Source organism: Canis lupus, chromosome 11 (genome assembly GCF_003254725.2).
Source record: "Canis lupus dingo isolate Sandy chromosome 11, ASM325472v2, whole genome shotgun sequence".
Taxonomy (NCBI): Eukaryota; Metazoa; Chordata; class Mammalia; order Carnivora; family Canidae; genus Canis; species Canis lupus.
This window is the reverse complement of record NC_064253.1, coordinates 26165049-26282881: the sequence shown is the minus strand read 5'-3', so window position 1 is coordinate 26282881 and position 117833 is coordinate 26165049. Positions and strand designations below refer to the sequence as shown.

Genomic DNA, 117833 nt, shown 5'->3' with positions numbered 1-117833 from the left:
TAAACCTATAGAGGTATCCTTTGTGAATACTCCATGGCACAGACTCATCTGCAACAATTCTGTTAGAGTTCATGTTGGTCAAAAGATTGCTTCTTCAAAAATCAGCATAGTAGTTTGTTAGTTATTAGCCAAATTTCAACTAAAAAAAATTGAATGATCCCAGAACACGTATTTAAATTTAAATTCAGATAATAACACCATAGATTTATTAGAATTACTACTAGCATAAATTGTATCAGGCATTACAACGTTAGTTGACAAAATTTTTTCCACTTTAATATTTCTCATCATTCCCTCAATTAGTATTGCTAGTTGCTCTACTAAGAATTTAACAACAAGCTTAGTATTAGAGAGAATGTACACTGTTTCTATGGTATTCTGAAGCAGAACATCAGGTATCCACATTAAAATCCAGCAGAAGTGTGAAGGAAATCATTTAAGCACCTCTTGGCATTCTCACGGCAAATAAGGTGGTGATGACTGTTCTGCAGAGAGTTTCTCATAGGCAGGTGGTGCATTGGGAACCTGTGAAAATGAGAAAGGGAGAGTATGGGCTTGGCAACAGTGCAGAGGTTTCTGGAAGAGGGGTAAAGTTAGTGGTCAGCAGCATATGTATACTACTTCTCTGGACTGAACCTTGTAAGTGCTCTCATCTAATTCCCGACCCAACAAGATAATCATTGTTAAATTTCATAAGTGTGTATGTTGAAATAGCAGGAGGGGGAAGAGTAGAGAAAAATAGAGCTAATGGCCTTTCCAAAATCTCAAAAACTTATTTATATCTTCATTATTCTTGTCAGTACAAGTCCCAAGCCCTAAATAGTGAATTATTGAACACTGTATAAAGCCACTAATATACATATATACCATATATATAGATCTCTGTAGTTGTGTCTAAAGGCCAGTGCTATTATCAGTACAGTACAATGTGTTAGGCCTTCATTTAATGTTTACAACAATTCTAAGAGTATTTTCATTGTTTTTATGTTACAGGTTGGAAAACTGAGGTCAAGTCACTTGTCCAAGGTCACACAACTTCACAGTAATTTGGCTCCAGAGTCTGTTCTTTCAACCATTAAAATATACTGCATCTGTACCAGTGCTGTATAGAGTATAGAAATAGAAAACACAGTATACCATATATCTGGTTTTAAATTTTCTAGTAGCCATATTACAAAAATAAAAACAAACAGGTAAAATTAATCTTCATAATTTATTTTATTTAATCCCACATGTCAAAATATTATCATTTCAACATGTAATTGATATAAAAATCATTAATGAATTATTTATATTCTTTTCCTCAGACTAAGTCTTTAAAATCCAGTATGTATTAGCACACCTTAATTCAAACTACTATGTTACAAGTGCTCAATAGCCACATGTGGCCAGTGGCTACTCTGTTAGACTGCACAGCTTATACAATTAATAACAGATGTTTTTTTCCTCCTCCCTTAGATATATCTACATCCAAAGATACAGATGCAGTGAAACGCTGGGAGACCTGCACCCCAATGTTTATAGCAGCAATGTCCACAATAGCCAAACTGTGGAAGGAGCCTCAGTGTCCATCGAAAGATGAATGGATAAAGAAGATGTGGTCTATGTATGCAATGGAATATTACTCAGCCATTAGAAATGACAAATACGGGATCCCTGGGTGGCGCAGCGGTTTGGCGCCTGCCTTTGGCCCAGGGCGTGATCCTGGAGACCTGGGATCGAGTCCCACATTAGGCTCGCGGTGCATGGAGCCTGCTTCTCCCTCTGCCTGTGTGTCTCTCTCTCTGTGACTATCATAAATAAATAAAAATTAAAAAAAAAAAAAAAGAAATGACAAATACCCACCATTTGGTTCAACATGGATAGAACTGGAGAGTATTATGCTGAATGAAGTAAGTCAATCGGAGAAGGTCAAACATTATATGGTCTCATTCACTTGGGGAATATAAAAAATAGTGAAAGGGAATAAAGGGGAAAGTGAAGAAAGTGAGCGGGAAATATCAGTGAGGGTGACAGAACATGAGAGACTCCTAACTCTGGAAAAAGAACAAGGGGTGGTGGAAGGGAGGTGAGCAGGGTGATGGGGTGATTGGGTGATGGGCACTGAGGGGGGCACTTGACAGGATGAATACTGGGTGTTACACTATATGTTAGCAAATGGAAGTCCAATAAAAAAATATACAAAAATATATATATATCTACATTCAGAAAAAGGCAAATAAGACATAAAAAAAGACATAAGACAAAAAAATACTATATCCAGAATTGAGTTCTTTCTTTGGATCTTACTACATATGTAAGGGATCTCATCATGGGCCCTGGAAAACCTGGCTATGACAGGACACAATTTAAGAAAATCTCTGTACTTCCATCTTTTTTTTTTTTATCTTTGTTATTGTTTAATTTTTTATTATGGTAAAATACAGATAATATAAAATTTACCATTTTAATCATTTTAAGTGTAGAGTTCAATAGCATTACATATATACACATTGCCCTTGCTTAAGTTGGAATAATTTTATTCATTGGAATTAAAAGCAGCCACACAATGAACACCAAGATGCAAGATCTCAACCTACCACAAGTTCACAATTACTCTCTTGAAAAGGCAGTTTGCTGTGCTGGTGACCAAAACCCTCATGTGGACATCTTCCTCTTAAGGTACTTTGAGTGCCAGCATGAATACTTTTGTCCTGAAATGTGAATGCATGAAGGTCAGTGGGTGAGAAAAAAGAATGGAGTTCTGTAAGAAAAGAGAAGAAAAATGAAGTTATTTTTAAGAATAAGTTTTTTTTTTTTAAGAATAGGTTTATTTTTGTAAAAGAGTTTATTTATTCATGAGAGACACAGAGAGAGAGAGACAGAGACACAGGCAGAGGGAAAAGCAGGCTCCCCTTGGGGAGCCTGATGCAGGACTGGATCCCAGGACCCCAGGATCATGACCTGATCCAAAGGCAGACACTCAACCACTGAGCCACCCAGGTGCCCCAAGAATGGGTTTTTAAATCTTGGTTCTGCCACTTACCTGCAATGTGTCCTCAGGCTAGTCACTTTACTTCTCTGAATTCTAGTGTTTGCATCTTTAATATGAATGCCACCTACCACTCAGAGTTGTAGAAGTTAAAACTAAAGGTAAAGCACTTAATATGGCACCTGACACCCATTAGTTAGTGAATATATATATATATATATATATATATATATACACACATATATATATATATATTTTAAGATTTTATTATTCATGAGAGACACACAGAGAGGCAGAGACACAGGCAGAGGGAGAAACAGGCCCCATGCAGGGAGCCCGATGGGGACCCCATCCAGGGTCTCCAGGACCACACCCTGGGCTGAAGGTGGTGCCAAACTGCTGAGCCACCCGGGCTGCCCCCAGTCAGTGAATATTTTTAAAGGGAAGGAGAAAAAGAATGAATCTGAACACTGAACCTCAGAGAATGACTTAAAAATATATATATATATATATATTTTATTTATTTGAGAGAGAGCATACAAGTGGAGTGAGAGGCAAAAGGAGAAGGAGAAGCAGACTCCTTGCTGAGCAGGGAGCCTGATATAGGGCCTAATCCCAGGACCCTGAGATCACAACCCGAGCCAAAAACAGATGCTTAACTGATCCACCCAGGTGACCCAGAATTTCAGAGAATGATTGCAAGTGGAGATGATCAAACTAGCGAGGACAAGCATATGAGAAACTTGGCAGCAGGGACTCACTGCCTATTTCTGCCTTCCCTGTAATGACAGCAAAATATCTTAAACACTATGCATATGCATTTAAACAAATGCACATGTTGTGGTAGGAATGCTGTGGTAGCCTGAGCTTCCAAGTCAAGTTGCAACGTAAGTCTACCTAAGATGAAGTTACACACCCTGAGTCACTGTAGGGAAGGGTGGGTGAGAGCTCAGTTTGGTGATTTGCACAGGTTTTGGGGGTGATATTCTCCATCCCTAGAAGAGAATGACAGCAGATTGTGCAGGACAGAGACATACCCAAATGGGGACTTCAGGAGTGATGTACTGTGGTGAGATGGAGCATTTCATCACTGACATAGTTTAAATTGCTGGCACACTGTCATAATAAAAAGCAGATTTTAGTTGCTTGTATTATTATCAAATTCTCCACAATGGTAGTTCTCAAACTTTAGCATGCATCTGTATCACTTGAGGGCTTGTTAAACACAGATTGCTGGGCCCACATCCAGGATTTCTGACACAGTAGATCTAGGGTAAGGCCCATAATCTGGATTTCTAACAAGTTCCCAGGTGATAGTGTCAAAACTGCTCATCCAGGGCCACATGGAGAACCACCACTCTGCACATAGAGCACTTCCCTATTGCCTGCACCTGGGTGACCCAGCTATACTTAGATCCTTAGAAGGACTGGGCAGATAATGCATATGCATCAGAGAGCCAGGTGGGGACAACAGGAAAGGAAGGAGTATATCTTATCTAAAGGGACAATCACTGTGCAGCTGACATTTTTTGCCAGATCTTTGATTTTTTAAAAAACAAACTAGAAATCAAGATTTTTATGTAAACTGTTACTTTTAAATGTTGGCACCTAATTCAATTTCTTAAAATACAGACCTAAACATATCAGTGAGCTAAATCCAGACAGTAGGGCATTCGCAGCATACACTCTGTGGTACTAGCCAAGACAGGCTGGATCAGGGAGGCTGTGTGGATGCTGAGCAGCTCTTCAGGCTTCTCTGAGGACTGTGACTGATCATTGGAGTCTACTAGCTTGGAAGAGGGCATCAAGGTAGGTTTCCCAGAGTGAAGTGTTTGGAACATCACTGAGGTGAGGCCAGACATGGATTGGGGCTGATAACTACACAGTCTTCAGTCTGTAAAAATGTAGTTTTCCTAAACTCTAGTCTGAAATTAATATTGATGCTACCCCCTGGAAGGATATATACACAGGGCCCGGTCTTGACGTAAGGATGCGCGAAGTTTGTTTTCTTCCCAAGTCCCAGCAATATACTGCAGGTAAAGTATTCAATGCATTTTCTCCCTTTACCTTAATTATCACTGTTGTTGTTTTTCTGTTTTGTAAATTTCTCACTTGCCATGGGATAGGAGTATGATCTACTCAGCTCACTGCTAGTTCTTTGCATTTGCATTAAAACTTTAGCATGCATTTTAAAAGGCAGCTTCTTGGGTCGCACCCTCAGAGAGGGTCCCAGAATCTGCATTTTAGCAAGAGCTCCAGATATGAGTACAGGGGCCCCTGACCATTGAGAAACACAACATATGAAACATGAATATAAACTGAGCTGTCAAGGGGGTCCTCAAAATTCTTCTCCAAGAATCAAAAAGCATTATGTCTTAAACCTCCAGGTGAAAGGATAAAGTTGGTAAATGCAAAAAACAACTTTCATCCCCTTACAAATCATCTTCCTGCAGAAGCAAGTTGCTACTAAAAGCAATCTTTCAAAAGATGTTTTTTTGGGGCTAAAGGGAATTGTGAGTCAGTGGAAACATTTTAGGAGATCTTAATTCCAACCAATCTTGCTACCATTCTATGTTCAGAAAAAGTGGGGAAATAAACATTTCAAAGCTTAAAACTCAGGTGTCTGAAATTTGCATTTATTGTCATTTGTGTCCTTTGGCTTACCATTGTTATTTTTTTAAGTAGGCTCCATGCCCAGTGCAAAGTCTAATGGAGGGCTTGAACTCTTGACCCTGATATCAGTAGCTGAGATGAGAACAAGAGCCAGACACTTAATTGACTGGGCCATGTTGGGTGTGGAGCCTATTTAAAGAAAAAAAAAAGAAAGAAAGGGGGGAAACCTCCAAAGAGAGGCAGGGAGGTAATTATGTAATTAAATGCAGTATTACGTGCACTATTGTACATAATTTTGCCTAAGTTTCTTAAACTACGGATTCCAACCCAGCTTTTCAAGACTAAGTCTCAAAACGAGATTTTAATATAATTTTAAAAAATAAATGACAGCATTTTTAGATGCCATGAGAACCAGAGAATTTAAACACAGCTCCATCTCATAAAAATTCCAGAAACTCTATAAATCACTGATCTAGACCTAGAGGAATGGAGACATGGTAGGTTGAACTTGAACCTTACTAAGCAAAATGTCCATAGTGTCTGAGCTTATGACATTAAAGACTGCCTATTATAGTTTAATTAAATTTAAGATGAGAGTGTTGAAGCAGAAAGTGAAAAAAAATTGTATTTTTGTCCAGAAGCATCAAGCTAGTAGTTATGGACAATTAGGGTACTAACACATTGAGTTTGTAGAGCTTTTATTCCTTAAAAGACTAAACTAGGGGATCCCTGGGTGGTGCAGCGGTTTAGCGCCTACCTTTGGCCCAGGGCGCGATCCTGGAGACCCGGGATCGAATCCCACATCAGGCTCCCGGTGCATGGAGCCTGCTTCTCCCTCTGCCTGTGTCTCTGCCTCTCTCTCTCTCTCTGTGACTATCATAAAAAAAATAAATAAATAAATAAAAATTAAAAAAAAAAAGACTAAACTATTATGTGTTTTTGTACACAAGCACAGAATTAAATAAAAATATAGAAGAAAATATATATTGAATAAAGACACATCACATGTGCCTAGGTGTAGAATAGAGCAAATGAGGCTCAGGGAAGTTAAAATCTAAGGTCACCAAGCAAGTCAGTGACAATGAGACCAAATGCTGATGCCATATAATTGAGTGGCTGCTATATTCCAGGCACTGGAGAAACAAAGATGTCTAAGAAATATTCTCTGGTCCCAGTTCATATGTGGGGGAAAGAAAAGGAGTGAAAGAAGCAAAAAGTAAATAACCAATTACAAGACAATGTTAACTCCATGCTAGAGGCAGAAATGGAGTTCTGTGTCAGAAGGCAAAGTCCCTCCCTAATCTGTTGTGGACAGCCCAAATGAGGTATCATACGAGTGCAAGGTCCATCTCTAACCTCTTAGCCCAAAGCTTTCCTATGGTACTTGGTTTGGAATCTTATTCAGACTCCGCGATTCTCCTTTCTGCTAAATGTCAGTATACTGAAGGGCTACTGCTCAGTTTCTGTGTCATCCCCCAAACCTGCTATGTCTTTCATGATTTGTATTTGGGGCACTCTGGCAAGATGGGCATTAGGAAAGGGACACTTGGGACTGCCCAAACTTCCTGACAAGGAGAAGAAGTCAAAGCTAGAGCTCTCACCTTCCTCGACTCCTCTTCAGACTGCCAAACTCCAAATCCCCACCTACACCAACCCTCCCCTCCACCACACAACGATTTTGCCTAAATTGCTGAGTGAGGAATGGGACTTTCCAACATCTTTTGTAAAGATACTTTTATTCCATTATGTATCAACTCAGTTTTCAGATGTGTAATGAAAGAGAGAGGGGGAGGGAAAGCTGGAGGGAGGGAGGGAGAGAGAGAGAAAAGGAAGGAGGGGGAAGGGGAGAGAGAAATTGCAATTCTTTTTTCATTCCACTGCTCACAATGGATAATGCCTCTGGATGCTTAAGACCTAAGGTGCTACCCCGCTTTGAAGTGAAACTTGTAGTTCTTATAGTTTAGCAACTCAGTTGATGTTTCCCATTTATGGAAGACACTGCTACTCTAAGACTAGACTGTGTAATTTGTTAGCTTCCTGCTCATATGGGTAAAGAAGAAAAAATTCTGTCAAAACTACATTGGCCATCAAAAGAGAATGGACCTTGTTAATAACCCAGTGGTCCTTTGTGCTGCTGAGGGGTGGATGGTTTACTTATTGTACTGATGGCTGGATAGGTCCTACTTATGCTAAATGCTTGGTATAACAGAGTTAGAAGAACTTGGCACTCCCAGGGAAACTGGGAGGAAAGGGGTAAAGCAGCAAGGTGAGATGAGCAGCCACTAAATGGAGGAACAGAACCCCTGAGAATCCTCAGGATGATTGATAAGACCTGGAGCAACTCACATGCTGCTGTTTGCTGTGCAAAAGGATCAGAACCCCTACCCCTGGGCTCCACAAATTATCAGTGCTCAGCATTTAAGTTTGCTGTGAGTGAAACCAAAGAGGTGGGCCAAGTTTCTGGTTGGAGTTCATGTCTAGGCAAAAGCAAAGGAAAAGCTGCAAGAAGAAGAGAAAGACTCGTCAGAACCAGAAATGAGAGTTAAAGGTGATCATAAGAATGTTATCTTACTCCCCAGAAATTCAGAGAAAGAAGGGCAAGGGTGTCCTGGATCTGGAGGGATCCCAGCAGCAGAAAGTTTACTAACCCTCAAGCTTCTGTATCCACTTCGTCTTCTACAATACCAACAGGCAATGAGCAGCAAAATTCCCAGGATCACTGTCAAGATTCCAATCCCTGCAGCCCTGGCCCAAGAGATAGACAAATCCATCTGGGTACAGAAACCTTGTTCTAGATTGTGATGAATCATACATCAGTCTTCAATCTTCACAGGAGCTTTCCCATCCCAAAGCCACATGTTCCATTTCCCAAGTAGTTTCCCACCCCCACCCCACCTGACCCCACACTGAACACCCACCAACCTCCAGCACCTGTGTCGAGGGACAGGAGCTTCTTTAGGAGCCTCTCCGATGTGTGCCCACATAAGTAGTGCTAACTGGCATGGCCTAACCATCCCAGTTCCAGGCACAAGAGGTGCAGGAGCAACTAACCCATATGTGAACAATGTATTTACAGAGACTGAGTTATCTTTTCTTTTCATCAGGGCGTTTCCCCCCAACTATCAGTCCACAAAAAGGATTGATACTTAAATTAACTTAAGATTGCTATGATGAACATTTTACATATATTAGATTATTTAATTCTCACAACAGCCCTGTAAAGTAGGCACCACTTATCATCCCCATTTCACAGGTGAGGACATAGATTCAGAGGTTAAGTGCTTTGCTGATGGTTATAAAGAGGTAGCACAAGATGGAGCCAGGATTTGAACTTGAGTTTGTTTCATTTGTGTTTGTGTCCTCTTTGCCTGAAACTCATCCCCTCACTGCTTGCCCATGACTAATATATTCACATTCAAAGACTCAGCATCACCCCTCCCAGGATGATGGCAACCTATTCTGGCTTCTCTCATAAACAGCCCTATAGTGGTAATTGGCAGTGTGCCTACCTGTCTCTTCTAGGAAAGGAGTTCCCAAATGAGTTGTTTGGTTTGGGATTTGTTTTCAAATCCCAAAAATGCATAGAAAATGTCAGGCACTCTGGTGTTTCAAAAAATATTTCTTGAAGATGGATAGATGGATGAATAGACATTTGGATGGATGGCCAAACATATTTTTAAAAATGAACAAATGAATTATGAGTGATTACAAATCCACATCTGCAAAATTAATGAGCCATTTAATATCTTCTTTAAAATAATTATGTATAAATATGTGGATTTGGGGCATGATGCTAGTTCCAACATCATTATTTTTTTCCATTTGCAATTGGAACTGAAGATCTGAAATACCATCTTTAAAGATCCATCCTTCCTTTGTCCTAACCGCTTAATTCTCCGTTACTTTCACCTCTTGTGGGTATTGACACTCTAGTGAGAATGAGGAGATCCACAACTTTCCACACAGCAGGTTTTGGTTGGAGATGAAGAAAAGGTAATGAAGAGAAGGAGAGAGCATTTAAAGCAGCCATCGAGGGTTAGAACTGGCACATCTTGACTGAAGGGGTGGAAGTAGGGCTTGCGGGATTTAGAGATATCCAAGACTATACCTATTGCATGGGGATACCAGAGCCCAGCCCAGCTAGGGTATCCCAGGACATCTGACTCATGTTTACATTCAGCTAGGCAAGCTCCTATCTGGCCTCTGCTTGCTCAAGGAATCCAGTTCAGGATGACCAAGGACCAAACCAGTTGGGTCAGTCCTTGCTGCTTACTCTGTTATCACCTAAGTGATCTGGAAAAGACATTTCAGAATGGAGCTAGAGATAGAACTCTGGGGATGCTGAGACAAGAGGCCTGATCTCTCCAGCCTGCTTGGCTGCCATGTCAGAGACCCCAGCTGACATTTGAAGTCAGAGATTGCAGATATTAGGTAAGCACCTCCCAACTAGCCAGGCATGGATTATTAAAAGATAGAGCATTGGGACTCAATCATGGGGAGAAGTGTCTGAGCTGAACCTACAGCAAAGTTGTAGCATCACTGAAACTGTTCTGCTCCTCAGCAGCAGGAGCAATCTGGGCATCTAAACAAGCCTTTTGAGCCCTGTGTCCAGTGGCCCCTGGGAAAGATTAGTTACTGCAACGGCCCTGGAAACAGGTCTGAAAGCTGTGCTTTCCCTGTATAACAATTAGCTAACATCTGCCTGATTTTCTACATCACAACATGATCAGAGTGGAAAGTGCTGTGACTTGCTAAAAAAGGGTTCTGCAGAGCTGGGTGATATAAGAGATTGAGCAGCTGAGGGTGAATCAAAATATAGCTGAGGGTTCTCCTGGAGAGATCTTTGTCCTGTACCAACTACCTGACCACCTCCTTCTCAAGGCAGCTGAGGCATCAAGTCTATCCTGTCCATCTCTAAACCAGTTGGGTGACAGTGCTGGATAAAAACTCTGACCTAATTATGCAGGTCAGTCCACCCACTTTGTGGATCATGAAGCTGAGACCTACCGAGACTCATCAACATCACCACCACCTTAGCAGCTACTCTGTCCTTCATTGAGCACTGATTTGTGCCAAGCATTGTGCCAAGCACCCCACATATAGGCTTTTATTTCATCATCACAATAATCCTGTGAGGTAGATACGATGTTCATGTCACAGCGGGTATCCCCATAATTTTAAACTGGTAAAATGCCCAATGATGCACAAGTGGTAAGTGGCAGAACCAGAATTCACAGTGACTGGCCTAAGATACCCAACCAGTGCCTTTCCTGCCATATCGCCCTTTCCTGATATGAAGCTGTCACAAGGAGCATTCAGTGGGCTCTTGTGACTGAAGGCAGCTGATTCAATTCCTGGCATGCTTGTGCTCCAATTTCACCCACCAAGGCTGTGGTTATCCCCTTGGATATCCTAACACAGACAGAGCTCTGTTCCAGTTCCTTATGCACAGTCACATTGCATTCACACACACACACTCAGTGATTGATAGATTAGAAAACATCAGGATATGCCAGACACACCAAAATAATGCAGTTTGCAGCTGGGCAGGACTCTCTAGAGTGTCACCAAATGCCTCCTGTAGCAGAGTCACCTGAAGTGGATGTTAAAGTGCAAACTCTGAGCCCCACCAAATCAGCCTCTCTGGCAGAAATACCTGGGAAACTGCATTTTACAAAACCTCCATGAGTGACGCATGCCCTCTCACTTCTTACTAAAGTTTTACAGAGATACAGCTTGTTGAATTATCATACAGAAACTGAAACAACATCCTACTTAATATCATGTGTACTCTAAACATACCCCCAAAAATACATTTTTTACTCTTGGGATATTTTTTCAGAAAATCTCCCCATTCCCAACTGACCATGCAGGGATGTTAGAAAATCCCACTGGCATCTTCTGAGGAAATGCTCCCAGCCTAAACTCTTCCTCAGTGCCTTTAATGAGTTCCACATCTTACTTGCCCCTGCTAGTTCACTCTAGTAAAGATTTTTCAATAGTTCCTTCCCCAAGGGAGAGCAAATTTGCAGGAATTTCTGACTAGATCACTTAAGACATGGTCCAAATAAAAACCCGGTACCTTATTTGTCCTGTTGGAGTCTCCATTCAGAAGGTGAAACCCAAAAAAAAAAAAAAAAAAAAAAAAAAAAAGAAGGTGAAACCCAATCTAGAGCACCATACTCTTGTGTACTCTAGTACATGCAGAATGTGTCCCAGCAGCCTGTCCTACCACTACAGCACTTACGCTTGCCAAAATTATTCTTGAGCCCAATTCTCCACTACACTGTAAAATTTTTTCACAGATAAGTATAGCATCTTAGACTGACTATACATTGCTTAGCACTTAGAAATGCTGAATCCTATAAATATTTATTTTAAATTAATTCATACTTTTAAACACCTTTCCTTAGAATAAAACTATGATGCAGAAATAATAAGCAGGGTCAGAGTGCAGTTGCACATACCTGCCCTTCATTCTTACTAGCTCTTTGGCAACTCACCTTTGTTCTATCCACAGGCCACCTCCAGGAGCCCGAGTGGAGGAGACAGAACAAGGCTTGAGGAAAGAGTCACCTTGCTCCCAGACAGATGTTTTCCAGCTGGGAACCTACAGTGAAAGCCAAATAACCAAGAATACAGACCCCCCAAAAATGCCAAGATCCAACTTCTTATCATTCCTATCTCCTAGCCTGTATGGCCTCAGAAAAGCTTGAGTGAGCCCCTTGTAGGACATGGGGTCCCATCACCTCATTGCCAGGGTTTTAATCTCTGGAGAAATGAACACTAGAGAGATTTACTGACAGACATACGCTTGTGGAAATCAGCAGGCTGTCTGCAAATGGCAAACTGGAAACCCCACTGGATCCAATTTTGAACTTACTCTTCAGCTGTGATGTAGGAGTGGTTATGCCCCTTCCTGGGATAACCAAGGATGAAGTGAGCCTCTTCTCTTGGCATCTTGTGGGATAAGGCCACAGAACACCTAATAGCAAAGTCAAACAGGCATCATTTAACACATTCAGAACATCCTCGCACAGCATTCCATAAATATCTATAAAAAACTCTCTCCAGGTTAACATTAATGATAGCTGGGACCCTCTGGTTTCTCTCTGTGAGAGAATTTGTACCTGCTTATTTCATTGATATCCAGTGGAAATTGCTCAGGTTTCTAACTGCTTCCACCAACTGAAAATTGAGTTCAAAGAAGAAACTACAAACAAAAGCAAAAACTTTGAAATTGAGTTATTATTTGGGGGGGAGGAATGCTCTTCATTTCCTATCAATTTACTCTATACCATAAGCTTATAGAGAAACAAAATACATTCTTTAAAGATGACATTTTATTATTTTTATTATTTTTATTATTTTTATTTTTTTAGAGAGGTGAGAGGAGAGAGGGAGAGGGAGAGCGAGAATTTTAAGCAGGCTCCATGCTGCATGTGAGGCTTCATCTCACCACCCTGAGATCATGACCTGAGCTGAAATCAAGAGTCGGATGCTTAACAACTTAGTCATCCACACACCTCCACAAAAGGCATTTGTATTCATTCCTTACTTTCACTGGCAGAAGACTGGTTAATAAAAGGAGTTATTTCTCTCCAAACGTATTAATTTGATGTCAATCTGTGGTCAAATAGACGGTTATGATCCCATATGAGTATGTAGCTGAGCACAGCATCCTCCAAGTCCACCTTCTAACAAAGGAAATGCCTGGGCTTGTCCATGTTCACCCTGCCCAAACCAAGATAAGGACTCCCATAACCTGACTTTGTCTATTTGTTTCCCTCCCGCTAAAATAAATTTCTGCTTCTCCTTCATTCAAGTCTCATGAATAGGGCTTAAATATGTATGTATGTGTATCATACACAGAATATACATAATATGGAATATATATAATACAAAGTTTAAAACCATAATACAAACAAATAGACAAAAAGCTCATGAACTGCAGAGGTCATGATTAAAGAGTACTGGTTGAAAACCAACAGCGATTTTTCTTCTCTCAATGTCATTGTGCATTTTTCTTCTCTCTTATTCTTATGATTTTCAAAGATCTGATAATAGAATTATATTAATGAGCCTGTTTAAAACAATAGGAGAGAAGTGGAAGAACAGAGTGGGGCATTTGCCACACGAACCCTTTCTATTGGGGCATTTTCTGTGTAAATTTTCATTCTTTATTGTAAAAAAGAAATTATAGTGAACTCACTGATCATCTCAGGTGAATGATGTAGGGGTGAGACCTATGTTCAAAATTACAGCTACTAAACCCAATTCTGCATTAAATTGTTTTTGTAAATATATGTAAACCTCTGCAAACAGTGTAGGGACAACAAATGTACCTCATCCCAAACCAAGAAAAGCAATCTTTCAAGTGAATACACAAGCAGAATCACAAGTAGGATGCAGCCTAAATAACTGCTCTTCCTGGTTCTCTGCTTTGCTTCTTGGCAGTCTAGGAACAGGATCTAGGAGGAGACTTCATGAGCCCTCAGAAGCTGGAGACTTACATTGAGGAGAAATTTTGCTATTAGCCAAGCACTGTGAAGCAATGAGGGAGGGAGGAGGAGCCCACCAGAATCCCCCAAAACCTGTTCTCTTGGACACGGCCATGCTCTTACCTTCCTGGATGGGATTGTTCTGTCTGTTGGCTGGCTCTGTGTGTGACAATTGCTTCTTTGGCTCTTAATCTTTTAAATTGCTTCTCCTGGTCTCCAGTCCCATGTTAGTCATGAGTTTGGATTTCTGACAGGGTCATCTATGATTGCTTAATTGGCATGAAAGAAACTGCCTTCATTTCTCTCTTCAAAAAGTCATTGTTCATTCTGGCCTCTGTTTTTCCCAGTCTCAGGATTTCCTCCTAGAGAAGCCATTTATTTTAAATATTGGTCACTCCTTCATAGGACTGCCAGAAAAAATATCGAATATTTGAATTTCAGAAAAACAATGAATATTTTTTAGTATAACTATGCCCCATGCAACATTTTGTAGTATAATTAAGCCCTGCTTACTGGAAGAGACATATTTTTACTAATAAAATATTTATGGGGTGCCTGGGTGGCTCAGTCAGTTAAGCATCTGCCTTCAGCTCAGGTCATGATCTCAGGGTTCTGGGATCAAGCCCCATGTCAGGCTCCCTACTCAACAGGGAGTCTGCTTCTCCCTCTCTCTGCTTCTCCCCTCCCCCCCACTCATGTTCTCTGTCTCTCACTCTCTCACAAATGAATATAAATCTTAAAAAAAATGTTTGTTATCTGAAATTCAAATGTAACTGAGCACCCTATACCCTTTACCCTCCCTCATCTGCTCTCTAAAGAGCCTTTGGTCTCAGACCTGGAGACCATCTAGTCCCACTCTCTCCTGATGAAGAAGAGGAAATAGAAGATCCCTAAAGCCTCCTAAAAAAATTTCCTTATGTTAGTTGGACAGTTACGTAGTCAGGGCCAGGGTCCCCAACAAGAAAATATGGAGTCAGAACAGCTAAAATAAAATAGCACTGACCTCCTGCTTTACAGCTTAGACAGGACGGCATGGACATTCTGCTTTGCAGCTTTTGCAGGAATGACTTCTGCAAAGTGTCCTAAAATAAGACAATTAACCACAAAAACCATTTGTCAATATCACAGACAAGGAGCAGCTAGATCTAAGCCCCCAGATGTCAGAAGAAGAAGAAGAAGAAGAAGAAGAAGAAGAAGAAGAAACCATTAGCACTTGGACATTAACCTAATAGCTAGACAGATAAGTGACCAAAGCCCTGATTGGCAAGACTCAGTACACCATGATTACTTAAGAAAGTTCCACAAAAGAGCTCATAATAACCGCTAAATTTAGAAATACTGAGGACAACCCACTTGGATCCCCTTCCCTCTCCGGAGCTTTATACTTTTGCTCAAAACACTTTGCACTGGTGCCCACCACTCTTTGTCTGGTCTACCTCTTCATTCCTTGAAGCAGTGTGACCAAGAACTGTGGGCACTAAGGCGTCACAAAATCCTGTAACATTAAGGTCCCTGATTTCTCTGTGACATATTCAGAGATAACTATCCCCTGGGGAGAATGGGTTTTGTGCATGTTCAAGGAGCAGACAAAATTTTCTCTTTGAAGGTAGATATGACCTGCCTAGAAACTAACTGAAACCAGGCCTGATTTGACCTGACATCATCATCATCTATCCTGAGAGTCAACCGTGTATAGCCCCTAGAAGCATTCCAATAGACACAACTGTTATCTTTGCTCACCAGCTCTCTGTGACTGTTGTGGACAAACGAAACAAAACACCCACCAGAATTGAGGAATGTGACAATTCTTATCAAATGAGGACTTAGATTACATAACTACTAAGATCATTTTCCCCATAACATCCAACGTCCCCACACCTTCACAATACTATGGCTTTCCAGTTTCTGTTTTGGACTATTCTGTGTGAGGGCATTATCAACTTACTGGATACTGGATAATCATCACTGGAAATGGCAAAAGAGAGAAAAGACAAAGAGACGGATTGATCCTTATTAGGTTAGAGAGGGAAAGCTTTTCTGAAAAGGAGGGAAAATGTAAACTGAGATCTAAATGACAAAAAAGGAGTCATACAAAGATGGAGGAAGAGCATTTCAGACAGAGAAGAACTAGAACAAAGATCCTGAGGCAGAGTAACAGAATAGGACTTAGTCTGGATTTCCAGAACCCAGGCTGATTCAGAAGATTCTGTACCAAAATCAGTAAAACAAGATGATGGAGGAGTAGGAGACCTTAGTTTCATCTGGTCCCAGGAATTCAACTAGATAGCTATCAAATCATTCTGAATGCCTGTGAACTCAACTGGAGATCTAAGAAAAGAATAGCTGCAACTGTACAAATAGAAAAGTGACCACTTTCTGCAAGGTAGGAACTGTGGAGAAGTGAATGCAAGCCAATACATCAAAGATAAACCATGGGAGGAGGGAGCCTCTGTAAGCCAGCACGGGAAAGTGAGCAGCGGAGCGCAAAAGCAGAATTTTTAGAAGTCTGCTCCAGTGAGGGTCATCCATCCTGAAAGCTGAAAGGCACTCAGGTGGTGAAGCAGGGTGGAATCCTAGGTGGGACAGTGTGGTCTCGGGGTCCCTGGGGTCACAGGAGGCAGGGGCGCGGGGGGGGGGGGGGGGGGCGGGGGGGGGCGGTGGCGGGGTGTGGCTGTGTGTGGCCGAGTTCCCAGGCATCGGAGCAGGGAAGGCTGCTGCAGTCAAAGAGCCGGGGACTAGGCTCTCAGCTCGGGGTTACCATCCACTGCGAACTGGAGCAGGGTCCCAGTGAGCAGCAAAACCTCAGTGAGACTCCTCTTGTTCCCCTGGGAGGAGCAGTTTGGGCGCGCAGGGCAGTACTCTGTAGGGTATAGAGACTTGAAACAGGGGCATATATAAACCTGAGAGAGAAATGCTTGGTCATAGGCTGTTGGTGAGCGCGGCATGGGCTTGCCAAGGACAGCAGGGAGACAGGAGGGATTGACTGCTTTTCCCTGAAAGCACGCTGAGGAGGGGGCCCCAGCTCTCAGGCTGCGGAACTGGAGGTTGGGAGGCCTCCATTTTCACTCTCATCCTCTAAAGCTGCCCAGAAAGCCTTCAGGGAACAAAAGCCACGTGGAGCACCCCAGAGCCCCTTGTTTAGCCGGGCCCCCGGTGAGGGGGGTGCAGTTTCGCAGGGACACCTGAGAATCAGTGCAACAGGCTCCTCCCCCAGAGATGAGCAAGATCATCCAGCCAAGACCAATTTACCTCCCTAACTGCTCCAGCGCTGGGGGATATAGCAGAGAGAGTTCAGGGGCTTTCCCCCCACGATCCTCTAGCCTTTCCATTTTAATATTTTCTCTTTCCTTTTTCAACTAATTTCTTATCAACTCTTTTTTAAAAATCTTTTTTTAAATTTCCATTTCTACAGTTACATTATATCCTTTCATTGTACTTAATTTTATTTGTGTATATACACATTTTCCTTTCTTTACAATTTTAGGATGCACACTGAGGAGGGCACTTGACGGGATGAGCACTGGGTGTTATACTATATGTTGGCAAATCAAACTTCAATAAAAAAATAAAAAATAAAAAATTTTAGGATGCAGTTTCTTCTAACAGACCAAAATATATCCAGAATCTAATGTATGGCTCTGTTCTCTTTACCTGTCTGATCATATTCTCTCTTTTCTTTATTATTTGTTAAAGTCTTTTAAAATTTTCATCTTTACAGTTACATTCTATCCTTTCAATGTATTTGATTTTGTATATATATAAGTTTTTCTTTCTTTACAATTTCGAGATGTAGTTTCTTCTACCCAACCAAATGCACTCAGGATATAGTGTATTGTTCTGTTCTGTTCACCAGTCTGTTTATATTCCTTCTTTCTTCCTTTCTTTCTTTCTTTCTTTCTTTCTTTCTTTCTTTCTTTCTTTCTTTCTCTTTTAATTTTCATTTTTACATTTACATTCTATCCTTTCATTGTATTTAATTTTATTTTTGTACATATATAAGTTATTTGTTTATGATTTTGGGATCTAGTTTTCTAACAAACAGACCAAAATATACACAGGATCCAGGGTATTGTTCTGTTCTGTTCACCTGTCTAATTATATTCTTTTTTTAAAAAATTTATTTTGTTTGTTACAGGTCTCTTCTGACTTGCTTAGTGTATATTTCTCTGGAGTCATTGTTGCCATTTTAGTGTTTTGTTCTCTCATTAATCTATTCTTATGTGGACAGAATGACAAGATGAAACTCACCTCAAAAAGAGAACAAGGGCAGTACTGACTCCCAGGGACCTAATAAAGTGATGCTGAACTAGAGTTCAGAATAACGGTTATAAGGATACCAGCTAGGCTTGAAAAAAGCATAGAGGACACTAGAAAATTCCTTTCTGGAGAAATAAAAGAACTAAAATCCAATCAAGTCGAATCAATCCAATCCAATCAAGTCGAAATTCAAAAGGCTATCAATGACATGCAAACAAAAATGGAGGCTCTAGTCGGAGGAGGCAAGCTGGCAGAAGAGTGGAGGACTTCATTTCTTCTGGTCCCCTGAATTTTGCTAGTTAACTATCAAAACATTCTGAATACCCGTGAATTCAACCTGAGATGTAAGAAAAGAATATCTGGAACTTTACAAGTAGAAAGGCAGCCACTTTTTGCAAGGTAGGAGGTGCAGAGAAGTGAATTTGAGGGGAGATACCAGAAGATAAATGGTGGGGGGGGGCGGGAGTGGGAGCTTTTTGATAGAGAGTGACATAGCCCCAGAGGGCAAAATCAAAGCCCTTAGAAATCTGCTCCAATGAGAGACATCCTGCCTGAAAGGTGATCAGGTACTGAAATAGAATTCTAGGTGGGAGCCTGCAGTCTCAGGATCCCTGGAGTCACAGAATTAACTGGGGGCCTGAGCTTGGGTGGAATTCCCAAGCAGTGGAGCAGGGAAACTGTTTGGGGTCCCCAAGCCCGGGAAGGGGTTCTCAACTTGGTACACCAAGACCTTGAGCCCTGACTGCTCTCCACCAGGGGAACCTGCAGAGAGAGGACTGGAACGAAAGGACAGCCACATGCAGAAGAATGAAACTGGACCATTTTCTTACACCACACACAAAGATAAACCCTAAATGATGAAAGACCGAAGTGTGAGATAGGAATCCATCAAAATCCTAGAGGAGAACACAGGCAGCGCCTTCTTTGACCTTGGTTGCAGCAACCTCTTGCAAGACACATCTCTAAAAGCAAAAATGAAATATTGGGACTTCATCAAGTTAAAAAGCTATTGCATAACAAAGGTAACAGTCAGTAAAATGAAAATGCATGTGGCTGTCCAATTTTCCCAACAGCACTTATTGAAGATACTGTCTTTATTCCATTGGATATTCTTTTCTGTTTTGTCAAAGATTAGTTCACCATATTGTTGAGGGTCATTTCCGGGTTTTCTATTCTCTCCCTTTGATCTCTGTGTCTGTTTTTGTGCCAGTGCCATGCAGTCTTGATGATTACAGCTTTGTAATACAGCTTGAAGTCTGGGATTGTGATGCCCCCAGCTTTGGTTTTCTTTTTCAACATTCCTTTGGCTATTCGAGGTCATTTCTGGATCCATATAAACCTTAGGAATATTTGTTCCAGTTCTGTGAAAAATGTCAATGTTATTTTGATATGGGTTGCATTGAATGTGTATATTGCTCTGGATAGCATAGGCATTTTATAATATATATTCTTCTAATCCATAAGCATGGAATGTTTTTCCATTGCTCTGCGTCTTCCTCAATTTCTCTCATAAGTGTTGTATAGTTTTCTATACCGGTCCTTTGCCTCTTTGGTTAGGTTTATTCCTAGGTATCTTATGGTTTTTGAAGCAATCATAAACGGGATTGACTCCTTAATTTCCCTTTGTTCTGTCTCATTGTTAGTGTATAGAAATGCAATTGATTTCTCTGCATTGATTTTGTATACTGCCAATTTGCTAAATTCCTCTGTGAGTTCTAACAATTTGGGGGTGGAGTCTTTTGGATTTTCCACCTAGAGTACCGTGTCATCTGGGAAGTGAGAGTTTGACTTCTTTTTTTTTTTTTTTTTTTTTACTTACAGTAAACTTTATTTTCAATATTTCATTTGACATTCTTTCCAGGTAGGTCTGTGCTCTAAAATGAGCCAAAGAACAGAAATCCTAAAGCTCCTAAGAGACTTTTTTCACTGTTCTGAGTAGGGCATGGGGTTTCAGGGCCCTCAGTGTTGATACCTAACATTTTACCCCTTGAGGCTTTACCTATAGATACAGAAAGAAGAGATAACATCATGTATAAGAATCAAACTTTATGAGAGTATAAGAAGAAGCTCTCAGGTTACATACCACCCACCTCTTTAAGGTTGTAATGATAATGACTGATTTCTTCTCCTGGAAGTTCAATGTTATTTTTTTGTTTAAGTAAAATGTCAGAATACTTGTTTCTCTTAATACACTAAAAATAGTAGAAGTTTTAAAATTCTTCATGAGTCCAAGCTGGGACATAGGTACTACTGATGGGGTTTATTCAACACACTAATTCCAAGTTTGGCGACCATCAGCAAACTGGCACCTGCGATTAAGCCCGCAGGCATAAATTTTCCAGAGTGGTAGAACCTCATTCCCATAATGCCAGCCAGGGTTCCAGAGGTAGCTAGGAAAACCCAAATGTTCCTCGGATCTTGAGACAGCTGATAAGCACCCAGGCCTGCTAAACTACCAAAAAACAGCCCAGCAGCCAGTGATGGGACACTACCTGCTTTCGCATAGCCAATGATCCCACCAGAAGCAACCAGCGCCGCATAGCCAAAGCCAATCCAATGTATAGGCACTAGTGGGCCAGTCCTTCTGCATCGTTCTCCTTCACTCTGACCAGACAGCAGAGTATGAGGCCTGCACCGAACCGCTGCGCGGCGGCCTGCACCAGGCGACGAGGGCGCGCAGACATCGAGAGTTTGACTTCTTTGCCAGTTTGAATGCCTTTATTTCTTTTTGTTGTCTGATTGCTGAGGCTAGGACTTCTAGTGCTATGTTGAATAATAGTGGTGGGAGTGGACCTCCCTGTCGTGTTCCTGACATTAGGGGAAAGCTCTCAGTTTTTCCCTATTTGGAATGATATTCACTATGGGCTTTTCATCGATGGCACTTTGAGAGTTTTATTTTATTTTTTTAAGGTTTTATTTATTTATTCATGATAGACATAGAGAGAGAGAGAGAGAGGTAGAGACACAGGCAAAGGGAGAAGCAGACTCCATGCCGGGAGCCTAAAGCAGGACTCGATCCCGGGACTCCAGGATCGCACCCTGGGCCAAAGGCAGGTGCTAAACAGCTGAGCCACCCAGAGATCCCCACTTTGAGAGTTTTAATAAAAAAAGATGCTGTACTTTGTCAAATGATTTTTCTGTGTCAAGAGGATCATATAATTCTTTTCTTTTATTAATGTGATCTATCACATTTATTTATTTGTGGCTATTGAACCACCCTTGCATACAGGGAATAAATCCCACTTGCTTGTGGTGAATAATTCTTTTAATGTACTGGTGGATCCTATTGGTTAGTATCTTGATGAGAATTGTGACATCCATTTTCATCAGTGAAATTGCCTGTAATTCTCATTTTTGGTGGGTTCTTTGTCTGATTTGGGGATCAAGGTAATCCAGGCCTCATGAAATGAGTTTGGGAGTTTTCCTTCCATTTCTAGTTTTTGAAACAGCTTCAGAAAAATAGGTATTAGTATTTCCTTAAATGTTTAGTAAAATTCCCCTGGGAAGCTAGCCAGCCCTGGACTGTGGTTTGTTGGGAGATTTTTATTTTTTTAAGATTTTATTTACTTATTCATGAGAGACACAGAAAGAGAGGAGCAGAGACACAGGCAGAGGGAGAAGCAGGCTCCACATGGGGAGCCCAATGTGGGACTCGATCCTGGGAGTTGAGGCAGGCACTCAACCACTGAGCCAAGTAGCCACTGAGCTACTTGGTATCCCAAGTTGGGAGATTTTTTTATTACTGCTTAAATTTCCTTGCTGGTTATGGATCTGGTCAGGTTTTCTATTTCTTTCTGTTTCAGTTTTGGTGTTTTATCTATTTCTAGGTATGCACCTGTTTCTTCCCAGCTTGCCTAATTTGTTGGCATATAATTTTCGTAATATGTTCTTATAATTGTTTGTATTTCCTTGGTGTTGTTTGTGATCTCTCCTCTTTCACTCATGATTTTATTTATTTGGATTCTTTCTATTTTCTTTTTGAAAAAGATCTTCTCATGTCTGGCCAAGGATTTATCAATCTTATTAATTCTTTCAATGAACCAGCTCCTGGAGTTGTTGATCTGTTCTACTGTTCTTTCAGTTTCTATTTCATTGATTTCTGCTCTAATCTTTATGAATTCTCTTCTCCTTTTGGGTTTAGGCTTTCTTTGCTGTTCTTTCTCTAGTTCCTTTAGGTGTAATGTTAGGTTGTGTAATTGAGATCTTCCTTGTTTCTTGAGGAAGGCTTGTATCGGCATATTCTTCTCTTTGGACCATCTTTACTGCATCCCAAAGGTTTTGAACAGTTGTGTTTTTATTTTCATTTGTTTCCTTGAATTTTTAAAATTCTTCCTTAATTTCCTGGTTGACCCATTCATTCTTTAGTAAGATGCTCCTTAACCTCCAAGTGTTTGGGTTCCTTCCAAATTTCCTCTTGTGATTGAATTCAAGTTTCAAAGTATTGCGGCTTAAAAATATGCACAATAACTCCAATCTTTTGGTATCAGTTGAGACCTGATCTGTGACCCAGTATGTGATCTATTCTGGAGAAAGTTCCATGTGCAGTCAGTAGAGTGTGCATTCTATTGCATTAGGATGGAATGGTCTGTATATATCTGTGAAGTCCATCTGGTCCAATGTGTCATTCAAAACCCTTGATTCTTTGTTGACAGCTTAGATGATTTGTTCGTTGCTATGAGTGGGGTGTCGAAGTACCATGCTATTGTATTATTATCAATGTATTTCTGAGGAAGGGGAATGATGGCAAAAGAATAGGGGTCCTTAACTCACCTGGCCCCACAAACGTACCTAGATAGCTTTCAAAACATCCTGAACACCTATGAATTCAACCTGAGACTTAAAGAGAGAACAGCTGGAATGCTAGAGAGAGAAAAGTTTTTGCTTCTAACAAGGTAGGAAGGTGAAAAACAAAACAAACAAACAAAAGAATAAATTGGGGGAGGGGAACCATGAGTAGCCCAGCTTAAGTGGAGCGGTGAAAGCCCAGCCCTGGAGAAGCAGGAACTTTAAAAATCCACACCGGAGTTTTCCCTGGCAGAAAAGTGCTTAGCAGGGGAATCAGGCAAAATCCCCGGAGGGGCAGTGAAGCCTCAAGATTCCTGGGGTCAAGTATAAAGAGGGGTGCCTGAGGGAAAGCTCACCGCAAACCACAGTCTGATCTTGGTAAAAGGCTGGAGTGCCTCAGCGCTCTGGGGCATTTGGGAGATGCCAGTTGGTTAGATAGGCTAGCTCCGGACAGAGGTGGATGTACACCATTCCCTCTGGGAGACGCATCCGTGGGAGTGTGGGTCCAGCGGCACAGGGCCCCCAGATCCCAGAGTGTCTAAGGGGACAAAGCCAGTGATTCTTCATTCCCCCAGGACAGGCAGAATTGGGGAGGGCACAGGAAAGTGAGAACTCTCCTGCTGCTGGGCACCCCACAAGCTGTGCAGATCAGGACACCTGCATTGGCCCCGGGAGCATCTAGGCCAGTGCAGACGGGGAGACTGCAGTTAGTTACTCACAGGGAGCTCGACTCCAGAGCTGGAAATCTGGGCACAGCCATTGTTATTTTTCCTCCTTGTTTCACCTTGTGCCTGGGAGAGGTGGGGCCACTGGGGGACAAAGGCCTCACAGGATAAACAGCTCCCACTGAGCCAGGCACCTGGCAGGAAGTGGAGCATCTCCTCCTGGTACAGACACCTGAGAAACAGCACAGCAGACCCTCCCCCAGAAGACCAGCTGGAAGGACAGGGGAAGATCACGTTCTTGACCAAGCAGTGCTGGAAAGCTCCAGGTCTGAGGGAAAATAGTATATAAAACTAGAGGGTTTTTTTTTTTTTTTTTTACTTTTCCATTATGACTCATTTTTATATCACACTAAAAATGTGCAATATTTTTCACTTTTCCCACCTTAACTACAATATTTTACCAGCTCTTCATTTTTAAGCTTTTTTTCTTTTTGACTTTCATATTTCTACATGTCTTAGATATATTTTTCACTTCTGGATTTCCTTCAATGTATTCAATTTAATCTTGGTAGATATATGAGATATGGGTTTTTATTTTTGTTTGTTTTGTTTGTTTGTTTGTTTGTTTTTTCCTGCCTCATTTTGTTTTACAATGGTGGAAGTTAGTACCTTCTAAAACATGACCAACATACCCCCAAAACCAAGTGAAACACTGTGCTAGTTCATTCTGTAAGATTATATTCTACTTTCCCATCCTGCCCTCCTTTTATCTTGTTTATGTTTTTGTGGTCGATGTTGGGGCTTTCTGTAATTATTGCTGGTTTATATAAATTTGGGATTGAGTATCTTCTAACATACAGAACACAAAACACTCAGAACCAAGAGGATCACCCTCTAGGACCTCTCAGGCAGACTACATTCTATCTTCACTACCATTCCTTGCCACCACCACCACCACCACCCCTTTTCTTTCTTCTTCCTCTTTACTTTTTTTTTTTGCTTTTTTCTTCTTCTTTGTTTTTGGTTTTTGACTTTTTATCTTTATAACTTAGTTTTAAAATTTGTTTTTCACTTTAGTGGTCCTTTTCGTTTATTTTGTTCTGTTCTTATTATCTTTTATTTTTGGTCTCTAACCTCCTCAGAAACATATAGAGTGTATTTTACTTAGGTCATGATTGATATTTTTGACTCAGCCCAGCCATACAGTATTCTGAACTGGAAAAAAAATGACTAGAAGGAAGAATTCACCACAAAAGAAAGAACCAGAAACAATACTCTCTGCCATAGAGTTACAGAATTTGGATTTTTTTTTTTTTTTGAGGGGGCAGAATTTGGATTTAAATATGATGTCAGAAAGTCAGTTTGTTTATTTATTTATTCATTTATTTACTTATGATTTTAATTATTTATTCATGAGAGACACAGAGAGAGACAGGCAGAGACATAGGCAGAGGGAGGAGCAGGCTCCATGCAGGAAGCCTAATGTGGGACTCAATCCTACAGGGATCACACCCTAAGCCAAAGGCAGACACTCAACTGCTGAGCCACCCATCTGTCCCTCAAGAAGTCAATTTAAAAGTAAAATTCTAAAGCTACTGGTGGCTCTGAAAAAATTCGTAAAGGACTCTAGAGACTTCATTACTGCAGAACTGAGATCTATTAAAATAAAAATAAGTTAAAAATTAAAAATAGGTTAAATGAGATGCAATCCAACTGGATGTTCTAATTACTAGGTTTAATGAGGTGGAGGAGAGAGTGAGTGACATAGAAAACAAGTTGATGATAAGGAAGGAAGTAGAGTAAAAAAGAGAAAAACAATTAAAAGACCATGAGGAAATGCTTAGGGAAATAAATGACAGCTTGAGAAGGAAGAATATATGTCTAATTGGGATACCAGAAGAGGCTGTAAGAGAGAGAAAGGACCACAAAGTATATTTGAACAAATCATAGCTGACAACTTCCCTAATCTGGGGAGGGAAACAGGCATTCAGATCCAAGAGATGGAGAGGACCCTCTCCTCAAAAAAAAAATCAATAAAAACCATTCAACAACTCAACTTTCAAGAGTGAAACTTGCAAATTTCAATGATAAGGAGAAAATTCTTAAAAGCAGCACAGACAAGAGATTCTTAAATTATAAGGGGAGAAATACCAGAATAACAGCAGACCTCTCCACAGAGACTTGGCAGGCCAGAAAGCACTGGCAGGATACATTCAGGTTACTAAATGATAAGAACATGCAGCCAAGAATATTTTGTCCAGCAAGGCTCTCATGCAGAATAGGAGAGATAAAGAGCTTCCAAAAAAAAAAAAAAAAAAAAAGAGCTTCCAAGATAGGCAGAAAGTGAAAGAATATGTGACCACCAAACCAGTTCTGCAAGAAATATTAAGGGGGACCCTGTAAAAGAAGGAGGAAGCCCCCAAAAAATAATCCACAAAAACAGGGACTGAATAGGTAATACGATGACATTACATTCATATCTTTCAATAGTTACTCTGAACGTGAATGGGCTAAATGATACCATCAAAAGACACAGGGTACCATACTGGATAAAAAAGTAAGACCTATCTATTTGCTGTCTACAAGAGACTCATTTAGACCTAAGAACACCTCAGCCTGAAAATGAAAGGGTGGAGAACTCTTTAGAAAAATTAAAGTTTACCCCAAAGACTGTAGTAAGAAGGAAAAAGGACACTGTGTCATACTTAAAGGGTCTATCCAACAAGAAGACCTAACAGTCATGAATACTTATGGCCCTATTATGGGAGCTGCCAAGTATATCAATCAGTTAATAACCAAAGTAAAGAGGTATGTAGGTAATAATACACTAATAGTGGGAAACTTCAACAAGGCACTTTCAGCAAATGACTGATATTATAAGCAGAATATCACCAAAGAAACAAGGGTCTTTTTTTTTTTTTTTGTATATTTCTTTTTAATTGGAGTTCGATTTGCCAACATATAGCATAACACCCAGTGCTCATCCCGTCAAGTGCTGCCTCCCTCAGTGCCCATCACCCAGTCATCACGTCCTCCTGTCCACCTCCCCTTCCACTACCCCTGTTCATTTCCCAGAGTTAGGAGTCTCTCATGTTTTGTCTCCCTCTCTGATATTTCTCATTCGTTTTCTCTCCTTCCCTCTTTAATCCCTTTAACTGTTTTTTAGATTCCCCATATGAATGAAACCATATAATGTTTGTCCTTCTCTGATTGACTTGCTTCAGTCAGCATAATACCCTCCAGTTCCATCCGCATTGAACTAAATGGTGGGTATTTGTCAAGAAACAAGGGTCTTAAATGATACACTGGACCAGATGGATTTCACAGATATATACAGAACTTTCCTTTTTTTTAATAATAAATTTATTTTTTATTGGTGTTCAATTTACCAACATACAGAATAACACCCAGTGCTCATCCCGTCAAGTGCCTCCCTCAGTGCCCGCCACCCATTCACCCCCACCCTCCGCCCTTCTCCCCTTCCACCACCCCTAGTTCGTTTCCCAGAGTTAGGAGTCTTTATGTTCTTATACAGAACTTTCCAACCTAATGCAACTGAATATACATTCTTCTCAAGTGCACATGGAACTTTCTCCAGAATAGACCACATACTTGGTCACAAATCAGGTCTCAACTGATACCAAAAGATTAGGATTGTCCCCTGCATATTTTTAGACCACAATGCTTTGAAACTAGAACTCAATTTCAAGAAGAAATTTGGAGGAAACTCAAACAATGGAGCTTAAAGAGCATTCTACTAAAGGATGAATGGGTCAACCAGGAACTTAGAGAAGAATTTAAAAGATTTCTGGAAACTAATGAAAATGAAGATACAACCATTCAAAATCTTTGGTATGCAGCAAAAGCTATCCTAAGAGGGAAATACATGATAATACAAGCCTCCCTCAAAAAATTGGAAAAAAACTCAAATACACAAGCTAACCTCGCACCTAAAAAACTGGAGAAAGAACAGCATATAAAATCTGCCCAAGCAGAACAAGAGACATAATACAGACTCAAGCAGAATTCAATGACATAGAGACCAGGAGAACTGTAGAACAGATTAACAAAACCAGGAGTAGGTTCTTTGAAAGAATTAATAAGATAGATAAAACATTAGCCAATCTTATTGAAAAGAAAATAGAAAAACTCAAATTAATAAAAATCACGAATGAGAGAGGAGAGATCATAACCAATACCAAGGAAATACAAATGATTTTAAAAACTTACTATGAGCAGCTATATGCCAATAAATTAGGCAATCTAGAAGAAATGGACGCATTTCTGGAAAACCACAAATTACCAAAACTGGAACAGGAAGAAATAGAAAACCAGAACAGGCCGATAACCAGGGAGGAAATTGAAGCAGTCATCAAAAACCTCCCAAGACACAAAAGTCCAGGGCCAGATGGCTTCCCAGGAGAATTCTATCAAATGTTTAAGGAAGAAATAATACCTATTCTACTAAAGCTGTTCCGAAGGATAGAAAGGGATGGAATACTTTGATACTCATTTTATGAGGCCAGCATTACCTTGATTCCAAACCAGACAGAGACTCCACCAAAAAGGAGAATTATAGACCAATATTCCTGATGAACTCAGATGCAAAAATTCTCAAGAAGATACTAGCCAGGGATCCCTGGGTGGCGCAGCGGTTTGGCGCCTGCCTTTGGCCCAGGGCGCGATCCTGGAGACCCGGGATCGAATCCCATATCAGGCTCCCGATGCATGGAGCCTGCTTCTCCCTCTGCCTGTGTCTCTGCCTCTCTCTCTCTCTCTGTGACTATCATAAGTAAATAAATAAAAATTAAAAAAAAATAAATAAATAAAGGCACTAATCCCATTAAAAAAAAAAAAAAAAAAGAAGATACTAGCCAATAGGATCCAATAGTACAGTAAGAAGATTATTCACCATGACCAAGTGGGATTTATCCTCAGGATGCAAGGGTGGTTCAACACTCATAAAACAATCAACGTGATAGATCACACCAACAAGAAAAAAAAAACAAAAAACAAAAAACAAGAACCATATGATCCTCTCAATAGATGAAGAGAAAGCATTTGACAAAATACACCACCCATTCCTGATTAAAACTCTTCAGAGTGTAGGGATAGAGGGAACATGCCTCAGTATCTTAAAAGCCACCTATGAAAAGCCCACAGCAAATATCATTCTCAATGAGGAAAAGCTGAGAGCCTTTCCCCTAAGATCAGGAACATGACAGGGATGTCCACTCTCACTACTGTTATTCAACACAGTACTAGAAGTCCTAGCCTCAGAAATCAGGCAACAAAAAGAAGTAAAAGGCATTCAAATTGGCAAAGAAGAAGTCAAGCTCTCACTCTTCGCAGATGACAGGATACTGTACATAGAAATCCAAAAGACTCCACCCCAAGAATGCTAGAACTCATACAGCAATTCAGCAATGTGGCAGGATACAAAATCAATGCCCAGAAATCAGTGGCATTTCTATACACTAACAATGAGACAGAAGAAAGAGAAATTAAGGAATCAATCCCATTTACAATTACACCCAAAAGCATAAGATACCTAGGAATAAACCTAACCAAATAGGTAAGGGATCTATACCCTAAAAACTATAGAACGCTCTTGAATGAAATTGAGGAAAACACAAAGAGATGGAAAAATGTTCCATGCTCATGGAGTAGAAGATTTAATATTGTGAAAATGTCAATGCTACCTGGGGCAATTTACACATTCAGGTCAATCCCTCTCAAAATACCCTGGACTTTCTTCAGAGAGTTGGAACAAATCATCTTAACATTTACATGGAATCAGAAAGGACCCCAAATAGCCAAGGCAATAATGAAAAAGAAAACCAGAGCTGGGGAGCCTCACAGTGCTGGATTTTAATCTGTACTACAAAGCTGTGGTCATCAAGACAGTATAGTACTGGCACAAAAACAGACACATAGATCAATGGAACAGAATAGACAACCCAGAAATGGACCTTCAACTCTATGGTGAACTCATCTTTTACAAAGCAGGAAACAATATCCACTGGAAAAAGGACAGTCTCTTCAACAAATGGTTTTGGGACTGTTGGACAGCCACATGCAGAAGAATGAAACTAGACCATTCTCTTACACCATACACAAAGAAAGATACACTCAAAATGGTTGAAAGATCTAAATATAAGACAAGAATCCATCAAAATCCTAGAGAAGAACACAGGCAACACCCTTTTTGAACTTGGCCACAGCAACTTCTTGCAAGATACATCTACGAAGGCAAGGGAAACAAAAGCAAAAATGAACTATTGGGACTTCATCAAGATAAAAAGCTTCTGCACAGCAAAATAAACAGTCAACAAAACTAAAAGACAACCTACAGAATGGGAGAAGATATTTGCAAAGGACGTATCAGATAAAGGACTAGTATCCAAGATCTATAAAGAACTTCTTAAACTCAACACTGGAGAAACAAACAATCCAGTCATGAAATGGGCAGAAGACATGAACAGAAATTTCACCAAAGAGACATACACATGGCCAACAAGCACATTAGAAAATGCTCCACATCCCTTGCCATCAGGGAAATACAAATCAAAACCACAATGAGATACCACCTCATGTGAACCAGTGAGAATGGTGAAAATTAACAAGACAGGAAACAACAAATGTTGGAGAGGATGTGGAGAAAGGGGAACTCTCTTGCACTGTTGGTAGGAATGTGAACTGGTGCAGCCACTCTGGAAAACTGTGTGAAGGTTCCTCAAAGAGTTAAAAATAGATCTGCCCTGCGACCCAGCAATTGCACTGTTCGGGATTTACCCCAAAGATACAGATGCAGTGAAACGCTGGGACACCTGCACCCCAATTTTTATAGCAGCAATGTCCACAATAGCCAAACTGTGGAAGGTGGCATGATGTCCTTTGACAGATGATTGATAAAGAAGATGTGGTCTATATATATAATGGGATATTATTCAGCCATCAGAAAGGATGAATACCTACCATTTGCTTCGAGGTGGATGGAACTGCTGGGTATTATGTTCAGTAAAATAAGTCATTTGGAGAAAGACAATCATCATATGGTTTCACTCATTTGGGGAATATAAGAAATAGTGAAAGGGATTATAAGAGAAATGAGGGAAAATGAGTGGGAAAAATTAGAGAGGGAGACAAATCACGAGCTACTCCTAACTCTGGGAACCAAACAAAGGGTGCAGAAGGGGAGGTGGTTGAGGCAATGGGGTAACTGAATGACAGGCACTAAGGCGGGTATGTGATGGGATAAGCACTCAGTGTTAAACTATAGGCTGGCATATTGAATTTAAATAAAATATTTTTTTAAAAGACACATTTACATGCTGTTTACAGGAAACTCATTTCAGACCTAAAGGCACACGCTGAAGTGAGGAGATGAGAATACATTAATCATGTAAATGGATATGAAAAGAAAGCTGGAATAGCAATAATTATATCAGACAAAGTAGACTTTATTTTTTTATTTTTATTTATTTATGATAGTCACACAGAGAGAGAGAGAGGCAGAGACATAGGCAGAGGGAGAAGCAGGCTCCATGCACCGAGAGCCCGACGTGGGATTTGATCCCGGGTCTCCAGGATCGCGCCCTGGGCCAAAGGCAGGCGCTAAACCGCTGCGCCACCCAGGGATCCCCAAAGTAGACTTTAAAACAAAGTCTGTATGAGACAAAAAAGTACACTATATAATTATAAAGTAGCAAGCCAACAAGACAATATCACAATTGTAAATATTCATGTACATAAACATGCAAGCAGCCAAATACATAAAATAGTAATAACGGACATAAAGGAACTAATCTATAGTGAGATAATGATAGTAGGTATTGTAATACTCCACTTATATTAATGGACAGATGATCTAAACAGAAAATCAAGAAGGAAACAATATATTTGAATGAATGACATGTCGGAACACACGGATTTAACAGATATATTCAGAACATTCCATTCTACAACAGCAAAATACACATTCTTTTGAAGTTCACATGGAGCATTCTCCAGCATAGCTCACATACTGGGCCTCAAACGAAGTCTCAACACATTCAAATAGTTCTAAGTCACCAGGTATCCTCTCTGACCACAATACTGTGAAACCAGAAGGCAACCACAAGGCAAATCTGGGAAGACCACAGATACATGTAGGTAAGGAAGATGCTACTAAACAATGAATAGGTGAACCAAAAAATCAAAAGGAAATTAAAAAATAGAGAGAGGAAAATAAAAATGAAAATATAATGATCTAAAATCTTTGGGTGGCAGCAAACATGGTTCTAGGAGGAAAATATATAGCAACAGGCCTACCTCAAGAAGCATGAGAAATGTCAGATGAACAACCTTTTTTATACCTAAGGGAGCTAGAAAAAGAACAAACAAAATCCACAACCAGAAGAAGGAAGGAAACAATAAAGATTAGTGTGGAAATAAACAACATAGAATTTTTTTTAAAAACTGATAAATAAATAAATAAATAAATAAATAAATAAATAAATAAATAAAATAAAATAAAATAAATAAAATAAATAAAAAGAACTGATCAGGGGTGTCTGGGTGTTCAGTCAGTTAAGCAGCCTCATGCTCAAGTCATGATCCTGAGATCCTAGGATCAGCCCTGCATTGGACTCCTTCTCAGTGGGGAGCTTATTTCTCCCTCTGCCTCTGCTTCTCCCTTTGCTTATGCTCTTTCTTTCTCTCTCTCAAAAACAAAAACAAAGAAACAAAAAACAAAACATAACAAAAACCCAGATCAACGTAACCAGAAGTTGATTCTTTGAAAAAAGAATAACATTGAATAACAATGATAAACCTTTAGCCATATCCATCTAAAAGAGTGAGAAAGAGGACTCAAATAAACAAAAATTATTATTATTGGATATGTATATAATTATGAATTGTGGCAAAACTACAAGGAAATGAAAGAGGAGAAGTAATAACCAAACCTACAGAAATACAAAGAGATTATGAAAAATTATATATCAAGAAGTTGGACAACCTAGAAGAAACTGATAAATTCCTAGAAACATATAACCTACCAAAACTGAAGAAGGAAGGAACAAAAATTTGAGATCAATTACTAGCAATGAAATAAAATCAGTAATCAAAAAACTCTCAACAAACAAAAGTCCAGGACCAGACAGTGACATAGGCGAATTCTGTCAAAGATTTAAAGAAGAATTAATACCTTTCCTTCTCAATTCTAAAAAATATAGAGGAAGGACTGATTGCAAAGAAGTGCATGAAAAGATTTTACATTAGACAATGAACCGTTCCTACGTATATATTAAGACAGTAAAAAGAAACATGACGCCTGCCAGCTAATTTCCCATGATGATAACGACATAGAGCATAAATGCTTAATACATTTGTCCACTGGAAATTCATGAAGACATGAAATGTTTTAAATGAAATAGGAACTAAATGTTGAAATAACAAAGGTTGAATTGGAACATGCAGGAAGCTAGATTCTTTTGGACAATCTGCCAAATGCTGGCTGTGGATCGGGGTGTCCTGAATCCCCTCTATCATTATTGAAGGAAGTACACTTAGATGAGAATTTTGGCAATATAGTAAATATATCCCCATGAATTAATCACGACAGCATCTCATTGGTGAACTGAACTGGGAGCTTTCAAAAGGAGCCATATCTCCCAGGCACATTTAATATTGCTACTGAATTAAAATAAAACATTTCTCTTTCTCACAAAACAAAATAAAAAATATAGAGGAAGGAAAACTTCCAAATTCATCCTATGAGGCCAGCATTAGCCTGACAAGAAAACAGAAAAGACACCACATCTCTGATGAAAATAGACCAAAAATCCTTCACAAAATACTGGCAAATAAAACCCAACATTAAAAAAATCATTAGCTACAATCAAAGGGGATTTACTGCCAATTAAAAAATAAAAATAGGGATCCCTGGGTGGCGCAGCGGTTTAGCGCCTGCCTTTGGCCCAGGGCGCGATCCTGGAGACCCGGGATCGAATCCCACGTCAGGCTCCCGGTGCATGGAGCCTGCTTCTCCCTCTGCCTATGTCTCTGCCTCTCTCTCTCTCTCTCTCTGTGTGTGACTATCATAAATAAATTTTAAAAAAATTAAAAAAAATAATAAAAAAATAAAAAAGAGTGGTTTGGGACGCCCGGGTGGTTCAGTGGTTGAGCATCTGCCTTCGGCTCAGGGCATGATCCTGGGATCTGAGATCAACTCCCGTATCAGGCTCCTTGAGGGGGGTCTGCTTCTCCCTCTGCCTATGTCTCTGTCACTTTCCCTCTTTGTGTGTCTCTCATGAATAAATAAATAAAATCTTTTTAAAAAGTAGTTTAATGTTTGTGAATCAATCAACATGCTACATCACATTAACAAGAGAAAGGATAAAAACCATTAGATCATTTCAATAGACACAGAAAAAGCATTTGACAAATTACAACATTCATTGATGATAAAAGCCCTCAGCAAAGTAGGTTTAGAAGAAACATACCTCAATATAATAAAGGTCATATATGACAAACCCACAGTGAACATCATACGCAATGGTAAAAAACTGAGAGTTTTCCCCCTTAGGTCAAGAAGACAAGGATGTTCACTTTCACCAGCTTTATTCAACACAGTACTTAAAGTCCTAGCCACAGCAATTTAGACAACAGAAAGAAATAAAAGGCACCCAAACTGATAAGGAAGAAGCAAAACTTTCCCTATTTGCAGAAAGCCTGAAAGACTCCACCAAAAAACTACTAGAACTGACGAATTCAGCAATGTCACAGGACATGAAGCCAATATAAAGAAATCCACTGCACTCTATATGCTACTAATGAAGCAGCAGAAAGAGAATTAAGAAAACAATTCCATTTACAATTGCATTGAACATAGTAAAATATCTAGAAATAGACTTAATCAAAGAAGTAAAAGATCTGTTCTGAAAACTATAAAACACGGATGAAAGAAAATGAAGACATTTCATCCTTATGAATTGGAAGAACAAATATTTTTTTAAAAGATTTTATTTATTTATTCATGACAGACACACAGAGAGAGTCAGGGACACGCCAGAGGAGAAGCACGCTCCCTGCAGGGAGCCCAATAGAGTACTCTATCCCAGGGCACTGGGATCACAACCTGAGCCCAAGGTGAACGCTCAAACTTTGAGCCAAACCACGTGTCCTGGAAGAATAAATATTGTAGGGATCCCTGGGTGGTGCAGCGGTTTGGCAACTGCCTTTGGCCCAGGGCGCGATCCTGGAGACCCAGGATCGAATCCCACATCAGGCTCCTGGTGCATGGAGCCTGCTTCTCCCTCTGCCTATGTCTCTGCCTCTCTCTCTCTCTCTCTGTGACTATCATAAAAAAAAAAAAAGAATATTGTTAAAATGTCTATACAACCTAAAGCAATCTGCACATTTAATGCAATACCTATCAAAATACCAACAGCATTTTTCACAGAGCTAGAATAAACAATCCTAAAATTTTAATAGAACCACAAAAGCCCCTGAATAGCTAAAGCAATTTTGAGAAAGAAAACCAGAGCTGGAGGTATCACAAGTCCACATTTCAAGTTATATTACAAAGCTATCATAATCAAAACAGTATAGTACTGGCATAAACATAGATTAGTCCATGGAACAGAATAGAAAACCTAGAAATAAATCCACAATTGTATGGTCAACTTATTTATGACAAAGCAAGAAAGAATATCCGACAGGAAAAAGACAGTCTCTTCAACAAATGGTGTTGGGAAAACTGCAGAACAACATGAAAAAAAATAAAATAAAACGGGACCACTTTCTTACGTCATGCACAAAAATAAGTTCAACATGGATGAAAGGCCTAAATGTGAGACTGAAACCATAAAATACCTAGAAGATAGAACAGGCAGTAATTTCTCTGACATTGGCTGTAGCAACATTTTTCTAGGTATGTCTCTTGAGGGAAGGGAAATAAAACCAAAAATAAACTACTGGGATTACATCAAAATAAAAAGCTTCTACACAGTGAAAGTAACAATCAACAAAAACTAGAAAGTAATCTACTGAATGGAAGAAGATATTTGCAAAAAACATATCTGATAAAAGGTTAGTATCAAAAATATACAAAGAATTTATACACTGAAAACTCAAAAAACAAATAATCTTTTTTTTTAAATAATCTAATTTAAAAATGGGCAAAAGACATGAATAGATATTTTTCCAAAGAAGACATCCAGATGGTCAAGAGGCACATGAAAAGATGCTTGACATCACTCATCATCAGGGAAATGCAAGTCAAAACTACAATGAGATATCACCTTACACCTAGCAAAATGGCTAAAATAAAAAATAAGAAAACAAGTGTTGGTGAGGATGTGGAGCAAAAGGAACCCTCATGCACTATTGGTAGGGATGCAAACTGGTGTAGCCACTCTGGTAAAGTGTGGAGTTCTTCAAAAAGTTAAAAAATAGAACTGCCCTACAATCCAGCAATGGCACCATCAGGTATTCACACAAATAATACAAAAACAAACACTAATTCAAATTGAGACCTGCATCCCCATGTTTATAGTAGCTTTATCTACAACAGGCAAATCTGGAAACAGCCCACATGTCCATTAACTGATGAATGTATAAAGAAGTAGTATATATACACAACATATCACTCAGCCATCCAAAAGAATGACATCTTTTCATCTGCAACAACATGGAAAGACCTAGAGGGTATCATGCTAAGTGAAATAAGTTAGAGAAAGACAAATACCGTATGATGTCACTCATCTGTGGAATTTAAGAAACAAAACAAACAAGCAAAGGGGAGAAAAAAAGAGACAAACCAAAAAACAGACTCTCAACTGTAGATAACAAACATGATCACCAGAGGGGAGGTGGGTGGGGGAGGGGTGAAACAGATGAAGAGGATAAGAATTCACTTATCATGATGAGCGCTGAGTAATATATCGGACACCTGAATTACTATAATGTACACCTGAAAGTAACATTACACTATTTACACTGGACTTAAACTGTAATTTAATTTTTAAAAATCTCTATGTAAGTGCAAATGTCCCTTCTGTATTTCCCAATCCCTTTATGCATTTGAGGAGCTGGTACCTAACCTTCATCTAGAAGTGATTCGTCTGCCATTTGACATGTAAAAAAACAGAGAAGAAACCAGGGGATTGTATAAATGCCTTCCAAGCAATGAATGTGCTCCATTAAAATCCTAGGCTTGTGAATGTCAGTATGTGGCAGTATCGATCTATTTGAAAAGTTTTCAAAGATGAAATAAGATATTTTAGAGTAACCTTAACAGATGCGTTGGAATTTGGTGGAGAACATTTTGAATCCCAGCTCAACAAAATATTCCCGCATGAAAAGAATTTCATTCTTCTCCTCAGTAGACTGCAGCACAAGGAAGCAAGCTATTCGTTCAGCACCATCACTGTTCGAGCGTCTAACCGCGAGCGGGGCGGGGACTGGTACCCAGGACCGGGGCGGGGGGCGGGGGGCAGGACCGCGGAGTCGCCCGCCCAGCAGCTCCCCCGGCGGGAGCCGGCCACGGAAGGGTCCTCGGCGCCGTCGCCGCCCCGAGCCCCCTCCCCGTGCCCCCGCCTCCCATAAGCGACGCTCCGCGAGGGCTGGGCGGCGGGTCCACGCCCGGGGACGGGCGCCGCCCGCAGGCCCCGGCCCGCCGCGCTCTGCTCCGCCCGCGCACGCGGGACGCCGGCCGCCGGAGTGGCCCCGCGCATGCGCATCCGGAGCGCTGGCCCGCGCGCCGCGCCTTCCCCTTGGGAAGCGGGTTAGAGCCCCTCCCGCGTGGGGGGCGGTCCGGCCGCAGGGGCCTCGCCACCCGCCTCTTTGGCTGAGGCACGAGGTCCCCCGGGGTCGGGGCGGCGGCGGCGGCGGCGACAGGGGGCGGAGTCGCCCCGGCGCCCTTTGTCCGCGGAGTCCGGGGAGTGCGGCGCGGGCCCAGGGGAGGGGGCGGGGTTTGCGGCCCAGGTGCCGCCGTGGCGGCCGCCCGCGCTCCGCCGGGGTCCCCGAGCCGCGCCCCCAGGCGTGCCGGAGACCCGCACCTTCCCTGCTAAGGCCTCCCCATCCCAAGGCTGTACACGTATTTTCCTCTGGGCTCCTCTGCCGCTGCGGTTTGTGTGGGTGAAGGTCAGTATCATTTTTTGGAAAGTTTTTCGCCATCTCAGCATTATTAAAACATTCACCTTTTTTTCTAATGCTTCTAAAGGATTTTTAAAATATCTTTTTTTTTTTTTTTTTTTTTTTTTTTTACATTTCTACCTGTATGTCGTTAGGTAGTAATTTTGTTGTAGGTCTTAGATAGAAATCTACCTTTTGCCCAGTTGTCCTGCTATTAGATATTGAATCATTTTCCCACTGAATTGAGGCGACACTTTTATTATATTCTGCAGGTGTGTAACCTCGGATCTGTTTCTTTTTTTCTTCTTCCTTTTTTCCTTTTTTTTTTTATTGGTGCTCAATTTGCCAACATATAGAATAACACCCGTGCTCATCCCGTCAAGTGCCCCCCTCAGTGCCCGCCACCCAGTCACCCCCACCCCCGCCCTCCTCCCCTTCCACCATCAGGTCTGTTTCTAGACAATTTCTCACAGCTCTGATAGTTTATGCCCTGATACCGTTTTGTCTTAATTTAAACTTTATTTTAATATGTGTCAGAGCAAATCGCCCTTAAATATGTCCTTGGATATAATGGTTAATTTCTTTTTGATGTATTTGAAATTTGTGGAAAATGTAAAAATACTAAAATTATCATTCTCGAAAAGAGACAGATTTTTTAAAATTTTTATTTATTTATGATAGCCACAGAGAGAGAGAGAGAGAGGCAGGGACACAGGCAGAGGGAGAAGCAGGCTCCATGCACCGGAAGCCCGACGTGGGATTCGATCCCGGGTCTCCAGGATCACGCCCTGGGCCAAAGGCAGGCGCTAAACCGCTGCACCAGCCAGGGATCCCTAAGAGACAGATTTGATCATGGTACTGAGTAGGTGCTCAGCAGATAGTTATTAAATGAGGGAGTGTTTATTGAACGTCACTGTGTTGAAAACTTTTACATGTTTCCCTGTTGCCATCAGAAGAATATTCTACTTTCTTAGAAGTGTCCTCAAAGCCCTTTATGACCTTAATGTTGCATACTGCTTTGCCTTCCACCCTTGCACATCATGTTGTAGCCATACCAAACTACTTAAACATGACACACAGCCCTCTGGGAAAAATTCATTAATTTGATTATGTCAAAATTTTAAATTTCTGTATTCAGAGAGAGCAAAGACCTAAAAATAAAACAGATGAAAATATTTGTAATGTGTAAGAGACAAAAGATTTCCATTATATGTAAAGAGCCTCTGTTAATAAAAAATAAAAAAAAAAGGAGGAAGGGAGGGAGGAAGGGAAATGGGCAAAGGATATGCATAGGCAATTTATAATAGAAATATAGGTAACCAAAAAACAGAAAAAAAATTTTCATGCTTAGCCTCATAAATAACCATACAATGCAAATGAAGACAAAGATATTTTTCACTCAGTAGACTGGCAATATATAAAAATACTGATGATACAAGGTGTTGAGGAAAGTGCTGGGGGGAAGGGTACCAGTTATAAAACTAAGGAAGAAACTCTGAATGGCAATTTGACAATACCTACCAAAATGTTAAATGAGCTCTCTCTGGCTCAGAAATTTCATTCTAGAATCAGCCCTGCAGAATTACTTGCAGGTACACAAGGAGGTGTGTAAAAAGATGTTTATTACAATATTATTTGCAATTGTGAGAAATGAGTACAGCTTAAATGTTTGCTAGGGATATGGTTAAATATATTGTGATAGATCCACACAGTGGAATACTGTATGCTATCAAATAGAATAAGGTAATTTATTTTGAAGTTAACAAACAAAGATCTCTAAGACTGTGAATAAAGGATGCTGTAGAACCATGGCACATAGTATAGTGTACATTAAGTAGGGATGTGATTATATTATATATGTTCATAAATGCCCAAAAAAGGATGTACACCAAATGACAGTAAATTTTCAGGGAGGGAATTAGAATAGAAGAGGAGTTGAACGTCATTCAGTGTTACACTCATAGACTCCCATGTTTTGTGTACTTATGTTTTCATGTAAAATGTACAAAAAAACCTGTGAACATCTATAACTTGTGTAAGGAAAAAAAAAAACAAAACAAAACCTCATACACACTTAGAATCTACACAGGGAAGAAAAAAATTTTATGATGCAGAAAATTTTAAAATTAACTTAAAAGCAGTAAAGAATAAAAGACAGGAGATCCCTGGGTGGTGCAGTGGTTTGGCGCCTGCCTTTGAACCAGGGCACCATCCTGGAGACCCGGGATCGAATCCCACGTCGGGCTCCCGGTGCATGGAGCCTGCTTCTCCTTCTGCCTGTGTCTCTGCCTCTCTCTCTCTCTGTGTGACTATCATAAATAAATAAATAATTTTTAAAAAAAAGAATAAAAGACAAATGATAACATGGAGACTACATTTGTTATTTATGTTATTACAAGGGAGTTGCTGTCTACTATGATTAGGGATCCCCAAAACCATCCTTAGGTTCAGTGATTTGCTAAAAGGACTCATATAACTCAGCAAAACTATTATACTTACAGTAGCATGAGTAGTACAGTGAAAAAATGCAGATTAAAACCAGCAACAACAAAAAAAAACAAGTAGAGCAGTATCCAAGAGACCAGGTACAAGCTTCCAGTTGTCTTCTCTCAATAAGAGTAATGCAGATAGTGTTTAATTCTCCCAGAAGTGATAAGTAATGACACATATGCAGTGTTACCAACCAGGATTCTCATCCAAACTTTGGCATCCAGGGTGTTTATTGGAAGTTGGTCATGTAGGCATAGCTGACACCTGTGTTACTGATCCTCAGACTCCAGTCCCTCCAGAAGTCAAGCTGATACCACATGGCCCAAGAATCCCACCATAAATCCTATTTTATTTTATTTTACTTTTATTTATTTTTTATTGGTGTTCAATTTGCCAACGTACAGAATAACACCCAGTGCTCATCCTGTCAAGTGCCCGCCTCAGTGCCCGTCACCCATTCACCCCCACCCCTAGTTCGTTTCCCAGAGTTAGGAGTCTCTCATGTTCTGTCTCCCTTTCTGATATTTCCTACCCATTTCTTCTCCCTTCCCTTCTATTCCCTTTCACTATTATTTATATTCCCCAAATGAATGAGAACATATAATGTTTGTCCTTTCTCCAATTAACTCATTTCACTCAGCATAATACCCTCCAGTTCTATGCACGTCGAAGCAAATAGTGGGTATTTGTCATTTCTAATGGCTGAGTAATATTCCATTGTATACATAAACCACATCTTCTTTATCCATTCATCTTTTGATGGACACCGAGGCTCCTTCCACAGTTTGGCTATCGTGGCCATTGCTGCTAGAAACATCGGGGTGCAGGTGTCCCGGCGTTTCACTGCATCTGCATCTTCGGGGTAAATCCCAAACAGTGCAATTGCTGGGTCGTAGGGCAGGTCTATTTTTAACTCTTTGAGGAACCTCCATACAGTATTCCAGAGTGGCTGCACCAGTTCACATTCCCACCAACAGTGCAAGAGGGTTCCCCTTTCTCCACATCCTCTCCAACATTTGTTGTTTCCTGCCTTAATTTTCCCCATTCTCACTGGTGTGAGGTGGTATCTCATGATGGTTTTGATTTCTATTTCCCTGATGGCAAGTGATGCAGAGCATTTTCTCATGTGCTTGTTGGCCATGTCTATGTCTTCTTTGGTGAAATTTCTGTTCATGTCTTTTGCCCATTTCATGATTGGATTGTTTGTTTCTTTGGTGTTGAGTTTAATAAGTTCTTTATGGATCTTGGATACTAGCCCTTTATTTGATAGGTCATTTGCAAATATCTTCTCCCATTCTGTTGGTTGTCTTTTAGTTTTGTTGACTGTTTCTTTTGCTGTGAAAAAGCTTCTTATCTTGATGAAGTCCCAATAATTCATTTTTGCTTTTGTTTCCCTTGCCTTCATAGATGTATCTTGCAAGAAGTTGCTGTGGCCAAGATCAAAAAGGATGTTGCCTGTGTTCTCCTCTAGGATTTTGATGGAATCTTGTCTCACATTTAGATCTTTCATCCATTTTGAGTTTATCTTTGTGTATGGTGTAAGAGAATGTTCCAGTTTCATTCTTCTGCATGTGGATGTCCAATTTTCCCGGCACCATTTATTAATAAAATCATGAATGAGAGAGATCACCACCAATACCAAGGAAATACAAATTATTTTTAAAAACTTATTATGAGCAGCTATACGCCAATAAATTAGGCAATCTAGAAGAAATGGATGCATTTCTGGAAAACCACAAACTACCAAAACTGGAACTGGAAGAAATAGAAAACCTGAACAGGCTGATAACCAGGGAGGAAATTGAAGCAGTCATCAAAAACCTCCCAAGACAAAAGTCCACGGCCAGATGGCTTCCCAGGGGAATTCTATCAAACGTTTAAAGAAGAAACAAACAGACTCTGCCTGTCCCGGGAGGAGGCCAGATCCTGGGCTGTGTTCCCGGCGCCCCGTGCTCCCGGGCCTGCGCTGTTGGATTCGCGCTCCCCCCCCGCAGCCCCCTCCGCGCCGCCGCCCGAGCCCCTCCGAGCTGCTCCCGGTCCAGCCGTGCAAGCTGCAGCCCTTTAGGGAGCTCAGCCGCGGGGTGTGGCGCTCTCCCGGGCGCAGGTGTCTGCTAGTGTCCCAGGGAGCCTGAGGGCATCCCCGCCCTCCTGGGGTCCTGCTCTAACTCCCTGCGAGTGCCTTTCCGGCCAGGAAGATTGGTGAAGCTCCTGCTTCTCAGGGTGGGGGCCCTCCTATCCTGGGGGCACTTGCCCGGCCTTAGCCCGGTTCCCGCAGGGCCTCTCCCCCTTTTGTTTCTTTATCCCCACCCCACCCCCCACCCTCCGTCTTCCTACCTTGATAGAAGCGTGAACTCTTCTCAATGTAGCATTACAGCTGTTCTCTCTTTAAATCTCAGGCTGAATTAGTAGATTTTCAGGATGATTTGAAGGTTATCTAGGTAATTTGGTGGGGACAGGTGACTTGGGGACCCTACTCTTCTGCCATCTTGCCCCTCCCTCCATGGTATTTTGATAGGGATTGCATTAAATGTGTAAATTGCCCCGGGTAGCATTGACATTTTCACAATATTAATTCTTCCACTCCATGAGCATGGAATATTTTTCCATCTCTTTGTGTCCTCCTCAATTTCTTCCCTGGGGAATTCTATCAAACGTTTAAAGAAGAAACCATACCTATTCTACTAAAGCTGATTGGAAAGATAGAAAGAGATGGAGTACTTCCAAATTCATTTTATGAGGCCAGCATCACCTTAATTCCAAAACCAGACAAAGACCCCACCAAAAAGGAGAATTACAGACCAATATCCCTGATGAACATGGATGCAAAAATTCTCAACAAGATACTGGCCAATAGGATCCAACAGTACATTAAGAAAATTATTCACCATGACCAAGTAGGATTTATCCCTGGGACACAAGGCTGGTTCAACACCCGTAAAACAATCAATGTGATTCATCATATCAGCAAGAGAAAACCAAGAACCATATGATCATCTCAATAGATGCAGAGAAAGCATTTGACAAAATACAGCATCCATTCCTGATCAAAACTCTTCAGAGTGTAGGGATAGAGGGAACATTCATCAACATCTTAAAAGCCATCTACGAAAAACCCACAGCAAATATAATTCTCAATGGGGAAGCACTGGGAGCCTTTCCCCTAAGATCAGGAACAAGACAGGGATGTCCACTCTCACCACTGCTATTCAACATAGTACTGGAAGTCCTAGCCTCGGCAATCAGACAACAAAAAGACATTAAAGGCATTCAAATTGGCAAAGAAGAAGTCAAACTCTCCCTCTTCGCCGATGACATGATACTCTACATAGAAAACCCAAAAGACTCCACCCCAAGATTGCTAGAACTCATACAGCAATTTGGCAGTGGGGCAGGATACAAAATCAATGCCCAGAAGTCAGTGGCATTTCTATACTCTAACAATGAGACTGAAGAAAGAGAAATTAAGGAATCAATCCCATTTAGAATTGCACCCAAAAGCATAAGATACCTAGGAATAAACCTAACCAAAGAGGTAAAGGATCTATACCCTAAAAACTATAGAACGCTTCTGAAAGAAATTGAGGAAGACACAAAAAGATGGAAAAATATTCCATGCTCATGGATTGGCAGAATTAATATTGTGAAAATGTCAATGTTACCCAGGGCAATTTACACGTTTAATGCAATCCCTATCAAAATACCCTGGACTTTCTTCAGAGAGTTGGAACAAATTATTTTAATATTTGTGTGGAATCAGAAAAGATCCCGAATAGCCAGGGAAATTCTAAAAAAGAAAACTATAGCTGGGGGCATCACAATGCCAGATTTCAGGTTGTACTACAAAGCTGTGGTCATCAAGACAGTGTGGTACTGGCACAAAAACAGACACGTAGATCAGTGGAACAGAATAGAGAATCCAGAAGTGGACCCTGAACTTTATGGTCAACTGATATTCGATAAAGGAGGAAAGACTATCCACTGGAAGAAAGACAGTCTCTTCAATAAATGGTGCTGGGAAAATTGGACATCCACATGCAGGAGAATGAAACTAGACCACTCTCTTGCACCATACACAAAGATAAACTCAAAATGGATGAAAGATCTAAATGTGAGACAAGATTCCATCAAAATCCTAGAGGAGAACACAGGCAACACCCTTTTTGAACTCGGCCACAGTAACTTCTTGCAAGATACATCCATGAAAACAAAAGAAACAAAAGCAAAAATGAACTATTGAGACTTCATCAAGATAAGAAGCTTTTGCACAGCAAAGGATACAAAAAAACTAAAAGACAACCTACCGAATGGGAGAAGATATTTGCAAATGACATATCAGATAAAGGGCTAGTTTCCAAGATCTATAAAGAACTTATTAAATTCAACAGCAAAGAAACAAACAATCCAATCATGAAATGGGCAAAAGACATGAACAGAAATCTCACAGAGGAAGACATAGACATGGCCAACATGCACATGAGAAAATGCCCTGCATCACTTGCCATCAGGGAAATACAAATCAAAACCACAATGAGATACCACCTCACACCAGTGAGAATGGGGCAAATTAACAAGGCAGGAAACCACAAATGTTGGAGAGGATGCGGAGAAAAGGGAACCCTCTTACACTGTTGGTGGGAATGTGAACTGATGCAGCCACTCTGGAATACTGTGTGGAGGTTCCTCAAAGAGTTAAAAATAGACCTGCCCTACGACCCAGCAATTGCACTGTTGGGGATTTACCCCAGAGATACAGATGCAATGAAACGCCAGGACACCTGCACCCCGATGTTTATAGCAGCAATGGCCACGATAGCCAAACTGTGGAAGGAGCCTCGGTGTCCATCGAAAGATGAATGGATAAAGAAGACGTGGTTTATGTATACAATGGAATATTACTCAGCCATTAGAAATGACAAATACCCACCATTTGCTTCAAAGTGGATGGAACTGGAGGGTATTATGCTGAGTGAAGTAAGTCAGTCAGAAAAGGACAAACATTATATGGTCTCATTCATTTGGGGAATATAAAAATTAGTGAAGGGGAATTAAGGGAAAAGAGAGAAAATGTGTGAAAATATCAGTGAGGTTGACAAAACATGAGAGACTCCTAACTCTGGGAAATGAACAAGGGGTAGTGGAAGGGGAGGTGGGCGGGAGGTTGGGGTGACTGGGTGATGGGCAATGAGGGGGGCACTTGGCGGGATGAGCCTTGGGTGTTATGATATATGTTGGCAAATTGAACTCCAATAAAAAATTTTTTTAAATAAAAAAATAAAGATATTGGTGTAGGGCTAGGGTTAGGGGTAGAACTAGGAGTAAGGGTACAGGTATAGTTATGGATAGGAGTAGGGTAGGGTGTGGGGTAGGGTTACAGATAGGGATAGGAGTAATAGAAGTTGTGGGGGCAGGGTTAACGGTAGAGGTAGGGAAGTGATAAGTTATGGTGTAGGGGTAGGTCTGCGGTTCCTTGTAGATGTAGGAGTAGGAGTATGGGTATATTATGTATGTGGAAGGTTAAGGGCATGGTTAGGAGTAAGTTTATGGGTGGGATAGGAATTGGGATAGGGTTAAGGTAAGGGTGGGATTCTGCAAGATATAGGGGTAAGTTTAGGGGTAGGGGTAGCAGTAGGGTTAGAGGTAGGGATAGACTCAGGGTAGGAGTAGGGTAGCAGTAGGGGCAGGGGTATGGGTAGGAATAGATTTAGTAAGGGTTTGGGGTAGTCGAATGAGTTGGAGGAAGATTTGGGCTAGGAGTATGTGCAAAGTTAGGATTAGGGTTATACGTATGGTTATGAGTATGTGTAGGGCCAGGTGTAGTTGTAATTGTAGGTTTATGGTTTGGGGTAAGGATAGGGTAGTGTTAAGGGTTTGTCTGGGGTATGACCTGTGATAGGGGTAAGGAAGAGGATAGGTAGTGGTTGAGGTAGGTTTTGGTATAGGTTTATCAATCATGGTAGCAGTAGAGTTTGGTGTCGGGGTAGGATTAGGTTCAGGAATAGGGTAAGAGTAGTGTTGAGAGTAGGAGTAGGGTTAGAGGTATGGGTAGGGGTAGGGATAGGATTATGGGTAGACATAGTGATCCATGTAGGTGTAGGCATAAGGGTAGGGTTAGCATTAGGTGTAGTGTTAGGTGTATGGGTAAGTTTAGGGGTCCGGTAAGAGGTAGGGGTAGGAGTACATTACAGGTAGGGGTAATGGTAAGTGTTAGGGTAGGAGAAGAGTTAGGGTAAATGAAAGCTTAGGCGTGGAGGATGGTTAGTGGTAGGTGTAGGTTTGGGTGTAGGGATAGGGGTATGAGTAGGGTAGGTGATAGTGTAGGATTAGAGTTAGGGATAGGCACAGGGCCAGCTCTGAGAAACCAATGTTTCTTGAATGCAGCTGGCAAGTAGGCTCTAACAGAAGGAAGTTAGGACCTATCTCAAAGTCGATGTCTAGGTACAGTGGAAACGTGCTGTACTTCCTCTAAAAACAAGAAGTCCTTGACTAAAGCTTTCAACAAATCTCTAACATAAGGGAGTTAGAACATATATCAAAAGTAAGTGTGGAGTCTCAAGGGGAATGCGCTGTACTTAACTCTGAGAACGAAGCGTTCCTTCCCTGAAGGTTTCAACTAGCCTCTCACATAAGGGAGGTAGAAGCTATCTCCACAGGGGTGGAGGTTCCATGGAAATACTGTAGAGTTAACTGTGAGAACCAAGCGTTCCTTGAGTGCAGCTTTCCACTACCCTCTCACAGAAAAGCATTAGAACATATATCAAAAGTAAGTGGGGAGGGTGGAGTGAAATGGGGTATACTTAACTCAGAAACCAGCGTTCCTTGAAGGCAGCTTTTGACAAGCCTCTAACATAAGGGAGTTAGAACCTATGTCAACAGGGAGGAGAGGCTAGAAGAGGGCAGTGCGTGAGCCAGGGACGCCCATCAGTGCCAGGGTCCTTACACCTGCTGCGGAGGTGGGGGCCAGGCGCACGACCTCACCCGCTTTTCCTCCCTCCCAGTCAATCAGGTCGACCAGCGGCCCTGTGGGTGGTGTGGCGGCCGCGCTGAGTCTCCCGGCCCACTGGGTCAACCAGCCACTTCTTGGCAACTCCAAGGCGCTAAGTCTCCCACCACCCTGGGTCAACCAGCTGTGCAGGTCTCCCACCTGCCGGGTTGACCAGCCACCCGAGTGTCCAGGCCTGCCGACCAGCTATCTGGAACGCTGGAGTCTCTGGCCCCCTTCCCCCGCCCCACTATCCCAGGTCGATCAGCAGCCCTTTCCTCACCCTGCTGCCCATTGTCCTCGCACTTGCAACTTCTGCTCTTTCTGCCTTTGAACCGGATTTTGATGGCCTGTAGCAGGTACCCATGGACTCCACCCCTTATTTGACTCTGATCATGCCTAATCTACCCCCCTCCCCGCTTTTTTTCTTTAAAGAAAGATTTTTATGTATTTATTCATGAAAGGCAGAAACCTAGGCTCAGGTTGAAACAGGCTCCTCACAGGGAGCCCAGTGTGGGACCCGATCCCTGGACCAGGGTGATGCTCTGAACTGAAGGCAGATGCCCAACTGCTGAGCCACCAAGACATCCCTAGTCCTGTCCATCTTACATCCCATTGCCACCCATGGTCCTGCGTGTTTGTCTGGTTCCCACACACAACCTCGTGCTCTACTTCTATCTCTAGACACACCCTATGATCCCCATCTAGGTTATAGGCTAAGATGGGACTGATTCTCATTTGACAAATCTTGTGTTGAGGACTGTCCTTGTTTGCTGTAGTGGTGGCAGCGAAACAAAGGGTCTCTCTCCACAAAAGGTGCCAGGTCATTGGGAGATGACGAAGGAAGGATAGGTTTTGGTTTGTGGACATTTCTATATCTGATCGGGAACTGCTCCCACTGTCCAGTGTCCTGGGTCTTTGGGGGTGAGTGCGGCAGGACTCCTTTGATGATCTTTCCAAATGCGCCCTTGCCTGGGGCTGGAACCGGAACTGGAACTGGAACCAGAACAGGAACTGGTGCAGCCTGGGTGGTTCAGAGGCAGCAACGTGGAGGGGAGGTGGGCGGGGGGGTGGGGGTGGGGGGAGGGGGCATGGCCCCTAGCAGTGCAGATGTCCCTGTCCCAGGGAGGAGGAGAAAAACATCCCCAAGGCCCCTCTTTGGCTGTTGGCATGAGTGTGCACACACCAGTCCTGAGTCAGGGAACGCTACTGACCCAAGTGGATCCGGAGGAGGCTGCATCCCAGCCACCCTGTGATCCCATATTCATCACACCTGGACTCACAGAAGTGCTGGTTTTCTGGCCCTGCCTGCCTGCCTATCTCTGCATCCAACTTGCAACTAACTCTTAGTCCGTGAGGTTGGGAGCTTTAGCTCTCTGGTTCTTGGTATATCCCAAACATAGAATGAGGTTTGCCATACACTAGCACTTTCAATAAAGCATCTGTGAAATGAATATCGAGGAAGAAAATTCTGAGCCTTGAACATTTCTGGGCCCTGCTCCCTTGGCTTTCACACTGACCCAGGTCCAAATGGCTCAGACAAACCTCAGCATGCAGGCTCTATTTCTGTCCCTCTGAACACACCTTGCCTGTCTGCTTCCTTTAAAAAAACAAAACAAAACAAAACAAAAAAAACAGGGATATTGGGTGGCTCCGTGTTGAGTGTCTGCAATGGGGTCAGGTCATGATCCTGGAGTCCTGGGGCCAACTCCCTCATCGGGCTCCCCGCGGGGAGTCTGCTTCTCCCTGTGCCTCTTGTCACTGACTGTCTCTGTCTGTCTCTCATGAATAAATAAAGAAAATATTTTAAAAATGAACAAATGAGTGATTAATGAAAATGAACGAATGAATAAATATATAAATAAGCAAGAAAGCAAGGAAGCACACAAACAAGTAAAATTGATCAAGGTGTGCCTGGCTGCTGGCGGGCTCTGTCGGGGGAGTGTGGGACTCTTGATCTTGGGGTTGCGAGGTCGAGCCCTACCTCGGGTGCGGAGATTGCATAAACACAAAATCTTTAAAAAAAAACTTTTTTTTTTCAATTGATCCATCACTAAAAAGAAACCTGGCAAACCTGAAGATGAGAAAATGAAAGAAAACCTTCCTGGTTCCCCTACTGTTCAAGTCCTACAGTCTTGCACATCCTAAAAACAGAAAATAAACTGTCCACTTTCTACAGTGTTCCTCATCATGAGGACACCCCAGCTCTTTATGGAGAATGCCCACGCAAACATGTATATACACGTGCACGCAGCAAACCAGACCAAACCGACCCAGACCCTATAGAACCCTGCACGGAAGGTTGAGAATAGACACCCGCCACCCACAGAACACTCTGGCAGACTACCCATATGATAAAGGCTTAGGGGGCCTTTACCTGCAAGTGCTCACTTACGTGGGACATGCGGAAGGATAACCTGAGGCTCAGATGGCCCGAATGGGGTTCTTTGGACAAGCCTGAATGCTGTCTACAATTAGGGAAAGTCGGCAATGAAGCTAGCCAAGGGACTAGAACCTAGGAAGCCCTCTGGTTCCATCAAGAAAGCCCTGACTTTTGAGGAGAAACCAGTGCTCAGCTAGCTCGGGGAGATACTCTGGTCTTCGTTTGGTTGGTTTGTTGCTGCAGTTTTTGGTATCTTTGCGTGAAACCAGCCCTGTTCTGATTGGAAATGGAAAACAACAGATGGATGGGATCCAGACGTGGTCGTGCTACCTGGCAACTAGAGTTGTTTACATAAGTGGCTGAGATTGGAACATCGGGTCTTTCATGACCTGTACACAAATGGGAGTGAAACAAAGACTAGAGTTCCTTGGCATCTTGTTTGTGCCAACGTCCCTATGTGTTCTACGTGGGAGAGGTTCCCTCTGCCTCCAGATGCTATTGCTAACATCCGTTTGTAAAGGAACTCTAGCTCATGAGTTGAAAGGCAGGCGCGGGTAAAACTCAGGCACCGTACATCTCAGAAAGATAAAGATGAGACCCAATCTTTTACAAGTTCCCATGATCTGGGATGAAATTCCCTACATTCAGGACACCTGTGTGGCTCAGTGGTTAAGCATCTGCCTTTGGCTCAGGGCGTGATCTTAGGTCCAGGATTGAGTCCCACATCGGGCTCCTTACATGCAGCCTGCTTCTCCCTCTGCCTTGGCCTCTGCCTCTCTCTCTGTCTCTCTGTCTATCTCTCCAATAAATAAATAAATAAAATCTTAAAAAAAAAAAGAAATACCCTATATTGGGACTTCTGGGTCACCCCATCAGAAAGATGCCTCGCAGGATGGGACCCAAGAGGTGGTCCAGAGAGATGAGGATAGACCAAAATTTTACACACCTGACCTGACCCCCCCACTTCCCAATAATCAAAATCATGAAGAAGAGGGGGAGAGCAGGCCAGGCAGATGCCAGAAATCCAAAATCCACTCCTCCTCCCCAAGCACAAGCACCAGAACCGATGCCCAACCCACTGCCTGCTCCTCCACCTCCTTCAGAGGGCTGCAAGGCAACCACAGACGAAGCCTGTATTGCAGGAGGAAAAGACAGAAGTTGGAGATGAAGGAACAGACAGAGGTGGAGGGGGAAGGGTGGAAGGTGCCAGATAAGACAAAGGAGAAGAGTGATGCCTGGGTGGCTCAGTGGTTGAGCTTCTGCCTTTGGCTCAGGGCCTGATGCCAGGGTTCCTGGGGGTCGAGCCCCACATCAGGCTCCCTGCAGGGAGCCTGCTTCTCCCTCTGCCTGTGTCTCTGCCTCTCTCTGTCTCTCATGAGTAAATAAATAAATATTTTTTAAAAAGACCTAAAAACTTTAAATCTGCCTCAAGCCTTGCAGGCAGCTCCCCTGCCACCTCTGCCTCCCCCTACCCCATCTCCCCCTCCCCGTCTCCCCCTCCTCCTCTTCTCCCCCTCCTCCTTCTCACATTGGAGTACCTCCCAAATCTGCAGGCAGGATGGAGCCCAAGGGCTCCCCTGGACTTAAACTGCCCACCTCAGACTTTCTCACAGGAGCCTGACAGTGGGAGTGGGGAACAAATGGATTGACTTTTTAGTGGACACAGAGGAGACATATATGGATTTCAAGCCAATTCAAGGTTGTTGGTTTATTTTAAAAAGACATGTCTTTGGAGCTATCAACATCACACATTATACAGATAACCAGCTTTATCTACCCCCCAGCCCCCTCAAGTTCTAAACTCACTTGATTTTCAGTTCTGTCTACTGTTGGGGTGAGCAGTGGGATGTGCTGCACTCCCATCACAGTTTGTGAGCTTGGAATGGTGGTGATTAAAATAGACCCCTCTGTCACCTTTATACAAAGAAACCACATTTGCTGTCTTGTTATATAACAGGCACAAAAAAGAAAATGAGAACTACTTATTCCCTTGTTCCACCCAGATCGACCTGGATGCTGGAGGGTCCAGGCCCAAGGGAGGGGTGTACACAGCTTTGCTGTTACCTCAGTTGATTAGTTAAATTCACCTGTTGTGATGTGTCCACAGAAACTACTTAAAATGGCCTATTTTGTCTGTCTCGTATACTTTTCATTGTTAAGAGCAAATAGGTAAAGGTTAAAAAATGGTTTATAGGTAAATCTTTACAATAACTTCCAAAATCTTTGATGACCTGAAACTTTGAAGTTGTGCAAGGTTAATTGATAAATTGGGTTGAATTCATCGAATACCTACGTCTTTTCAACATAAGGTAAAATGCTAAAGCATGAGTCACTAAGATACCGAAGGTGGGTTTTTGTTTTGTTTTGCTGTGTTTTCCTCCCTTTCCCCCTTTCTTCCATCCCCCTCCCTTTTTTCTTTTTGTCCTTTGTCTTATTCAGGAAAACTGTAGACACTTGGGTGCATTAGTAAACATGTTTCATGCTTTCTTAAAAATTGTATTATAAACATACACACACACTGTGTTTCTAAAAACTATGGCATGGGATCCCTGGGTGGCGCAGCGTTTTGGCGCCTGCCTTTGGCCCAGGGCCCGATCCTGGAGACCCGGGATCGAATCCCACATCGGGCTCCCGGTGCATGGAGCCTGCTTCTCCCTCTGCCTGTGTCTCTGCCTGTCTCTCTCTCTCTCTCTGTGACTATCATAAATAAATAAATAAATAAAAATTTTAAAAAAATAAAAATTAAATAAAAACTATGGCTTGTATTCATACATTTGTCAATCTAAAGAATTCTGGTACAAGAGACAGTGCGCCCTTGTTTCCTACTGATGTTTCACCAGAGACTGAGGTTTCTACGAGTTAAAAGTCTGCCACATGGGGGGACCCTTGGGTGGCTCCACAGTTGAGCATCTGTCTTTGGCTCAGGGCATGATCACGGGGATTTAATCCTGCGTCTGGCTCCTTGTGGGGAGCCTCCTTCTGCCTGTGTCTCTGCCTCTTTGTCTCTCATGAATAAACAAAATCTTTAAAAAAAAAAAAAAAAAAGGAAAGATTCTCTCTTTCTCCCTGCCTCTCCCCCTTTCCCCCTTCACACGCATTCTCTCTCTCTAAAAAAGGAAATAAAGATAATTTTCTAAAAAAGTCTGCTACATGGATTCGAGACTGCTGGAAAATAATAAGGAAAGCAACTCGATGTTTGAGAAGGTGGAAGATGTGTAGAAGAGGTACAAGGCATGAGAATACATTTTTGGTTGAGGGAAAATAATTTTGTCCTGAAATGAGCCTGGCTATTGTTTGGGTTTTTTTATTTTTTATTTTTATTTTTTAAAACATTTTATTTATTAATTAGAGACACAGAGAGAAGCTAAGATATAGGCAGAGGGAGAAGCAGGCTCCATGCAGGGAGCCCACTGTGGGACTAGATCCTGGAACTCCAGGATCAAGCCCTGAGCTAAGGCAGAGGCCCCACCACTGAGTCACCCAGGTGTCCCTAATTTTTTTTTTAAGATTTTATTTACTTATTCATGAGAGACACAGAGAGGCAGAGACAGGTGAAGCAGGCTCCATGAAAGGAGCCCAATATGGGACTGGATCCCGGGACGCCAGGATCATGCCCTGAGCTGAAGTCAGGCACTCAACCGCTGAGCCACCCAGCCTTCCCAGAGCCAGGGTACTTAGAGAAAGAAAACTTAAGACTGACTCTGAATGACAAAGGACATTGTAGAAGGGGTTTCTGAAGGAGGCTTTTTGAAAAGGAATTCTATGCATGGTCAGGACTGACTGAGATTGGGAGAACATTGTCAACATGTGAGAAGCATTGTCAAACAAATAACGATAAACCCTCTTAGATTATATTGGGTGCATGAATGCTTTCGCTATTCCAAAAATTAAATGAAATTCCTAAAGTTGTAATATGTCCTTGGTATAGTGCCATCACTCGACATTTGAATTGTTAAAATACTGTGTGTGACAAAAAAAATAATCAAATTTTCTTCTCAACTGCATTCTGATGAACTCCCATAGGGACTTTAACCACGTCCACTGTTGACCGCCCTGTCAATTATAGGTATTGTTCTGATGCTCTTGCAAAAATATGGTCCAGCTTCCAGAAGATTCACAAAAAGGACTTTTGACAAAATACCAGTTTCTGGTTACCCTGAGATCATAAAACTACAGTATGAATTGCCAGAACTAATGAAAAAGCTGCATTTAAACAGAAAAGGGAACAACATGGAACTGAATGAGAGAAGGAAAATGATGACCGTTTTGAATGACTCTTGTTCAAAACATTGTTGATCCCCTGATGTTTCCTCCTCTAGATTGAAGGAAACTTTGTCTCTAGAGATATCTATAACTTACAGAAATTTTATGAAAATGTTTTGTAAACAAATTAAAATATTTATTTTTCCCCCTACCTGTAACCCTCCAGATTTCAGAAACTCTCAGTGAGTATTCTTTCTTTTATGGCAATTGTAAATCATCTGCATAGGTTGGGTGGGGGTCTGTTCTCATTGTAACCAGACATCGTTGGAATGATTGGTTATATTACCAAGGTCTTGACTAGAATGACATCTGTTTTTCTCACCCCTCACACCCGGTTTTATTTTTTTCAATGTAATCTCTATTCCTAATGTAGGGCTCAAACTCACAATCTTGGGGTCAAGAGTCATGCTCTCTACTGACTGAGCAGGCCAGGTGCCCCAGGAATCCCGTCCTTAAGACACGTGCATAGACTCAGATAGGGTCAGACAGCTTTGAGAAACTCAGATCAACTTTCTGGAGCCAACAAAACCCCTTGCAAAATGTTGGCTTAATACCTTTCTTACAGAGTTTGCCTCAGCCTTACCAGGTGAGTCAAGAGTGCCACCTCCTGGCAGATGAAACAAGAGTCAGAGGCTTAACCTGACCCAGCCTCCCAGGTGCCCCTAAAAGGTGCTTTGAAATGCTGAAGTTCTTCCTTCACGCCTTGCCTTTACAGGGATGACGTCAGTGACCATGTCTGCACGGTCCTCTTCCTACCTGCAGAGGAAGAAAATATTCCAGATTGCTGACCCCTGGTTTTCCACACTGCGGACGACAGGACTCCCTCCAACCTGAACCAGGAACTCCCTTACTCTGGGCCAAGGACAGAGGTCTTGTTTTGTTTTTAAGTTGTGGTTAAAAATAGACATCACCGGGCAGCTGGGGGTATTCAGCAGTTTAGCGCCACCTTGGGCCCAGGGCCTGATCCTGGAGACCCAGGATTGAGTCCCATGCTGGGCTCCCTGCATGGAGCCTGCTTTTCCCTCTGCCTGTGTCTCTGCCTCTCTCTCTCTCTCTGTCTCTAATGAATAAATAAATAAAATCTTTTTTAAAAAATAGACATCACCTACAATGGAGCATTTTAGCCGTTTCTAAGCCTAGAGTTCAGCAGTATTAGGTACATTTACATGCTGCTCACAGCGTTATCTTTCCATTCCATTTTTTAAATTTAAATTTTTATTTCTTTATTCATGAGAGACACAGACAGAGAGGCAGAGACACAGAAAGAGGAAGAAGCAGACTCCCCTCAGGGAACCCAATGCCAGACTCATCCCAGGACCCTGGGATAATGCCCCAAGCCGAAGCAGACGCTCAACCACTGAGCCACCCAGGCACCCATACATACTTAATTTTTTAAAAGTTTGTTCATTCATTTTTCATTATCTCCAAACGCAACATAGGGCTCAAACTCACGACCCTGACTGAGATCAAGAGTTGAGTCCTATTCTGACTGAGCCAGCCAGGTGCTCCTGCCATTTCATTTTTTCAAGAACCCTGGGATCATGGCTCAGAGTCACCATTTGTCTGGTGAGGCCCCCCCATTCCCCAACTCTCCATGTGGAGGTGACATCTGTCAGGCTGCTTCATGTTTGTCCATCTTCCTTCCTCCTTTTAGTAGACAGAAGGTGGCTTGTGAAACAGCCAGTGACTGTCAAAAGAGACTGAGGAAAAAAAAAAAAGAGACTGAGGATTTCCCTTAGGAAGTGGGTGAGAGAGGGAGAATAGGTCAATGGAGAACCAGTAAACTGTTGGCATTACTTTAGAGGAAAGAATCTGCTTGTGGGTCCCTCACCCAGGGTGGATGAGTCAGAACTGTCCTCTGCCAGGCCTCCCTTAGTCCTTCGCCCTTATCACTCCATGCCTGTGTTTGGCCTTTGAACCCTAAGACACTACCATCATGTTTTTAAGTCCCCCTCAGACTCAGCATGCCACACCATGCCATGCCCTCCCAGATGCACCCCCAAGGCATTAGAGTGAGATGTCATCCTCCACATCAATGATTCCCAAAGGTTTTATTGGTGTTTCCTGGTTTAGGAAATGAGGAGGTGACTCTTGGCCCCCAGACAAGGTAAGTTCTTCAGACATCCTCTTTCCCCTTCCCTTTTTCCTTCCTTCCCTCTCTCTCTCTATCTCTCTCTCTCTCCCTCCCCTCCCCTCCCCCACAGTTTGGAAGCTGCAGCCTGAGGGTTGGGAGAGTTGAAGAAAACCATTCAATGTAGAGAAATCCCAGACTCTGACTTTAAGAGACAACCTTGGGGATCCCTGGGTGGCTCAGCGGTTTGGTGCCTGCCTTTGGCTCAGGGCTTGATCCTGGAGTCCCGGGATGGAGTCCCATGTCGGGCTCCCTGCACCCTGCACCCCGCATGGAGCCTGGTTCTTCTGTCTCTGCCTGTCTCTCTTTCTCTGTGCCTCTCATGAATAAATAAAATCTTTAAAAAACAAAAACAAAAACAGACAACCTTGTGCATTTGAATGAAATGATTGAAGCCCATTTGAATGAAATGTTTGAGGCCCATTGGAACCTCTCTTCAGCCACCAGCCACCCCATCCTCCAGTGAATTTGGGAATGGAAGACCAGATATGTGTGTGTGTGCGCGCGCGGCGTGCACTGAGGGTGGTGGGGCATGCTCTAGCTGGCTCCTGCAACTGGATTCATGCTGGGAACATTTTTTTTTTCTGCTGAGCTGTCAGTTGCTGTGATGCGCAAAGCTAAACTCCTCCCATTGCCTAGTTCTTAAAAAGCCTGATTCTCCTGTTTTCTCAGTGAATGGACTGACCCACACCCTCCCATTCCGCCAGACCACTTTTGCAAATACTTCCACTTGAAAAGTTCTTACACCTCATCCAGAAAACAAACAACAGCTACCCACAACCACCCCATAGCCACAGATACCCAACCAACAAAACAAAAATCCAGCTGGCCTCCTTCTGCCTCAATCTACTGTAGAAAGTCACTGTCTTAGACATGCCTCAGGTTCAATGACTTGATGCTGTCTCTCTTTCTCTGGCACAATTCCATCCCCCATTAGGCCCATATTATAATAGTATGACCACACTGCTCACGTGAGCTGGAGACAATATGGTAAAGTGACCAGATGGTAGCACTGTCAGTTTGAAAGGACCTACACGCCAAGGCATCCACAAACATGGTCCCCAGAAATCTTTGACGTTCACATGCCTCTGATGAAATCATTGTTCTGGAAACTCCAGCATCTATAGCCAATCTTGTCCATGTTCTTTTAACCTTTACTCGCCCTCAGTTTGCCTGATATTTTGCCTGATTCTTCACGGAGCAATTAGATCCCATCCCACAAGAGATGAATCTGAATCCTCTGCTCACCCCCATGACAGAAAAGAATATGCACAGGTCTGCACCCATCTTGTCTTTCTTCACCTTGGCAGAAGAAAATGTGGCCCGCCCTCCCTCCTCCTGTCAAAAGTCAAATCTGAGATAAGACTTGGATATAAAGAAAACCAGAATAGTTTTTTGAACTATAGACATTTTTAAAATGTAGCAGCAGCAGCAAAGAAACACATGGACCACCACCGCCCCCCACCCCCAGCAGGTGGAAGGTGTGCTGACTCCTCTCCTTTTCCTCCCTAGAAGCACACCCCTTCCCATGTCCCTGGAAGGTGCCTTGGAGGGGAGTGCCAGGAGGGGAGTGAATGACATTCTTATCTTCAAGGACAGGAACTTGAGCATGAGCGTGAGAATTCTGGAAAAACAGATCTTGTTATTAAAGAAAATCCTTATGCTCCTTTAGCCTCCCCACATAGTTGAGTTACTCTTCCACAATCTCTTCTCCTTTTTCAGCCCAATAGACAAGCATTTAGGGTTCACTCCTTGGGGTCTTTGTTTGCTCAGGAGGGCTCTGCCACTTGAAGTTTATCAGGGACAAACTTGTCCTCTCCTTTTCCTTCATTTGTAGGACTGACTTCAAGGTCATCCTCGGAGTTGGGCCCCAGATGCTGACAGGGTGGAGGTCAAGTTGGTGCATCAGGGATGCCTTCCTTTCCAGTGAATTTGGGGTTGACCTCCTTTGTGGTCTTCCTCGCTCCCTTCAGGGTGTTGCCCCCCTCTCAGCCACCATCTCAAGAAACACCCTGGATAGAGGCTATGCCTTTGTGAGCTGCACACGCTCTTACTGGAGGATCCAGCCATCCCACTCCTTGGGATCAGTCCTGGGTGACCCAGAGGAGGCGAAAGCGGAGAGCCATAGCGTCTCTAAATCCTCTGCCTGTCTAGCTTGTCAGGGTCATCTCTACACCCATTTGATGCGGTGCTGGCCCTCAGGACGTGCTCTGATCATGCGTGGAGGTGCATGCTCCTCTAGCCACAGCCAGGTGCCCTAAAATACATGTCCTTGTAAAACAAACATGAAGACATCACCCATGACCTTTCTCCTGCTGAGCAGCCTTTTGCTCAGTTGCCCTCTCTGAGTGGAGGAAATACGAGTAATGCACATAGTTTAGCCAACTGAGGAAGGATTCCCTTGAAAGAAAACCCTTATTTTCAAGTTTCTGATGTTCAGTCAACGCTTTCAACCTGCTAGATGGCCAGCCTTCCGAGTCACATGACTTGCTTGATTTCTCTCTTGTGGGCGTCAGTAGCTTTCATAGTGCTCAGAATGTAGGATTTACAGGGAAGAATTTTCATCCTGGGATGGGTGGATGTTGTGAAGTGGAATCAGGGATTCATACAGGTGAGAAGAAGGCCAAGATAGAGGCTCAGAAATGAAACCCTTAAAAGCCCATGGTCAATTGGTGATCCTTAACGTGATAAGAGTTACCTTTAATCAGAGGAATTCTTGCTGGAGGGGCTTGTGCCCTCTCCTGCCTGGATCAGAGGGTGAAGTTTTTGAAAGGTCCCTACTGGTCTCAGAAAGCATTAAAGTGCCATAGCACCTAGACAGGATGCTGCTTTGTCACCTCCAGGGTCCCATTATCTGCCACCACTGTTTATGTTTTCCTATGACTGCTTAATGCTCACAGATGTATATCTTTGATAGTTATTGCTTCTCCTTGTCCTCTGTGGTCCCTTTTGTTTGTTTGTTTTTCAAAGCTTTTTATTGTGATTGATTGATTTTTAAGATTTTTAAAAATTCCCTTATTTATGAGAAACAGAGGGGGGGGCAGAGACCTACACAGAGGAAGAAGCAGGCTCCCATGGGGAGCCACTCTGGAATTACACCTGGAGCCTAAGGGAAAGCCTCAATCCCCAAGCAACCCAGGCTTCCAAAACCTTTTTATTTTCAAGTGATCTCTACACCCATCCAACAAACATGGTGCTGGCTGGAACTCAGAACACCCGCTGATCAAGAGGCACATGGAGCCAGTCAGGTGCCCTCCAATACTTGGACTAGAAAAACAAACAAAAGGGAAAAAAAGGAAAAAGAAAGAAAAAATGTTTTGTCAATGCCAAATGAAATTCTGTGCCTTATTTTCCTTTTCACCTTAATATCCTGGACAACTTCATGATCAATATTTACCTCTTTTCCAGTGAACCCCCCGCCCAGGGGACTGTATAGATGTCCCAGAAATGGATTTATGTACTGAATAGATATTTTAACCCCCTTCCTCACACCAGCTCTCCCAGACTAAGCTCAACACTAGGCCTCTCTCAGAGGCCTGTGAGACCCTGACTACCCAGCAGCTGTGGGGGCACAATGGAAATGAGCTGGCCTGAGTTCAGAGGCTCAGGCATTCCCAGAAGGCTACTTTCCAATGAAGAGAATTCAAAACCATCTCCCCAGAAGGTTTAGAGGGGTGGTCCAAAAGCACAGGAGGGTCTCTGGGACACCTTAGCTCCTTGACTTTAGCTTTTCACTGTTCCCTTCCATGACAAAAGTAAAATATCTCACCCCAGTAATGAGCCTGGGCAGTGGCAAGGCTGTGGCTTCAGTCTGAGAACCAAGCCCTCCCTGAGGGAAACATTCAGTGAGCTCTCACAGCAGAGGGAGATTAGCAACTAGCTCCAGCCTTGGCAGGTGGGGGACCATTGGAGAGGCCAGGTACATTTCACTGAGAAAGCGGCTTTCCTGGCCTTCAGCTTACAAGGAGTCTGTCACCAGGGTGAGTTAGCACAACCTCACTACAGTTGTTGTGGGGGTGAAAAGACCATGCAACCTACTGAAAGGTGAGAAACCAGGTTTCCTTGCATGAAACATTCAGATAGCCCCTTCGAGGTGGGATTTCTGTTCTGGCTCCACCTTAGGCTAGAGAATCAATGGCACTCTCTGTCCTGAACCCTGGGCCAAAGTATCCTGTGAGGGCAGCTTTTCACTGGCCTGTCCAGGAAGGTGTCAGAAGCCAGCACCTCTGGAATTTTGGAGGGGCCTTGGAGGCCCTTTCCACCTCTAGGGTAGGCCTTCTGGAGTGCCCCTTGCGACTAGCTTCTCACCTTAGGGAGTTGGAATCTGTATCTCAGCAGTTGTGGTGGCACCATGTGAAAGCAGGCCACTTTGAGGACAAAGCTCTCCCTGACTAAGCTCACCACTAGGCAACTCCCAGAGGCCTGTGAGACCAAGGCTTCCCAGCAGCTGTGGGGGCACCATGGGAATGAGCTGGCCTGAGTTCCGATGCTCAGGCTTTCTCAGAAGTCTAGCTTCTCAATAGAATTCAAACGTGTTTCCCCAGGTTTGGAGTGGCAGTCCAAAACCACTGTGTGATCTCTGGAACACCACAGTTCTTTGAGTGCAGGTCTCCACTGGCCTCTTCCAAGAGGAAAATCAAATCTCTCAGCCCAGCAGACAATTTTGGGCAGTGGCAAGGTTGTGAGCTTCAGTCTGACAATGAAGCCTTCCCTTAGGGAATCTAAATGATCCCTCACAGCTGAGGGAGTTTAGCAGCTAGCTCCAGTCTTGGAGAAACAGTGGAGAGTCCAGGCACTTTTCACTGAGAAAGCAGCTTCCAGGACTTCAGCTTTGAAGGAGTCTGTCACCAGGGTGAGTTAGCACATCCCCTCCACAGTTGTTGTGGAGGTGAAAAGACCGTGTGACCTACTGAACGCTGAGGAACTAGTGTTCCTTGAGTGAAACTTTCAGCTAGCCCCTTCCAAGTTGGGAGGAATTTCCTAACTCCACATTAGGCTGGAGACCCAATGACTCACACTGTCCTGAACCCTGGACCCAAGGGTCCCATGAGGGCAGCTTTCCACTGGCCTCTCCAGGAAGGGCTTGAGAAGCCAGCTGCTCAGGAAGTTTGGAGGGGCCCTGAAAGGCGCTGCAGACCTCGAGGGTTCATAGGCCTTTCTAGAGTGCACCTAGCCACTAGTTTCTCACTTCAGGAAGTTGGATCATGTCTCTCAGCAGTGGTGGCAGCGCCAAGGAAAAACAGGATACTTTCCTCTGAGGACAAATTATCCCTGATTAATATCACCTCTAGGCCTCTCCCAGAGGCCTGTGACATGCTGCCTCCCCAGCAGCTGTAAAGGCACAATGGAAATGAGCTGGCCTGAGTTCTGAGGCGCAGGCCATCCTGAAGGCTAGCTTCTCAATGAAGGGGTTCAACCTGTCTCCCCTCAAGGTTTGGAGAGGTAGTCCAAAAGCCCTCTAAGGCTTCTGGGATACCTGAGTTCCTTGAGTACAGCTCTCCACTGGCCTCCTCCATGAGGAAAGTCAAATCTCTCAGCCCAGCAGACAAGTCTGGGCAGTGGCAAGGCTATGGGCTTCAGTCTGAGAACCAAGCAGTCCCATAGGGAACCTTTAAAGGATCCCTCTAGCTGAGGGAGTTTAGCATATAGCTCCAGGAAGTTTAGCCACTAGCTCCAGCCCTGGTGTTGGGAGACAATGGAGAATCCAGGTACTTTTCACTGAGAAAGCAGCTTTCCAGGCCTTCAGCTTACAAGGAGTCTGTCACCGGGGTGAGTTAGCACACCCTCTTCACGGTTGTTGTGGAAATGAAAAGACCATGGGACTTTCTAAATGCTTAGGAATTAGCATTGCTGAATGAAATTTCAGCTAGTCCCTCAGAGGTGGGGCGAATCTCCTAGCTCCACATTAGGTTAGAGACCCAATGACACTCATGGTCCTGAACCCTGGGACCAAGGGTACCATAAGGGCAGCTTTCCACTGGCCTCTCCAGGAAGGGCTTAAGAAGCCAGGTCCTCAGGAAGTTAGGTGGGGCCCTGGAAGGTGCTGTCCTACTCTAGGTTTCATAGGCCTTCCCGTAGTGCACCTTGCCACTACTTTCTCACCTCAGGGACTTGTAACATGTGTCACAACAGTGGTGGCAGAGCCAGGGGAAGGTGGCTACTTTCCTCTGGGGAAAAAACTCTAAGCTCACCACTAGGCCTCTCTCAGAGGCCTGTGAGACACTGCCTCCCCAGCAGCTGTGAGGGCACAGTGGAAATAAACTGGCCTGAGTTCTGAGGCTCACGCCTTCACAAAGACTGGCTTCTCAATGAAGGGATTTCACCCAGCATCCTCAGAAGTTTAGGAGGGGTGGTCCAAAAGCACTGGAAGGCCTCTGGACACCACAGTTCCTTGAGATCAGCTCTCCACTGGCCCCTTCCAAGAGGAAAGTCTAATGTCTCGTTTCAGCAGATGAGCCTGGCCTGTGGCAAGGCTGTTGTCTTCAGTCTGAGAACCAAGCCTTCCCTGATATAACCTTTCAAAGAGCACTCAGAGCTGAGTGATGTTAGCAGGTATCTCCAGCCTTGGTGGTGGAGGGCTATTGGAGGGGCCAGGTACTTTTCACTGAGAAAGCAGCTTTCTGGGCCTTTATCTCACAAGGAGTCTGTCAGTGGGGTTACATAGCACACCGTCTCCACAGTTGGTGTGGAAGTGAAAAGATCATGCGACCTACTGAATGCTGAGGAACTAGTGTTACTTGAATGAAACTTTCAGCTAGTGCCTCCCAGTTGAGAGGTATGCTCTGGCTCCACTTTAGGCTGAAGACCCAATGGCACTCGCTGTCCTGAACCCTGGGCTCAACGGTCCCCCGAGGGCAGCTTTCCACTGGTCTATCCAAGAAAAGCTTGAGAAGCCAGCACTCAGGAAGTTTGGAGGAGCCTTGGAAAGCCCTGTCCACCTCTAGGGGACATAAGCTTTCCTAGAGAGCACCATGTGACCCCGTTTCCCACCTCAGGGATATGGAACATGTGTCTATGGAGTGGTGGCAGCGCCAAGTGAAAGCAGGCTGCATTCCTCTGAGGACAAAGCTCTCCCTAAGTTCACCACTAGGAGTCTCCCAGATGTCTGTGAGACCTGCCTCACAAGCAGCTGTGGGGCACCATGGAAATGAGCTGGCCTGAGATCTGAGGCTCAGGCCTTCCTGAAGGTAGCTCCTCAAAGAAGGGAGTTCAACCTGTCTCCACTCAAGGTTTGGAGGGGCAGTCCAAAACTGTTGTAGCGTCTCTGGACACCACAGATCCTTGAGAACAGCTCTCCATTAGCGCCTTCCATGAGGAAAGTCATATCTCTCAGTCCAATAGACAATTATGGCAAGTGGCAATGCTCCGGGCTTCAGTCTGAGACCAAGTCCTCCCTTAGGGAAACTTTTTTTTTTTTTTTTGTATATTCACTTATTGGAGTTCGATTTGCCAATATATAGCATAACACTCAGTGCTCATCCTGTCAAGTGCCCCCCTCAGTGCCTGTCACCCAGTCACCCCATTTCCCCGCCCACCTCCCCTTTCACTACCCCTTGTTCGTTCCCCTGAGTTAGAAGTCTCTGATGTTCCGTCTCCCTCACTGATATTTCCCACTCATTTTCTCTCCTTTCACCTTAGGGAACCTTTAAATGAGCCCTCATAGCTGAGCCATTTAGTAGCTAACTCCAGCCTTGGTGGTGGAGAGGAAGTGGAGAGTCCAGGTACTTTTCAGTGTGAAAGCAGTTTTCCTGGTCTGCAGCTTACAGGAAGTCAGTCACCAGGGTGACTTAGCATACCCTCTCCACAGTTGTGGAAGTGAAAAACCATTGTACCTACTGAACACATAGGAATTAGCATTTCTTGAATGTACTTTCAGACTTTCAGCTTGTCCCTCCAAGTGTAGAGGTATGCCCTGGCTCCACCTTAAGACAGAGACCCAATCACATTGGCTGTCCTGAACCCTGGCCGAAGGGTCCCATGAGGGCAGCTTTCCAGACCTCTCAACGAAGGGCTTGAGAAGCCAGTTCCCTAGGTAGTTTGGAGGAGCCTGGATAGCCCTGTCTACCTCTAGGCGACATAGGCATTCCTGGAATGCACCGTGTGACTAGCATCGCACCTCAGGGAGGTAGAACATGGATCTCAGCAGCGGTAGCGAAGCCAAGGGAAAGTAGGCTATTTTCTTCTGAAGACAAAGCTCTCCCTGATTAAGCTCACCAGTGTACCTCTCTCAGAGGCCTGAGAGACTTTGCCTACCCAGCAGCTGTGGGGGAGTAATGGAAATGAGGTGACCTGAGTTCTGAGGTTCAGGACTTTTCAGAAGGCTAGCTACCCAATAAAGGGAATTTAAACCAGTATCCCCTAACGTTTTGGAGGATCGGTACAAAAGCACTTTAGGGCCTCTAGGACACAACAGTTCCTTGAGGGCAGGTCTCCACTATTCTCTTCCATGATGGAAGTCGAATCTCTCAGCCCAGCAGACATTTCTAAGCAGTGGCAAAGTTTAGGCTTCATTCTGAGAACAAAGCACTCCTTTAGGAAACTTTAAATCATCCCTCAGAGAAGAGAGAGTTTAGCAGCCTAGCTCCAGGCTTGGTGTTGAGAGATAGTGGAGAGTCCAGGTACTTTTCACTGAGAAAGCAGCTTTCCTGGCCTGCAGCTTACAAGGAGTCTGTCACCGGGGTGAATTAGCACACCCTCTTCATGGTTGTTATAGAGATGAAAAGACTTGGGGCAGCCCTGGTGGTTCAGCGGTTTGGTGCTACCTTCAGCCTAGGGCATGATCCTGGGGACCCGGGATCGAGTCCCACATCGGGCTCCCTCCATGGAGCCTGCTTCTCCCTCTGCCTGTGTCTCTGCCTCTCTCTCTCTCTCTCTCAATCTCTGTGTGTGTGTTTCTCATGAATAAATAAAATCTTTTTTTAAAAAAATGAAAAGACCATGGGACTTATTGAACACTGAGGAATTAGCTTTCCTTGAATGATACTTTCAGCTAGCCTCTCCCAGGTAGGAGGAATTTCCTAGCTCTATATTAGACTAGAGACCTAATGACATTCACTGTCCTCAACTCTGGGCCCAAGGGTCCCATGAGTGCAGCTTTCCACTGGCCTCTCCAGGAAGGACTTGAGAAGCCAGCTCTCAGCAAGTTTAGAAGGGCCCTGGAAGGCCCTGCCCACCTCTAGGGTTCATAAGCCCTCCTGGAGTGCACCTTGCCACTACTTTCTCACCTCAAAAAGTTGGAACATGTATCTCAGCAATGGTGGTGGAGTCAAGGGAAGAAGCTATTTCTTCTGTTGGCAAAACTCTCCCTGACTATGCTTATCACTAGGACTCTCCCAGATGCCTGTAAGACACTGCCTCCCCAGCAGCTGTGAGGGCACAATGGAAATGAACTGGCCTGAGTTCTGAGGCTCAGGCTTTCCTGAAAACTAGCTTCTCAATGAAGGGAGTTCAACTAGTCTCCCCAGAAGCTTTGGATGGTCGCCCAAAAGCGCTGGCAGGCTTCTGGAACACCACAGTTCCTTGAGGGCAGCTCTCCACTGGCCCCTTCCAGGAGGAACATCGAACCTTTCAGCCCAGTCTAAGAGCCTGAGGATTGGTAAGGCTGTTTGCTTTAGTCTGAGAATGAAGACATCCCTGCTGTAACCTTTCAGTAAGTACTCAGGGCTGAGGGAGGTTAGCAGGTACCTCCAGCCTTGGTAGTGGAGGGCCATTGGAGAGGCCAGGTACTTTTCACGAAGAAAGCAGCTTTTCTGACCTTTAGCTTATAACAGTCTGTCACCTGAGTCACTTAGCAGACCCTCTCCACACTTGGTGTGGAGGTGAAAAGACCATGCAATGTACTTAACGCTGAGGAACTAGGGTTCCTTGAATGAAACATTCACCTTGACCCTTCCAGGTGGGAGATATGCCCTGGCTCTACCTTAGGCTGGAGACCCAATGGCACTTGATGTCATGAACCAGGGGGCCGAGGGTCCCGTGGGCAAAGCTTTCCATTCGTCTATTCAGGAAGGGGTGGAGAAGCTAGCAACTTAGGAAGTTTGGAGGGGCCTTGGAAAGCCCCATCCAACTCTAGGGGACATAGCCCTTCCTAGTGTGCACCATGTGACTAGCTTCTCACCTCGGGGAGATGGAACATGTGTCTCTGCAGTGGTGGCGAGGCCAAGTGAAAGCAGATTACATTTCTCTGAGGACAAAGCTCTCCCTGACTAAGCTCACTACTAAGCCTCTCCCAGTGGCCTGTGAGACCCTGCCTCCCCAGCAGCTGTAGGGGGCACCATGGAAATGAACTGGCCTGAGTCTGTGGCTCAGGCCTTCCCAGAAGTCTAGCTTCTCAATAATGGGAGGTCAAACATGTCTCCCCAGAAGGTTTGGAGGGGCGGTCCAAAACTGCTGTAGGGCCTCTGGGACACCACAGCTCCTTAGGGCATCTATCCACTGGCACCTTCTGTGAGTAAATTTGAATCTCTCAGTCCAATACATAAGTATGGGCAGTGGCAAGGCTCTGAGCTTTAATCTGAGACCCAAGTCCTCCTTTAGGGAACCTTTAAATGAGCCCTCAGATTAGGGAGTTTAGCAGCTAGCTCCAGCCTTGGTGTTGAGAGATAGTGGAGAGTGTAGGTACTTTTCACTGAGAAAGCATCTTTCGGGACCTTCAGCTCACAAGGACTCTGTCATGGGGATGGATTCGCACACCCTCTCCACAGTTGTGGATGTGAAAGATGATGGGACCTACTGAATGCTGAGGAATTAGTGTTCCTTGAATGAAACTTTCAGCTAGACCCTCCCAGGTGAGAGGAATTTCCTAGCTCCATATTGGACTAGAGACCCAATGACACTCAATATCCTGAACCATGGGTCCATGGATCCTGTAACGGCAGCTTTCCACTGGCCTCTACAGGAAGGGCTTGGGAAGCCAGCTCCTCAGGAAGTTTGGAGGGGCCCTGTAAGGTCCTGTCCAACTGTAGGGTTCATAAGCCTTCCTGAAGTGCTTGGTGCTTCCATGAGACAAGTCGAATCTCCCAGCCACTGGTTTCTCACCTCACAGAGTTGGAACATGTGTCTTAGCATTGGTGGCAAAGCCATGAGAAGGAGGCTACTTTCCCCTGAGGACAAAAATCTCTCTGACTAAGCTTACCACTAGGCCTCTTCCAGAGATGTGTGAGACTCTGCTTACACAGCAGCCGTGAGGGCACAATGGAAATTATCTGGCCTGAGTTCTGAGGCTCAGTCTTTCCCGAAGACTAGTTTCTCAATGAAGGGAGTTCAATCTGTCTCCCATCAAGGTTTTGAGGATCGTCCAAAGGCGCTGGAAGGCCTCTGGGACACCACAGTTCCTTGAGGGCAGCTCTCCACTGGCCCCTTCTGAGAGGAAAGTCGAACCTCTCAGCCCACTATAAAAGCCTGGAGATTGGCAAGGCTGTTGGCACTTGTCTGAGAACCAAGCACTCCCTGATGTAACCTTTCAACAAGCACTCAGATATGAGGGAGGTTAGCAGATACCTCCAGCCTTGGTGGTGGAGGGCCATTGGAGAGGTCAGAGACTTTTCAGAGAAAGCAGATTTCCTGGTCTTTAGCTTACGAGTCTGTCAATGGGGTGACTTAGCACAACATCTCCATAGTTGCTGTGGAGGTGAAAAGTCAATGTGACCTACTGATGCTAAAGAACTAGCGTTTCGTGAATGAAACTTTCAGCTAGTCGCTTCTAGGTGAGAGGTATGCCCTGGGTGCACCTTAGGCTAGAGACCCAATGGGACTCTCTGTCCTGAACACTGGGGCCAAGGGTCCCCTGAGGGCAGCTTTCCACTGCTCTATCGAGGAACGGCTTGAAAACCCAGCACCTCAGGAAGTCTGGAGGGGCTTTGGAAAACCCTGTCCACCTCTAGGAGACATAGGCCTTCCTAGAGTGCATCATGTGTCTAGGTTCTCACCTCAGGGAGTTGGAACATGTGTCTCTGCAATGGTGGCAGCACCTAGTGAAAGCAGGCTACATTCCTCTGAGGAAAAAACTCTCCCTGACTAAGATCACCACTAGGCCTCTCCCAGAGGCTTGTGAGATTCTGCCTCACCAGCAGCTTTGGGGAGCAATGGAAACAAGCGTGGCGTGAGTTCTAGGCTCCGGCCTTCCCAGAAGGCTAGCATCTCAATAAAGGGAGGTCAAACGTGTCTCCTCAGAAGTTTTGGAGGGGCGGTCCAAAACAGCTGTAGGGCCTTTGGACACCACAGTTCGTTGAGGGCAGGTCTCCACTGGCCTCTTCCATGAGACAAGTCGAATCTCCCAGCCAAGCAGGCATGTCTGGGTAGTGGCAAGCCTCTGGGCTTCAGTCTGAGAACCAAGCCCTCCCTTAGGGAAACTTTAAATGAGCCCTCACAGCTGAGGGAGTTTAGCAGCTAGCTCCAGCCTTGGTGGTAGAGGGGAAATGGAGAGTCTAGGTACTTTTCAGTGAGAAAGTAGCTTTCCTAGTTTGTAGCTTACAACGACTGTATAATAGAGGTGAGTTAACACACAATCTCCACAGTTGATGTGGAGGCGAAAAACCCATTTTACCTCCTGAACACAGGAACTAACATTTCTTGAATGAAACTTTCAGCTTGCCCCTCCAAAGTTAGATGTATGCCTGGCTCCACCTTAAGACAGAGACCCAATGGCACTCGCTGTCTTGAACCCTAAGCCCAAGGGTCCCACGAGGGCAGCTTTCCAGGCCTCTCTACGAAGGACTTGAGAAGACATCCCCTTATGAAGTTTGGAGGGGAGTGATAGCCGTGTCTACCTCTAGGTGACATAGGCATTCCTGGAATGCACAGTGTGACTAGCATTGCACCTCAGGGAGGTGGGACATGGGTCTCAGTAGTGGTGATGGAGCGAAGGGAAAGCGGGCTATATTCCTATGAAGACAAAGCTCTCCCTGACTAAGCTCACTACTAGGCCTATCCCAGAGGCCTGTGAGACACTGCCTACTCAGCAGCTGTGGGGGCACAATAGAAATGAGAAGGGCCAAGTTCTCAGGCTCAGGCCTTCTCATAAGCTACCTACCCAATGAAGGGAGTTTAAACCTGTCTCCCCTGAAAGTTTGGAGGGGTGGTCCAAAAGCGCTATAGGGCCTCTGGGACACCAGAGTTCCTAGAGGGCAGGTCTCCACTGGCCTTTTCCATGAGGAATTCGAATCTATCAGCCCAGCCCAGCAGACAAGTCTGGACAGCTGCAAGGTTCTGACTTCAGTCTGAGAACCAAACCCTCCATTAGGGAATTTTTTCTTTTTCATTGGAGTTCAATTTGCCAACATATAGCATATCATCCAGTGCTCATCCCATCAAGTGCCCCCCTCAGCGCCCATCACCCAGTCACCCTGTCCCCCCGCCCACCTCCCCTTCTACCAACCCTTGTTCGTTACCCAGAGTTAGGAGTCTCTCATGTTCTGTCACCCTCACTGATATTTCCCACTCATTTTCTCTCCTTTCCCCTTTATTCCCTTTCACTATTTTTAATATTCCCCAAATGAATGAGACCATATAATATTTGTCCTTCTCCAATTGACTTATTTCACTCAGTATAATACCCTCCAGTTCCGTCCACGTCGAGGCAAATGGTGGATATTTGTCATTGCTAATGGCTGAGTAATATTCCATTGCATACATAGACCACATCTTCTCTATCCATTCATCTTTCGATGGACACCGAGGCTCCTTCCACAGTTTGGCTATTGTAAACATCGCTGCTATGAACAATGGGGTGCAAGTGTTCCGGTGTTTCACTGCATCTGTATATTGGGGTAAATCCCCAGCAGTGCAATTTCTGGGTCATAGGGTAGCTCTATTTTTAACTCTTTGAGGAACCTCCACACAGTTTTCCAGAGTGGCTGCACCAGTTCCCATTCCCACCAACAGTGCAAGAGGGCTCCCCTTTCTCCACATCCTCTCCAACATTTGTTGTTTCCTGTCTTGTTAATTTTCACCATTCTCACCGGTGTGAGATGGTATCTCATTGTGGTTTTGATTTGTTTTTCCCTGATGACAAGTGATGCGGAGCATTTCTCATGAGCATTTTCTCATTTCTCAGACATTTTGGCCATGTCTATGTCTTCTTTGGTGAAATTTCTGTTCATGTCTTTTGCCCATTTCATGATTGGATTGTTTGTTTCTTTGCTGTTGAATTTAATAAGTTCCTTATAGATCTTGGCTACTAGCCCTTTATCTGATAGGTCATTTGCAAATATCTTCTCTCACTTTGTAGGTTGTCTTTTAGTTTTGTTGACTGTTTCTTTTGCTGTGCAGAAGCTTTTCATCTTGACTAAGTCACAATAGTTCATTTTTGCTTTTGTTTCTTTTGCCTTCGTGGATGTATCTTGCAAGAAGTTGCTGTGGCCAAGTTCAAAAAGGGTGTTGCTTGTATTCTCCTCTAGGATTTTGATGGATTCTTGTCTCACATTTAAATCTTTCATCCATTTTGAGTTTATCTTTGTGTATGATGTAAGAGAATGGTCTAATTTCATTCTTCTGCATGTGGCTGTCCAATTTTCCCAGCACCATTTATTGAAGAGACTGTCTTTTTTCCAGTGGACATCTTTCCTGCTTTGTCGAATATTAGTTGACCATAGAGTTGAGGGCCCACTTCTGGACTCTCTATTCTGTTCCATTGATCTAGGTGTCTGTTTTTTGTGCCGGTGCCACACTGTCTTGATGATCACAGCTTTGTAGTACAACTTGAAATCTGGCATTGTGATGCCCCCAGATATGGTATTCTTTTTTAATATTCCCCTGGCTATTCACAGTCTTTTCTGATTCCACACAAATCTTAAGATGATTTGTTCCAACTCTCTGAAGAAAGTCCATGGTATTTTGATAGGGATTGCATTAAATGTGTAAATTGCCCCGGGTAGCATTGACATTTTCACAATATTAATTCTTCCAATCCATGAACATGGAATATTTTTCCATCTCTTTGTGTCCTCCTCAATTTCTTCAGAAGTGTTCTGTAGTTTTTAGGGTATAGCTCCTTTACTTCTTTGGTTAGGTTTATTCCTACGTATCTTATGCTTTTGGGTGCAATTCTAAATGGGATTGATTCCTTAATTTCTCTTTCTTCAGTCTCATTTTTATTTTTTTTATTTTTTTTTAAAGATTTTTTTTTAATTTTTTTTTTTTTATTTATGATAGTCACAGAGAGAGAGAGAGAGAGAGGCAGAGACACAGGCAGAGGGAGAAGCAGGCTCCATGCACCGGGAACCTGACGTGGGATTCGATCCCGGGTCTCCAGGATCGCGCCCTGGGCCAAAGGCAGGCGCTAAACCGCTGCGCCACCCAGGGATCCCTAGTCTCATTTTTAATGTATAGAAATGCCACTGACTTCTGGGCATTGATTTTGTATCCTGCCACACTGCCGAATTGCTTTATGAGTTCTAGCTATCTTGGGGTGGAGTTTTTTTGGGTTTTCTATGTAGAGTATCATGTCATCTGCAAAGAGGGAGAGTTTGACTTCTTCTTTGCCTATTGAATGCCTTTTATTTATTTTTGTTGCCTGATTGCTGAGGCTAGGACTTCTAATACTATGTTGAATAGCAGTGGTGAGAGTGGACATCCCTGTCATGTTCCTGATCTTAGGGGAAAGGCTCTCAGTGTTTCCCCATTGAGAATGATATTTGCTGTGGGCTTTTCATAGATGGCTTTTAAGATGCTGAGGAATGTTCCCTCTATCCCTACACTCTGAAGAGTTTTGATCAAGAATGGATGGTGTGTTTTGTCAAGTGCTTTCTCTGCATCTATTGAGAGGATCATATGGTTCTTGTTTTTTCTCTTGTTGATATGATCTATCACAGTGATTTCTTTATGAGTGTTGAACCAGCCTTGCATCATGGGGATAAATCCCACCACTTGGTCATGGTGAATAATCTTCTTAATGTACTGTTGGATCCTATTGGCTAGTATCTTGTTGAGAACTTTTGCATCTCTGTTCATCAGGGATATTGGTCTATAATTCTCCTTTTTGGTGGGGTCTTTGTCTGGTTTTGGAATTAAGGTGATGCTGGCCTCATAAAATGAGTTTGGAAGTATTCCATCCCTTTCTTTCTGAACAGCTTTAGTAGGATAAGTATTGTTTCTTCTTTAAACATTTGATAGAATTCCCCTGAGAAGCCATCTGGCCCTGGATTTTGTGTCTTGGGAGGTTTTTGATGACTGCTTCAATTTCCTCCCTGGTTATTGACCTGTTCAGGTTTTCTATTTCTTCCTGTTCCAGTTTTGGTAGTTTGTGGCTTTCGAGAAATGTGTCTATTCTTCTAGATTGCCTAATTTATTGGCATATAGCTGCTCATAAGTTTTAAAAATCATTTGTATCTCCTTGGTATTGGTGGTGATCTCTCCTTTCTCATTCATGATTTTATTAATTTGAGTCGTTTCTCCTTTGTTTTTAATAAGACTGGCTAATGTTTTGTCTATCTTAATTCTTTCAAAGAACCAACTCCTGGTTTTGTTGATCTCTTCCACAGTTCTTCTAGTCTCTATTTCATTGAGTTGTGCTCAAATCTTTTTTTTTTTTTTTTTTTTGTGCTCAAATCTTTATTAAGTCTCTTCTTCTGGGTGTAGGTTTTATTTGCTGTTCTTTCACCTCCATTAGGGAATTTTAAATGTTCCCTCACAGCTGAAGGACTTACAGCTAGCGCCAGCCTTGGTGTTGGAGAGACAGTGGAGAGTCTAGGTACTTTTCACTGAGACAGCAGCTTTCGAGGCCTTCAGCTTACAAGGAGTCTGTCACCAGGGTGAGTTAGCACACAAACTCCATAGTTGTTTTCAACGTGAAAGACCATGAGATGTACTGAACACTGAGGAATCAGTGTTCCTTGAATGAAACTTCCAGCTAGACCCAGTGGGGGAGGAATTTCCTAGCTCCACATAGGTTGGAGACCCAGTGACAGGCACTATCCTAATCCTGGTCCCAAGGGTCCAGTGAGGGCAACTTTCCACTGGCTTCTTCAGGAAGCGCTTGAGAGGCCAGCTCCTCAGGAAGTTTGGAGAGGTTCTGGAAGGCGCTGTCTACCTTGAGGGTTCATAGGCCTTCCTGGAGTGCACCTTGCAACTTGTTTCTCACCTTAGGAATTGGAACTTATGTCTCAGCAGTGGTAGTGAATCCAAGTGAAAGCAGATTATATTCCTCTGTGGAGAAAGCTCTGGATCACTAACCTTACAACTAAGCCTCTCCCAGAGGCCTGTGAGACCTTGCCTTCCCAGAAGTTGTGGGGGAGCCATGGAAATGATCTGGCCTGAGTCTGTGGCTCAGGCCTTCCCAGAAGTCTAGCTTCTCAATAAAGGGAGGTCAAACATGTTTCCTCAGATGGTTTACAGGGGCAGTCCAAAAACACTATAGGGCCTCTGGGACACTACAGTTCCTTGAGGGCATCTATCCACTGGCACCTTCTGTGAGTAAATTTGAATCTCTCAGCCCAATATACAAGTATGGGCAGTGGCAAGGCTCAGGGCTTTAGTCTGAGACCCAAACCCTCCATTAGATAATATTTAAATGAGCCCTCACAACTGAGGTAGTTTAGAAGCTAGCTCCAGGCTTTGTGATGGAAAGGAAGGGGAGAGGCCAGGTACTTTTCAGTGAGAAAGCAGATTTCCTGACCTGCAGTTTACCAGGAGTCTGTCACAAGGGTGATTTAGCATTCCCTCTCCACAGTTGTGGAAGTGAAAAACCACTGTATCTACTGAACACAGAGGAAGTAGCATTTCTTGAGTGAAACTTTCAGCTTATCCCTCCAAGTATAGAGGTGTGCTCTGGCTCAACCTTAGGACAGAGACCCAATGGCACTCACTGTCCTGAACCCTGAACCCAAGGGTCACCTGAGAGCAGCTTTCCAGGCCTCTCTATGAAGTGCTTGAGAAGCCAGCTCCTCAGGAAGTTTGGGGAGGCCAGGATAGCCCTGTCTGCCTCTAGGCGACATAGGTGTTCCTGGAGTGCACCATGTGACTAACATTGCCCCTCAGGGAGGTGGAACATGGATCTCAGCAGTGGTGGCAGAGCCAAGGGAAAGTAGGCTATTTTCCTCTGAAAAATAGCTTAGTCAGTCTCCCAGAGACCTGTGAGACTCTGCCTACCTAGCAGCTGTGTGAACATAATGTAAGTGAAGAGGCCTGAGTTCTGAGGTTCAGGTATTCTCAGAAGGCTAGCTACCCAATGATGGGAGTTTACTCCTGTCTCCCCTGACATTTTGGAGGGGCAGTCCAAAAGTGCTATAGAGCCTCTGTGATACCACAGTTCCTTAAGGTCAGCTCTCTACAGGTGCCTACAGTGAGAAAAGTCAAATCTCTCAGCCCAGGAGACAAGACTGGGCAGTGGCAAGCCTTTGGGCTTCAGTCTGAGGTCCAAGCCCTGCCCTAGGGAACGTTTAATGATCCCTCACCGCTGAGGGAGTTTAGTAGCTAGCTCCAGCCTTGGTGTTGGAGAAACTGTGGAGAGTTCAGGTACTTTTCGCTGAGAAAGCAGCTTCTGGGCCTTTAGCTTACAAGGAGTCTGTCACCAGGGTGAGTTAGTACAGAAACTCCACAATTGTTGTGGACGTGAAAAGACCTCAGGGAGGTGGAACAGGGATCTCCGCAGGGGTGGTGAGGCCAAGGGAAAGCAGGCTATTTTCCCCCCAAGACAAAGCTCTCCCTGGCTAAGCTCACCACTAGGCCCCCAGGGGCCTGTGGGACACTGCCACCCCAGCAGCTGTGAGGGCACAGTGGAAATGAGCTGGCCTGAGCACCGTGTCCCAGGAATCCTCAGAGGGCTGCCTTCACAATGAAAGGAGATCAAACTTGTGCCCACTGAAGGTTTGGAGGCAAGATCCAAAAGTGCCCTAGGGCCTCTAGGATTCTACAGTTCCTCGAGGGCAACTCTCTGCTGGCTGCTTCCCAGACAAAAGTCAAACCTCTCGGCCCTGCAGAAGAGGCTTGCCACTGGGCTAGGCCGTTGGCCTCAGTCTCAGAAGCTAGCAATCCATGATGTGAGCTTTCAACGAGCAACTCAGAACCGAGGGAGGTTAGCAGGCACCTCTAGCCTTGGGGGTGGAGGCCCATTGGAGAGGTCAGGAATCTTTCACTGAGAAAAGGCAGCTTTCCTGGCCTTCAGCGTACAAATCTGTCAATGGGGTGACAAGGCACACATCCTCTCCACAGTTGGTGTGGAGGTGAAAAGACCGTGTGACCTGTCGAACGTTGAGGAACTGGCGTTCCTTGAACGAAACTTTTGGCTATTCACCTCCCCCAAGGCGGGAGGTGTGCTCTGCCTCCACTTTAGGCTGCAAACCCAATGGTACTCGCTGTCCTGCAACCTGGGCCAAAGGATCCCGAGAGAGGAGATTTCCACTGGTCTCTGCCTGGGAAGGGCTTGAGAAGCCAGCACCTCAGGAAGTTTGGAGGGGCCTACAAAAGGCCCGTCCACCCCCAGGGTATATAGACCCTTCCCAGAGTGCGCCGTGTGTCTACCTTGTCACCTCAGGTAGATGGAACATCTGTTTCGAGGGCGGTGGTGGCACCAAGTGAAAGCAGGCTACATTCGTCTGAGGGCAAAGCTCTCCCTGCCTAAGCTCACAGCGAAGCCTCTCCCAGACACCTGGGAGACACCGACTCCCCAGCAGTTGTGAGGTCACAATGGAAATGAGCAGGCCTGAGTTCTGAGGCTCAGGCCTTCCCGAAGGCCAGCTTCTACATGAAGGGGGTTCAGACCCCTCTTCCTGGAACTTTTAGAAGGTCAGTTCAAAAGCGCTGGAAGGCCTCTGGGACACAACGCTGCCTTGAGGAGAGCACCCCACTGGCTCCTTCTGAACAGAACGTCCATCTGCTCAGTCCAGCAGATGAGTCTGGCCTGTAGCCAGCCAGGCTGTTGGCTTCGGCCTGAGAAGCCAGCCCCCCAAGATGTAACTTAGAAATGAGCACTCCGAGCTAAGGGGGGCTTGTGGGTACCTCCAGCCTTGCTGGTGGAGGGACATTGGAGAAGCCAGGCATTTTTCAGCTTCCCTGAAAAATGAGAGCTTCCCTGCTTTCCCTGAGAAAGCAGCTTCCCTGACTGACCTTGAGCTTTCAACCAGTCTGTCACCAGGTGACTTAGCCACATCCTCTCCACAGTTTTTGTGGAGGTTAAAAGACCGTGCGACGACCTGAACGTTGAGGAACGAGCGTCCCTTGAATGAAACTGTCAGCTAGTCCCTCCCAGGTGGGAGGTATGCCCTGGCTCCTGGCTCCTGGCTCCACCGTACAATAGAGACCCAAGGGCACTCACTGTCCTGAACCCTGGGCCCAAGGGTCCCCTGTGGGTGGCTCTTCACTGGTCTATCCCAGAAGGGCTTGAGAAGCCAGCACCTCAGGAAGTTTGGGGGGGCCTTCAAAAGCCGTGTCCACCTCTAGGGGACATCGGCCTTCCTAGAGTGCACCGTGCTTCTAGCTTCTCACCTCAGCAGACGGAACATGCGTCTCTGCGGTGGCCGGTGGCCGTGGTGCCAAGTGAAAGCAGGCCACATCCCTCAAAGGACAAAGCTTTCCCTGACTAAGCTCACCTCTAGGCCTGTCCCAGAGGCCTGTGCAACCCTGCCTCACCAACAGTTTTGGGGGCGCAATGAAAATGAGCTGGCTTGAGTCTGTGGCTCAGTCCTTTCCAAAGGGTAGCTTCTCAATCAAGAGAGCTCAACTGGTCTCCCAGAAGTTTTGGAGGGCCTGTTGAAAAGCACTAGAAGTCCTCTTGGACACCACAATTCCTTGATTACAGCTCTCCTCTGGCCTCATCCAAGATGAAAGTCCAACCCATCAGCCCAGCATTAGAGTCTCAGCATTGTCAAGGCTGTGAGTTTCAGTCTGAGAACCAAGCCCTCCCTTAAGGGAACCTTTCAATGATTCCTCAGATTTGAGAAATTTTAGCAGGTATATCCATCATTGGTGGTGGAAGACCATTGGAGAATCCAAGTACTTTTCACTGAGAAAGCAGCTTTCCTGGCCTTTAGCTGACAATGAGTCTCTCACTGGGATAAGATAGCACACTTTCTCCACAGTTGGTGTGGAGGTGAAAAGACTATGTGACCTACTATATGCTCAGGAATTAGCATTCCTTGAATGAAACTTTAGGTAGCCCCTCTCAGGTGGGAGAAATTTCTTAGCTCCACATTTGACCCAATGACACTCACTGTCTTTAACCCTTGGCCCAGGGGTCCTCTGAGGGAGCTTTCCATTGGTCTATCCAGGAAGGGCTTGAGAAGCCAGATCCTCAGGAAGATTAGTTGGGCCCTGGAAGAATATAAAAAATAGTGAAAGGAATTAAAGGGGAAAGGAGAGAAAATGAGTGGGAAATATCAGAGAGGCTGACAGAACATGAGAGACTCCTAACTCTGGGAAACGAACAAGGGGTAGTGGAAGGGGAGGTGGGTGGGGGAGTGTGGTGACTGGGTGATGGGCACTGAGGGGGACACTTGACGGGATGAGCACTGGGTGTTATATTTTGGCAAATCAAACTGCAATAATAAATTAATTAATTAAATCCTCAAATTCTAAAAAAAAAAAAAAGATAGGCCCTGGAAGGCGCTGTCCAACTCTAGGGGACGTAGGCCTTCCTGGAAGGCACTTTGCGATTATTTTTTCACCTCACAAAGTTGGAGCATGTGTCTCATCAGTGGTGGCAGCACAAAGGGGAAGCACTTTCCTCTGAGGACAGAGCTCTCCCTGACTAAACTCACCACTAGGCCTCTCCCAGAGGCCTGTAAGACACTGCCTCCCCAGCAGCTGTGAGGGCAAAATCGAAATGAGCTGGCCTGACTACTAAGGCTCAAGCCTTCCCAGAAAGCTAGCTTCTCAATAAAGGGAGTCAAATGTGTCTCACAGAAGGTTTGGAGAGGCAGTCCAAAACAGCTGTAGGGCCTCTGGGAGACCACAGTTTCTTGAGTGCAGCTATCCCCTGGCCTCTTCCATGAGGAAAGTCAAAACCTTCAAGCCACCAGATGAGTCTGGGCAGTGGCAAGACTATGGTCTTCAGGCTGAGAATCAAGCCCACTCTGATGGAACATTTCAACGAGTCCACAGACCTGAGGGAGTTTAGCAGCTAGCTCCATCCTTGGTGTTGGAGGACATTTGGAGAGGCCAGGTACTTTTCCCTGAGAAAACAGCTTTCCAGGCCTTCAGCTTACAATTAGCATTCCCGGAATGAAACTTTAAGCTAGTCCCTCCCGGTTGGGGGGAATTTCCTAGCTCTACATTTGACTGGAGATCAAATGCACTATCTGTCCTGAATCCTGGGCCCAAGTGTCCCTTGAGGGCAGTTTTCCACTGGTCTATCCAAGAAGGGCTTTGAAGCCAGCACCTTAGGATGTTTAGAGGGGCCTTGGAAAGCCCTGTCCACCTCTAGGGGACATAGGTCTTCCTAGAGTGTACCAAGCAACCAGCCTCTCACATCAGGGTGATGGAACATGTGCCTCTGCAGTGGTGGCAGCGTCTAGTGAAAGCAGTCTATGTCCTCGCAATACAAATCTCTCCCTGACTAAGCACACCACTAAGCCTCTCCAGAGACCTATGAGTCCTTGCCTCCCTCGTACAGGTGAGGGACCAAAAAATGATCTAGCCTGAGTTCTGAGTCTCAGGCCTTCCCAAAGGCTAGCTTCTCAATTAAGGGAGTTCAACCAGTCTCTCGGAAGTTTTGGGGGGCCGGTCCAAAAGCGATGGAAGGCCTCTGGCACCACAGTTCCTTGAAGGCATCTCTCTTCTGGCCTCTTCCTGAGGAAAGTCGAACCCATCAGCCCAGCAGAGGAGTCAGGGAGAGGACAGGCTGTGGCTTCAGTCTGAGAACCAAGTCCTCCCTGATGGAAAGTTTCAATGAACTCTCAGAGTTGAGGCAGTTTAGCAAGTATATGCATCTTGGTGCTGGAGGGTTATTCGAGAGTCCAGATACTTTTCACTGAGAGAGCAACTTTCCTGGCCGTTAGCTTACAATGAATCTGTCACCGGGATGATTAGCACACCTTCTCCACAGTTGGTTTAGACTTGAAAAGACTATGCTATGTACCGAAAGTTGAGGAATTAGCATTCCTTGAATGAAACTTTCTGCTAGCCCCTCCCAGGTGGGAGAAATTTCTTAGCTCCACATTTGGTTGGAGACCCAATGACACTCACTGTACTGAACACTGTGCCCAATTGTCCATGAGGGCAGCTTATCACTGGAACCCACAGAGCTGAGGGATTTTAGCAGCTAGCCCCATCCTTAGTGGTGGAGGGCAATTGGAGAGTCCAGGTACTTTTCACTGAGAAAGCAGCTTTACAGGCCTTCAGTTTATAAGGAGTCTGTCACTGGGGTGATTTATCATACCCTCTCCACAGTTATTGTGGCGGTGAAAAGACTATTCGACCTACTGAAAGATGAGGAATTAGCATTCCTTGAATGAAACTTTCAGCTAGCCCCTCCCAGTTAGGAGGAATTTCCTAGCTCCACATTTGGCTTGAGAGTGAATGATATTAACTATCCTGAAACCTGGGACTAAATGTCCCTAGAGGGCAGGTTTCCACTGGCCTCTCCAAGAAGGGCTTGAGAAGCCACTTCCTTAGGAAGTTTGAAGGGGCCTTGGAAAGCTCTGTCCACCTCTAGGGGACATAGGCGTTCCTAGAGTGCACCGTGCAACCAGATTCTTACCTCAGGGAGATGGAACATGTTTCTCTGCAGTGGTGGTGGCACCTAGGGAAAGCAGGCTATGTTCCTCTCAATACAAATCTCTACCTGACTAAGCTCACCACTAAGCCCCCTCCAGAGGCCTGTGAGTCTCTTCCTCCCCCGTAGATGCAGGGGCACAATGGAAATGGGCTGGCCTGAATCTGAGGCTTGGGCCTTCCCAAAGGCTAGCTTCTCAATGAAGGAAGTTCAACTGATCTCCCAGAAGTTTTGAAGGGCCTGTTGAAAAGCGCTAGAAAGCCTCCAGGACACCACAGTTCCTTGAGTACAGCTCTCCTCTGGCCTCATCCATGAGAAAAGTCGAACACCAGCAGAGCATTCAAGTCTTAGCAGTGGCAAGGCTGAAGGCTTCAGTCTGAGAACCAAGCCCTCCCAGATGGAACCTTTCAACGATTCCTCAGATTTGAAGAATTTTAGCAGGTATATCCATCCTTGGTGGTGGAGAGCCATTGGAGTGTCCAGGCACTTTTTACTGAGAAAGCAGCTTTCCTGGCCTTTAGCTTACAACGTATCTCTCACCGGGATGACTTAACACACCTTCTCCACAGTTGGTATGGAGGTGAAAAGACTATGCGACCTACTGAATGCTGAGGAATACTGAACACATTCCTTGAATGAAACTTTCAGCTAGCCCCTTCCAGGTGGGAGCAATTTTTTAGCTCCACATATGGCCAGAGTCCCAATATGCTCACTGTCCTGAACCCTGCGCCCAAGGGTCCTGTGAGGGCAGCTTTGCACTGGCTTCTCCAAGAAGGGCTTGAGAAGCCAACTCTTCAGGAAGATTGGATGGGCCCTGGAAGGTGCTGTCCTACTCTAAGGGATATAGGCCTTCCTAGAGTGCACCTTGTGAAAAGTTTCTCATCTCAGGAAGTTGGAACATGTGTCTCAGCAATGATGGGGGCTCCAAGGGAAAGAAGGCTACTTTCCTCTGAGGACAAAGTTTTCCCAGAGTAGGCTCACCTCTAAGCCTCTCCCAGAGGTCTGTGAGACCCTGGCTACCCAGCGGCTGTGGGGACGCAATGGAAATGAGGTGGTCTGAGTTCTGAGGTAAGGCCTTCCCAGAAGGCTAGTTTCTCAATAAAGGCAGACACATTTAGTGTCTCCCTAGAATTTTGGAGGGGCAGTCCAAAAACGTTGTAAGGCCCCTTAGGACACAACATTTCCTAGAGTGCAGCTCTCCTCTGGCATCCTCTGTGAGGAAAACCAAACCCCTCAGATGAGCAGACAAGTCTGGACAGTGGCAAGGCTGTGGGCTTGGGCTGAAACACATGGCCTTGCTTATGGAACCTTTAAATGAGCCCTCACAGCCGAGGGAGTTTAGCTACCTGCTCCAGCCTTAGTGTTGTAGAGACACTGGAGAATCCAGGTATTTTTCACCATGAAATCATCTTTACAGGCCTTCAACTTATAAGGAGTCTGTTACTGGTGTGAGTTAGCACACCCTCTCCACAGTTGTTGGAGGTGAAAAGACGAAGAGATCTACTGAACGCTGAGGATTTAACGATCCTTGAATGAACCTTTCAGCTAGCCCCTCCCAGGAATTACCTAGCTCATTTGGCTGCAAACCCAATGACACTCACTGTCCTGAACCCTGGGCCCAAGGGTCCCATAAGAACAGTTTTCCACTAGCCTCTCCAGGAAGGGTTTGAAATGACAGATCCTTAGGAAATTTGCAGGGGCCCAGAAAGGTGCTGTCCAACTCTAGGGGGACATAGGCCTTCCTGGAGTGCACCTTGAGACTAGTTTCTTACTTCAGAGAGTTAGAACATGTGTTTCTGCAGTGGTAGTAGCTCAACTGAAAGCAGGCTACATTTTCTGAGAACAAACATCTCCCAAACTAAGTTCAACACTAAGCCTCTCCTAGAGGCCTGTGAGACCCTGCCTCCCCAGCAAATGGAGGGCACAATTAAATGAGCTGGCCTTGGTTCTGAAACTCAAGCCTTCCTAGAGGTTTAGATTCTCAATACAGAGAGTTCAAAAGTGTCTCCCCAAAAGGTTTGGACAGGCGGACCAAAACCTCTGTAGTGCCTCTAGGATACCACGGTTCCTTAAGCGTTGCTCTCCACTGGGGCCTCTTTCTTTTAAATATAATATATGTATTTTTTTTATTGGAGTTCGATTTGCCAACATATAGTATAACACCCAGTGCTCAGCCTGTCAACTGTCCCCCTCTGTACCCATCACCCAGTCACCCATCCCCCCGCCCACCTCCCCTTCCACTACCCCTTGTTTGTTTCCCAGAGTTAGGAGCCTCTTATGTTCTGTCTCTCTCTCTGATATTTCCCACTCATTTTCTCTCCTTTCCCCTTTATTCCCTTTCACTATTTTTTATATTCCCTGTATGAATGAAACCATATAATGTTTGTCCTTTTCCGATTGACTTACTTCACTCAGCATAATACCCTCCAGTTCCATCCACGTTGAAGCAAATGGTGGGTATTTGTCATTTCTAATGGCTGAGTAATATTCCATTGTATACATAGACCACATCTTCTTTATCCATTCATCTTTCAATGGACACTGAGGCTCCTTCCACAGTTTGGCTATTGTAAACATTGCTGCTATAAACATTGAGGTGCAGGTGTCTCAGTTTTTCACTGCATCTGTATCTTTGGGGTAAATCCCCAACAGTGCAATTGCTGGGTCATAGGGCAGATCTATTTTTAACTCTTTGAGGAACTTCCACACGGTTTTCCAGAGTGGCTGTACCAGTTCACATTCCCACCAACCGTGCAAGAGGGCTCCCCTTTCTCCACATCCTCTCCAACATTTGTTGTTTCCTGTCTTGTTAAGCTACAAAGCCGTGATCAGGGAATCCCTGGGTGGCTCAGTGGTTTAGCACTGCCTTCGGCCCAGGGCGTGATCCTGGAGACCCGGGATCGAGTCCCATGTCAGGCTCCCTGCATAGAACCTGCTTCTCCTTCTGCCTGTGTCTCTGCCTCTCTCTGTGTGTGTCTTTCATGAATAAATAAATAAAATCTTTTAAAAAATTAATAAAGAATAAGAGAGAGAGAAAAAAAGCTGTGATCATCAAGACAGTGTGACACTGGCACAAAAACAGAGATCAATGGAACAGAATAGAGAATCCAGAAGTGGACCCTCAACTTTATGGTCAACTAATATTCGACAAAGCAGGAAAGACTATCCACTGGAAAAAAGACAGTCTCTTCAATAAATGGTGCTGGGAAAATTGGACAGCCACGTGCAGAAGAATGAAACTAGACCATTCTCTTATACCATACACAAAGATAAACTCAAAATGGATGAAAGACCTAATGTGAGACAAGAATCCATTAAAATCCTAGAGGAGAACACAGGCAACACCCTTTTTGAACTTGGCCACAGCAACTTCTTGCAAGATACATCTATGAAGGCAAGGGAAACAAAAGCAAAAATGAATTATTGGGACTTCATCAAGATAAAAACTTCTGCACAGCAAAAGAAACAGTCAACAAAACTAAAAGACAACCTACAAAGTGAGAGAAGATATTTGCAAATGACCTATCAGATAAAGGGCTAGTATCCAAGATCTATTTAAAAAACTTATCAAACTCAACAGCAAAGAAACAAACAATCCAATCATGAAATGGGCAAAAGACATGAAGAGAAATCTCACAGAGGAAGACATAGACATGGCCAACATGCACAAGAGAAAATGCTCTGCATCACTTGCCATCAGGGAAATACAAATAAAAACCACAATGAGGGCAGCCCCGGTGGCTCAGCGGTTTAGCGCCGCCTTCAGCCCAGGGTGTGATCCTGGAGACCCGGGATCCAGTCCCACGTCTGGCTCCCTGCATGAAGCCTGCTTCTCCCTCTGCCTGTGTCTTTGCCTCTGTGTGTGTGGGTGTGTTTGTCTGTCATGAATAAATAAATAAAATCTTTAAAACACACACACACACACACACACAATGAGATACCATCTCACACTAGAGAGAATGGTGAAAATTAACAGGACAGGAAACAACAAATGTTGGAGAGGATGTGGAGAAAGGGGAGCCCTCTTGCACGGTTGGTGAGAATGTGAACTAGTACAGCCACTCTGGAAAACTGTGTGGAGGTTCCTCAAAGAGTTAAAAATAGACCTGCCCTATGACCCAGCAATTGCACTGCTGGGGATTTACCCAAAGATAGAGATGCAGGGAAAAACTGAGACACCTGCACCCCAACGTTTCTAGTAGCAATGTCCACAATAGCCAAACTGTGGAAGGAGCCTCGGTGTCCATCGAAAGATGAATGGATAAAGAAGATGTGGTCTATGTATACAATGGAATATTACTCAGCCATTAGAAATGACAAATACCCACCATTTGCTTCAACGTGGATGGAACTGGAGGGTACTATGCTGAGTGAAGTAAGTCAATCGGAAAAGGACAAACATTATATGGTCTCATTCACTTGGGGGATATAAAAATTAGTGAAAGGGAATAAAGGGAAAGGAGAGAAAATGAGTGAAAATATCAGTGAGGGTGACAAAACATGAGAGACACCTAACTCTGGAAATGAACAAGGGGAGGTGGGTGGGGGGTTGGGGTGACTGGGTGATGGGCACTGAGGGGGGCACTTGGTGGGATGAGCACTGGGTGTTATGCTATATGTTGGCAAATTGAACTCCAATTAAAAAGATTAAAAAAAAAAAAAGAACAGTGAGGGTGGAGACACAATGGAAATTCAATGTACATAACTCTCTGTAACAAGCGTCCCTTGATTTTTAGTTTAGTTTAGTTTTGTTTTGTTTTATAGGATTTTATTTATTCATTCATGAGACACACAGAGAGAGAGAAGCAGAGACACAGGCAGAGGGAGAAGCAGGCTCCATGCAGAGAGCCCAACGTGGGACTCGATTCCAGGTCTCCAGGATCACACCCTGCGCTGAAGGTGGCGCTAAACTGCAGAGCCACCCGGACTGCTCGATATTTAGTTTTCAACTTAAGTTATCACATATGGGAGTTAGAACCTTTCTCAACACTAGCTGTGGACTCTCAACAGAAAGATGATGTACTTAAATCTGAGAAAACAGAAAGTTGTTAATGAAGCTTCAACAGGCATCTCACATATGGGATTTAGAACCTAACTCAACTGTAGGTGAGGAGGTACCATGGAAATGTGCTGTACTTTGAGAAACAAGCCTTCCTTGAAAGAGGTTTGAAACTAGACTCTCACGTAAGGGAGTTGGAAACCATGTCTAAAGTAGGTGTGGGGGATCCCTGGGTGGCGCAGCGGTTTGGCGCCTGCCTTTGGCCCAGGGCGCGATCCTGGAGACCCGGGATCGAATCCCACATCGGGCTCCCGGTGCATGGAGCCTGCTTCTCCCTCTGCCTGTGTCTCTGCCTCTCTCTCTCTCTCTCTCTCTCTCTCTCTCTCTCTCTCTGTGTGTGACTATCATAAATAAATAAAAATTAAAAAAAATAAATAAAGTAGGTGTGGAAGTTAAATGTAAATCCGCTGTACTTACTGTGAAAAAAACATTCCTGGAATAAGCTTTACTAGCCTCTCCCATAAAAGAGTTAGCCCTATCTCAACAGTAATGTGGAGGCACATTGGAAATGTGATGTTCTTGGGTAGCCCCGGTGGCGCAGCGGTTTAGCGCTGCCTTCAGCCCAGGGTGTGATCCTGGAGACCCGGAATCGAGTCCCACATCGGGCTCCTTGCATGGAGCCTGCTTCTCCCTCTGCCTGTGTCTCTGCCTCTCTCTCTCTCTCTCTCTCTCTCTCTCTCTCTCTCTGTTTCTCATGAATAAATAAATAAATAAATCTTTAAAAAAAAAAAAAAGGAAATGTGATGTTCTTAACTCCAAGAAACAAGCATTGCCAACATATAACACCCAGTGCTCATTCCATCAAGTGCCCTCCTCAATGCTCATCACCTATCAGCTTTTACTAGGCTCACACATAAAGGAGTTAGAACCAAACTCAACAGGAGGTGTGTAAGCACTTCGGAAAAGCAATCTACTTACTCTGAGGAAAAAGAGTTCCTTCAAAGCAGCTTTCCAATACCTTCTCACATAAAGGCATTAGAAAATATATCAAGGGCAGCCCAGGTGGCTCAGCGGTTTAGTGCCACCTTCAGCCCAGGGTGTCCTCCTGGAGACCCAGGACCGAGTCCCACATCAGGCTCCCTGCATAGAGCCTGCTTCTCCCTCTACCTATGTCTCTGCCTCTCTCTCTCTCTCTCTCTATGCATCTCTCATGAATAAATAAATAAAAATCTTAAAAAGAAAAAAGAAAATATATCAAAAGAACCTGTGGAGGCTTGAGGAAAATAGGATATACTTAACTCTAAGAAGCATTTCTAGAAGGCAGCTTCTGGCAAGCCTCTAACATGAGGGAGTTAGAACCTATGTCAACAGTAGGTGTGGATGCCCAACGGAAATGCACTGTACTCAACTCTTAGAAACAAGCGTTCCTTGAATGCAACTTTCAACTACCCTCTAAACTATGGCAGTTAGAACGTAGCTCAACTGTAGGTGAAGAGGTGACTTGGAAATGCACTGTACTTAACTCTGAGAAACAAGCATTCCTGCACTTGAGCTTTCAAAAAGCCTCTCATGTTAGGGAGGTAGAAGCTATCTCCACAGGACTAGAAGTGCGGTGGAAATGCTATATAGTTAACGGTGAGAAACAAGCGTTTCTTGAGTGCAGCTTTCCACTACTCTCTCACAGAAAAGCATTAGAATGTATATGCTTTCTAGGGATCCCTGGGTGGCTCAGCCGTTTAGTGCCTGCCTTTGGCCCAGGGCATGTTCCTGGAGACCCGGGATCGAGTCCCACATCAGGCTCCCTCCTTGAAGCCTGCTTCTTCCTCTGCCTGTGTCTCTCATGAATAGATAAATAAAATTTAATATATATATATATATATATACATATACATATGTATATATCAAAAGTACCTGTGGAGGCTCGAGGGAAATGTGGTCTTTACTCTGAGAAACAAAGACTTTGAAGGCAGTTTCTGACAAGCCTGTAACATAAGGGAGTTAGAATCTGTCAACAACAGGTGTGGAGGCCCAATGGAAATGCACTGTGCTTAACTCTCAGAAACATGCATTCCTTGAACACAGCTTTCAACTACCCTCTCACATACGGGAGTTAAAATATAGCTCCACTGTAGGTGAGGGGGCGCCATGGAAATACACTGTACTGAACTCTGAGACACAAGCATTCCTGCCCTGCAGCTTTCAACCAGCCTCTCACCTAAGGGAGGTAGAAGCTATTTCCACAGGAGGGGCTATGTAGTTAACTGTGAGCAATCAGTGTTTCTTGAGAGGAGCTTTCCACTACCCTCTCACTAAAGGCATTAGGACCTATATCCAAAGAACCTGTAGAAGCTCGAGGGAAATACAAGCTACCTAACTCTGGGAAATAAGCGTTCCTTGCAGGCAGCTTCTGACAATCCTCTAACATAAAGGAGTTAGAACCTATGTCTACAGCAGGGGTGAAGGCCCAAAGGAAAGGCCCTGTGCTCAACTCTCAGAATCATTCTTTGAATGTAGCTTTCAGCTATCCTCTCACCTATGGGAGTTAGAACCTACCTCCACTGTAGGTGAGGAGGTGCCATGGAAATATGCTTTACTGAACTCTGAAACACAAGCAATCCTGCACTGCAGCTTTCAACCAGCCTCTCACTTAAGGGAGGTAAAATCTATTTCCACAGAAATGGAGAGGCCATGGAAATGCTATATAGATAACTGTGAGCAATCAGCATTCTTAGAGTGCAGCTTTCCACAACCTTCTCACCTTCCAGCATTAGAACCTATATCACGGGCAGCCCTGGTGGCTCAGCGGTTTAGCGCCGCCTTCGGCCCGGGGTGTGATCCTGGGGACCCGGGATCAAGTCCCATGTCAGGCTCCCTGTGTGGAGTCTGCTTCTCCCTCTGCCTGTGTCTCTCATGAATAAATAAAGTCTTTTTTAAAAAAAAAAAGAACCTATATCACTGTCCTGAATCCTGGGCCCAAGGGGCCCATGGAGGAGCTTTCCACTGCCATCTCCAGGAAGGGCTTGAGAAACCAGCTCTTCAATAAGTTTGGAGGGGCCTAGGAAGGTGCTTTGCACCTGTAGGGGACCTAGGCCTTCCTGGAGTGTCCCCTGGCGGCTAGCTTCTCACCTCAGGGTCTGGGGACAGGGTCTCAGCAGTGGTGGCGGCACCAAGGGAAAACAAGCTACTTTCCTCTGAGGACAAACCTCTCCCTGAATATGCTCACCACTAGACCTCCCTCTCCCAGAGGCCTGTGAGACCCTGACTCCCCAGAGGTTGTATGGAGCATACAGAAATGAGCTGGCCTGAGTTTTGAGGCTCAGGCCTTCCTAGAAGGCTAGCTTCTCCATGAAGGGAGTTGAAACCTGTCGCCCCACACACTGTGCAGGGGCAGTCCCAAGGTGCTGGAGGGCCTCTGGGACACCACAGTTCCTGAGTGCAGTTCTCCACTGGCCCCTTCTGTGAAGAAAGTTGAACCTCTCATCCCAGCAGACATAGGAGCCTGGGCAGTGGAAAGGCTGTGGGTTTTAGTCTAAGAACCATGCCCTCCCAGAGGGAACCTTTCAACATGCCAGTCCCCATATCTGAGAGAGGTTAGCAGATAGCTCCACCCTTGGGGGTGAGAGGCAAGGGCAGAAGCCAGGTACTTGTCACTAAGAAAGCAGCTTTCCTGGCCTGCAGCTGACCAGGAGTCTGACACCAGGGTGAGATAGCACACCTCCACAGTACTTGTGGAGGGGAAATGAACCTGGGAGTGACTAAACGCTGAGGAACTAGCGTTCCTTGAGGGAAATTTTCAGCTGGCCCCTCCCAGGTGGGAGGTAGGCCCAGACCCAAATGACCCTGGAGACACAAAGAAACTCGCTGTTGTGAACCATGGGCCCAAAGGACCAGTGAGGGCAGCTATCCACTGGCCTTTTCAGGAAGAGCTTAAGAAGCCAGCTCCTCAGAAATGTTAGAGAAGCCTGGAATGCACTGTTCCTGTCTAGAGGACCTAGGCCTTTCTGGAGTGCCCTCTGGCGGCTAGCTTCTCACCTCAGGGAGTGGGAACGGGTGTCTCAGCAGTGGTGGCAGCACCAAGGGAAAGCAGGCTACTTTTCTCTGAGGATAAAGCTCTCTCCCTAAGCTCACCACTAGGCCTCAGAGACTTGAGAGACCCCGCCTAGCAAGCAGCTGTGGGTCCATGCTGAAAATGAGCTGGCCTGTGTTCTGAGGCTCAGGACTTCCTAGAAGGCCAGCTTCTCAAAGAGGAGAGTTCTAATCTGTCTCCCCACAAGGTGTGGAGAGGATGTCCCAAGCACTGGAGGGCCTCTGCGGTACCTCAGCTCCTGAGTGCAACTCTCCACTGGTCCCTTCCATAAGGAAAGTTGAACCTCTCAGCCCAGCAGACGGAGGAGCCTGAGCAGTGGCAAGGCTGGGTATCAGGCTGATAACCATACCCTTCTGGGGGGAACCTTTCAACATGCCAGCCCTCACAGCTGCGAGAGGTTAGCAGCTAGCACCACCCTCGGTGGGGGAGGGGCAAAGGCAGAGGCCAGGTACTTTTCAATGAGAAAGCAGAATTAATGGCCTTTAGCTGACCACAAATCTGTCAACGGAGTGAGTTAGCACAGTGTCTTCAGAGTGGTTGTGGAGGTGAAATGATCCTGCGACCTTCTGAAAGCTGAGAAACTAGCCTTCCTTAAGGGAAACTTTCAGCTAGCACCTCCTGGGTGGGAGATTGCCCTGGCCCCATCTTAGGCCAGAGACTCAATGGAACTCATTGTTGTGAATCCTGGGCCCAAGGGTACCTCGAGGGCAGCTTTCTCCTGGTCTCTCCAGGAAAAGCTTGAGGAGCCAGCACCTCAGGAAGTTCCCAGGGGCCCTGGAATGTGCTTGTCCACCTCTACGGCCCAAGGCCTTCCGGGAGTGTCCTGTAGCATCTTGCTTCTCACTTCAGAGAGTGGGAACATGTATCTCAGCAGGGTTGGCAGCACCAAGGGAAAGCAGGCTTCTTTCCCCTGAAGAGAAAGCTCTCTCAGATTAACCTAATCACTAGGCCTCCCTCTCCCAGAGGCCTGGGAGACCCTGCCTCCCCAGCAGCTGTGGGGGCACAATGGAAATATGCTGAGCTGAGTTCTGAGGCTCACTCTTCCTAGAGAGCTAGCTTCTCAATGAAGGGAGCTCAAACCTGTCTTCCCACAAGGTACAGAGGGGCTTTCCCAAGTGATGGAGGGCCTCTGGGACACCACAGTTCCCAAGTGCAGCTCTCCACTGGCCCCTTCTGTGAGAAATGTCAAACCTCTCAGCCCAGCAGACAGAGAAGTCTGGGCATAGGCAAGGCTGTGGGCTTCAGTGTGAGAACCAGGTCTGCCCAGTGAGAACCTTTCAACATGCCCCCTTCACAGTTGAGGGAGGTTAGCAGCTAGATCCACTCTGGGTAAGGGAGGGGAAGTGGAGAGGGCAGGTACTTTTTCCCTGAGAAACCAGATTTCCTGGCCTGTAGCTGATCAGGAGTCTGTCATGGGGGTGAGTTAGCACACCCTCTCCACAGAAGTTGTGGAGGTGAAATGACCCTGCGACCTCCTGAATGCTAAGGAAGTAGCATTCTTGAGGAAAATTTTCAGTTACCCACCCCTAGGTTGGAGGTGGCCCTGGCTACCCAGTGGAACTCGCTGTCCTGAACCCTGGACCCAAGGGTCCCATGAGGGCAGCTTTCCACTGGCCTCTCCAGGAAGGGCTTAAGAAGCCAGCTCCTCAGGAAGTTTAGAGGGGCCCTGGAATGTGTTGTCCACCTCTAGGGGACCTAGACCTTCCTGGAGTGCCCCCTGGAGACTAGCTTCTCACCTCAGAGTGTGGGAACCGATGTCTCAGCAGTGATGGTGACATCAAGGAAAAGCAGGCTACTCTACTGTGAGGACAAATCTCTCCCTGACTAAGCTCACAACTAGGCCTCTCCCAGAGGCCTGGGAGACCCTGCCTCCCTAGCAATTGGGTGGGTGCAATGGAAATGAGCTCGCCTGAGTTCTGAGGCTCAGTCTTCCTAGAAAGCTAGTTTCTCGATGAAGGGAGTTCAAACCTGTCTCCCCACAACTTGTGGAGAGGATGTCCCAAGCACTGGAGGGCCTCTGGGACACCACAGTTCCTGAGTGGAGCTATCCACTGGCCCTCGGTGGGGGAGGGGCAAGGGGCAAGGTCAGGTACTTTTCACTGAGAAAGCAGCTTTCCTGGCCTGCAGCTGACCAGGAGTCTGTCACCGGGGTGAGTTAGTACACCATCTCCACAGTGGTTGTGGAGGTCAAATGACCCCGTGAGACACCCTGAAGGCTAAGGAACTAGCATTCCTTGAGGGAAACTTTCAGCTAGCCGCCCCCCCCCCCCCACGTGGCAGGTGTCCCTGATCCCACAATAAGCCTCAAACCCAATGAAACTCGCTGTCCTGAACACTGGGCCCAAGAAGCCAGGGAGGGCAGCTTTCCACTGGCCTCTCCAAGAAGGGCTTGAGAAGGCAGCACCTCAGGAAGTTTTGAGGGGCCCTGGAATGTGCTCTCCACCTCTAGGTGCCCTAAGCCTTCCTGTCATCCCCCCTGGAGAGTAGCTTCTCACCTCAGGGTGTAGGAACAGGTGTCTCAGCAGTGGTGGCGGTGCCAAGGGGAAACAGGCTACTTCTCTGTGAGGACAAAGCTCTCCCTAAGTTCACACCTAGGCCTCTCCCAGAGGCCTGTGAGACCCTGTCTCCCCAACAATTAGGGGGCACAATGGAAAGGAGCTGGCCTGAGTTCTGAGGATCAGGCCTTCCTAGAAGCCTAGCTTCTTGAATAGTGGAGCTCTAACATGTCTCCCCACAAGATTTCTTGCAGTTTTCACCAAGCCTTTTCCATGGGAGGTAGAAGATATCTCCATAGGAGTGAAAGGGCCGGGCGGCCCGGGTGGCTCAGCGGTGTAGCGCCCCCTTCAGCCCAGGGCGTGATCCTGGAGACCAGGGATGGTGTCCCACATCGGGACTCCCTGCATGGAGCCTGCTTCTGCTTCTCCCTCTGCCTGTGTGTCTGTCTGTCTCTCATAAATAAAATCTTTAAAAAAGAGAGAGAGAGAGAGGGTGGAAGGGCCCAGGAAATCCTATGTAGTGAACGGTGAGTCACCAGCGTTCCTTGAGTGCAGATTTCAACTACCTTCCTCACCTACCAGCATTAGACCCAATATCAAAGGACCATGTGGAGGCTCGAGGGAAATGTGGCCTACTGAACTGTGTAAAACAAGAATACCTTGCAGGCAGCTTCTGACATGCTTCTAACATAAGGGAGTTAGAACCGATGTCCAGAGTAGGTATGGAGACCCAGTGGAAAGGCCCTGTCCTCAACTCTCAGAAAGAAGCATTCCTTGAATGCATCTTTCAAATCGTCTCTCACCTTTGGGATTTCGAACCTAGCTTACTTACTGTAGGTGAGGAGGTGCCATGGAAATGTGCTGTACTGAACTCTGAGATACAAGCATTCCTGTCATGCAGCTTTCCACTAACCTCTCACCTAAGGGAGATAGAAGCATTCTCCCCAGGAGTGGAGGGGCCATGGAAATGCTAGGTAAATAACTGTGAGTCACCAGATTTCCTTGAGTGAAGCTTTTTAAAACTCTCTCACCTACTGGCATTAGAACCTATATGAAAAGAACCAGTGGAGCCTCGAGGGAAATGCAGCCTATTGAACTCTGAGAAAGAAGCGTTTATTGCAGGCAGCATCTGACGAGCCTCTCACATAAGGGAGTGAGAACCTATTGCCACAGTAGGTGTGGAGGCACGATGGAAAGGCCTTGTGCTAAACTCTCAGGAAAAAGCATTCCTTGAATGCAGCTTTCAACTAGCCTCTCACCTATGGGAGTCAGGACCTAGCTCCACTCTAGGTGAAGATGTGTCATGGAAATGCACTCTACTGAATTGTGAGACACCAGCATTAATGCCCTGCAGCTTTACACTAACCTCTCACCTAAGGGAGGTAGAAGCTATCTCCCAGGAGTGGGGGGCCATGGAAATGCTATTTAGTAAACTGAGCAACCAGCAATCCTTGAGTGCAGCTTTCCACTACCTTCTCACCTACAGGCCTTAGAACCTATGTCAAAAGAACCTGTGGAGACTTGGGGATATGCATACTACTGAACTCTGAGAAACAAGTGTTCCTTGCAGGCAGCTTCTGACAAGCCTCTAACATAAGGGAGTTAGAAGCTATGTCCACAGTAGCTGTGGAGGTCCAATCGAAAGGCCCTGTGCTCAACTCTTAGAAAGAAGCATTCCTTTGAATGTAGCCTTCAACTAGCCTCTCACCTATAGGAGTTAGAAGGTAGCTCCCCTGTAGCTGAGTATGTGTCATGGAAATGCGCTGTACTGAACTCTGAGACACAAGCATTCTTGCCCTGCAGTTTTCCACTAACCTCTCACATAAGGGAGGTAGAAGCTATCTTAACAGGTATGGAGGGGCCATGGAAATGTTATGTAGTGACCTGTGAGCAACCAGCAACCTTGAGTGCTGCTTTCCAATACTCCATCACCTACCAGCATTACAACCTATATAAAAACACCTGTGGAGCCACAAGGGAAATCAGACTACTGAACTCTGAGGAACAAACATTCCTTGCAGGCTTCTTTTGACAAGACATAACATAAAGGAATTAGAAGCTATGTCCACAGTAGGTGTGGAGGCCCAATGGGAAGGCCCCGTACTCAACTCTCAGAAAGAAGCATTCCTTGAATGCAGCTTTCAACTAGCTTCCAACCTCTCACCTATGGGACTTAGAATCTAGCTCTACTGGAGGTAGGAGGTGCCATGGAAATGCAAGGACTTGGGACGCCTGGGTGGCTCAGCGGTTGAGTGCCTTCCTTTGGCCCAGGGCATGATCCTGGAGTCCCAGGATCGAGCCCCATGTCAGACTCCCTGCATAGAGCCTGCTTCTTTCTCTGCCTGTGTCTCTGCCTCTCTCTCTCTCTCTCTCTCTCTCTCTCTCTGTCTCTCATGAATAAATAAACAAAATCTTAAAAAAAAAAAAAAAAGGGAAATGCAAGGACTGAACTCTGAGACACAAGCATTCCTGCCCTGCAGCTTTCCACTAGCCTCTCACCTAAGGGAGGTAGAAGCTATCTCCACAGGGGTGGAGGTCCCATGGAAAAGTTATGTAGTGAACTGTGAGCCACCACGGCACCTTGAGTGCAGCTTTCCACTACCTTCTCACCTACCGGCATTAGAACCTATATCAAAAGGACCTGGAGGCTTGAGGAAAATGCGGCCTATTGAACTCTGAAAAACAAGCATTCCTTGGAGGCAGCTTCTGATAAGCCTCTAACATAAAGGAGTTAGAGAAAAAAATAAAAAATAAAAAAAAATAAAGGAGTTAGAAGCTATGTCCACAGTAGGTGGGGAGGCCCAAAGGAAAAGCCCTGTGCTCAACTCTCAGAAAGAAGCATACCCTGAACGCAGCTTTCAACTAGCCTCTCACCTGTGGGAGTTAGACCTAGCTCCTCTGTAGGTGAGGAGGTGCCATGCAAATGCACTGTACTGAACTGTGAGACAGAAGCATTCCTGGCTGCAGCTTTCCACTAGCCTCTCACCTAAGGGCAGTAGAAGCTAACTCACAGGAGTGGAGGGGCCATGGTAGTGCTATGCAGTGAACTGTGAGCCCCCAGCGTTCCCTGAGTGCAGCTTTCCACTACCCTCTCACCTACCGGAATTAGAACCTTTATCAAAAGAACCTGTGGAGGCTCGAGAGAAATGCTGTCTTCTAAAATCTGATAAAAAAACAATCCTTGCGGGAAGCTTCTGACAAACCTCTAACATACGGGAGTTAGAACCTATATCAACGGTATGTGTAGAGGCTCAATGGAAATGCAGTATACATAACTCCCAGATACAAGCATTCCTTGAAGGCAACTGTTTACTATCCTCTCACATAGAGGCATTAGAACATATCAAAAGTAAGTGTGGAGGCTCGAGGATACTGTGATATACTTAACTCTGAGAAACAAACGTTCCTTGAAGGCAGCTTCTGACAAGCCTCTAACATACGGGAGTTAGAACTTTGTCAACAGTAGGTGTGGAGGCCCAATGGAAATACAGTGTACATAACTCGAAGAAGCAAGCATTTCTTGAAGGCAGCTGTCAACTTGCCTCTAAGAAAAAGGAGCTTGACTCTATCTCAACAGTAGGAGGCTGAGGCACACTAGAAGTGAGCTGTACTTAATTCTGAGGAAGAAGCATCCTCTGAATGCAGCTTTCAACTAGCTTCTCACATAAGGGAGTTAGAAACTACCTCAACAGGAGGAGCAATGGAAAGGCTCTGTCTTACCTCTGAGAATGAACCCTTCCTTGTATGTGATTTCCACTAGCCTCTCAAATACTGCTTAAGAACCTATGTGAACAGTAGGTGTGGGGACACGATGGAAATTCACTGTGCTTAACTCTCGGAAACAAGCATTCCTTGAAAGCAGCTTTCAACTAGCATCTCACATATGGTTCCATCAGGAAAGCCCCGACTTTTGGAGAGGAATCAATGCTCGGGTCCCTTGGGGAGATACTCTGGTCTTCATTGGGTTGGTTTCTTGCTGCAGCTTTTGGTGTCTTTGCATGAATGCAGCTCTGTTCTGACTTGGGAAGTGAAAACAACCGATGGATGGGATCCAGACATGGTCACGCTACCTGGCAACTAGAGTTGTTTTCATAAGTGGCTGAGATTGGAACATCGGGTCTTTCATGACCTGTACACAAATAGGAGTGAGACAAAGACTAGAGTTCCTTGGCATCTTGTTTGTGTCTATGTGTCCCTATCTGTTCTATGTGGGAGAGGTTTCCTCTGCCTCCGGATGCTATTGCTAACATGCGTTTTTAAAGGAACTCTAGCTCATGAGTTGAAAGGCAGGCGCGGGTAAAAATCGGGCCCCCGTACAGCTCAGAAAGGTAAAGACAAGCTCCAATGCTTTACAAGTTCTCATGATCTGGGATGAAATTCCCTACATTTGGGACACCTGTGTGGCTCAGTGGTTGAGCGCCTGCCTTTGGCTCAGGGTTATGATCCCAGGATCTTGGATCAAGTCCCACATTGGGCTCCTTGCATGGAGCCTACTTCTCCCTCTGCCTAGGTCTCTCTCTCTCTCTCTCTCTCTCGTCTCTCATAAATAAATAAATAAATAAATAAATAAATAAATAAATAAATAAAATCTTTTTAAAAAGGACAAAAGGAAAAAGAAATTCCCTACATTCAAACTTCTAGATCATCCCATTAGAAAGAAGCCTCCCAGGACGGGACCTAAGAGGCAGTCCGGAGACATAAGTATAGAAGAAATTTTTACACACCTGACCTGACCCCCCCCACTTCCCAATAATCAAAATCATGAAGAAGAGGGGGAGAGCAGGCCAGGCAGATGCCAGAAATCCAAAATCCACTCCTCCTCCCCAAGCACAAGCACCAGAACCGATGCCGAACCCACTGCCTGCTCCTCCACCTCCTTCAGAGGGCTGCAAGGCAACCACAGACGAAGCATGTATTGCAGGAGGAAAAGACAGAAGTTGGAGATGAAGGAACAGGCGGAGGTGGAGGGGGAAGGGTGGAAGGTGCCAGATAAGACAAAGGAAAAGCGGGAAGCCTGGGTGGCTCAGTGGTTGAGTGTCTGCCCCTAGGCTCAGGGTGTGATCCCGGGGTCCTGGGGTTCAGTCCTGCATCGGGCTCCTGGTGATGAGCCTGCTTCTCCCTCTGTCTGTGTCTCTGCCTCTCTCTGTCTCTCATGAATAAATAAATCTTAAAAAAAAAAACAAAACGGGGATCCCTGGATGGCTCAGCGGTTTAGTGCCTGCCTTCAGCCCTGAGTGTGGTCCTGGAGTCCCGGGATCTAGTTCCACATCAGGCTCCCTGCTTCTCCCTCTGCCTGTGTCTCTGCCTCTCTCTCTCTCTCTCTCTCTCTCTCTCTGTGTCTGTGAGTGTGTCTCTCATGAATAAATAAATAAAATCTTAAAAAAAAAAGTTTAAATCTGCCTCAGGCCTCGCGGGGGGTGGGGGGCTCCCTTGCCTCCTCTACCTCAGCCTCCACCTCCACCTCTCCCTCCCTCTTCTTCCTCCCCCTGATCCCCCTCCTCCTCCCCCTGTTTCTGCACCATTCCTGTGGCTGGAGTGGTCAACTCCATGCCATCCCAGGTGCCTCCAGCGCCATCACTTCCCCACCTCCCCATCCCCAGCAAGGAGCAAAAATCCCCCAAGCCTTGGACCACCTCCTTCTGAGGTTCACATAGAACTACCTCCCAAGGGATCCCTGGGTGGCACAGCGGTTTGGCGCCTGCCTTTGGCCCAGGGCGCAATCCTGGAGACCCAGGATCGAATCCCACGTCGGGCTCCCGGTGCATGAAGCCTGTTTCTCCCTCTGCCTATGTCTCTGCCTCTCTCTCTCTCTGTGTGTGACTATCATAAATTTAAAAAAAAATTACAAAACCAGACAAAGACCCCACCAAAAAGGAGAATTACAGACCAATATCCCTGATGAACATGGATGCAAAAATTCTCAACAAGATACTGGCCAATAGGATCCAACAACACATTAAGAAAATTATTCACCATGACCAAGTAGGATTTATCCTTGGGACACAAGGCTGGTTCAACACCCGTAAAACAATCAATGTGATTCATCATATCAACAAGAGAAAAAACAAGAACCATATGATCCTCTCATTAGATGCAGAGAAAGCATTTGATAAAATACAGCATCCATTTCTGATCAAAACTCTTCAGAGTGTAGGGATAGAGGGAACATTCCTCGACATCTTAAAAGCCATCTATGAAAAGCCCACAGCAAATATCATTCTCAATGGGGAAGCACTGGGAGCCTTTCCCCTAAGATCAGGAACAAGACAGGGATGTCCACTCTCACCACTGCTATTCAACATAGTACTGGAAGTCCTAGCCTCAGCAATCAGACAACAAAAAGACATTAAAGGCATTCAAATTGGCAAAGAAGAAGTCAAACTCTCCCTCTTCGCCGATGACATGATACTCTACGTAGAAAACCCAAAAGTCTCCACCCCAAGATTGCTAGAACTCATACAGCAATTCGGTAGCGTGGCAGGATACAAAATCAATGCCCAGAAATCACTGGCATTTCTATACACTAACAATGAGACTGAAAAAAGAGAAATTAAGGAGTCAATCCCATTTACAATTGTACCCAAAAGCATAAGATACCTAGGAATAAACCTAACCAAAGATGTAAAGGATCTATACCTTCAAAACTATAGAACACTTCTGAAAGAAATTGAGGAAGACACAAAGAGATGGAAAAATATTCCATGCTCATGGATTGGCAGAATTAATATTGTGAAAATGTCAATGTTACCCAGGGCAATTTACACGTTTAATGCAATCCCTATCAAAATACCCTGGACTTTCTTCAGAGAGTTAGAACAAATTATTTTAATATTTGTGTGGAATCAGAAAAGACCCCAAATAGCCAGGGAAATTCTAAAAAAGAAAACCATAGCTGGGGGCATCACAATGCCAGATTTCAGGTTGTACTACAAAGCTGTGGTCATCAAGACAGTGTGGTACTGGCACAAAAACAGACACGTAGATCAATGGAACAGAATAGAGAACCCAGAAGTGGACCCTGAACTTTATGGTCAACTGATATTTGATAAAGGAGGAAAGACTATCCATTGGAAGAAAGACAGTCTCTTCAATAAATGGTGCTGGGAAAATTGGACATCCACATGCAGAAGAATGAAACTAGACCACTCTCTTGCACCATACACAAAGATAAACTCAAAATGGATGAAAGATCTAAATGTGAGACAAGATTCCATTAAAATCCTAGACAAGAACACAGGCAACACCCTTTTTGAACTCGGCCACAGTAACTTCTTGCAAGATACATCCACGAAGGCAAAAGAAACAAAAGCAAAAAGGAACTATTGGGACTTCATCAAGATAAGAAGCTTTTGCACAGCAAAGGATACAGTCAACAAAACTAAAAGACAACCTACAGAATGGGAGAAGATATTTGCAAATGACATATCAGATAAAGGGCTAGTTTCCAAGATCTATAAAGAACTTCTTAAACTCAACACCAAAGAAACAAACAATCCCATCATGAAATGGGCAAAAGACATGAACAGAAATCTCACAGAGGAAGACATAGACATGGCCAACATGCACATGAGAAAATGCTCTGCATCACTTGCCATCAGGGAAATACAAATCAAAACCACAATGAGATACCACCTCACACCAGTGAGAATGGGGGAAATTAACAAGGCAGGAAACAACAAATGTTGGAGAGGATGCGGAGAAAAGGGAACCCTCTTACACTGTTGGTGGGAATGTGAACTGGTGCAGCCACTCTGGAAAATTGTGTGGAGGTTCCTCAAAGAGTTAAAAATAGACCTGCCCTCCGACCCAGCAATTGCACTGTTGGGGATTTACCCCAAAGATACAGATGCAATGAAATGCCGGGACACCTGCACCCCGATGTTTCTAGCAGCAATGTCCACAATAGCCAAACTGTGGAAGGAGCCTCGGTGTCCAACAAAAGATGAATGGATAAAGAAGATGTGGTTTATGTATACAATGGAATATTACTCAGCTATTAGAAATGACAAATACCCACCATTTGCTTCAACGTGGATGGAACTGGAGGGTATTATGCTGAGTGAAATGAGTTAATTGGAGAAAGGACAAACATTATATGTTCTCATTCATTTGGGGAATATAAATAATAGTGAAAGGGAATAGAAGGGAAGGGAGAAGAAATGTGTGGGAAATATCAGAAAGGGAGACAGAACGTAAAGACTGCTAACTCTGGGAAACGAACTAGGGGTGGTAGAAGGGAGGAGGGCGGGGGGTGGGAGTGAATGGGTGACGGGCACTGGGGGTTATTCTGTATGTTAGTAAATTGAACACCAATAAAAAATAAATTAAAAAAAATTAAAAGAAGTACCTCCCAAATCAGCAGGCAGGAAGAAGCCCAAGGGCTCCCCTGGACTTAAACCGCCCACCTCAGACTTTCCCACAGGAGCCTGACAGTGGGAGTGGGGAACAAATGGATTGACTTTCTGGTAGACACAGGGGAGACATATATGGATTTCAAGCCAATTCAGGGTTGCTGGTTTATTTTAAAAAGACATGTCTTTGGAGTTCTCGACATCACACATCATACAGATAACCAGCTTTATCTACCCCCCAGCCCCTCAAGTTCTAAACTCACTTGATTTTCAGTTCTGTCTGCCTTACAAGCCCTTTGGGTAGATGGTAGGATGTGCTGCGCTCCAGTCACAGTTTGTGAGCCTGGATTGGTGGTGATTGAAATAAACCCCTCTGTCACCTTTATACAAAGAAACCACGGTTGCTGTCTTGTTATACAACAGGCATAAAAAAAGAAAATGAGAACTACTTATCCCTTGTTCCCCTGGACTGACCCAGACGCTGGAGGGTCCATGCTTGAGGGAGGGCCCTACTCAACTTTGCTGTTAACTCAGTGGATTCGTTAAGTTGTACCTGTTATGATTTGTCCACAGAAACTACTTAAAATGGTCGATTTTGTCTGTCTCGTATACTTTTCATTGTTTTTTTTTTTAATTTTTATTTATTTATTTATGATAGTCACAGAGAGAGAGAGGCAGAGACACAGGCAGAGGGAGAAGCAGGCTCCATGCACCGGGAGCCCGACGTGGGATTCGATCCCGGGTCTCCAGGATCGCGCCCTGGGCCAAAGGCAGGCGCCAAACCGCTGCGCCACCCAGGGATCCCTACTTTTCATTGTTAAGAGCAAATAGGTAAAATAAAAGAAAAATATTTATAGGTAAACCTTTATAATCGCTTCCAAATCTTTGGTGACCTGAAACTTTGAAGTTGTTCTAAGTTAATTGATAAATTGGGTTGAATTCATCAGATACCTACGTCTTTTTAGCATAAGGTAAAATGTTAAAGCATGAATCATTAAGACACCCAAGGTGGTTTTCTCTTTTGTTTTGTTGTGTTTTCTTCTTCCTCCCCTTTCCTTCCCCTCCCTTTTTTCTTTTTATCTTTTGTCTTATTCAGGAAAACTGCAGACACTTGGGTGCATTAGTAAACATGTTTCATGCTTTCTTAAAAATTGTATTATAAACACACACACAAATGCTGTTTCTAAAAACTATGATATGTATTCATACATTTGCCAATCTAAAGAATTCTGGTACAATAGACAGTGTGCCATTGGTTCCTGCTAACTTTTAACTGGAGACTGGGGTTTCTAGGAGTTAAAAGTCTGCCACATGGAGGACACCTGGGTGGCTCAGTGGTTGAGCATCTATCTGCCTTTGGCTCAGGGCATGATCATGGGGTCCAGGATCGAGTCCCGCATCCAGCTTCTTGCAGGGAGCCTGATTCTGCCTATGTCCCTGGCTCTTTCTCTCTGTCTCTCATGAATAAACAAAAACTTAAAAAAAAGAAAGATTCTCTGTATCTCTCTCTCTCTCTCTCTCCCTCCCTCCCTCTCCCCCTTCCCCCCCTTCACACAGGTGCATTCTCTCTAAAAACTGTAAATAAATACAATTTTTAAAAAGTCTGCCACATGGAATCAAGACTGCTGGAAAATGATAAGAAAAACAATTCCATGTGTGAGAAGGTAGGAGAAGTATAGAAGAAGTACAAGGTGTAAGAATACGTTTTTTGTTAAGAGAAAAGAAAATAATTTTGTCCTGAAATGAGCCTGGCTATTCTTTTTAAGATTTTATTTATTGGGGATCCCTGGGTGGCTCAGCGGTTTGGAGCCTGCCTTTGGCCCAGGGCGCGATCCTGGAGTCCCGGGATCAAGTCCCACGTCGGGTTCCCGGCATGGAGCATTCTTCTTCCTCCTCCTGTGTCTCTGTCTCTGTCTCTGTCTCTCTCTCTCTCTATGTCTCTCATGAAATATTTATTCATGAGAGACAATGAGAAGGCAGAGATATAGGCAAAGAGAGAAGCAGGCTCCCTGCAGGGAGCCCAATGTGGGACTCCATCCCTGAACCCCAGGATCATGCCCTGAGCCTAAGGCAGAGGCCCAACCGCTGAGGCACCCAGGTGAACCTATTTTTGTTTTAAAGATTTTATTTACTTATTCATGAGAGACACAGAGAGAGGCAGAAACAGGAGAAGCAGGCTCCATGCAAGGAGCCTGATATGGGACTCCATCCTGGAACTTCAGGATCATTTCCTTGAGCTGAAAGCAGTCACTCAAACTGCTGAGCCACCCAGGGGTCCCAGAGCCTGGCTATTCAGAGAAAGAAAACTTAAGACTGACTCAGAATGAAAAAGGACATTGTAGAAGGGGTTTCTGAGGGGGATGGAGTGACTGGGTGACGGGCACTGAGGGGGGAACTTGACGGGATGAGCACTGGGTGTTACATGTTGGCAAATAGAACTTCAATAAAAAAATATACAAAAAAAGACAGAGACTTTTTGAAAAGGAATCCTATACATGGTCAGGACTGACTGAGATTGGGAGAAGTAATTTTTATAAGTACACTGATATATCATTGAGATTTGGCTCTTCTCTGTTAAAATGACAAAATTTTCCTCATTGTTAGTCTACTCTTGATAAAAGATTGTGAACAGAGAAGAAAAGACTTTTTTTTTTTTTCTTTTCCTGCCTGAAACAACCGGTTTTTACATTTGTTTTTATCCGGTCTTTACCTAAGTAAGAGAGTGAAAACTTCTCAATATTAAAGGAGCTACATTTTGGTGACAACTCTATAACCAACTGTAGATTCTCCTAGGGCCACCTTGGTGAAACAGACACTGAAGTTTTCAGTTTTGTAATGATCCATGATCCTTTGTAGGCACGTGCCTTGAAAACTTCTGAGATGTTGGTTGGTTGGTTGGTTGGTTGGTTGGTTGGTTGATTGGTTGGATGGTTTGGCTGGCTGGCTGGCTGGCCATTCGCTTCTTCTTTCATTTGGTCATTGATTTTCAACAGATTCGCAGAAAGTCAAACCCTAAATAGAGTTTCTTGACTAATTAATGTACTTTACCTGCTATGTTAAGTCACATGAGAAGCATTGTCAAAGAAATAATGATAAGCCCTCTTAGATTATATTGGGTGCATGAATGCTGTCGCTGTTCCAAAAATTAAATTAAATTCCTAAAGTTGTAACATGTCCTGGTACAGTGCCATCACTCGACATTCGAATTGTTAGAGTCCTGTGTGTTACAAAAAATAATCAAATTTTCTAATCGACTGCATTATAATGAACTCTCATTGGGTCTTTAACCACGTCCGTCCGTTGTTGACTACCCTGTCATTTACAGGTATTGTTCTGATGCTCTTGCAAAAACATGGTCCAATTTCCAGAAGATTCACAAAAAGGACTTTTGACAAATACCCTTCTCTGGTCACCCTGAGATCATAAAACTACAGTGTGAATTGCCAGAACTAACGAAAAAGCTGCATTCAAAGAGAACAAAAAGGAAAAACATGGAACTGAATGAGTGAAGGACAATGATGACCGTTTTGAATGACTATTGTTCAAAACATTGTTGATCCCCTGATGTTTCCTCCTCCAGATTGAAGGAAACTTTGTCTCTAGAGATATCAATAACTTACAGAAATTTTAAGAAAACGTTGTTTTGTAAACAAAATATTGATCTTTTATAGCAATTGTAAATTGTCTGTGTAAGTTCTTTGGGAATCTGTTTTCATTGTAACCAGACATCGTTGGAAGGATTGGTTGCATTACCAAGGCCTTGAGTAGAATGGCATCTGTTTGTTTTTGTTTTTGTTTTTGTTTTTTTTATTCTTCCTCCCCGCTCCTCTCCTCCAACCCTGGTTTTATTTTTCAAAGTAATCTCTGCTCCCAACGTAGGGCTCAAACTCACAATCTGGAGGTCAAGAGTTGTGCTCTCTACTGACTGAGCAGGCCAGGTGCCCCAGGAATCCCGTCCTTAAGACACGTGCATAGACTCAGATAGGGTCAGACAGCTTTGAGGAACTCAGATCAACTTTCTGGAGCCAACAAAACCCCTTGCAAAATGTTGGCTTAATACCTTTCTTACAGTTTGCCTCAGCCTTACCAGGTGAGTCAAGAGTGCCACCTCCTGGCAGATGAAACCAAGAGTCAGAGGCTTAACCGGACCAAGTCTCCCAAGTGCCCCTAAAAGATGCTTTGAAATGCTGAAGTTCTTCCTTCTTGTCTTGCCTTTACAGGGATGATGTCAGTGACCACGTCTGTCTACCTGGAGAGGAAGAAAATATTCCAGATTGCTGAACCCTGGTTTTGCACACGGTGGACTACAGGATCCGCTCAAACTTGACCCAAGAACTCCCTTACTCTGAGCCAAGAACAGGGGACTTGTTTTGTTTTTAAGTTGTGGTTAAAAATAGACATCACGAGGCAGTCCGGGTAGCTCAGCGGTTTAGCGCCGCCTTAGGCCCAGGGCCTGATCCTGGAGACACACACAGAGAGAGAGAGAGAGAGAGAGAGAGAGAGAGAGAGAGAGAGAAACAGGCAGAGGGAGAAACAGGCTCCATGCAGGGATCGAGTCCCACGTCAGGCTCCCTGCATGGAGCCTGCCTCTCCCTCTGCCTGTGTCTCTGTGTGTGTGTGTGTCTCTCATGAATAAATAAATGAAAATCTTTGAAAATTTTTTCAAAAAAATAGACATCACCTATAATGGAGCATATTAGCTTCTAAGACTAGAGTTCAGCAATATTAGGTACATTCACATCCTCCTCACCACATTATCTTTCCATTCCATTTTTTTTTATTTTACTTTTTTTTTAATTTATGTATTTGGGACACCTGGGTGGCTCAGAGGTTGAGTGCCTGCCTTTGGCCCAGGGTGTGATCCTAGAGTCCCTGTGGATCGAATCCCACATCCGGCTCCCTACAAGGAGCCTGCTTCTCCCTCTGCCTATGTCCTGCCTCTCTCTCTCTCTCTCTCTCTCTTTGTTTCTCTCATGAATAAATATAAAATCCTAAAAGAGAGAGAGAGAGAGAAACCAAACCAAAAAAAAATTTTTTTAAAGGAAAAAAAAAAGGCTTTGTGCATGCCAAAGGAATGTCTATGCCTTGTTTTCCCTTTCCCCTTAATATCCTGGACCAGCTCATGATCAAAATGTACCTCTTTTCCAGCTCCCCGAGACTGTCCTAGATTGTCCTGGATTTCTGTAGTGAATGCCTATTTTAACCCCCTTCCTCACCATGCCGCCTCCCCACCCTGCCCGTCTGCAGTACGGCTACGTCTGTGATGCCAAAGCTGATGCTCTTATGGGCACTACTTGCCTTTACACCGATGTTCCCCACGCCTGTTGGTACGTGCTGAGAGGGATTGTGTTTGCACTGTTCTGCAGGCGTGTGTCAGACACCCCCTTCCTGTCCTTCTGAGCTTTGTTCGTATACTTGGAAGAACAGAAGAAAAATGGTGCATCCATTATTGTTCTAGGAGTCCTTGCCTGGACTCTGTTCTATGGTCCCTCCCTGACCTCCGAAATGTGTGAGTCCCCCTGGGAGCCCCGCGCGTCTAGTTCGACCCCCTTTCCAGGCAGCAGCAGGCCCGGGCAAGTTTTCCAAGGCTCCCCTGGGAGGCCGGGGGTCGCGCGGTGCCCGGCCAGGTGCCCCCGAGGCCCTCTGCTGTCCCCCGCCAAGAGGCGAGATCCGAGTTGGGCCGGGAGGAGGTCGGTGGCCGGGCAGCCGGCGGTGCGCTCACGGCCTCGCCATCCGGATCCGTCCAGCTGTCGTTCACTCCGGTTGCCGCCGGTCATCTGGCGGCCGCTTTTGTATAGCGTGTTCCCTCCAGAGCATCGGCGCCGTCCACAAGGGAAGGGATTTGGTGGCGGTGCCCAGGGCTGAGTTCCAGGAGGCCCGCAGCCCGAGCGAGAGCGTCCGGCTGTCCCTGTGGCATCAGCGCGCGATCCGCTCGCCGGAGATTGGACCTCCAGGTATACGGGGGAGCAGCGCCCACGCTGCCACCGCCCCCTCCTCGCCCCGGGAGGACCGTGAGGGGCCGCCTGCGTCAGTCAACCAGCACCCGTCGGTGCTCCCTCCTCTGCCCACGCGGACCGACTCGGGTCGCTGAGATGGAATTAGATGGGCCGGGTCCTCGGCCCAGGAGCCTGGACGCAGTCGGTCCTGTGGCTTCCTGCGGCTTCGGTCAGCCCTCGGGCGGGCCTTCCGTGTCACGCGGTCCCCACCCCACCCCGTGCCCCGCCTGGGTGATGGGGACCGGTTTTAGCCCAGAGGGGAATCTGGCGCATGGCGGGACGGGCCCCATCGCAGGCGCGCCTGCGGTCCCATGTGTCGGACCGAATTTCGTCACCAGGTTTTCCAAGGCCCGCGCGACGGTGGGGCCCGGACCCGGCGCCACATTGGCCCCGGCTGTGATTCCCTGTGAGGTCTGGCCATCGGGGGTGCCTCTGCCCGTGCGGCCCCCTGCCATCCCCGGCCCAAACCGGGGTTGGGGACCGGCATGGAGCGGTCCCGGGGGCCACGGAAGGAAGGCCACTCACTCACTTTTTCTGAGTCTCAGTTCCCAGCACGCCCGGGGTTAAGGCAGACGCCTCCGGGCCAGTTCCACCTCCCGCAAATCTCCCTTGCCTTGTCCTCACACTTCCGGGGTCGACCAGATGGCCCTAGGGGCTCCGGAGGTCGAGAGTGATGGGACAGGGCTTTTGAGGCCAGTGGCTGGGCTGCGGTCCCTGCCAGCCCGCACAGCTATCTTCTTGCCTGAAACAAAGATTTTTGTTGTCGTTGCCACATAGGTTGCCTTAGAGCTGTGGGCCTCTGGGCACGTGCGGGGTTCCAGGCTTGACCCTGCTGCCAGGCCTGGCTCTGTCCTCTCTCACTGGAGCCTGAGCCGTCCGCCTGGGCCTGTGTGCCAGCTCTTGCGCCTCCAGGTGGCCCAGGTCGTGGTGTCACCTGTGGTCTCTGGCACCCCAGGGCGGTGTGGGCAGGCGGCGTGGGTCTTTTACACCGTGCGCTCCGTGCCATGAGCACCTGGCTGTTAGCCGCGACAACCCGTGTCCCGCAAGGCTCTGTACCACGTGTCAGGCATACTCCTTGCCTCTTGGGTTGTCTGGCCGCTCTCGCCCCTGGGGTCGAGGGGTGTCGGTGAGGCTGAAGCAGGTCCCCCCTGGTCGCTGTCCTCCCCGGGCTTTTTCTCCTAGGGAGCCCCTCGGGCCGCGTATGCCCTTACTCCTCCACGCCCGCTGGCTGTGGCGGTGCGTGGGGGACGCGGGGGGTGGGTGTAAACTCCGGCCAGACCCCGCCCTCCCGCCTTCTTTGCCTCCGGTCGCTGGCGGGACCAGGGTCCTCTGACTCAGCGAACGCTCTCGCCGGCCTTTCCAAAGGCCTTTGTGGCGAGCGGCCCTTCCGACGGCGGGGAGGGTGGGCCGCACGCCGCGCTGCTCACCGCCTGGCGTGCTGAGCGCGTTGCGCGGAGCCCTCCGTGGTGCCCCTGGAGCGCTCCAGGTCGTCACAGGTGCCTGAGGCCGAGCGGTGGCTCCTTTCCCTTTCCCGGCGACTCCCCTTGGGCCGCCGCTGTTGGTGGCGTGTCCGAGGAGCGGGTGGTGGAAGTCGGCAAGGGAGGCACACCCGCTCGCCTGGCAGGGGTGCAGGCGCCTCGTGGTCCCCTCGCCACGCAGGCGGGGGGTGGTGGGACTTGGACTTGGCGGGGCGCCTGAGCGCCCGCGGCGGGATTAGCCAGCGCCCTGGCGCGGAGGTCGTGGCAGTCTCCGTCTCTCTCCTCTGCCTCGCGGGCTCGAAGGTCCCCTCTGGGCGGTTACGCAAGCCCGCCGGGTGCGAGGGAGCTGGAGGCGGTCTCCTGGAGAGGGCCCCGGCTGCAAGCGCTCAGAATTGCCCTAGGACTGTCCCTTGCACGAGACCTATCCAACGCCCCCCCAGCCCAGTCGTCCTGGAAACGCCGTTTCGCGGGGCCCCGCTTGGGGAGACGAATGGGTAGGGGGCGACGCGCCCGCTGTGAGAAAGTCTTCTCTAGCGATCCGAAGGGGTGCCTTGGGGTACCGGAACCCCAGCCGCTGCCCCTCCTTTGCGCGTAGTGTGGCCACGAATGCGGGGTGACTACCGTTGCGTGCTGGGCAGAGCTCTCTCCCTCCGGGAGGGGTCTGCCGCCCCGCGGCGGGCCGAGCGCCGCTCTTTGCCTACCGCGACCTGTGCCTTGCCCCTTCGCCTCCCCGCTTGGAGCTGGGGGGAGGATCCGCCCGGGCTTGGCCGGCGTCCGGTGCGGGGTGTTGCCCGAATGCGTGCGAGTGTGCGCGAGGCCGCCCCCCTCTTGTGTATGGGAGGGGCTGGGGGCCCCCCCAAGCGCCCCGCCCTCCCCCGTGACCCTCAAGCGGCTGCCTCCCCGCCCGCTCCTGACCGGAGTTGCCGGCAGCTGGCGGCGTGGCGGGCACAGGTTTGGCCGCTCTCGCCTGGAGGCGTTTCCCGGGTCCTGACTCCAATGGACCAGAGGGACGGGCGGCGTTCGTTTATCAGATCGAATCCAACCCAATCAGCGCCCCGCCCCCCAGCTGGGGGGGGGGCGGGGGCGGTTGGCTTTGGTGACTACATAACCTCTGGCCCATCGCACTCCTCCCTCACCCCCGTGGCGGCGACGACACATTCAAACGTCCTCCCTATCAACTTATGGTAGTTGCCGTGCCTACCTTGGTGACAAGGGGTGATGGGGAATCAGGGTTCGATTCTGGAGAGGGAGCCTGAAAAACGGCTACCACATCCAAGTAAGGCAGCAGGCGTGCAATTACCCACTCCTGATCTGGGGAGGTAGTGACGAAAATACCAGGATTCTTTGAGGCCGTCATTGGAATGAGTCCACTTTAAATCCTTAAAGGTGAAAAAACAAACAAACAAAATAAATAAATCCTTAAAGGTGGATCTATTGGAGGGCAAGTGTGGTGTCTGCAGCAGCTGCGGTAATTCCAGCTCCAATAGTTTATTAAAGTTGCTCCAGTTAAAAAGCTCGTTGTTGGATCTTGGGAGCGGGCAGCGGTCCTCCGCTAGGGCAGCCACCGCCTGTCCCAGCCTTGCCTCTCGGCGGCCCCTCGATGCTCTTAGCTGAGTGTCCCCCAGCGCCTGAAGCATTTACTTTGAAAAAATTAATGTTCAAAGCAGGCCCAAGCCGACTGGATACCGCAGCTAGGAATAATGGAATAGGACCGCGATTCTATTTTGTTAGTTTTCGGAGCTGAGGCCATGATTGAGAGGGATGACCAGGGGCATTTGTATTGTGCCGCTAGAGGTGAAATTCTTGTCTGGGCAAGACGGACCAGAACGAAAGCATTTGCCAAGAATGTTTTCATTAACCGAGAACGAAAGTCAGAGGTTCCAAGATAAGCAGATACCGTCCTAGCTCCGACCATAAACGATGCCGACTGGCGATGTGGCAGCGTTATTCCCATGACCCACCGGGCAGCTTCCAGGAAACCAAAGTGTTTGGATTCCAGGGCGAGTATGGTTGCCGAGCTGGAACTTAAAGGCTTGGCGGGGGATCCCTGGGTGGCGCAGCGGTTTGGCGCCTGCCTTTGGCCCAGGGCGTGATCCTGGAGACCCGGGATCGAATCCCACATCAGGCTCCCGGTGCATGGAGCCTGCTCCTCCCTCTGCCTGTGTCTCTGCCTCTCTCTCTCTCTCTCTCTCTCTGTGACTATCATAAATAAATAAAAAAATTAAAAAAAATTAAAAAAAAAAAAAGGCTTGGCGGAAGGGCACCACCAAGAGTGGAGCCTGCGGCTTAATTGGACTCAACACAGGAAATGTCACCCAACCCGGACACAGATTGATAGCTCTTCTCAGTTCCGTGGGTGGTGGTGCTTGGCCATTCTTAGTTGGTGGAGCAATTTGTCTGGTTAATTCCGATAACAAACGAGACTGTCATTCTAAGTAGTTACACGACTCCCAAGCGATTGGCGTCCCCCAGCTTCTTAGAGGGACAAGTGGCATTCAGCCAACCGAGATTGAGCAATAAATAACAGGTCTGTGTCGCCCTTACATGTCCGGGGCTGCATGTGGCTCAGCGTGTGCCTACCTTATGCCACCCCGGCATTCATGATGGGTATCGGGGATGGCAAGGATTCCCTATGAACAAGGAATTCCCGGTAGGTGGGGGGTCATAAGCTTGCGTTAAGTCCGTGACCTTTGTACACACTGCCCGTCTCTACTACCGACTGGACGGTTTAGTGACGCCTTCCGGATCGCTCCCCGCCCCCCACCCCCTTGGCCAACGTCCTGGCAGAGTGCTGAGAAGATGGTCCAACTTAACTAGAGGAAGTAAAAGTCCTAACAAGGTTTCCATTTGTGAACCTGCAGAAGGATCATTAATGAGAATGCAGCAGCGGCTGGCCTGCGGGTGCGGGCTTCAGCTTGCGGAGTTTTCACCGCTGCGGTGCGGGCGGGCCAGCGTGCTGCCACCTGCGAGCCTCGGGGACGAGAGAAGCGCGTATGCACCGGGGGAAAGGGGTTGTGTGAGGCAGATGGAAGAAGGGTCGGGGCTGCCTGGAGGCGCAACCGAGCCCAGAGACTCGACGTCCTCGGGCGGGGGCGCGGCGGACGGCGGTGATCGCCCAGAGGGAAGGAGGGCGCCGGCGACGACTTCTGGTGGGGGGAGGCGGCCCGTGCCCTCCTCCCGTGGCCCTGGCGGGCGGGGGGGGATCTTCGACATCTTCCCCTCCCGGGGCTGCCGCCGCGGGGTCCGACACCGCCCCTTCGGCGGTTGCGGCTCGTCCTTCTGCTCCATGGCCCCCTCCACACCCCGCCTTCCCCGCGCAGGTTGGTCAAGGGTTGTGGGGGAGGCGCGCACCCCCCGACCTTCGCCTTCCGCACTGGTCGTCCCTAGTCACGGCCGCGCCCCACACGGGGCGCGCTTGGCCCATCTCCGGTTGTGCGACAAGGCGGCAGGCCCCCCGCGACGTCGGGGGCGCTGGGGAAGGGTCGGGTCCGCCCGACCCCGGGGGGCCTCGGAGCCTCCGCTCACGCGGGGGGCGCCCGCCCAGGAACGTTCTCCCGGCCAGCGGACTGCTGCTCCGCCCCCGCCCCCCCGCTTAGCGCGTCTCCCTCCTCGCCCGCCGCCCCAGCCCTGGGTCATCCCGTCGCCTTCTCCGTCCCCACCTCCACCGCCCCTACTCGCGCGCCCTGCCCGCTCGCGCCTCGCTTCCCGCTGCAGCAGCCCCGCACTCAGGCGACGGAGGCCTGGGTCGCGGATGTGGGGAGCGCCGGGCGGGGGCGGGATTCTAAGGTGCCGTGGCTCGGGCTGCTTCGGAAGCAAGGTCGAGCCAGGACCGCCCCCGTGGCTTTAGGGGCGGGAAGGGACCCGGGAGAGAGGATAGCATCGGGCGGTGGCGGGGCCTGCGTCCCGGGCCGGCAGCGTCAGGGGCTCGTGCCCCTTGCGGAGTGTTGGCCGCGCCCGGTCCCCGCGCCGTCGTGGCGGCCGCCTGTGCCCTCGTTCCCCCGTAAGGCCTCGCCCGTCCCGCACCCCCGTCCAGGTACAGCGCGCGTCCCGGTCCCGAGGTTTAAGGACCCCTTGGGGGTCGCCGTCCGCCTCAGGACGGGGCGGTCGGGCCAGTGGGGACAGTCCCTTCTCCCCCAGACTCCGCCGCCCGAGCCCTCTCCCAGGGCTGGGATCGTCGCGGCCGCCGGGAGGGGCTGCCCCGTGGCCGTCAGGCCGCGCGCCGGCGCATGTGCCCCGCGTCCCCGGTGTGGGGCGGCGCAGGTGGGAGCCCCTGGGCGCCTGTGGGGTTGTCCGAGCTCATCCCCCCACGCGCGTGCGCGGGGTCGGTGGCCGGTCGCCCCGTCGTCCGACCCTCCAGAAACTCTTGGAGCGTGAGTGTGGTGTCGTGCTTTCCGGGCCTGCGGGAGGCTCCCTCCGGGAGGTGCCGAGCCAGGGGCGGGGCTTCCCCTCCGCCCCAAACTCGTGGGACTCCGCGGAGGATCGCTCGGCTCCTGCGGTGATGAAGGACGCAGCTAGCTGCGGGGATTAATGTGCACCGCAGGACACACCGATCAGGGAAACGGCAGACGCACTTGCGGCCCCGGGCTCCTCTCGCGGCTACGGCCTGGCCTGAGCGTCGCTGGGCGATCAATCGCCGCCCCCCGGGAGTCTTGTCCCCGCCTCCCGCCCAGGGGGTGGCGCGGCTGGGGGTTCCCTCGCGAGGTCCGTGGTGCGGACGCTCCGTCCCCCTAAGGGCAGACTCGGAGGCCGCCTCCGCCCCCCCACCCGGTCCCCGCGGCTCCCGGCCCACCCCCGCCCCGCCTCGCCCCGCCGGGAGCGTGCGGGGACGGTGGGCGGTGCGTGGGGTCGAGAACCGAGCGGGCGCCGGGGCGGGGGGGGGGGGGGTGGCGCCGCCTCCGAGGAAGGGAGAGAGAGGCGAGAGCTCGCGACGAGGGCGGTGGCTGTGGCTGCTGCGGTTCCCTCTGGGGGGATCCCTCGCGCCACCCGCGGCCTTGGCGGTCGCCCGGGTTGTGCTTTGGGGGCGGCTGTGTCCCGTGCCGCTGGCGGGTCGTGGTCAGTCGAGGTGCGGGCGGCGGCCGCGGTGATCCCGGCCGCGTTCCCGTCCCCCACCCTGGCCCGCGCCGCCCCTCGCCTCCCAGCGGGCGATCCCGGCCTTCCCCCTGGCGGTGTGTCTCGCGCGGAGGCCGAGGCCGAGGCCGAGTCGCGCGCGGGGCGGAGACTCCGGGACACGAGAGCCCCGGGGGCGGCCGGCGGGACACCACGGCGCCGCTGCACGCTTCACCGCCCCGGGTTGCGGCCGCGCCGCGCTCCGCGCCGTGAGCCCCGGGTGCTCGGGGTCCACGGGGAAATAAGGGTGTCAGGGGGAAGGCGCCGCCAGTCCGGCGCCCGGCGAGGAGCCTGCGACAGAGTGAGCCGGGGGATGTCGCGGGCGGAGGAGGAGGAAAGCCGGGTGTCCCGCGGGTGGCGCGGCGGCGGGGTTGTTGGCGGCTGGGGTCCAGGGTGACCGCCGTGCCTCGACGCCCCCCTGCCCCCGCTGGTGCCCTGGTGCCCGCGCCTCCCCTCGCGGCGCACACACCCTCGCTCCCCTCCTTTCCCCCTCATTCGTCCTCTCCCGGTCCTCCAAGCCCGGCAGGGCCCTCCGCCTGCACCGCCTCGTGCTTGCATGCCCTCCGCCTGCACCGCCGCCACGTGCTTGCATGCCCTCCGCCTGCACCGCCACGTGCTTGCATGCCCTCCGCCTGCACCGCCTCGTGCTTGCATGCCCTCCACCTGCACCGCCGGCTCCTGCTTGCATGCCCTCCGCCTGCACCGCTACCACGTGCTTGCATGCCGGGGTCCTCCGTGGGGCCGGTTGCATCTCCCTCCCCTCCTCTCCCGGCCTCACGGCCCCTCGCGCCCTGCCCTGGGCGTGCCCTCTGAGATGGAGGCTCAGATCAGACGTTGGCGACCCACTGAATTTAAGCATATTAGCAGAGAAAAAGAAACCAGGATTCCTTTAGTAAGGACGAGTGAACAAGGAAAATCCCAGCGCCGAATCCCCGCCACTCGGTGGGGCTCAGGAAATGCGGGTATGGAAGACCCACTCCCCGGCGGTCTTCTGATCCAGGCCCAGCCCGTGCAGGTGTGAGGCGTGTAGCGGACCCGGCGCACTGGGCCCTGGTCTCCCCGGCGTGGGGTTGCTTGGGAATGCAGCCCAAAGCGGTGGAAACTCCATCTAAGGCTAGAAGTACCGGCACAAGACCCATAGTCAACAGGTACTGTAAGGGAAGATTGAGAAGAGCTTTGAAGTGAGTTCAAGAGGGCCATTAAGAGGTAAATGGGTGGGGTCCACGCAGTCCGCCCGGAGATGCAAAGCCGATGTGGGTGGCCCTGCTAGTGCTGGTGCCCTGGGATCTTTCCCGCCCCCAGTTCCTCCCCACCGCTCCCGTGTGGTCCCTCCTCCCCTGAGGGGGGCTCCAGCGGGTGCGGGGTGGGGGGCGGAGCTGGGAGTGGGGTCAGCTGTGGACCGCCCGTCTCCCTTCCCCCCGCTGGAGACTGCTACGAGGTGGCACATTTCCACCTTGGCGGTGCCCCCGGATCCGCCCTGGGAGGGCTGGGAAAGCCATTGGGGATGGTGGCTTGGGGCCCACCCACCTGGTGTTACAGCCCCCTGGCAGCAGTGCTCGAGGAATCCCCAGCGGGCCCAGCTTACCGTGGAGGCGCTCTCCCCTCTCCCGGCGCCCACCTCCGCGGTGGGGGCGGGGGTGCTGGAGGAGAGGATTGGAGGAATGGGGTACCTGGGTGATGGACATTTAGGAGGGCTTGTGATGTAATTAGCACTGGTTGTTGTATGGAACTAATGAATCACTGAACTCTGCCTCTGAAACTAATAATATACTATATGTTAATTGAATTTAAATAAAATATCTTAAAATTTTAAGATTATTAAAGGGCTTCAAGGTATTGTAGTGGTAGCGTGTAAGGACTAGTAGGCGGCCTTGTAGTCCAGCTTGTTTTTTAAAAGATAGGATATGGGACTCCTGGGTGGTTCAGCGGTGAGCATCTGCCTTTGGCTCAGGGCGCCATCCCAGAGGCGGGGATGGAGTCCCCCAGCAGGCTCCTTGCAGGGAGCCTGCTTCTCCCTCTGCCTGTCTCTGCCTTTCTCTGTGTGTCTCTCATGAATAAAATAATAAATAAAATCTTAAAAAAAATTAAAAGGATAGGAGTTTATAATTGATCCAAGATACTTAAAACATTTTACCACTCATTTAAAAATTATTAAACTTGGGGCACTTGACTGGCTCAGTCAGTGGAGCATGCAACTCTGAATCTTGGGGTTGTGGGTCCGAGCCCCAGGTTGGGTGTAGAGATTACTTAAAAATAAGTAAATAAAAATTGTTAAACTTGAAGAATTTTCCTATTTGAGAAACATAAGCTTGATCAGATAATTTAGTAGCTTTTAAGACATTTTTCTTCGAACAGTTGTCACAGATAAGCATATAAGGTGAATACAAATATAAAAATACATAGAGCATAAAGAATAGTAAAACAAAACAGCATGGTGTGCTGATTATCTACATTAAGGATTAGAGCACTAAAATGCCCTTTGAAGCCCCTTATGTTAAATGGGTCTTATACAATGCTAACTGAAATAAGTCAGTCAGAGAAAGACAAATACCATAGGATTGCATTCATGGATTTTATGAAACAAAACAAACTAGCAAAGGGGGGGGGGGTAATGAGAGAAGCGAACTAAGAAACACACTCTTAATCATAGAGAATAAACTAATGAATACCAGATGAGGGGGAGGGGAGGATGGGGATGACGGAGGGCACCTGTGATAAGTACCAGGCATTGTATCCAAGTGATGTTGTACACCTGAAACTATATTATACTATGTTAACAAACAGGAATTCAAGTAAAACTTTAAAATAACAACTGTTAGTATTGATGAAACAGATGCACACAAGAATAAAAACAGAAAGTAAATTGAATATCTGTATAAAAGGTATTTAGAGCCACAAATCCTTTCCTTAGCTCGAGACAGAAACTCTTAACTCTACAGAGACAAGGGATCCCTGGGTGGTGCAGCGGTTTAGCGCCTGCCTTTGGCCCAGAGCGCGATCCTGGAGACCCGGGATCAAATCCCACATCGGGCTCCCAGTGCATGGAGCCTGCTTCTCCCTCAGCTGTGTCTCTGCCTCTCTCTCTCTCTCTCTCTCTCTCTCTCTCTCTCTCTGGCTATCATAAATAAATAAAAAATAAAAATAAAATAAAAACCTGATATTAAAAAAAATAAAAACTCTACAGAGACAATAATGCTAACCCTAAACTTAATCCGAACTTTAACCTACCAATAACACTAAACCTATTACTAACAGAAAACCAAACACCCACCACAAGCCCCTAACACATACAACTGAACACTAATGACCACCGTAATCCAAACCCTAACCCCTAAACCCAAACCCTAACCCCTAAACCCAAACCCTAACCCTAACTGTAAACCCGAACTTGAACCCAAACCTATACCCACACCTGGACCCTAACCCTAACCTGAACCTGAACCCTAACCTTAACTCTAACCCTAACCCCTTATCTGAACCCTAACACCTTACCCTAAACCCTAACCCTAACTGTATTGCTGTCCCTATCCCTACCCCTGAGCATCACCCTACCCTACCCCTACCCTAACCCTATTCTTACCCTTTACCCTACACCTACTCCTAACCCTACTTGAACCCCAAATCTAGCCCTGACTCTACACCCACCTCTAAACTTATGCGTACCCTTACCCCAACTCTCACCAAATCCTATCCTTACCCTAACCTAAACCAACCACGTCCCCTCCCCCTAAATCTAACCTTACCCCAAACACTACTCCTACCCCTAACCCTAGTGCTATGCCTAATTCAGCTCCTACTACTATCCCTACCTCTACCACTACACCTAATCTAGCCTCACCCCAAACCCTACCTACACTTTAACCCTACTGTTGAGAGAGGTTGTAACTCATTCCAGTGGTAGACTACTTGAAAGTTGCAGGCCAGGACAGGAAAGATGCTTTCTCAGTGAAAACTACCTGAACTCTGCCCTTGCCTATCCACTACCGAGGGTGGAGCTAGCTGGCTAACCTCCCTCAGATGTGAGGGCTGGCACGTTAAAAGGTTCCCTCCAGAAGGGTCTGGTTCTCACACTGAAGCCCACAGCCTTGCCACACTGCCCAGGCTCCTCTGTCTGCTGGGCTGAGAGGTTCGACTTTCCTCATGGAAGGGGCCAGTGGAGAGCTGCACTCAGGAACTGTGGTGTCCCAAAGGCCTTCCAGTGCTTGGGACATCCTCTCCACACCTGGTGGGGAGACAGGTTTGAACTCCCTTCATAGAAAAGCTAGCCTTGGAACGCCTGAGTGGCTCAGCGGTTGGGTGCCTGCCTTTGGCTCAGGTCATGATCCCTGGATCCGGGATCGAGTCCTGAATCGGGCTCCCAGTGAGGAGCCTGCTTCTCCCTCTGCCTGTGTCTCTGCCTCTCCTCTCAATCTGTGTCTCTCATGAATAAATAAAAATTTTTAAAAAGATTTTATTTATTTACTCATGAGAGACAGAGAGAGGCAGGCTCCACGCAGGAAGCCCGACGTGGGACTCGATCCCGAGACTCCAGGACCACGCCCTGGGCCGAAAGCAGGAACCAAACCGCTGAGCCATCCAGGGATCCCAATAAATAAATCCTAAAAAAGAAAAGAAAAGAAAAGAAAAGCTAGCCTTCTAGGAAGGCCTGAGCCTCAGAACTCAGGCCAGCTCATTTCCCCTATGCCCCATACAACTGCTGGGGAGGCGGAGTCTCCCATGCCTCTGGGAGAGGGAGGCCAAGTGGTGAGAAAAATCAAGGGGAGCTTTATCCTCAGAGGAAAGTAGCCTACTTTCCCTTGGCGCCGCCACCACTGCTGAGACACCTGCTCACACTCCCTGAGGTGAGAAGTGAGCTGCCAGGGGACACTCCAGGGAGGCCTGTGTCCCCTAAAGCTGGACAGCACATTCTAGGGCCCCTGGGAACCTCCTGAGCAGCTGGCTTCTCAAGCCCTTCCCGGAGATGGCAGTGGAAAGCTGCCCTCACGGGACCCTTGGGCCCAGGGTTCAGGATAATGAGTTCCATTAGGTCTCCAGCCTCAGGTGGAGCCAGGGCCACTTCCACCTGGGAGGGACTAGTGGAAAGTTTCCTTCAAGGGAAAGGAAGGCTAGTTCCTCAGCATTCAGGAGGTTGCATGGTATCTCTAGGTTTCAAAACTTAGAATAAACAATAGTTCAGATTTGAAAGGATTTCCTGTTCTGTATAGTTTTTATAGTCTGAATTGTCAATTCCATTTATCTCAGGAAAAAAACCCACACTTGGAATAAAATTCACCTTATGTTCCTATAGCAGTTTTTTTTTAGGATTTTATTAATTTATTCATGAGAGACAGAGAGATGACAAAGACACAAGCAGAGTTCGAAGAAGCAGGCTCCATGCAGGAAGTCCGATGTGAGTCTCGATCCCTGGACTCCAGGATCATGCTCTGGGCTGAACACAGGTGCCAAACCACTGAGCAACCCAGGGATCCCCCCTTTAGCAGTTTAGTAATGGCCTTGTCCCTATGCTCTCTTGTATCAT

The 117833-nt window shown here is 46.3% G+C and overlaps 2 protein-coding genes across 15 annotated transcripts; both read right to left on the bottom strand.

Annotated features, from left to right (window-relative positions):
• Positions 1-254: 254 nt before the first annotated feature.
• On the bottom strand, positions 255-107122 carry MLANA (melan-A). 14 transcript variants are annotated; one of them, XM_025432696.3, is made up of 9 exons: positions 75615-75779; positions 54612-54784; positions 15089-15167; positions 14209-14447; positions 12715-12797; positions 12468-12569; positions 8233-8329; positions 2580-2693; positions 255-525 (listed from the first exon to the last, which is right to left on the bottom strand). In XM_025432696.3, the coding sequence occupies exons 6-9, from the start codon at positions 12542-12544 to the stop codon at positions 457-459; spliced, it is 357 nt and encodes a 118-aa protein (XP_025288481.1). In that variant the 5' UTR covers positions 12545-12569; positions 12715-12797; positions 14209-14447; positions 15089-15167; positions 54612-54784; positions 75615-75779; the 3' UTR covers positions 255-456. The 14 variants fall into 14 exon arrangements, with proteins under 14 accessions (XP_025288481.1, XP_048972037.1, XP_048972035.1 ...); XM_049116080.1 differs by lacking the exons at positions 12715-12797; positions 54612-54784; positions 75615-75779 and adding exons at positions 103823-103980; positions 105030-107113 and having other exon boundaries at positions 14209-14492; XM_049116078.1 differs by lacking the exons at positions 12715-12797; positions 54612-54784; positions 75615-75779 and adding exons at positions 103823-103980; positions 105030-107113.
• Positions 20374-23887, bottom strand: LOC112650357 (transmembrane protein 14C-like). The gene is made up of 2 exons (XM_035696688.2): positions 23847-23887; positions 20374-21040 (listed from the first exon to the last, which is right to left on the bottom strand). The coding sequence occupies exons 1-2, from the start codon at positions 23885-23887 to the stop codon at positions 20590-20592; spliced, it is 492 nt and encodes a 163-aa protein (XP_035552581.1). The 3' UTR covers positions 20374-20589.
• Positions 107123-117833: the final 10711 nt, after the last annotated feature.

Coding starts and splice junctions, on each gene's coding strand:
- MLANA (XM_049116075.1), bottom strand. CDS start 41,964: ATGAAACTGGAACATTCTCTTACACCATACACAAAGATAAACTCAAAA.
- LOC112650357 (XM_035696688.2), bottom strand. CDS start 23,887: ATGGCTGTGCCCAGATTTCCAGCTCTGGAGTCGAGCTCCCT. Junction 21,041..23,846: donor GCTCTGGAGTCGAGCTCCCT/GTGAGTAACTAA, acceptor AAACTGGCAAAG/AAGTCAAACTCTCGATGTCT.